Genomic DNA, 141827 nt, shown 5'->3' with positions numbered 1-141827 from the left:
AACAATTGATTCGTTTCTTATCAATTTATTTTTAGACAAATCAACATTATTATTTTTTAGGAAAAGACATCTTTTTTTTAAATTAAAAAAAGATTGTCGCAGGTACCTGAAACATTTTATTGACCTTCACATGTAGGGGTGAAAACAAAGTGGATACGGAGCGGATAGTGATAAACTATATCCATATATATTTTTATTTTTTTTCAGTTTTCAGATACAGATACGGAACATATATCAGACAGATACAAATGCAAGTCCGGATTAAATCGAATATTTATTAAAATAATATTAAAAAATATTAAAGTTTGTAATATTTATTTAATTATAATGGTAATTAACATAAATTTGTTTATAATATATATTAAAATATATGGTATATCTCTACTATTCGAATAAGGATAATTGAAATATAAAACCATATCAGTATTGAATAAGGATAATTGAAATATAAAACCATATCAGTATTGAATAAGGATAATTGAAATATAAAATCATATCAGTATTGTGTATAAGATATTAGAATATCATATATCTAGATCAAAAACAGATATTAGAATATCATATATCTAGATTAAAGTTTTTGAATACAAATCGATATTATCAATACCGTTTCCACCCCTATTCACATGACACAACAACTGCACAGCACAACAGTGAATAGCACAATTAAAATATCAACTATGAATTGCTCACTTCGTTTCCTCCGCAAGTCTCCTTGAAAGTATCGTCCTGGCGATCTGAAGGCGGCATTTGAGAGTCGACGAAGCCTTATTTTCTATGTTACTGTTTAATCTAATCAGAGGTAGAAAAGGATTGGTGTAAAGGAATATTAATGCTACTGTTTTAAGAATTGAATGTCTACCTCATTTTCTATGAATATTAAATGATCCTTCATAATAGGAAACGATCACCGAATCTAGCCATTCTGTTTCCAAAAACTAAGGGACTACGTGTTAAATCAAAATTATAAGATGTTTATCTGAGACCTGAGCTGTCTGTTTCCATGAGAACAATTAAATCACCTCCAACAACAACGTGGAAAAATCGGCGCTATCAATGAGCGATAATAGCCGCCTATGGGTGCATGCATGCATGTATTGGGCCTTCTTAAAAGGAGCTCTTAAATAGATCAATTCGTGAGTTGTGAACTTCTAATTGGAAGGCTTTAATGGGCCTTTACCAGCCCGTGACAATTTAGAACAAATTCCTTTCGTTCCTTTTCCTATCTACATTTTTCTCATCTCGCTCCGCCGAAAAAAAAAAAAACACAATCAACTTGTTTTTTATTATTACTATTATTATTATTGTTGTTGTTTGAGCTCAGAGAAAATTTCACAGCCCCAATGCACAACTTCTTTATTTTGTGCAGGCACAGTTGAGAAGAAAAAAAATACCTGATTTGGTCAGAGAATGCAAGTCCGCATTGGAAGCAAAGCATGTTCGATGAACATCAGACTCACATTGGTCCAGTGCCCACTCAAATTAGTTAATATTCGTGCTTATTGCTTCAATATTTATGCGAAGCAAATCAGACAATTATTATGGACATCGCACCAATGCCTTTCAGAGTTAACGCCCCCGCTTCCATCAACACTCGAGTAAAATTCGAATCCAAACTTAATTTTTGTCCACTACCAACTCAAATTCTGATTATGCCAGAACTCCTGCTAAACGATCAAATATTGCACTGGATCTGAATTCTTTCGAGTTACCGCCGAATTCGTATCCTCTCAGGTATCTGACTGAACACAATTGAAACAGACGATTATGATTTACTCTCAGCCGGTGCTTACTTGGGATGGCACAGGAAACAGTTATTTGTGCTTTGAGATTCATGTCAAAGTTAAAAAAAAAAAATTTAGACCGTCTCAGTCCGGTAACTTGAGGGATGTAAATTCGTTACCGCCTACCGGGACCCGGAGTTAGGGCTAGACAAAAAAAATTGAACCCGTAACTCGCTCATTTACAGCTCGTTTAACTCGGCTCATTTACAACTTGAGTTGGCCAACTCGTTTAATAAATGAGCTAAGTTCGAATTGGCCCAATTCGCTCATTTACAACTCGAGTTACGTATTGGTCACAATAAATATCAAAATAATCAAACCCGAATCTCTAGACTGTTATTTGTGCTTTGAGATTCATGTAAAATATGTTTGAACTTGTATTGTAATACTATCACTAGTTAAACAAGTTACAAACGAGTTGTGAGCCAACTCGAGTTGATAACGAACTGAGTTTGAACTTGTGTTGTAATACTATCACTGATTAAACGAGTTGTGAGTCAACTCGAGTTAGTAACGAGCTGAGTTCGAATTGGCTCTACAACTCATTATTATCATCTCAATTCGAATTGACTCGCTCATTTATTAAACGAGCCGATTTCAAATTAAAAGTAACTCGCTCAAACTCGACTCATTTACAGTCCGATCCGGAGTAGAAACGAAACCTGACTCTTTTATTCAATGCCTTGGGAAATGGGTTTCGGATAAATGCATGCATCGGCAATAATTGTCTCATGTATCCCATTTCCAATTTTCCATAATTAATGAAACAGGAATCCGACCATTTTTCCACCAAACGTGACAAAGGACTTGAAAGTTAGCGTACGAAATGATACCAGACTCGTACGTGGGTCCCTCTGATAGGTACGGATGAAACGAAATTTGTTGCTTATCTGCCTGCGTATTCTCTGCATTAACTCAAAAAGGAATCTTTTGAGTTAATGAATTTCAACCATCTGATTTTAATCGGAGTCAATCCGGTCCTGCTTATGATAAGAAATTTTTTTTAATATTAGTGCGAATCTAGTTGCACGAATCTTAAAGTAATTGAATGGTCTGGATTCATTAACTCAAAAGATTCCTTTTGAGTTAATGCAGAGGATACGAATTCATCTGCCAAGAGGAATCTTTTTTTGAGAAGCACCGGGCAGAGGCTACCAGTGTATCTGCCAAGAGGAATCTCTGATTTTCTCTTCTTTTCTTGCCAAATTAGACTGTCGTTGAAAAAAAAAAAAAGGAAATAGGTTGCAAAAGATTCTGTTGGATGTCCTCTCGGTGAAAAAAGTGTTGGAATTTTTTCTTTAGGTCCGAATTGGGAAATTTTTTATTGGTAGTAATTAATATAAAAGAAAAGAGAGAATTGGTAATAACATCGGTATTAATTGTATTAATTTTAAAAATGTCAAATTTTGAATCGGTATTATATGCACCGATTTTAACTCAGATTTTTTTATTATTTTATAGAAATTCGGTGTAATATTTATTGTTCTAACTGGTTTAGATTTTAGAATCGGTACACATGGTACCAATTTTACTATCACTATAAAAAATATTGGTACTCTTACAGTTTCTCTCTCTTCTTTTCTATTGGTTACTACCAATAAAAAAAACCCTTCAAATAGGCCTGAGGCTCAACTCTCTCTCTCCACTCTTCTCTTTATATATTTTGTGACCTAACTGTTTTGTAAGTAGTGGTGGATGTGTTGGAATTTAGAGACGTCTAAATTACAATTATAATTTGGACTACGTGTTATATAATTATATGTTTCATACTGTCATAAATAAATACCTAAACAAGTGATCAAATTCAGAATAACATTAATTAGGCATTGTACGTATTTTAATTAGGATATGGGCCGAAATACGTATAGAATATTTGGGTAATTATTTCTAATTGTTGATGGACTGATTAGAAATATTACAATATGGACTCGTGATAAATTAGAATAATAATATTGACTAGATTAAATTCTGGCCATATTTGGTTTATTTCTAATATGCTTCTAAAAGTATTTATGGTTATTCTTAAGCCAAAATATAATTCTAAATTCTGAACGGACTTGGCTAATTATAGCATAATAATCGACTTGGTAATTATAGCATTTTCACGAGTATTTAAGGGCCGGGTCTCCAAGGCAGCAACAATGAATTCTCTCATATTAAATTCTGAAATTAGGTTTAGCCTCTTTATACTGCTCCATTAAGTCTAAAAACGAGATTCTGCTCAAGCAATTTCGGAGATGAATCTCGACAGGCATTGCTGCAAGCTTTGGAAGGATTTGAGGCCTCAAGTTCAAAGTTCAAGCATTCAAGAAGGGCTCCAGAAGTGTTCAAGCCTTTGATCTTGATTGAGTGTCGAGTAACAACACGCTCAAGATGGAACAAGGTAATTATGCTGCCTTGATTAAGTTTTATTTCTGCATGGGATGGTCTTAGGGCATGTTTAAGGGTACGCTTGTGTACCAACAGGCTATTCCTTGTGCAAGACAGAAAGTGAGAAAGAGAGAAAAAAAAGAGGTAGAGATAGAGTGATTGCTTGTACTAACAATTGGAACATTCTTATATCCCTAGTAATATCTTGATTAATAGTGAAGTTTGTCGGTTGGTTGCCTCCTGGTGGAGTAGGCTTGACCGAACCACCTAACCTCTTGTGTGCTTGTTGGACTCGATCTATCTTGCGGTAACATCTTTACTGTATTGTCATTGGTTTTGGTTGCATGCAAGTTGTATTTGTCTCTAATTGCTCGGATCTTGTTGGTATACGGTATATTGGGTCTATTGCAAGTTTCTTGTAGTTGGTACGGGGTGTACCGATATTCCGCATTTCTTGAATAACCCCCAACAAAAAGAACAGGTTGTTCGGAATTTTTGTAAAAAAAGCATCACTAAATTTTAAAAGTTATGAAACCAACGTAATTATAATTTCTTTTACAAAAATCATCTCACCGGAAATAGTACTCAGTATGAAAATTTAAAAATCAGATATTATACTCGGTATCAAATTTGAACTCATTTTCTTCTTGTTATACCATAAAAAATCCAATAAATAAAACTAGACTTGATGATCGGCTTGTGGAATTAAAAACCAGAAACCATTCTCGGTTTGAGAGAATTAGAAACCGGATACCATATTTGGTTTGGTGAGAGAATAAAACCGGTTCCCAATATTTGATTTGGATTAGATATTAAATAAAAAAAAATCCCTGCAATTGCATTTTCGTTTGACAAATTGAAAAATAAAAAAGAAAAATCGGAAAATAGAAACTGAGTATAAGTATCCAGTATGATAAAATAAAAAACCAGCTCTCACTTTCGGTATGGCTTTTAAATTGAAACATATTGTGTTCAGTGTAATATTATGTAGCATGCAATATTGAGTATGGTATCTGGTTTTCAAATTTTCATACCGAGTATGGTATCCCGTGAAAATGATTTCTGTAAAAGAAGTTATAATTATGTTAGTTCTATAAATTTTTCAAAATTTTAGTGAAGCTTTTTTAAAAAAAAAAATCCAGAAAGTGCCCCGTTTTGTTTGCACTTTTGCTTTCCTTTTCTCTGTTTTTTAATCATTAATTATCGTTATAAAAAAGAGTGAGACTTGATGTGCATAATATCCGTGTTATAAATATATCTTTATTTTTAATATTTAAATAGTTAATTTCAACAGTTAAATATGATATTTATATAATAATTTACTTGGAAATTAAATTTTATATATTTTAGAAACTTTTATTATTTAAAGTAGAAAATCATTTTATCTAAAATTATGGACTATTCAATAACAATAATTTGTTTAATTATTTGAATCGACTATTTAAACATTAAAAAATATAACAAGAATCGATTTGTAATTATTACCATAGCCTCACTCGAAAAAAATATAATTAGATGTTCAAATTTTCAATTGGTCAAGATAGGCACAACAGTACGACGAATTGGGGAAAAAAAATAACAAAGTTCAAATTGAATCATTGACAATATACTTTCAAATTTGAGAAGCCGTATTACTTCTTTTGTTTTTAATAACCACTGTTTGATGACAGCAAATTAGTTGAAACCATAATTATTATTTTTTATTTTTATTTTTTTTGGAGTAAAGGTTGGAGGTTAAGCCATCCAACTATTTAATATCTTTGTAATATAACAATGGACTTCCTTTATCTGAGTTTCAAATCCATGACCTCCTATATAGAGACACCATATTTTTTTTTTAAATTTAATGAAAATACTATATTATGGACTTAAATATCCCTGTATATTATTTTTCTCCTTTTTTTTCTCTTACAAACTTTTTCCTCTAGCAAAAATTAGATTTTATAGCAAAAACTTATTTTCCCATTCTTAAGCAGTCAAACAAAATATTGAACATGATGAGTAAAATGAAATTATGACTGAATACGTTAAATATTTTTTCCGAACATATTAACTTACTCTATCTTTATTCTACTTATAAGGCCTACTAAAGTGTTCTAATTTCTCTCTTATCTAGATGGATTAATTTAAGTCATAGCTTGAGCTGTCAAACGAGATATAAAATAAAAGTAAATAGAAGTAAGATGAAATAAACATTTAAACTTTCTTAACTTTAAGTAACGGCTGAACATGATCAAAAGAATTCAGACCAAGACGCAAAATAGGACAAGATGAAAACTTCATCCACTCTTTAAAAAGAAAGTGTTAAATCTATAATTTGAAAATTTATTATAGACAGAGACTATTAAAATAATAACTTTATCCACCTTTTTTCTATACATAAATGTTGAATTTATGATTTTATTGCTCAGAATTTAATTTAGCTGCAAGACATCAAATAGAACAAAATGATAACTTTATCCACTCTTTTCTGTATTCAGAATTTGAAGTAGAAAAGCTTTAAAGTATAATGAACTTGAACAATTTTTTAGATTCGCTTCGCTTATATATATATATATATATATATAATTTCCCGCTGCATTCGCTTTTTATCTCGTCCCCAAGCACTAAAGGTAAATGCCAAAAAAAAAAATCTAAAATTATCCCACAAAACTACTTAACTTGGATATCTAACTAATAAAAGAACATGGTTCAAATATTTTCTATCTTTCACATCTCAATCTCAGTTGTTTATTTATGTTTTTCAAATAGTTGATTTGAACCGCTTAATTTAATCTTCATATTCATTTTTTTTTATTTTTTAGATAGGTATAAAATCATTATTTATTTATTTATTTACGATTCTTGACAATTCAAAAAACAGTGATTTCGTACCTATCTAAAAATTAGTAAAAAATTTGATCTTCGAGTACATTTTAATATAAAAATCATATTGAGCAATTTAGATCGACTATTTTGACTTGAAAAAGAAAGATGAGGTATAATTATAACTCGAAAGACACGAAGTAATTGAACTCTACATTCAAATAAAATATTTTTCGTTTCGATTAAACCTGTAGTTACATTCGAAAAATCTGATGAGATTGATTTACCAATATTTTTCCTCAGAATCTCATGCAAGAAAAAAGACAATCTCCAATTTAGAATCGTCAATGATTTTCATGATTTTCTCTATGGAGATAACAAGTCAATTCAGATCATTTTTCTTTAATAAAAGTACTCAATTAGTTCGAACTTTTTTTTTTAAGGTTGATGCTGAAGTACCACCAATAGATATATTAATAAGAAAAATTATTTATATTGGGCCAATTAGACGCCTTACTTATTTACTTTGAATTGAGATAAAAAAAAAAACTAAATATATCTATAGAAGAAGAGGTTCATGCAATCATGCTTCATTCGTTGAGATAAAGAGACTATTCAGCCTCAAACATAGCAAGTTGCAACCAGCACATGCTTGAGCGCAAAAGTGGTGATGATGTATATATTTAGTCAACTTTTGGATAAGGTCACGCTGTTTTGAGGATCTTAGAGAAATCAAAATCAAAGGCGATTCCTTCCGCCGCTGCCACACACACACACACTCCCCCTTCCAGTGCGTCCACACTCGGATTCCCCAACATCTCTCTTTTCATCTACTCCGTTCGAGTAGTTGTTTCTACTAGTGGATCTAGCTACTGTTTTTGGTGATTATGTCTAGTGGATCTGACTATTATTTTTCGATCCGTCTTGATTCTGAATTCGATCGAGTGCTGTGAATTCGTTCCACTCCTATAGTATCTATTATAGCTATATATGAATAAGATATGTGGCTTTATGGTTGTTGTCGATAACGATGATGCTGAGATGTTGTCTCCTTCCTCTTTTCCTTCTTCTCCTGCTTCCAAACTTCTTTTCTAGCATCCACAATGGTTGTTTCTCTCAAGTAACTATTCCAGTTTAGTTAATTCATTTTGCGATTCGGTTTGATTCAGTGTCTTCTCGGCAATAATTTGATGCATTTGCCACAAAAAATAAGACAAATAAGCGCACAGAGAAAATAATCACTAGATTTCTATAATTATAATTATACAATGATAATCAAATTTATATCCACGGAATGCATCTTTCTATTTTTTATTTATTTTATAACTGAATATTTTCAAAGACAAGTGTTATTTAATATTATGTAACAGCCGCTTGTAACTTTTTGAATTAATATAATTGTCTACTAATTTTCAAAAAAATAAATAAACAAACAACCAAAATCAAAGCAAGTGATAAGTAAATGCTTTTTTTTTTTAATTAAAGCCCACTCACACAACACACTCACACGACTCAAACTCATGTTCTCCTGTGAGTGAACGGATGTCTTATCCAACTGCTCTAGGCAGTGTTTGACATAAGTACACATGCTTTTGTCTTTGAGCGATATGTTGATCCGAGTATAGACCAATGGGCCCACATAAATATCTTTTTCTAAATCTTGGCCCACGGTAAGTAGAAACTACTGCCTTGGCAGCTGTCATGGGCCCCACTGACCGCATCGTCTGCATTAACTCAAAAGCCGTCCGATTGTAAATGGAGCCCATCCGGACCCTGCCTAAAACATAAGGTCTTTAATATTAGTGAGGATTTAATTTGCACGAATCTTAAAGCTTATCGGACGGTCCAGATGTATCAACTCAAAAGATTCTTTTTTTGAGTTTAAGGCAGAGGATACGAATTCCGGTTTTTTGACATGTCAATCCATTCCTCTGGCTTCTTTTTTTTTTTTTTTTTGAGAATTGCCGTAGGCCTATTCCTCTGGCTTCTGTTAAGCTCCGTCAGAACTCGGAACACAATTAATAAGAGAACAATTTGAATTCTTTTGCTTCATATCAGATTATTCTAACCGCTAATTTTTTTTTATCAACTTCATTTAAGAAAAATGTTTAAACATATTATTTATAAAATAAATTGGTTTTAACAATTTATAAAGTTCGTCTAATAGACTTTGAACTCAAATAAAAAAAAGTGTCATGTTCAACTAGAGATAGACAATTGCCTACGGATTTAAAAAAATAGTATAAACTCCTTATAAATATAAGTTGTTACTTTTGTAAATAAATTTTTCTTATCTATATATTTGTAAGTGGTAATTTTAACCACTAATAATTACAAAAGAAAGTAAGTTGTTACTTATCACGGTATAAGAAATTGCTTACCTCTCTGAACATTTTTAATTCTGGCAAAAATCCTGACTATACTCTCATGAAGTAAATTCACCAAGAACTCTAGTGAACCCTAGTGCTTTAAGTTGAATTGAGTACATGAGCTAGTGACGAACACATTCACAAAAATAGTTAGACTGTATAATTAATCAAATAATTTGGAATTTTCATGGATCTCAAATTCTCAATGCATTCACATTTTTACTGTTAGCTATAGCACTACCCAATTAGTTTCGTGTGCTCTAGATCTCCCACATCACCAGCTAAAAACTGTAACTCCAGAGTTATTTTAATTAGATCTAGAAGTATAACACAAGCTTAACAAATCTATTTTTAAATAGAAATCATAATTATTAATTGTTCACTGCACAATAATTTTACCTTTATTTTGAGATCTTTCAAAATATTAGCTTGCACTATATTTTGAATCCGGATCTCTGATGTAACTCCAATTTTGAGTTTGCATCAGAACAATCAGATTATAATCCAGTCAATCTGGCTCGAGATAGAATATACGGACTACTTTAAACAATCGTGTCAAAGCAAATCGAATGGTTCGAATTCAAACTCAAAATTTGAGGTACCTTAGGTGATATGAATTCCTACAAAATAAGTTTCCAATGTTCTGGATCTTCCAAATTATTAGCTAACACTATCCAATTGGTTTCCTGCTGTCTAGATCTTCCAAATTATTAGCAATATACTATAAATCCATACTTATTTTAATTAGCTTTGAGTAGGACACAAGCTCCACCAATCTGTTTTTTTAAATTGAAAAATTAGATTAGTTTTGTAGTGTGGAAAAGGTAAATGTTATATATTTCCTGTACAACAAATATGATAGGACAGCTCTAGCAATTCTTCTTAGATGAAAATTGTATACAATTGACATCTAAGTATATACCAACATCTATTCCAGCTAACAAGTTTTGAATATCGAATTAGGGCCTAAGAATTGAAAAAGAAATTAAATATATTTTTTTTAAATTGGACCTCGGACAACGGCATTAATACAAATTAAAGACAGATTATTATAGCATGAGTTTGAAAATAACAATTGTGATTGCAAAATTAAATAAATAAAATATTAAAAACCAATGATAGAAAAAAAAAAATCTTTCTGTCACACCTTTGACCCAAATTTATAAAAATGGCTGAATCAAAGATGTATTTTCTCTAGCTCACACCGGTATATTGAAATAAGTGCACATTTTCAGAAAATATTATGTGTACAATTCAGTTCAAATATGTGAGTTTTTTAAGTTTAAAAAAGTTTTTATTCGAATAAATAAAATAGATGCACTTTTTTTGAAGTTAAAATAAATGGTCTAATTCAAGATAATTATTGTCAGCTGTAAAAAAATGCTTAGAAAAAAAATACATGGCGACCGTCAATAATTGTTTGAACTAAAATAAACTAGTTTTAAGTACCTTTTCAGTTTGGCTTGAACCAGACTAAAAATAGTCAAATTAATTTCTTCAACTTGCCTAGGTATAAACTAAATTGGCTGAATAAGTTGATTAATTGTATTAAAAATCAAATCAAAATAAATAATATTTAATTTGGTTAAATCAAAGGAGGACAAAAAATTCAATTTAAAGACAAATACAAAAAAAAAAAATTATGTATAACTAAAGTAAGGACCTGTAGAGATGGAACGGTTACACGGTTAGTTAGGAAAAAATGTCCTAAGACTGTGATTACTCAAAGGTCAAGAGTTCAAGCTTCTCTCACAACTTTACAGTCTATGCAAAGATTTAAAAAAAAAAATTAATTAAGGACCTGTGGATGGGGATAGATCCAAGATACCTTGGACTTGGAGTCTGTATCACCTGGTATTTGAGGTGTAATCTATATAAACGGACTGTCTTGATTGGTTTCAGCTGAATCAAACTTAATCCGGTGTTACTATCAAACTTTCACAAGGAAAAAAAATGTGAATTTGTATGAAAATCTTACTAAAGAGAATTTGAATTTGAATTGGATAGCCAAAAGTACAAGAGAGAAGTTGCTTTAGGGGCTGTTCGGCAACACCTCTTAATTCTAGTTAGGATTAGGTGTTCGGTAAGCTAAAGGAAGGGGCAACGGATTAAGGAAGCTAAAGGAAGCTAAAGGAAGGGGAAAGGTGCCTTAAAGAATGGGCAGCGGATTAAGATCCGGGCAAAAAGAGGCTAAAGGAGGTAAGCTTAATCCGTGCTAAGAAACCGGTGTTCAGCAGGATTAAGCGGCTAAGAAAGCTAAAGGAGGCTCCTTTAGCCTTAAGGAGGCTTAATCATGTCCAGCCGAACAGCCCCTTAGTGATTATGTATTAGTAATAATCAATTTTCTAATGTAATTTTTAATTAAATTTTTTGGTGATTGAATAAAAGTTTAGAGAAAAGTCACGTTATGAAATAATAATTAATAGATATTATAATGTTATTGCTTAATCCAATATTTAAGTATAACAATAATAATAAAAAGAACAACAATTTAAAAACAAGAAAAAAAAAGAAGAAGTTGCTTTAGTGACCGAAAATCTGTCCTTATTTTATTTTTGCTTGCTTGTATTAGAAAAAAAAAATTTGGGAATGACAAGAAAGCCCGGGCTTCCAATATTCCGAGGTTAATTTCTTATTTAGATATTTAATTTTTTTTTTTTTTGAAAGAAAGGTCACAAATGGCCCGTTTTGCATTTACCAGAAACGTTTACGCAACTCTCAGACTAATTCATAAATCATAAAGGATTTTAGATATTTAATTTGAATTTGATTTTTATGAAATAAAAGTTTCCTTCTTGGAGGACAAAATTTTATTTACAAATAATTAGTATACATTTAACTTTTACTTATGCAGTCACTTGGTACCAAATTTAGATAAGGTAGATAACTAAATTTAAATCAATTTAGAGTTGATCGTTTATCATAATATTATTAAAATTTTACCGTTAAAAGATTAATTTATTTGATTAAAAATTAAATATCATAATACAGTGTAGGGGTGTCAATGGGTACGATACGGGGAGGGTGGAACCATTTTCATACCCATACCCACTAAGAATTGACCTTACCCATACCCTACCCATACCCGTTAAGAATTTGTCTTACCCTACCCTATCCATACCCGTTATGATTAACGGGTAACGAAACGGTAGTGGGCGAATAACGAATAATGGTGACACTTGTTACATTCTTTCTTCTAACATTTCATTCCATCTCGTTCAATTATTAAATATATATATTCGTAGTATAACCTTGAGAAAACTGACATGTGATGCAAAATTCAGACGCTAAAACCTGAGCTGATATTAATGGATTACTCATTTGGACCAAACAATACATTATTGCCAGAAAAATAAGGTGAGGATATATCTTCTTTGAAACATGGAATATTTTCATTTGCAGAATTGAGAAAAAGGCAATAACGATGAATAAGGAAGAAAACAAGGAAATGAATTCGTTGATATATATGTCTCCAGCGTTGATACAAGCATACAGCAATATGGAAAGAAGAAAAATAAATAAATTGGATATAATATTGGTATATTTATATATAATATATTACATATAATTACCCGTTACCCAACGAGTACGAAATAACCTTTACCCGTACCCATACCCGTTTATCTAACAAAAAAAAATCTTTACCCATACCCATATCCAATAAACTAACGAAAAAAAAACATTACCCATACCCGTCTTATCGAATACGATACGGGTAAGGTAAACGGGTAAACAGGTGTCATTGACACCCCTAATACAGTGAGGCTATGATAATATGCATAGCACAGAATAGTCTGTAATATCTTTATTTTTAAAATTCAAATAGTCAGCGAAATGTTAAACATAATCGTCATATAAAAATGTAATTGCAGACTATAGCTTACATTTATTAGATTTGTTTTACTATTTTTTAAATCGGTAAAAGTCACTAGTTTTGATTTCTATATTTTGTAGATCAAGTAATTTTCTGTCTATTTAAAAAAAATATAAAAATAAGGAAGATTCAAATACCTTCAATTTTAATGCTTTCATTATGTTTTTATTTTTTAAAAATTTAACAACTCAAAATTTATAAAAGTCAAAATAAAACCGTTAGATATGATCTATATGACTTTCATTACGTGCTCATAAAAAAATATCACATTTTAAATTTGTTTTTATGTGAATCATTAAGTTGAAAATTGAGCGTCTATAAATTATCCATATCAATATATTTTTATAAGCTCTTGATAACAAACACAACAAAGTTTAAATATCATAATTTTTTTATATGTACATAGATAAAATGATGTATATCATATCTAACGGTTTTGTTTGACTTTTAAGTTTTAAGTTTTAAATTTTAAATTATTAAAATATTTAAAAATAAAGACATGATAGATGCACAATAAATAAAGGCATTTTAATTCTCTTCTATAAAAAATATACAAAATATAAAATTCTATTTACAAATACATTTTCAAATAAAGATCATGATGAATAATTTATATCGACGGTTTAAAATTATATAATTCGGACCAATCAAGCTATATAGTAACATAGCCTTAAATGTAATAATTTTAATTTTCAAATTTAACCATAGAAAAGTTTGTATTTTCAAAGTTTGAACATGGCAATCCGCTACAAAGCTTATATTTTCAACATGGTTCAGATCAATAATTTGGACTTTGAACATCTAAGGCTAAATTTGAACCATAGCCTTTGTATATTGGAACCCTCTATATACAATAAAAATGCTAGAACTATTTACAAAATACAAACTTTGAACATGGCAATCCGCGACAATATATACCGACGACCATCTACAAATTGTCTCCTACCTCTCTACCTTCCCCTTCTCTCTCTTTTTTCCCTTCACCTCCAAAACCCAACTCTCAACCTTTCTCTTGCATGGCAGTGAGTATCCTCTGCCATGACATCTCCGACCTTTGCATTGGGAAGCCAGCCGTGAGCTCCCTACATCTCTCTGCCACAGTCTCCGACACCATATCCTCTTTGTGGCGGTCTCCTTCTCAGTTTCTCCTAATCATCTCCGACAAACCATCCCTGGAAAAGAAGCCAGCTGCTATCGCCGGAAGCATTTGCCTTGTTGACGTGGTCTGCTTCCTTTGCTCTGAAGGAAAGAGGCAGTTTGTGGACCCCACCGGAGCCCTCGGAAGATCTGTCTCGGTTCTCTTGCAAAAAGGCCGGGTACGCCGTGTTGAGCCCCATTCAAGGTATACTTCAAAGATAATTTTACTGTTGATCCGGTTAATTTCTTAAATAAAGAAGCATCTTTATCAGACGTGACAATCACATCTAAAATATATTTTTTGTTTGTCTTGCTTAGTTGTTTTTAAGAGAAGAGATCGACAAAACAAGAACTTGACATATCTCTCTTTGTTATGATTTGGTCAAAGTTAATTACTTGTTAAGTTGAAATGATTTTGAATTTCCTTTTTTATAAGAATGCTTACATTGATGATTTACACAAGTTATACAATCTGTGTTTTAATTTTTAACAGTGTTTTGGATGCACTCGATGCCATCCTAGATGGAGGTGCCACGGAATTAGTCATTCCTCTCCGGCCCCGAGGTGGCAACCGCAAGAAGCATTCAACTGAGAACTTCTGTTTGTTGACACAGGAAGACCTGGTTCGCTATTTCCTTGCCTCTATATCAGTGTTATCATCGATCGTCTCTCTGTCGGTCTCCTCTCTCGATCTCATTCAACATGATTTCCCCTCCATTCAACCAGGGTATTCTGCCACATCAGCCTTGTCCCTATTAAATTGTCACAAGACTCCAGTCGCGGTAATTACTGAAACTGGCCATCTGATCGGTGAACTCTCTGCTTCGATCATATCGTCACTGGACTTGGCTGCTGTGAAAGGTTCAGTATCTGACATAGCAACCTTTTCTGTGGATGAGTTTGTGGCTTGGATAGAAGGCATTGCCCGGAAGTCAGGTAGGTCAGTGCCAGAGGTGGTTGTGTGCCAACCCGGCAGTTCGCTCGTGGCGGTGATGGTACAGGCATTGGCCCATAGGGTCGATCATGTTTGGGTAGTGGATGAAAAAGACGATTGTAAGGTTGTCGGGATTGTGACATTCACCGACATACTTCGTGTATTCCGGTATCAGTTAACGGGTGTAGAGTTCTGAGATGTGAAGATTGTTTTTTCAACAAGTTGCTTGGTTCTTCTGTGAATTTTTTTTTTTTTTTTCCCTTTGCCCTGTTTCAGTTTCTCGTCCATATTTCTTTTTTTAAGTTTTGCTACTTCTGCAAATGTCATTATGTATTTTGAAAAATGTTTTGTCTGGTTTGTTTAGCCTTAATGACATCTTCTTTCTACTATTTCGAATTGAATGACAAACACAGATTGAAAATGACGAGCGCACGGTCATACGGCAGTTAAACCATAATTGTGACATTTTTGGGGGGGGGGAATTGGATGACTTGGCAGATCCAATTTTAAATCAGAAAAACTTAATTAGTTGAGAGTGAAGGCAACAAGAGATGTGATATTATTGTTCCTTGTTACTGATCAGTTTTTATCAAGGTTCTAAATAGCGATTATAGCACTATAACTTTTAAGATCTGAAAAAATTATAACACAACCATAACTAGCTATTTAGAATCATTATATATATATATATATATATATATTATATATATAAAAAAAAAGCGATCAATAGCGTTATGACTTTTGAGATCCGAAAAAACTATGGCGCAGCTATTGCATAGCTATAGCTAGCTATTTAGAACCCTGGTTTCAACCCTAAGTCTAGTTACCAATTAATTGTAACCCACTCCAAGCTCAATATTTGGGTCAAGGTTTTAACAAAGTAGGTTGGTTTCATACAATGCACAAACTATAGAAAGATTTTAAGGGAGCAGTTTGGCTTCATGCAACGCACATACTATACAATCAAATCAGCGCTGCATCAAGCCATAATTTATCGGGTAGAATATTTACCCAATATTTGGTAATAAAATGTAACACTAGATATATAAGATGAACAAATTGTATTAACCAATAACAAAGAAAACCAATCAATTTTTTGGAAAAGTAGTGGATTCAAGATCCACGGAGGCAAGGAGTTCCTATACAAAATAAAAATGTCAATTGAAGTACTCAATGGACAGAATAAGATAGATCATATTGTCCCTCGATATCTATGAATACAACTTATCAGTCCCCACGTTGATTCTAAACAAGTCTGTGACTGGGAATGATATTTTTTTAGTAATAATAGGTACCCTTAAACATATAATAACTACAAAGAAAGCATCAATACTAGACTAAATTTATTATATAGTCCAATTGTACAAACAGCTAACCAATTAATTATTTATATAGAAGCTTATAATATGAGACAAGTCTTCAATTTGCATTAAATATATAACAAAGCATCACACCAATCTTTAATACTGTCCTTGAGACAAAACAGTAAGAACTGGGCCTTTATAACATAATAATTAAATAGTTGCAAAAGCCTTGGCAGCTAAACCAATACCAAATTTATTATACAGTGCAATTGTACAAACAGCTCAACTACTCTGTGCAGTAATAGCCATACCATCAACCATCCTCTGGACCATAATCTCGATCGGTTGTAAGCAACCCCTCAACCATTCATGGCCAAGCTGTGCTCTCTCATTATCACCGAACCCAAATACAATCCCTTTGTTTGTCACAGCCACTGTGTGGTACAAACCGGTACTGATCTGCGAGACAGAGTGGCCCCGGAGGCTATCGAGTGCTCTTGGCTTGAGCACTTTGTCAGAGATGCTCCTGTCAGAGAAGCCAAGGCTGCCGAAACCCATCCAGCCAAAGGCAAAAACTAAGCCCTCATCAGTCAAGAGAAATGTTTTTCTCTTTCTCGCGCAAACCTGACAAATTCAACAAATAAATTAGGCACAATTTTATATTAAAATTGATGAATCATATGCCCTGGAAGAAACAAAAAAGGCAAGTATTCTCTTATCTGAGAAATGAACCAAGCACGATGTTGCGCTAACATCTGGAAGACTAGGTTAATTTAAAGAAATATAAATAATCAACAGAGCAACATATTTAAAATAAAATTGACAAGAGAGAACCAACCTGCACAGCTACTTGGCCCTTCAGAGCTGTTACCAGTTCAGGACTAGACTTGTCATTCTGGTTACCATGACCAAGGGCCCCACAATAGCCTCTTCCCCACGAATAAACCTTGAAAAAAAGAGAAAGAAATAAAAGGTTTATTGAGATGATAGAAAACATAAATGAGGAAGAAAATTTAATAGTTGATTTCACATACATATCCACTAGAATCTATCGCCAAGGCATGTTCATCACCCGCTGATACCCGAACCACATGAATATCCCTCCTCTTAAAAGACTCAATGACTCTTGGAATAAGTTCGTCGCTCTGATTTCCATGCCCTAGACAAAAGTTGGTATAAGACCCAAAAGAGTAAACTGACCCATCAGCTGTTACGGCAAAGGTGTAACTCGGCCCCGCAGCAACCTGGACCACTTTGGTGTGGCCCATCAGGTGCTGAATGATTGCTGGAGTCAACCTCTCTATGGTGTCACCATGACCGAGTTGGCCTCGTGTGTTGTTCCCACAAGTGTACACATGTCCTTGTCTCGTGAGAATCACAGTAAAACTTAGGCCTGTGGCAACCTGATATTGAATTAATGATATAGATTAATTCATTCACTACAGCACTACTTTGACACCAAAAGTCGGATTATTGTAGTTCAAAACTTGAAAATCATCCACTAGTGTCCTGCTTTAAAAAAATGTTTGGAGTACCATATTGCGACAAACGTTTAAATATAACACCAAAACAAAACAATTTTAGCAGTCCTAATCTAGAATAGGGATACTCCAGAAGCTACAAGACATCTGATATCTGTACAATGTAATTTCTTAGCTTTTGAAGGGAGCATCATAGTTTGACTGGAACTAGTAAAAATTTATAAAATTGTCTAAGATCTTACAAAATTATATGATAAAGTATAAGGATACAGTTTTTAGCTTGCTCCCATTTGGACATAAACAGATAACAGAGAACATCTTTTTTTCTTTTTCATAACATACATTCTCCCCTTACCTAAAATGTTGTTAGATTATTGAAACAGTATTCCTATACCTGCTTACAAGGAATTCCTCTGAGTGCTTCGATACGAGTAGGCCTAAATACAGTGCGCCCGATATCTCCATGGCCACAACAGAACGACGAATTATCCCCACAAGTGAACACCTAAATAAAAGGGCATTTAATTTTACCAAGATAACAATTCAACACCAAACAAATACAATTAAGGATTACTTACCTCTCCAGACAGGGTAACAAAAGCAGCATGGTTATGGGAGGCTGAGACATGCACCACAGGAGAAAGTGATGGGAAATTAACACGACTAAATGTCGCGCATTGGGTCATATGATGGCCATGACCAAGAACACCACATAAATTGGATCCACATGAGTAGAGAGATGAATTGTGTATCAATAGAGTGTGATACTTTCCAGTATCAACCTGCATCTGGATATACAGAAAATTATCAGTCAGCTTCATATTGGACAGAAATCAAGAATTTTTTTGTACCAGCTTTTTCTTCTTTTTTTTTTTTTTTTTTTTTTTGCAACAGTCAGGCCTAGAATTAGAAACACCGGTTGGATGTTTGATTGATTGCAGTTCGTAGAAGTCTGCGGTAACTAAGTGATAACAAAAATACTTTTCACCATTGTAAAATGAATCTTGCAATTCAGGAAATTAAACTACCCAATTAGTACCTTGCCAGCTGATGTCTCAACAGTACCAGAAGATTGCTCGACCAAATGCAAGAACCTCAACACCTTCTTCCAATTCCCACCACACCGGCCAAGCAAACCTCTCCTTGCACTGAGAGACATAGAATCAAACACTTGGTGTGCATGACATAGACAATACGCTGCATATTCCACCACTGACCGGAACTTATCAGGACAGAGTTCATGTTTTGCCCCAAACATATGACACGTCATCTCCAGGCTCGCTAAGTCAGCTGCACTGAGACGGCCAGAGGTCAAGACCTCCATGATTAGATGCCATGGCAGCTCTTGTATGTAAAATATTTGATTTTTATCAGCCATTGATTAATTACTACAACAATTTCCTAAATCTTGGTCTCCAAAAGCACCAGAAATCAGGGAAACGTAACAAGAACACGTCAGAGGAGAGAATTGTGCAAGCAATCATGCGCAGATAGAGAATCATCAGAAGAACCAAACCCCAAAAAGATATTCAAACTTCAAGAGTATCAGAGGTCTTAAATTATCGAGAAAATATTTGAGAGAGATTCAGTCGAATTTGTAAGAGATGGTCATAGAAGAAGGGAGTAGGTTGCGAGAGAAGGGAAAGAGAGAAAGGAAGGGGAAAGAAATGCAGGAGAGAAAAGGGAATTCATATCACGTAAAGTAACTCAAATTTTGAGTTTAGATCAGCAACGTCATACTCGGATCTGCTTAGCACGAATATTAAAGAGAGCCTTGCATTTCTTCTCGAGTCAGATTGACTCAGATTATGATCAGACGGTCCAGATCTAAACTCAAAGTTTGAGTTACATTAGAGAATGCGTACTCAGTGAGAAGCATACGGACCAATCGCAAAAACAAAGTCGTTAAGTCAAGTTTTGGACCCACATCTCAGGAGGGACCGGAAGGTTAGCAATGACCTGGTTTACCCAAAACCAGGTGCAGCGAACAATTAATTGAATGAGAGCGAGAGGCACTGAGAATCCAGAATCTTCTCTTTCGGTGGCTTTCGACTTTCCTTTTGATTTTGGTTAATAAAGTAAGGGATGATAATTCCCACGAAGCATGTTGGTTTGATTGGTGTCCGACTGTCTGGAGAACGTGGGGCGATAAAGTTAGTAGTTATACCTGATTACCACTATCAGGATCTCAAAAAAAAAAAAAAAGTTAGCAGTTGGTACAGTCACATGCCACAGCCTTCTGCAAATTGCACGAAGACTGGTTAAATTGGAGTAAAAATATTGTTCTTTTAACTCCAATACCGTCCTAATAGAATTCGTATCCCCTCAGGTTATCCAAGTAGGATTGAATCGGACGGTTCGAAATTGGAATTTTTAACTTGACACGATTCTCAAAGCACAAATAATACAACCCCTACTGCTATCCTGATCACCCACCGGCTGAAATTAAATCTGGACCGTCCATTGCAATTGTATTGAGTCAGGTACCTGGGAGGAAACGGATCCGTCCTAATATGCGTCTCTCGCGCGTTTTGATCCAACTTCCTTCTTTTTCTGTCTTTGCAAACTCTTTCATCCTTTTCATTTTCGGCCAGCGTTCTTATTCACCATGATACCCTTCTCATTTTAGAATTTTCTTTCGAATTAAAGAAATAAGAGAAGGTAATAAAAGACTAGGGGTGTACAACGGGCGGGTCGATGATATTTTATTAAAATTTGAATCCAACCCGATTACACCGGGTTAAAATAATTCTTTACTTGACCCACCCATAACCTAACCCAACTCATCTATTTTTTTATATACGGGTTATTACGGGTTATGTGGGTTATACGGGTTAAACGGGTTATAATTTTGATCGAAAAAACTAGGTACAAATAAAAGTGACAAACATAAATAAAATAGAAATAATTTAGCATATAACATCCATAACAAAAAAAAACATATCTAAAATGTAACATCCTAAAAAAAAGGTAGCGACATATAACAATCGCATATAAAATCCATGAAATAAAAAAGCATAACAATTCAAATTCAAATTAAACTTAAAACTCTTAAATATCCTCAAATTGGGTAGAAATAAATAGTGTTTTAAACGTGAGGGGAGGAGTAAATAGAAAGAGAAGTAATAGAGGTCATTTATATAATTAGGCAAATCAATATGTAAAATAGCAGTTAGGGAATCTTGTAATAACAATTGACTACTGAACCTATATATGCGAACTCTCTCTCTGTAAAATCATTCAATCAAGATAATAAAAAAATTGATTCATTAATTCTCCTCTTTCTCATCTCTGAATACAATTCTATTAAGAAGTTATGTAAAAATGTAAAAACATAGATTTGAGACTGGGTTCGGGTATAAACGGATTGTTAAGAGCAAATTAATGATCCAACCCAAACTAACGGGTTTGTCAAAATCCAACCCGTACCCGACCCAATAACATCTCAACCCGGTAAAATACGGATCGGGTCGGACGGGTTAGACGGGTCGGGTGGGTCGACAGTATTTTTGTACACCCCTATAAAAGACTATGAAGAAAATAAAGTAGACGTTAATTTAAAAGAAACAACTATCGATGAAATAAATAATAGATTCTAGAAATCCAATTATACCATTTTATGGTGACACATCTTAACATCATATTTTTATAAGTTATTTTTGTCATTTTAAAATTCAAATAGATAATCTAAACTGTTCAACATGATCTCCATAATAGAATGTGCTTGAAGACCAAATTTTATATTTTTTTGGATTTTTTTTAGTATTTATTAAGATGTGTATAAAATTGTTGTTTTCATGCAATTTTGGATCATTGAAAAATAACAATTTAAAAAAATTCTAAATAAATAGTAATAAATTTTCAAAAAATGTAAAATTTGGTCTCCAAGTACATTTTAATATGGACATCACGTTGAACAGATCGAATCAACTATTTGAATTTTGAAATCACAAAAATAACTTATAAAAATATGATATTAAGATGTGTCACTATAAAATAGTGTAATTGGATCCTCCTCTTCTTCTTATTCATCTTTTTTTAACCTACATTTTTTTCTTATACATACCAGATAAATACTTTTTTTTTCTCTCCCTTCCCTTCTTCTCTCTTTACTGAGTCCATATCCTCTCAAGTAGGGGTGGCAAAAATATTCGTAGTTCGTGATTCGATTTGAGTTCAGTTCGATTCGAAATTAGTTCATTATGAAACAAATCAAACTAATTCGGTTTGAATCTTATTCAAATCAAACTCAAACTGGGTATAGTTCGTTTGAAATTAATTCGCAAACTATTTAGGTTCGAATCTCAAATAATAAAACTAATGGATTCAACCATTAATCTTTAATAATGCAGGAACCAAACTTATATCACAGCTCAAAATTGTTAATATTGTTGGGGTTTCCTCGGTGCTGTAACCAAAACCCGTTTAGGCTTAAGGTGCGGAATGACCGTAGAACAAAAATTTCTACGGCCAACTTAAGCTCAGGATTAAACGGGGTATGTCAGGAAACTTTCCAAGGCGGTCCACCTTCAGTATTCCTTTGGCATCAAAACCCAATTTAATCCTTTTACAGATCTACTCCATTATTGATTTCTAAAACTTTAATCTACTTACCAATTAAATAGATTAATATAACATATTTATACCTTGTTTCCAAATCACAGTTGGAATGCAGACCGAGCGAGTAGAGCCTCACCAGGGAAGGAATCGACTCGGAGTATCACACGTGTGATACCTCTATCGGTTATCCACCAGGACTAACCAGAGAGCGGTTTGTTTCTTCTGCCAGAAATACCGTAAACCGCAGAATTCTGCAAAAACACTATTCACAGGGAAAAGACGAAAACCCGTAAACACGAATTTTCGGTTGCTCAGTTTCATCAATATGCAAAACTGACATACCGCTAAATTCGGTAAAACACTATTCATCGATCCCGTAAATATACTCCACAACAACCCGCAAGATTATACGTCAAGTACGTATAACTTTCTTTTCTCAACCGAAACACTATTTGGGAGAGAAACCGGAAAAGAGAGAAAATACCGATTCGTTTCTGCACGAAAAGATACATGTGAATGTGCATATGTATATATCTTTTTTCTCTCTACCCCTCCACCCCTATTTATAGTGTTTAGATTCGGTTGCAAAAGACCAAAATGCCCTCCAAGTTCGGCCTATTTACAAGATATGCCATTGACACCTCATCCTTTTATATGTGAAATGACCAAAATACCCCTTCCACACCCTTCCACACTCTTCTCCATGTTTCTACACATGCAAGGTGGCATAGGTGTGAAATGACCATTTTGCCCTTGTGGATAGGATTGATGACATGTCATCTGGATAGGATCAATGACATGTCATGCAGATAAGCACGAATCTGAAAAGACCCGAATGCCCTCGGCCCGAACACAAATAATATTCGTATAATTATTCTGAACAATTATATATATATTTTTCTTTCGGTTATTTGTTTCGGTATCGATGACGTGTCATCTGGATAGGATCGATGACATGTCATGCGGATAAGGACGAATCTGAAAAGATCCGAATGCCCTCGGCCCGAATACAAATAATATTCGTATAATTATTCTGAATAATTATATATATTTTTCTTGCGGTTGTTGTTTCGATAATTTATACAATGTGTCCTGCACATTTATAAATTAACCGGTTAACTTTTATACAACGTGTCATACACGTTTATAAATTAACCAATATTTTTGCTTGTTAATTTTACATAACATTTATAATTTAATTATAACACGTATAATTAATTATAACCATCCTATCATTGATCATAACCAATTTATAATCAATCAAAATAAGATTCTCCGATTAACTCCTATATGGTGTGACCCAATAGGATCTGTGTTATGTTGGTAAATAGAGTTAAAACTGTTTTAACTTCTATAATCATGGGTGGCGTCTGGCAACACATCATGACCATCCAATTACACAGATGATGCTGTACTGTACAATATCACGATCCAGTAAACAATTTACTTGTGTCTGTTCTTCTGTCTCATAGCTATCAGATCAGTTTCAAGGTAGATGTGTGTCATCCTTGCTAACTGAATCTTTTCTTGATCTTGAGCAGATTATCAAATATAATTACTCTTGTAATTATACCGCTAGCAGATAATCTAACTCTATCAAGGGGCCCAGTGATGCTATAGCTCGTATAGAGATACGAGGGACAAATAGTATTCTTGGTAAACTATCACTTCCTCAGCTAAGCTATACATATGGAAAAGCTACCGTTATGACTGCTTTTTACGGACAGCGGTGGATAACAATCACACATACATATTTCTCAGTGGGAACGATAAATACCTCATACTGTAGAACGTGACACTGAATGAAAACATAAATGACACGAACACAATTCTATTTAATGTTTCATTCGGGGTCTGTCAAATACCATGTTCCTAGAACATGTATCTATGTGATTAAAATGACATCTCGTGTCAGGTGGTTTGTAAAACTTAACCATATTTTAATCCACATACTAACCTTATAGCGGTAATTAGTGTTCCTGCTAATTACCTTGGTTAGTGACCTTTTAAGATTAAGAGTATATATCATCTATATTATGGAGTTTCACAATTTCAGTCATGAACTCGAAATGATCCATAAATTCAATAATACTCAAGGCAACAAAATGATATTAATCATCCAATTCATGAACAAAGCTTTATGATAAATTATCGTATTATCGACTTCTAGATTATTACAAACTAACAAATATAATGGTAACTTATAATATGAAAATGTTTCAGTAGCGTAACAAATTAACAATTGAATAAGTTCCATTTAACTAGGTCTATGTCGTGGTTTTAATCAATCCAACAGCGTAAAAGATAAGAAAACCTTGAACTGACCCATAATCCATTAGTGTGAATTCGTGAAAGGTAAAAGAAAACCGTGTGAATTTTGTTTTGCGAGAAGAAAATTATTGCATAAACTACCAGTATAACTATGGGCTGCCAAAAAAAATTGTAGTTCGTAATTCGATTGACTTCGATTTGAAAAATGTGTAGTTCGTAATTAATTCGATTTGAAATTAGTTTGATTCAAAATAAATCAAACCCAGTTCGATTTGAATCTTATTCAAACTCAAACTCAAACTAGGATAAGTTCATTCAGTTTGATTCGTTGTCACCCCTACTCTCATGTAATTAATTTTTTTAGTTTTGATCCGGATCGTCCAATCAGAATTCGGACTAGAGTAGATTGGACGGTCCGGATCAAAACTAAAAAAATGAGATACTTCAAGGGATCCAAATTCCTCTTCACCTCTCCCCTTTTCAATTTGAGTAAGCTCCGCTCCAGACGATTAGAGATTTTAAAGTTGAAGTTTTGAAAATTGTTCGTCTGTTTTGTTCCTCCGTCCTGCCACCTCCACCTCCCTCCTTGTCTACCCAATCTATCTCGATTAGCTCCATTCGAGTGGATGATTCCATTGTTGCTCAATGCTCTGTCTCACTACGTTTGAGAAGGTGCTTCCATCCAACGGATCTAGCCATCGCTCGTCGGTTCATCTTGCCTTTAATAGAGCAGGTGCTTCCATCTAACGGATCTGGTCACTTCTCTTCAATTCATCTCGACTCTCCGGGTTCAATTAAGGGTGTTATGAATTCGCTGTTGGCTTTCGGAGCCCTTGACTTACTCGTTTGACTGGATTTGCAAAACATACATAATTACATTTTTACAGTTTTCCTTCTTGAGACATGTGCAAGTTCATGACAACTGGAGATACAATTAATACACATCGAAGATGAATCAATGAACTACAATATAACATTAAAGATGTGGTCATGAAGCACAAGAGTATGGATAGCAAAAGCATAACTCAATATTAAGGACAATTAATTTGTAAAATTGATAAAATAAGCTTGAGATTGAACTAAGTGAGGCCTACCGTTGCAACGGTCCAGGAACCGTTGCAACAGAATAAATCAAGTCGCAGAAATGACTGCACCGCATTAAATCAAATCAAGCGGCTCCAGCTGAAAGTTTAGTCAGAGAAATTTCGTTGTAGAGACCGTTACAACGGTCCTTGACCATTGCATATCCAAACATGTTTGAACTATCCTACCGTTGTAACGGTCCATGAACCGTTGCAACGGTCGGGACCACTTACTTCCTTTTTAACAGCTCTATAAATAGAAGCTATTTCAAGGTTTGGATTGACACTCTAGCCGCCTTCAACTTCAATATTTCGTATTTTCAAATCTAGAGAAAGTCATTATTGCTTGTGTGCTTAAACTTTAATACTAACAATCAATCTCAAGCTTATTCAATCAATTACACAACTCCTAGAGTGATCCTGCGTGATCAACCCATTTACTACTTCGAGCTTTTGTGCTCACCCAGCAATTATTGAGTTCTCGCGAATCGGATTGTCTTCCTTGAGCCTTTAGTGCTCCTTGTTTGGGCCATGTGACTTTTCAGAAGATTGTAATGGCTTACTGGTTCCACTTTATAATCCTTTCTCATTGGGTAAAGAAAGGCGCACCATCTCGAAGGTCGCGGACCCCGGAGACATAGGTGTTAGTGCTGAACTCCCTAAACAACTCTTGTGTCAAGTGTCTCTAAACTCTACTATTTACTTTACTTATTTCTTACTTTTAGTTTAGGATAAAGTTATTCTAAGTTTCCGCCAAGAATAACTTTAGGACACACTCGAACTTTATAACTTAGATTAAAATTTAAAAAGACCCCATTCACCTCCCCCCTCCCCCTCTAAATGCCTTTAGGACCAACATTCGCTCCTCCCGTCATAGTATCTTATATAACTATATATGAATAACGTACGTGTTGTTGTGGTTGTGGCCAATGGTGATGATGATGTGTTGTTTTCTTTCTCATTTCCCTCTTCCCTCTTCCTTCCTCCTTCCTCCCTCCTTCCTCCCCTCCTTCTTTCTCCCCTTCTCCTCTCATTCTATCTCTTTCCACCGTTGTGACCCTTGTGAGGTGACTGTCCTGGTATGATCAACTCAGCTCCCGGTCTAGTTTGATTAATGCTTTCTCGGTTGAGTGGTGATTGTCCTGCTCTAGTTGATTTAGTTTCCTGTCCGGTTTGATTGAGTGTCTCCTTAACTAATGTGGTGACAATCATGTTCCAGTTGATTCAGTTCATGTTTCGGTTTGATTCAGTGCCTATTGGGTGCGCATTCTTCTAGGCAGCGTTGGCACGGTGTAGTCACACTTGCTCTACTACTACATTTGCATATTAAGAGAAGAGAATGAACATGCCCGTTGATATGCTAATTTGGTGCGAACTAAACATTTCGCAACTACTGATTTTACTTTTTCTCTTCTCTTTCATTTTTAGCAGTGAGAAATTTTACAAATAGTTCAGTGTATATGATACTAGAACAAACTTGTAATTTGCTCTGATGTTTAATGAATTGCCTTGAGAATTATAACACCCCCCAACGCCCCCCAAAAAAAAAAAAAAACATCATTCTCTGCTCTTCTGCCTTTACCTTCTTCTTTTTTTAATATAAAATCCAAATCCTTGTCTTTATTTCTTATTTTTATAACATTTGTGTAAACTTATAATTAATGTTCAAAAGATATTGATATATGTATTTCTGCACAAAAACGCTCACAGATTAATATAAACACTGAATTTTGGAAGTCCTTTTTTCATTAGACGGTTGAAGGATAAACACTTTACCAAGTGTTAATATTACACCTTATAAGTATTACCACATGACAGTAAAATATTGTCAACTAACAATGCAAGTATAGACACAAAAAATAATTTGAGTACGACTTTACAACTATAAACACCTAGCAGTATAGTTTTCCACATAAATATACACACCCAAAAACTTTAAACACTTGAACCTTACAAACATATGACTATAAATGCCCAGTTTATGTATAAACACCTGACCCTGTGGATATTAATACTCGTGTATGATAAAAAAAATACAAATGTATATTAGTGAATGCATAAATCCCTCGTAGGGCATGGTCATCACATATTTTTATTTTTAAAATAATCGTTATGAATTATAAACAGTTAAGAAGACAAATTGTAAATATAAGAGTTGGAACATTGTGTGTGTTTTTTTACTTTTTAAGTGAAACAACTAAATAGGAATATCTGGAGTTGACTAAGAATTCATAACCGCATAATTTTTAAGTATGGCCCATTATTGGTCATAATTGAAGAAGGTTTCCCATGTGTTACTTGTTTGTTATTTATTTTAATTTTTTTATGACAGTCCGTAGGCTCTGCCACTCAGACACTCACACATTCCATTTCTAGACATGCAAAATTCGAAGCATTTTTATTTTTAATTAAACAGCTCCATACCATCAAAACGAACAAGAAAAAGAAAAAGAAAAATAGTAATAAGTAGTTACTAAAAACGAAGCCCAAAAGGCCCAGCTAAAAATAAAAGAAAGACTAGTTAGTCAAAAATAAAGCCCAACTAAAAATAAAAGAAAAGGCGAATATACAAGCAACAAGCTAACATATGAATTATGTCCATATACTATGTATTACGGCTAAAATGTAAAAATGAAGTTAATGACTAGTACTTGTTGGCGACTTCTGCTTTCCTTCTATCCTCAGCAGAGACTTTGAATTTTAGGATTTTTTGAAGACTTGCAAGAGGTTTTACTTGCTTGTGTGGGACATGACTTTGATCAGTGGGACATATTTCATTTGATATAGCATCTGAAAAAAATTTAATTCTGAATTATTGATACCGTTTCACAGAACATACTGGTAACCTGAGAGTAGAATTTTCCAATTATTCAATTTCAATGATTTATGGCATGGGGGAAAAAGTATTTCAAGTGTGACAAAAAGTTCAAATATTGAAATGTACAACTAGTTGAGCTGCTGAGCAGAGTACCTAAGCTTGTCTAATTTATAAAAAGTTGAGAAAGACAAGACCAATGAATAATTTATATTTCAACAATATTAGAAAGCAGTTAAAACACTTACCACTTTCAGAGAAAACGTAGCATGTCCCAATAGTCTCTTGATACTCTCCGATCTATCACAACAAGAAATACACTGTTATATTTTTAAATTACACTGATCCACTGATAATCAACCCAACTATAGCAAAAGGTGAATAAAGGAGGAACAATCTCAGCAATATATTCGATTATTTAGTCCTTGATTACTTAAAAGGAAAATTTTGATAATTTGCAAACACTATTAACTGTGATTAAAAGTGCACATCAAACAACAAAGTCAATATAGGGTATAGCCAGAAGTGGCAAGCAAAAGGGCAGTCTAAATCATGATTAGGTTCAGGTCAAATTGTCTCAATCTTGTTGTAAGTTGTGGTTCCAACTTGTTTGTGTATTAGGCCATTTTGGTCATGTCATGGTGAAATTCAAGATTTGAATTATGGTTTACTTTGAATCTCAGACTACTTGGATCTCTGGTTGTGTTGGGTCTAGGTTTGTGCTTATTTCAAGGATTCTTTTTTTTTAAGGTTTATTTCAAGGATTATACCAGAAGTAAATAAACTTCATGCTTCAATTAAGGTTTATTTTTTTTCTTTAAAAGGGGAGAATCAGGAAATGGAGTCCCAAGTTAGATCCATTTTGTTTTCTAGAACAGATTAATTTCTGGTTAAATTGGGTTCAATTTAGGGTCTCTATGTATTCAGGTTATCAAATTAGGTTGTCAGGTGAATCCAGCTTTGGATATGTCCGATTCAGGCCAATTGGGTCATGCACAACAATTTTCAAACTTATCTTGAGCGCATAGGTTCCTATACAAGTGTGATCAGACTGGTTTTCTACAAATTTCAAATTGGTTACCCTCTATAGCAGTAGCTCATAAACTTCGGCAGCTCAAATTGTTTATAGGTTCCTTTTTTTTTATTTGATCTTTCTTAGTTTTTTACTTTCCCTCGTAATTTTCATGATATGCAATTATTCTCTAAACGGTTTGGCTTCTAAGGTAACTCCTGTAATTTTGGCTCAATATTATGCAAATCTTGTTTTAATTTTTATGTAATTGTTGATAGGAAACTAAAATAACTTGAAATTGATTTCTGCAAAGTATGACAGCAACAAAAAACTTCCACAGTAAGACCTAGTAAACGAAAACATAAACAAAGCAGAGAAATGATACTCACCAGCTTTAGATGATCACCAATTTGTAATATAGGAGACGGAGTATCCAAACCCTACATTATGAGATGCAAAAATTAACATAACTACTTTAATTAACGAGCAGGATCTAACTGTACATTAGTTACTTAGCACACTAGTCATTGAATGGCTCGAATCACCTTTCAGTACTAATATAATATTATACCAGTATGTACTAATATGCAGTTTAAGTCTAACAATGAATGATAGAATCAATTATTTTATGCATATGCTAATTCAAAATTTAGAAGGTGTAAAATTGACATTTCTCGTTCTAGAATAAATAAAATAAGTATCTTGAACATACAGAAAGTACAAATGGTGCATTTGGAGGGATATCTGAATAAACACAGTCATCTAAATCAAGAAATACAAACTCTTCTTCATAATCCGGTTGTTTGTCCATTTCCTTGTATGCTTCCATCTTCAATTACTTAACTAAGAGGCAAGAAAAAAAAAAGCAATGTCAGTTCTTTTTTTTAAAATAAAATGAGCCTACAGGTAAGCCACACCAAGTAAGAGATTATTACAACTAAATAGGAAAAAAGTTCTATATATCACTTATTATCTACATATCACAAATAAATTGACAAGGTCTACTTCAAATTACTGCATGGGCAGGAAATCACTGTTTTTCAAATTGTAGGAAGCCATAACTAAAATAATAGAAGATTTGTACTAGGATAGAATAAGGACATTTTTATTTAGGTGTCTTTATTACACTCTAATAGGCAACTTCTGAGGTATTACAATATAATTATTTAGTTGGATAGACTGAGGTATGGGGTCAAGAGTACAAAATTGCAAAATATTTATGAGGTCATATTTGGAAATTTTGAGATTTTGAGATAGCTAACAAATACATTTAAAAATCATGTAAAATTTTACAACACAGACTCGTGGATAATAAAGAGGTCTCAACTGACCCCCATTTGCCAAATGCAGATCTCTTTGCTCTACAGTTTATTATTGCTACGTTGCAGCTCATATGGGATAAAAAACCCAAGACACATATAAAGAATTAAACAATCTTACTAACACAGGAATACATTACCATATGATCTGACACCCAGTGAAATCTTATGCTGGTACATAACCTAATACAATATGAACTCCAGAAACCCCTGCACATTGCTAGCAATTTTGCATTTTTAACAACAAAGCTCGGTGAATCTTGGAGACACTACCAAGGCTTTTCAGCAAAAAAACAAAGCTCAGTGCACAATGATTCCATAGCAACTGTCATGCTCATTGTATGAATTATAGTGAATTCTTTCTGGCATTTAGGCTTGTCACACAAATTCAACAGGCCTTCTATTGTATCATACAACATGCAACTTTAGAGGCCTGAGCGACACTAGGTACAATTAAGAAATAGGGATAACTTTGGATTATGATCTGGTATTAAAATTTGGAACTCAAATAATTACAGGAGCTTGATCGTCCCAAATTTGGAACTCAAATCTGGTATTAAAATATATTGATCGTCCCAACTTATTATTTAGTCCATATCCCCAAAATAAACATGTTAAATAGATTATCCTCCTAAGACAAATGAACTTACAAGTTCTGTATAAATTGAAATTCTAAATTTCAACTTAGGTAATCCTAATCAAATTCAGGAAAAAAGAAGAAGAAGAAGCTAGGATAGAAGGAAAACCTCATGAGAACCCAAAGCCCTAATCACGATTGAAGCGCCTTTCGCTGGTCATGAATCTCTAAGAATGGAGCAAGCGATTGTCGAAATAAGGTGTGAGAGTACGACGAATTCACATCTCCTCAAGTTACCTGCAATTAAATTGGACGGCCCAAGATTGGAATTTTTAACTTGACACGAATCTCAAAGCACACATAATACTGCCCCTCAGGCACTGGCTGATATTAAATCTGGACCGTCCGTTTCAATTTTGTTGAGTCAGGTACCTGGGAGGATACGGATCGTACGACTGTACGAGACCAAGAAACTCGCTTGTTGATTTGAACTAGCAGGAGGCAGGATTATTCGACTAGAATTCTGTTGGCAGTAGGGCTGTAAACGAGCTGGCTCGGACCGAGCTGGGCCTTGGCTCAGCTTGTTAATTCTGGTCCGAGTCTGGACCGAGCGAGCTGGACCTAGGGGTCCCGAGCTAAAAGCCTTGGCTCAGCTTGTGACAAGCCAACCCGAGCTAGCTCACGAGCTGACGAGCTGGCTCACTGGGCTTTATTGGGCTGCTGTTATACAAATTCAAAAATATAAAATAAAAAGCCCATTATTTATTTAAAATAAGAAGAGCACAGTACATTGGATGTCAACAGAAAAGTATATGTATTTTGCTTGTCAGGTTTGAAAATCATATTTACAATCATAATTAGATAACGAAGTTGAAAAGTTAAATATTTCACATGAAATTTCTTTACAGATAAGATAACATAAATCCTTTGCAACTGGTCAAGCCACCTGGTACAATTGAAGATATATGTGCCTTTAGTTGTGAATTCGGGTTCTGCAATATATAAAACATAAACAGATACTGGTGCAACGTACCAGTAAGCACAGAACCGTCATTTATCAGAAAAAAAAATTAGAAAAAAAACCTTCAAGCATCTGTTATTTATCAGAAAAAAAAATCGTCATTTATCAGAAACCTTCAAGCATCTTTTCTTAATTACTAAACATCAGAAAAAAAAAATCAACAAATCGTCATTTATCAGAAAAAAAACCTTTAACCCTTGCTTAGCGACAATGACGACACGAGTTCGGATCAGATGCGAGGCGGAACGGCGGCGCGATTGCAAGAGGCGTCGCGAGGCGGCGCGATTACAAGAGGCGGCGCGACTGCGTCAGGCGGTGGGACTGCGCGAGGCGGCGCGAGTCTGTTGTCCGGTGGAGTACTCGGAAGTCGCCGAGTCGGGATTTAACCTAGGAGAGTGAAGAGGAGTAGAGTCGGGGAGTGAAGAGGATTCAAATTCGCCGCTGAACTCCAGTTTGTTTATTTGGGCCCGACTCTGGGCCGAGCCAGCTCGGTACACTATCGAACGAGCTGTTAGCGAGCAAATTAGAGACGATCTACGAGCTGAGGTTTCTGTGCAGCCTAGTTGGCAGTACCGTGGCACAGAGGAATAGTTCGGATAATCCAATTTTTTAGTTTAGATCAGGACTGTCAAATTCGAATAGAACCGTCAGGGTCTCCATGCGTTTCACTTTGAACCAGATTGATCCGGATTTGAATTGGACGGTCCTGATCTAAACTCAAAAACTACATTACTTTAGGAGATCCGGACCTCCAAAGAGACCGGTGCATTTCTCCTCGGCCGGCATTGATCCGGATTTGATGGTTCGAATATAAGATCCTAACTTACAACATTTTGGATCTGTGGCGTTATTATCGGTCTTTTTATCAGTCAAAAATATCAAGTACTTTTTATGTCTCTCTCTTATTTTTAATTATTTTCTATAGAAAAAGATCTCTTTATTACTACTGCTTTTTTTTCTTCGATGAAGTTGTTACGTGCCTCCTCCACTTCACTTTAACGGTTGGAACCCGAGATACCCAATAGACATTTGAGTGAAGCCATCTGATTTATATTAAGATCTGTGCATATCATTTCAAAATCTGCATAGATTAAGTTTTTGCAAATCAAACAGTTCTAACTAGATATTGAACCGACTCGGACTGACTTGATCCAGTGCTCTCGATTCCTCGAACGAACCCTTCTTCCTTGCCGGTTTGCCAGGATGCCCTAGAAATATCCATCTTATTTTTAAGAAAGGTATGGGGTAAATATTTTAACAGAGGAGTTTTGCTGTTTTGGTTTCAGTCTTTCAGACAGCACACGCATCGCAGGGCTATTGTGATTCTACAGTCCATGTGCTGCGTGAAGTCAAAACAGCTCTGTTAAAATCTTCACCCAAGAAATGAGGTAACTTTAACTTTCTTTATTAGAGTTGGACCATTTCTCGATTAGGACCAATATATATAGGCCTTATATCCCGGAAGGTACTCGTTGGATACGTACTGAATGATTGAATGCGCTCTTCTGGTGCTTAGATTGCATCTGGATCCAACTGAACTTGGGCTCCAGAACTGTCGGACTTGGCCCAGAGAAATTCGACATTAAATTGAAACTACATAATTTATACAATTTTCTCTCTGTTTTTTTTTTTTGGTAAAAAAAGAAGTGGGCTAAGAAGACGATGAGATATTAATTTTATATAATTAATTATACATTTTCAAAAGGGTAAATTTCGTGATAGGTCACTAAACTTTGTTATTTGTCACGAATTAGTCACTCAAATTTGATTTGTCTATTTTTAGTCACTCAACTATGTTATTTGTCCCAATTAAGTCCTTCTATACTTTTACATCCAAAATCTTAACGGAATATGCCTATTTTGTTAGTATTTTGGATGGAATATGCTATTATGTTAATATTTTGGATGAAATGAGTATATTTCGTTAATATTTTGGATGAAATGGGAATATTATGTTAAGATTTTGGATGAAAAAATATAGAAGGACTTGATTGGGACAAATAATAAAATTGAGTGACTAAAAATGGACAAATCAAAGTTGAGTGACCAATTCGTGACAAGTAAAAAAGTTTAGTGACCTCCAGCGAAATTTATCATTTTCAAAACATGTGAGAACTGCAAAGCATACAGAGTTGATTTTGTTCGATTTTTTTATTAATAGGAAAAAAGAAATGAGAACAGTGAAAGCATTCGCTAGATTTTGAGATATAAAAAAATCGTGATAGTTTATAACGTTCAGTTAGACGTTATACATTATAACGTTCAGTTAGACGTTATACATTACAACGTCTAGATTAACATACTCAATTAAACTCCTAATTAACAAAACAGCAAAAAAAAAAAAAAAAAAAATCATAGGACGTTGAATACCATAACGATTTTCTGGACAGTTATATATTTAGTCCCATTCATCAGGTAAATATTGCCACTAATTATATTTTTTTTACAATGACGGAATTGCCCTTTCAATCATGACATGTTTTTAGACACTATTTAGTTAACGGACATGAAGGCATGAAATCGTCACCAGACTTGCCCATTACCATCCAACAGTACACGATCTGGTCCTACATGGCAAAGCACGTCATGTGTTCCTTGGTCCCAGTACCCATCAATTCAACACGAGCAGATCTCAATTTTCTCTACACATTCATTCATTGCTGCATTCGTTCGTTCGTTTCTCCAAAAATCAACCATGTGAGGCCTATTTATCTACAGATAGCGATGTGTTTTTCAACCGAGCATGGGCAGCGGTGGACCAAGTGTATACTGCGAGGGTAGCTGCTTCCTCTGAATTTTAAGTTTTAGTGGTGATCTATTGGTATTAATTAATTTTGTCTCTCTCTGAAATTTTTTTTGCTCCCCTCAAGATATTTAATTTGTAATTTGGATTAACTTTAGCATTAAAATCAAAATAAATTTATTGAATTATGATTAGCAAGGTTCTAAATAGCGTTTATCGCGTCATAGCGGGAGCCTACAAAAAAATTTATAGCGAATAGCGTCACTATAGCGAAAGCTGTGCTACATAGCGTTTCTTTTTTTTATTTTTATAAAAATATATTATATATTTGTACTAAATATCAACATTATCTAAGTCTCATAGAATAATAAATAACTTCAAATTTATTAAAAAATTATAATATTTATATTGAATCAATACAAAGTCCAAATTGTGACTCAAAATATCCATAGTAATACTAATATCATAAACTATCGATCTTTTCATATTCAAAATATATTCAGCATCATGACATAATATATCTTTTTTTCTATTTAAATTTCAAAATAACATAGACATCATGGCATAATTAACTATCTTAATCTATTCAAAATATTCAAACTACCATATAGTAAGTATCATTTTGTTACTTCAAGAAATATCTTAATATATTTAATCTGAGCATTTATTTAAAGCTCATATAAATTGAAAAGAAATAAAAAACAGCTAATGTTGCATAATGCGCTGTAGCTTCCTTATTTGATTTCGTTTGATGGATCTCTCATTTAATAATTAATAGTTTAATATAAAGCTTAGTACGTCAATTGTAGAAAAAAAATTATGGTTAAAATCTAATCTGAGCGTTTATTTAAAGCCCATATAAATTGAAAAGAAAAAAAAAAAGCTCATGTTGCATAGCGCGCGGTATTTGCGCTACACGCTATTACCGCTATGGCGTCCGTAGCTCAAATAGCGCATTTTGATGCCATAGCTTAGCGTTTAGGGTCCAAAAATGCTATAGCGCGCTATTTAGAACACTGATGATTAGTAATTAGAATTATAAGTTAAAACATCAGAAATGATAAGTCTGAGCACTGAAAAATATAAATCAAAACATTATTTTTTTTATCGAGTACCCAATTAGTTAATGGATTTAAATCCGATTCGGTATTTTTTTTGTCCCCCCCCCCCCCCCCCGAGCATGGGTTTGGACCTGTTATTTTACGAATTCACATCCTCTCCATTACCTGATAAGAGAATCTTTTACAATTAGTAGATATGGACCGCTCTTTTTAACTTGATACGAATCTTAAAGTCCAATGACTTTAAAGTGAGGATAATCTCAAACTAGCCCGAATTTCAAACCGGCTGAAATTTAATCTCAAACTATAAAGTGAGGATAATCCTCTACAGTACCTGAGAAGATACGAATCCTTATTTTTTACTCTCGCTATAACTATTGAGTGAGGTTATGGTAAATGCATAGTATGAATTGATTTATGCTATGGATTCATATTTTATGGAGGAATTCATGTACAGTCTTCAAAAACTTTGAATTTACATATTTTTCCCTTTAAAATTCATAATATTATATTTACCTTTCTAAAAGTAAAAAAAAAATCACATTTTTACACATTTTATTGTCTTTTCTATTGAAATTCATTTAAATTTCTAAAATGATCATTTTATCTTTTATTAAGAAAAAAAATTTGTAGTTCAAGGACATACAAGCCATTTCTCCACTTACGCATACATAATGAATTTTATCTATATACTTGTGTAAGCATCAGAAGTAATTAAATGAATTATTTGTCCTTAGAAATTGTCCAATTATAAGACTGATATTTTTTTTTTGAAACAAATTACATTTTTTTTTTCTTAATAATAAGTAAAATGAGTATTTTATAAATTTAAAATGAGTTTTAATAGAAAAGATACTAAAATAGGTAAATACATGAGTTTTCTAACATTTATAGAGGAGTAAATATGATACTATGAATTTTAGAAGGGAAAATATCGTAATTTCGAAGTTTTTGAGAGGTATATATAAAATTTCCCCGTCTCTATTTTTAAGTTGAAATAGTCAATCTAAATTGTTTAACGTAATTTTCATATATAAATGTTTATGGAGACCAAAATTTTAGAATTTTTAGAATTTTTTATTATTTTTTTAGATAGATAGAAGATCAAGTTAGTATTCTACTTATCTGAAAAAAAAGATAATTTTTGTTTTAGAAATATAAAATTTAGTTTGCAGATATATCTTTATATACAAATTATGCTGTACAGTTCAGCTTAACAATTTGAACTTCGAAAACAAATATATAAGTCTACAACAAGGGTTTTATATGTCTAGTCTCACTCATATAACTAATAACTAATAAGAAGATGAAATTAACTTTATCTTATACATGGCATCACTCAGGGATGCACAAAAAGTTCATAGTTCATGATTCGATTGAGTTTGATTTGAAAAAAAAATTTGGTTCAAAACGAATCAAACCATTTCAGTTCTAAAACGAATCAAATCCAATTCGATTCAAAATTGGTTCGAATCGAACTCGACTTGAGTCTAATTCGGTCAGAAACTCTCTTTTTTAGTTCTAAATCCTGCTTCAATTTCGAACTAGTTCGATTTGAAATTGGTTCGAATTGCACCAAATCAAACTCGAACTCTTATTTTCAGTTCGAAACCTTGCTTCAATTTCGAACCGGTTTGATTCGAAATTAGTTCCTCTCGAATTTAGTTAAGTTCGATTCGGTTGGATCCGTTTGCAGCCTATTAGCATGTCATGGTCTCTCATTAGAGAAGCTAAATCGTCTATAGAGTAATGGGACAAAAAAATGGTGCTAAGTGAGATACAGATACTTCCAAGCTGAGCAAACTTTTAGAGCCATGGCATTATGACATACATTACTTGCATTAAAGGGAAAACAGTAGAAAACAAAAATAAAAGAATTTTCCATCCCAATCTTTAAATGTAAATGCAGTAAACATATTAATTTGCATGTTAGGCTCAAAGACTCAATAATTGTTGGAAAGCGCCAAAAACCGTATGGATACCAAACTCAACTAACTCAATGAAAGAACAAAATTTTATCTCCTGTATAGAGCAATATTCCCTTAAATTGGAAATCTTCTTGTGGCCCCACCCCATTCTAGTGAAATTATAGTAGGTTTGCCGTATTGTACAGCTAGTTTTTCTAAAGTAATAAAACATTGATCATATAATTTATTTATTTGAAAAAGGTGTAAGCACCCGATTTATTAACTTGAAACAAAAATAGCAGAACTCCTGCATTCCAATACTCTGCTTGAGAGGTGGCATATTCGAAATTCAGAAGAGACTATTTATTATGAATATTTAAAAATTAGGTGGCTTGACCTCTAACATGTATTAAAAAAACAAAAACAAAACTCCTACATTCAGAAAAACAAAAAAACCCAGAAAAAATGACCCTAATAACTGGTATCAGCAGACACTTTTAGCTTCCATTGTTGGTAACTCAGTCTCCCACCCGTTATCACATACCACATGGAACCAGATTTTGATACCATGTAATTAGGAAGGAGAAATTGGCTGTTACTTTGTCACATCAGCACACACATGACATATGAATATATATTTACATTTTGAGGTCACCCAAAGCACAAAAAATGCACTGTAATATTAAATATATATTTACATTTTGAGGACCTCTAAACCCATCTGCGCCTCCCTGAGCAGCTTGGGTAAATGTGAAAATCCCCAAAAAAGGGGAGTTTTTGTTTATTTATTTTTTATTATGGTAAGAATAAAAATTTCGGTTGCTAAACACAACCCTTATTTATCCAGCTATCAAGACCGCAAATCATCACCACTCAAGAGCATATCTAAGGCTTAGTTAAAGGTGACTAAGTCACTCCTATAATTATTAATTATATGTATAAGAATTTAATTTTAATTTTTTTTTACTTTTTACATAGTCTAGCATCCCTCAATAAAATGACAAATGTTTAGTTGTTTGTAGCCTAATAGTTAAAGCTTTATTTTGTAGTTGAGAGGCCTGAGTTCAAATCCCACTCAATACAATTGTACATTTTAATTTTTAACCACCTATCAAAATTTTCTAGTTCCGCCTATGTCATCACCCATTATATCAAGGACTTGGTTTACATAACTCACACATCTAAACGATAAAAATATAAAATTGAAGACATCATGGAGCCAAGTCATAAAATTTTCACATTTAAGCCAATGATATTACAAACGCTATTTAATTAGCAGACAAAATAAACAAGAGGAGAAGGTAAAAACAAAAAAAAATATAAAGAAAACAAAACAAAAACACACATCTTTTTGGGACTTCCCACACAAATAACCAGATGAAAGCCCCAAAGAGCGCTCTCTCTCCCAACTTTGGAGAGGGCTACAAGGGCCCACAACTCAGCCCTACATTCTACACAAAAACACAACAAGAAGATACATTAGGAGATTCTGTATATATATAAATATAGCCTTGTGGGGTTGCCTTTGCACCCTTCAACGGCTATATTATATTCTCCCCTACTATAATATGAGTAAACAGAACCAAAACAAAAAAGCACTTGGCCCCATATATTTATATAGAATGCATTTAATTAGGAGAAGTTAAGTCTGGAGGTGTAGGTGGCCTTAGGAGACCAGTTCCTTGGAATCACATCGCGTGCGGAGAGGGTTTGTTTTGTGGACAATGTGGTGATCCGAACTGAAAATGGACCCTTCAGGGCCCCTCCATTGAGGCACCATGTTGCACCCCAAATGTGATCCATGTTTAACCATTGTGCAGAGTTAGCCTGCATTTAACATTTATTTAATTAACCAAAATAATAATTTGCATTATTTAATGTCTATATTATACATTAATTAGAAAATAACAAGTATTTTAACAGTAATGGGCAAGTGGAAGGCAGTCTTCCCTTTTCTTTTGACAACGCTAAAAGATCAAAGAATGTTCCAGGGCGTACATGCCAACATTTGCTTTTGGGGTTGTGCATTAATCTAATGTCAAGTGGAAATTAAAAGTGATTGCTTTATTATGCTTTAGCCCCTTTATCATACGTAAAGGAATTTTACTAAGTTTGCAAGTAAAGCTACTTTGGACAATTACAGCTTATTGCTCTATATAAGGAATCTTTTGTTAATGAATATCTTCTGTGGAGTTATGACCTGTGACCATTAACTGTTCTTTTGGTATCAGGATTTTTCTGATTTCTGAAGTGACACATATGTACTTGTTGGCTGAATGCCTAAATGTTACAGCTTTTAGCATGAATTGCAGTAAAAAATTCAATGTTTTGCCAGTCAAATATACTATTAAACAGTACTAATTAATATGACTCAAAATTTCTCGTGTTTGTTTTTTAATTGTTTTGTGCTCAGTAAGGACATTGCATTTAGGTTTGGGTGAGAACACAGACAGAGGAGTTTACTGATGAATGGGAACACATGATGAACTTGTTGAGATGAAACATTTTGTTGTTATCATATTACATGGTTAACCACACTGATACATGTCATAGAAGAACCAACACCCAGCCACACTGGGAGAAGGATTCTGGTTGGACAGTTAGGGATAATTCCCTGATTATATAGCTAATTAAGCTCCATTGAGTTTATGCCTTATTTGGTTAGGGCCATAACTAGTACAATTGTACAACACATGGGTTTGAATTCCTTTTCATGTAACCAGAGAAATAAACTATCTTGTGTTGTATTAGATTGAATCTCATGCTCTCAGCGTGTAATCTCTGCTATGAATAAATTGAGTATGTAATGGAATACTATACATTATTTTAGAAAGGAATTATTTAATTAGAAACTCTGCTTCAATTTATAATTAAAAAAAAAACTACAAGTTTAGACCGAAATGATGTATTCCTTAATCCTATGTGAACTGTTCAGGTTGGAATGAACTGCTGGAGGAGTTTCAGAAATTGTCCTAATTGCCATTTATCATTAAATAACAAATAAACATTATATTCCTCTTAAGTTTGACATTTATTAAGTGATTACTGGTTCATGGTCAACAACTAAGCATAACATGGAGCATGTCTGGAACAAGCTTGGCTAGCCTTTTTTATTCTACACTCTTATTGTATTATATTTTTTTCTGGTCAATTTTATTCTACACTCTTATTTTGTCTTGAACCAAAACCAATAATCAAATAGCTGGAATTATAATGAAGAACAAAATTAAAAGAAGGTAACAGGCTTACTGGTTGAATCTGCATGGATCCGATATCACCATCACCATCCTCATACTCTACCAAAAGAGAAAGCCAGGATTCTGTTGATCCTTCATTTACATGAAAAGCTATGTTTTCATTACGGTATTTGCAGGGAGTCCTGTTATATTACAACATTATTTAAACTTTAATATGTGTTATGTATCATGTAAAGACAGGTACAGGATACAGGTGTACTTAGTTTATATTCTTTTACATGCCAGTTTAGGCTTCAAAATTTATCAGATGATAAAAAAGCAATAACAGAACATGGGCTTCAACCTAAAGTTCAAGCGTGCTAAATAAAGAAAAGAATCCAAAAAGGGTGCATGCAATACAACAATGAAATCTGCGCTTGGACCTTGAAAAAAGGCCGAGGGTATAAATGTCATTTCAGGTTGCAAGTGAAAAAGGTTAACTTCAGTTCTGTTGGTTCACAAGCCCAAAATCACATTATTTCAATTTTGACAGAGGTGAAAATATCAAGACAAATCCCAAGCAGGAATTAGAAGAGCCATTTGTCTCTATCCAGTACAGACTGTTCATCTCTGCTTCTACCAACGTGACACAGTAGTAAAATGACATCTACACCTTTACTTTAAAGTTAATTGAGGTAACTAAACATAATTGTTTCTCCAAAGTAAAACTAACAAAGGCAATTCAGTTGAAGGATAGGAGAAGTTAAACTTGGAGAACTCCTCTCTGAAGGAGATTACCACAATAATTCACATTTTTTAAAGATAAGACATTTTATATGAATTAAACAGCATTATGTTTTCATACCTCCTGTACACAACCTGAAGTTCGCCGCGGTTTCTGAGCTGGGGCCCATGGCCACCGATAGCCATGCGACTAAATGCTGCGCCACTCAAATCAAAAACATGGCCCTTCTCACAGCCGGGACACTCATCTGTGATGATTACTGTAACAGCTCTTCTGGAGCATATTGACGGGTCGAGGCACTTGACCTTATAACATGCACCGCAACCTTCACCACCCTTGAACAGAAGCGGGCTCACTGCACCGACTCGGGCTTTGTATGGGACCACATCTACCAGTGAACCATAACCGCAAGCACCACCTTAAAATGTAAAGAGGATCAGAGAGATTTTTTTACAACATTATGAATTTTTTCAGGGGTGGTATTGAAAATTGTTTCAAGAAACTAAAAGCCGAGCAAAGAGTTTAGCAGCACTCAGCTGACAGTCTCTGCTCTTGCTGAGCACGCGCGAGGCACGTGGTTAGCACCCACTGTGCTATGCACCACTTGGTCGTCAGGTAAGTAACAAAGCCCTCGTCCGAAACTTATTAAACCCGATATATGATAATAAATGTTTGCGCCAGGTAAACTATAGTATAATATTAAATAGTGGGACTAGTAATCTTGTTCAAGTGCAACCCTGTTCAGTCATTAAATGGTAAACCAGGTGCACACAACTCCTACAAATATCTGCGGGAAAATGGATCCAATATTTGGTGGACCCATTATTTTGACACGTATCCATATATAACAAATTGGGACCCACCGAAAAGTTCGGCTCGGATACGGTATTCCTAATACAGGTCCGTATACTGGATCCGATGGTACCTAGTACCTACGCTCACAGGAAACAACGGCTAGAAAAAACGTGCAGTGCCGCGAACCACGCGCCAAATGCTAACAATTGCGCAATTCCCTCCCAACGGTTAAAATAAAGGGATAAATATTTAATTCCCATCCCATCCCATCACTTGTTTTTTTTTTGCAAAACCATCACTTGTTCATTGTACAATAAGCACCAACAATAGTTACGCTCTCTCAAGGCAAAAATGTAAACAAACAACATTGGTAAATAAAATTGCTGAAATTGAATTACGGAATTAATAACTACACTAACAACTAGCATGCAAACAATAGTGAGGTACAATGTGGGAGAATTTGAGAGCATACCGGTGCTACCGTCGCCATCAGCTTCGCCGTACCAGGTGGCCATGGCGGAATGCCATTGCGGGTCTGAAACCTGGAATGAGACAGCGGAGTGGAGAGAAAGCAATGTGGGAAGGAGGAAAGGGAAGAGGATGGTAAAGGAGAAAGAGAGAGCGGCGGCCATTTGTTAAGGAGCTTTGGTTCCTCTCTCTGCTCTCTGGGTGTCTATTTCCTATTTAAGGCCGCAATTTAGGCTTCGTGAGAGCCTAACGCGGAAATCCCAGTGAACAGAGCAGAGAGAAAGAGAGAGAGATTGAAACGGACAAGGGAACAAGAGAGATAGTGTAGCAGAGTATCAGTAGACTCAATTTATAAAGAGAAGACATGAAAGAGCGGCTGTTAATTTTTTTTTCCTCTTTTCCCACCTTTTTAACTATTTGCTAAATTGCTATTTGAGGGGGAGGCCGGAGGTGGACCCTTTTTCACATGTGCCCCTAAAAATGGTACATATAGGTCTTCTTACTTATGAGTGTTTACACTTTACACTTACATGCGGATTCTTCGGAATATCTTCTTCAAATTATTGCTCCACTTATTTCGATGGTAAATTTTAATGCGGCATAGAATTTCTAACATGGCTTCCATTTACAAAGTTCTAAATAGTGGCATAGAATTTCTAACATGTCTTTCATTTACAAAGTTCTAAATAGTGATAATAATAGTATAACTTTTAAGTTCTAAAAAAAACTATAATACAGTTATAATGCAACTATAGCTAACTATTTAGAGTTATTATAAAAAAAATGATTAATAGCGTTATAGCTTTTGAGGTCTGAAAAAACTATAACGCAGCTATTTTGTAACTATAGCTAGCTATTTAGAACCTTGCTCATTGACGAACAGTTAAGCATACCAATATTTGATATTTCAATACAATATAGAAATATTATTTCATTTATTAATATTTAAGTTACTTTTTCTTACCGAAATCTTACAACAACTATTTAGTTTCTCAAAATTTCGTACAAAAATGCATTCATTTATTTTTTTTAAATTAGGGTACCTTGTTCACACTTGTAAATTGTTGAAGTAAATAACAAATTTCAGAACTCAATGATGCATATATGTAAACTAAACTTTACATTCAATAACATTAAGTATTTGTTATACACACCCTTGACAATTGACAGAAGACTCGCTCTACGATGCAGTGAAAAAGGTTCGGATTGTCTACAACTGTACTGCATTAAAATAACAGTTTAATAATTAATACTGCTCTACGAGTTGGAGGGGATCCAAACATTGGGAAAAGGCATTAACCTCGTCAAGTCAAACAGTCAAAATAAAAGCGAAAGAGTACACAATGGAAAAGAAAGGCGTACGTATATCAGAATTTTGACAGACATCGATGAGACCAAAGAAGGTAAAGAATCCGATACCAGCGAGTCTTCTTTCCATCCGCTTGTCGCTCTGCCCATGTGCAACAGTGCAAGGCACAAATACGAATTGACTAAAATACCCTTGTTAGGTAGGCAGTAGGCTCTTTGGATTTTACACCGACGGTTGCTCATGTGAGCGCGCGACCGTTAACCCTTTATTTTATTATAAGATGAATTATATACCACGAGGAAAGAAGGAAAGAAAGAATGACAAGGAAAAATAATGAAAGAAAATCAAGGATTGCATGTGTTAGTTGATGCGTCAATTCCCCGGCAAATCAGTTTACATGGAGCCCAACAAACGGCCACCTTTTTTTGGGAAAGAAACCGATTCTCATATTTCGCTTTTTTTTTTTTTTAGGGATTGAAGATGGAGCTATAATGGCGGGATAAATTATTAAAATGAAACCCAGCTCTTCCCACTTCATTTGAGGCTTCTTTAATTTGGTTGTTGAGACTTTACAAGTCAGAAGTTTTGCATGTGCTGATCAAACTAATTATAAGCCAACATGAAGTGGTTTAATTTATTAAAATGTTTGAATAATTGAATGTTTGTTTTTTCTTTTGTTTGGATAATTGTCCGTGGAGTAAAGTTTTTTATATCAAAATGTACTGTTGTTAGAATTGTTTTAATCGTGCACATTTTCTTTCGTCCTGTTTTCTATTTTAGAGAAATATGAATTTATGAGCCTTATTAACAGTATGTTCGCATTTTGGAGATCTTTAGATTTTATATGAATTATAGTATCTAACTTTTGACAGCATTTATTCATTTAAATGTGATTCCATTCAAAATTTTCATCACCAGAAAACCTTGTAAAATTTTCATCATTGTTTCTACTAGTTAAAAGCATGGTTTTAAAAACATTGTGTCATAACATGAAGCAAGGTTAATTATTAGTTTAGCAATTTATTAAGCAAATAGAATCGCCAACAAATCATGATTGCTGTATTTTTAAGAAAATGTTTTTTTTTTTTACAAAGTTCAAAATATAAATAATGCATTTCTGATCTCTAACATTATAACATTATAACTTTAATACAATAATGCAGTAAACTAAAATTTGCAAAGTTTTTATTGTCAAAAGCCAAAACCAAATAGTACTTAACAGGCTCGTACGGAAAGATTTCAGAGTCTATTAACAAAATATTATCATATTATCATTTTATATCTTTCTTACAGGATGTGAGCTTAAGAATAATTATTTTTATTGCTTTTCCAAAGTCTATAAAATCAATTAGTACCTCACAATGCAAAAGAATTCCCTTCATACCCAAATACATCCCCCTATATCCTAAGAGTGGGATAAAAATGCCGCATCATGTCTCAACATCATTATCTTTAGTTTTAAAGTCTAAATAATCGATCTGAATCATTTAACGCGATCTTCATACATAACAAATTTTAGAATTTTTAGAATTTTTTATAAATTGTTTAGAGAAGTACAAAATTACTATTTTTTAATGGTCCAAAATCTTCTAAAAACAATTATTTTGTATCTATCTTAAAAAATAACAAAAAAAATTCAAAAAATATAAAATTTTGTATCCAAGCACATTTTAATATGAAGATCATATTGAGCGGTTCGAATCGATTGTTTAAACTTTGAAAACAAAAATAACGATATTGAAGCATGATGGGGCACAAAACCAATGAATATTTTAACCCTACTCATATCCTAATTAAGGTCACAGCCAATAATTAATACAGTATAATTCTACCAATAATACAACATTTCCACAAAAGTAACATGGCATACAACTGTCTATATTAGAAATAAAACCAATATAATTAAGTCAACATTTACCCAATAATACAGTATAATTCTACCAATCATGTAGATGATCTCATCGTTAATTATTATTTCTCCAGCCTAGCTATTTGCTAAAAGCACCTCCTTAAAATTCAACCTTTAAGAGGTAATCAAATAAATACCTTGATATTTAAAGGTATTTGAGGTTTCATATCGCCCCCTTAAAAGGGAAATTAATTTCTGTAAATTTCAAAAAAATGAATATATAGAATGCACAATAAAATCCCTTTTGATTTCCAAACAACACAATGCCTAGCTAGGGTTGTCCAATTGATCTGTTTAATTCAAACCAAATTGAAATTTTCCAGCCAAACTTTTTAATTCGATTTGCATAGATAAGCTTAACAAATCGAATAATTTGTTAAACTTAAGTACAAACCAAATCAAATAAACCGAACGTTAATTATGTTAGTTCGCTTAAACCAAACTACTATGAAATGTTAAGTTATAACTAAATATATTGTTTCGTAATCAAACATATGAAAATCCACTTTTGCCAAAAAAAAAAAGAAGTTATAACATAATATTAGGGGTGCAAACGGGTTGGATATTATCCGACTGTATCCGACTCCGTATTCGAAAATTTAATACGGATATCTGATATCTGAATATCTGTGCAGATACGGATACGGATATGGTTTTGAATTTTAATTATCCGTATCCGAATAGTAGATATATATTATATAATTTAATATGAATTATGAAAAAAATTATGTTATTCACTATTATAAAAAGCAGATATCCGTATCCGTATCCGGTTAATATCCGATCCGTATCCGTCTAATATCCGATCCGTATCTGTATCCGGAAAACAAAAACGGATATGGATATGATTTTACCACTATCCGATCCGTTTGCACCCCTACATAATATACAAGTATTAACTTGATAATTTATATGTTTGATATTACAACACTAAGATAATATTACTAATATTTTGATTCATTTGGTTTAATTTGTTCGGTTTATTTGGATATTAATTGTCAAAACCGAACTCTAAATTTAAAATTGACATTCGGTTGCTATAGTGATGAAATCAAGAGTGTACATAATGTTTGGGCACGTTGGCAACATAACTTAAGATTAGGTCAGATGTGTGTATATAATTAAAAACAATGTAGTAAGATTAATTATGACGCATGTTAGCAGACAGTTAATTAAAGTGCATAAATTTCTAATAGTTATTGCGCACGGTGATGATGGCTATTTACATTCCGATATTGGTTTGCCTGATTAGTGATTACTGATTAGCACGCTTATTTATTTTTTATTTTTTTGTTTACCAGGTAATTAATTAATAGACTAAAATATAAAGTCTACCAAGTTATTGATTATTGCTGTTTTTAGATCATTTTAAGCTCATTCCATGCATTCTCCTTAGCTCCTTTTCACAAAATGTGTCAAGAAATTTTGTTGGAACCAAAGAACTATAAGCAAAAATAATGAGTCCGGTTAGTATGATATCGGTAATACATGACACTAACTTTAAAATTAATTGAACAGACTTTAAACGACTAATTCAAACGGTTCAAAGCAATTTACTTTATGAGTGATGCATTTACATGCAAATTTTTATATTTTCGAGTTATTTTAGTATCAAATCAAGCAATAAAAATGTTGAAAAATGAATATATTAAAATTAACTTAAAAACTCACACAGTTTATCGCTTGGACTTAATACCAAATAAATTCAAAAATTACAAACTTTACATGTAAACGCACAACTAATGAAGTCGATCGGTTTGAACGGTTTGGATTCACTGTTTGAAGTCGATTCGATAGGTTTTGGAGTTGGTGTTATATAGACTGAAACGACACTGATGTTATACTAGTCAGACTCTATAATGAGTATGTACCAAGCTTCTAAATAGCGTTTATAGCGGTGTAGCGGGGAGACAAAAAAAAAAAGCTTTAGCGAATAGCGGAGCTATAGCGAAAGCTATTATAAATAGCGTTTTTTTATTTCAAAAATTATATTTTATATTTCTACTAATAGTAAAAAGAGTGATGCTTCTATGGACATAAGGGCTTATTTGTAAAATGAATATATTTTTATTTTCAAAGTTCAAACAGCCGATCCGAACCATTCATCTTGTTCTCCATATTAATATATCTTTGGAGACCAAATTTTACATTTTTCTGAATTTATTTACTATTTATTAAGATGGGTATAAAAAATATCAAATTCAGACCATTGAATTTTGTACCCATCTTAATAAATAGTAAAAAAAATCAGAAAAATGTAAAATTTGGTCTCCAAGCACATATTAATATGGAGAACAAGATGAACGGTTCGGATCGACTGTTTGAACTTTAAAAATAAAAATATGTTCAATTTACAAATAGGTCCTTATGTCCATAGAAGGCTTTGCCTAGTAAAAATGTCTCATCAAGAAAAAAAATATCAAATTAATTAAAAAGTTCTAATATTATTCATATTAAACCAATACAAAGTTCAAATTGTCATTCAAAATATCCCTAATTCAAAAACTATTGATATATTTTATATTCAAAATATACCACTACCATATATTAATGCATGATACAAAATTTAATTGATATAGCGGTATAGCCCGGACATGTTCCATTGTATTGATATAGCTTAATAAAGTAAAAAAAACAATCTAGATATTAAGGCCCATTAAAATTGCAAAATCATAACCCATGTAGCATAGCGGACCGCTATTGCCGCTACGCGCTATAGCGGACCGCTATTACCGCTATAGCGGTCGTAGCTTGATTAGCGCAGTTTTAGCTCGTAGCTTAGCTTTCTGGGTCCAAAACCGCTATAGCTAGCTATTTAGAAGCTTGGTATGTACTACTGAGTCTGGCTTGTATAACATCAGTGTTAATTCAGCCTATATAACACCAACTTCAAAACATATCGAAACTACTTGAAACAGTGAATCCAAATCGTTCAAACCGATCTATATTATTAATTGTGAGTTTACATGAAAAATTATAATTTTTTGAATTTATTTAGTATCAAGTCAAGCGGTCAAATGTGTGAGTTTTTAAGTTAATTTTAATACATTCAGTTTTCAACATTTTTATCGCTTGATTTGATACAAAAATAACTCGAAAAATATAAAAGTTTGCATGTAAATACATCACTCATAAAGTAAATCAGTTTGAACGGTTTGGATTAGTCATTTGATCTATTCAATAAATTTTGAAGTTAGTGTCATATGACACCGATATCATACTAGCCGGACTCCGTACTGCTGGTCAACAGGGCCGGCCCTGGTGCTGGGCAGTCAAGGCGACCGTCCCAGGCCCCAAGATTCAAGAGGGCCCCAAAAGAAAAAAAAATACTTTGCATATATTAAAAAAAATTAATCCGTATATATTAAAAATAAATAAAATATTAGAGCTCAAACTTTGAATATATAAATGGTCCAAACTTTTCTATAAATAGGTATGATTTATTGGTATATCAATAAAAAATTTGGATATATCAGTATTGTAAATAACGGTATGCGCTTGTCGAACGGACGAGATACCATCAAGCGATTAATCGATATGCGGCCGATTAATCAGAATTATGCAGACAATTTTGTATTTTTATTAAAATTATGTGTATATATTTATAGTTTATTAAAAATAATTTATTTAACTCATCAAACTTATCAAATAAACTCAATTTAACTTAGTTCTATTATTATAGCATGACACTACACTTAACAACATACACTTTACATGTGTAAGTAACACATTTATTTAATGAAAAAATAAATTCGAGAATTAAGCGTTTTCAAATACTAATAATAACTTAATTTAATATATGAACATGTTGTACTAATTGAAAAAATTACATCATTAAGTCAGAAAAATATATGGTATATAAATAATAGAGGAAATCAGTTAATTCAAAATAAGTAAGAAGAAAAAACATATATAAAAAATTGGATGTATAGCCAAGCACAGATAATACTGCAATACATGATTTATGAAACTTATTATCACACAGTCACAGAAAAAAAAACAATGTAAAAATAAATAATCACTGGAATAAACAAAAATAAATGGGAATAAACGGAAATAAACGGACAATCAAACAAGAATTAACAGAATAATTTGAAATAATCGAGAATAATCGGCCGATTAATCGGAAAAATTCACTAATAGACCTCCAATAAGTGTATTCATAGCGGTTTGACCGCCGTTAACGATTAAACATGCATATAATCGGCCGTTAAGACCGTTTTTATAACACTGGTATATATAAAAGGGTCCAAAAATTTCTTCTGCTCCGGACTCCAAAATTTTCAGAACCGGCCCTGCTGGTCAAAATCATTGTTAAAACATACCAAGCCAATTAGTCCAAACCAAGTATAAATTGCTTTAAGTCCAGGGTTTAAACATTCAGTTACCTTAATTAATCAGGTTCACAAAATTCATGGCATCGTTTATATCGGTGGTGGTACCGGCTTATGTACGGAAATCATGATATATAGTGTGTTCCTCAAGCAAGAACATACTAAAACCTAGCAATAAATTATCATGATCTCAAGGAATTTTCCATACCCTGCATGTGTTCGACCAAATACCTTCTTAACCTTTCTCAGATACTCCAGCGCATGTTGGGTAGTGGTATTATTCTTGCTTCCCCTTTGCCATTTTTCACTGATGATAGGGGTGAAAACGGAGCGGATAGTGGTAAAACCATATTCATATAGAGCGGATATTAGACAGATACAGATACAAGTTCATATCAAATTAGATGTTTATGAAAATAATATAAAAAATATATTAAAGTTCGTAATATTTATTTAATTATAATTGTGAATAACATAAATTTTTCATAATAAATATTAAAATATATGGTAAATATCTACTATTCATATACAAATAATTGAAACGTAAAATCATATTAGTATCCTTATCCACATGGATATTTGAATATCAGATACTCACATCTAAGTTTTCGAATACGGATTAAATATGGATCATATATTATCTAAGTTTTCGAATACGGATAAAATATGGATCATATATTACACATTTTAACAAACTCAATTTTACTGCCCAACACAACTTGAGCATAACTAATTAGACAATTTAAAGATTAAGTTTTTCGGTGCATCTTCTCCAATGCATCTATAAAAAATAAATAAATCAAGTAGCCATGTTATTTTTTTTTTCTTCCTTTTTTTTTATTGAAGTGATGACCTTGACATACTCAAATCAAGTCAAGTCATACCTACATTACTAAGTTGTAAAAAAAGAATCATGTATATGTATGACATCAGTAGAATTATATTTATAGCTGAACCTTTTCTTAGTAAAATTAGATAAGCAATAGAATACCCCTGAATCAATGTGGTATGTAATTTAGAAAATTAACCTTGCAAAATAAAATATACCATGTCAATTTCAGAAGTTTAATCTGTTCCTATTTCCTAATTCCCTAAATCATATAAATTCAAAAATGGAGAGATTGAAATTTTACAAACAAAAGTTACCTACTCAGCCTATACTGTTTAAATTTAGCAAACACTATTTTATATTCCGAGTACTCGAAGCTCCCGATATAATATTTTTGAAAACATCAATAGCCTCACATATCTACCAGAAATTATAACAAATTTAACCGATTTCTCATCTCTGGTTTATGTAATTCTTTCAATACACAATCTAAAACATGATTCAATCAAAAGAACATGAGATATATAACTGAACCTCGACAAAAAAAAGTGAGACGACAAAAATATGGAGGTGATTTTTGCAACGTCCAAGAAAAAGCTAAGTGCAAAATTTAAATACCCAAAAAAAAAAACCAATACACTCGAAAAATAATTAATGAAAAAAAGGAAATTACCGATCATGCTAATTGAGGTCAAGAGGTGCAGACTCTACACAAATCACAAAACAAACGACAAAGAAAGGTTGAGTACGGGGGATATAAATCTGCTATTATTCCAAAGGAATCACAGTACTCTGTTATTCTTATTCCAACAGTTCAAAGTTTTTTATGATCACAGTACTCTGTTATTCTTATTCCAACAGTTCAAAGTTTTTTATGTGCGAATTTTAGAAAAAAAAAAGTTTTTTGTGCTCAAATTTCGACAAAGATCAACAATTGGAATTGAAATAACATGATCATGTTATTCCTTTGAAGTAACAACAGATTTATTTCCTGAGTATGGCAAGATTGGTTGAGAGTTAGAGATAGAAAGTTTAATTTTTATCGGTTAAGCAAGAACGAAAACAAAGGAGAAAGAGAAAAGACGAGAGGAAAAAAAAAACAGTATTCGTGATCGATAGCAAAGTATTTTTAATATTTTTATAACAAATTATAAACATAACTAAAATAAATTGAAAATACTTAAAAATAAAGTAAAATAACATAATTTTCAGGCAAATTTTCTTTGAATACATTAATATTGTTCAAATAAGACACAAAAACTGAATACGAGCTATATTAAACTATATATAAACTATATACAAATCTAAACACAAAGTAGATAAACACTTTTGCTTTTTATTTGTGCATAAAAAAACCACTTATTTCAAAACCAAAAGCATTTGTCTCCACTGGATATTATTTTTTTAAGATTTATATATTTTCTTTGTTTATTAAGAATTATTTCTTGATAAAAAAAAAGATTACACTTCTTCTAAGTTTCACGTACGTATTGTTTACATTATAAACCTCATTTTTTTTTAAACAGTTAAAAAATCAATTTTTTTTATTTCACTCCAATACACTAAGACTTAATTTGTTTAATAATTTCCTAATTCATTTTATCACTTTCGAAACTCACTTCGTTTTTGTCTCGTCAAATTTCGAATTTTTTTTTAATTTGAAATTTATAGGATAATATATAGTTGTATTGGAACTAGATCCGATTACATATACAACTTTACCATTTTTATTGGAGCTTTTATCGGCAGCTCATAGCTCCAAATCTAATTTAATTATAAATTAATTATTTATGATAATAAATATATCTATTTTTTCACATTTCTCATTTAATTTCTCGACTTGATCCACCAGTTGACCAGACTGTTAATATACCGTAAATACCACATAATTTGATATACTTTTTTCTTAAGTAAATTGATATGCTTAAATAATAGATAAAACTAAACAAAATACATGACCCAAACACAAACTACATTGGATGACATATGCTACAATTATTCTATTCACGCTAATATAATGAGGACTAACCAGAAATGCATTTTTTTAGGTAACATGCTTGTACGCTTGAAGTCAGGTATTACAATTACAATTGTGCATGATAACATGTAAAAGTTGAATTCTTAACACAAATTGCATGCAAGTAGGGGTGTTTATCGGGTTCGGTTTAAATCAATTTTATAATTGAGAGAATTCGGATTAAACAGTTTATTTTTATGGTTAAATTGATTAGTTCGGTTTATTTTTTTAAACCATTTTAATTGTTCAGGTCAATTTATTTTAGTAAATTTTAAAATTGGTTAGACCAAGCTGGTCGAAATTTTTAAACCCGTCTCTCATTTGGACCAAGCTTTTAAAAATTATATTGAAAATCCACGACATAATGTGCATTGATTGGTTCAAACAAAATAACGACATAATGTATATTCAAAAACCCGTTAAACTGAACCAAACAAAATTTTAAATCCATCTTAAAAAATAAAAAAATAAACAAAAATATATTTATTTTATGATTAATCTTCTTATTTCAGTTCAACCAAACAAACTGACATTTAGTTCAGTTTGTTTGGATTGGTTTTAATTTGGTTGATAAGTTTGTTTTCGGTCGGTTCGATTGTATTTTTTATAATTGAAGAAAATTTTAATTTACCTATTTTATTTCAATTTTAACCAAACCAAACTGATGAACACCTTTACTTTTTGTTATTTGAGCAAACAGGGGTTTTAACACTTCTTATATTGTACTTAAGAATTGATTAAATTTTACCAGACAGAACTAGATCGTAATTAGATCAGATAGTTCAAAATATGAATTTAATAATAAAAAATATAATACATTTGAAACATTAAATCTCAAATAAACGATTAAGAATTTATTTGTTATTTAAATTTCGTGGTCTCGTGGACCCCATGTGTCAGCTACTGGCGGAATGATGTATGCAGAGCCTGCACTGATGGAGAAGTGCAACGCGATACTGAAGGAATATGATCACATAATTCCATCTTTCACGGCAGCACCTAGCGGAAAGGGATACAGGAGCTAATTAATAATGATAATTAATTAAGTTAGTACAGTTTAGTCAATTGATTGGTTATTGCAGAACTGAAATGAAAAGCTCTCTCTCCTCATGTCTCTTAATTTGTCCATATTAATGTTTGGCCTTCACCCAATTAAATAGTCATGACCACTAATATGTCGTTTCTTAGGTGCTCTCTTTAACCAAAGCTTTTGTGGTTGTTTGTGTTGCTGAGTTTTTTTTCATTGCATCTCAATTGTACAAATAACAAAAATTAAGGGGATTTAAATGTCATAATTTTGTCAAAATGCATACATGAATATGAATAGATGTTGTTAATTAAAGAAAAAAAATGTAAATAAACGAAAACGAGCTAAAACATTCACTAAAACAATGAATGTTTGCAGTTAAATAAAAATGCGAATTTTGTTGATACATTGCCGCTTGCTCAAACTAGTGGCATTTGAACATAATCAAGTAGAGAATTTGTTGTCAGTATTTTTTTTATGCCATAAACTACTACTTATATAAACCTCTCAAAATTATGTGAAACTTATATTATATTTGTTTTTCTTTTCGAGTGATGATTTATACATTTATAATTTGTAATTTATTTTTTATAATATCAAGAATCCATATAATATACTGGATACATCAAGTTAATCGTTGTTACAACGAGGTTTTATGTGCTTCATCTTTGAATTTGAATTTTAAAATGTTAAGAAAAAAAAAAGCTGCAATAATCATATGATTATAAGATCCTTACAAATTTGTGACCACAGAAAATCAAAGGTTGAAAGAACACCTTTCCAAGTTCAGGCATTCCGGTCAATTGTAGTTGGAGACCGTTCCAAATTTCCACTTGACAAGCACAATCAATGTAATTAATCAGACGCATGGAAACAGCACTTTCTCTTTCTGTGGGGATACTTGCACAGTTTCTAAGTTCTAACACTAAATTTCATTTTCCATTATTCTAGGCCCACAAAATATTACAGAATACTTATTTTTTTACTTTTCAAGGGACTTGCCGACACTTTCTACGGTATTTAATCTTGCAGTAATCAATTTTCTTCTCGACTGAGCACAAATTTTTGTTTTATGTGAGCCTCAGTAAGGACGACAGAATTATATATGTTTGTATGCAGTAAAAATGAGGAAGAACAGAACAAAATTCATAGCAATGTACGATGCTAATTGCGCCAAATAACCAGGGACCATGCTATCTTAACATGTAAAAATGAGGTCAATCAGATTCAGGAGTCAGGACCAGTGAGCATGAATTTGGATCCTGATACGTCATATCTCCGGAAGATTAGGCCGCTGTGAGTCTAAGCACGTCTTAACCGAGAGGGTTTAGTCCGTACGAGTTAGTTGTATATTTATTACGTGTCTAGATGAAACCGAATGCAGATCCGGTATGTATGTTATTCTATCATCTGTAGTACTTTGTATTGCTGAGTTTGTGGTCCTCGAGCTCAGTGATTTCAGAGTATTCATAGGCCAATAGGTCGGTTTGGGTCTCATACGGGCATTCGACTGGGCTTTCCTTGCAGGTCAGATAGTCGGTTCGAGTCTCGTACGAATGACTCGAACGGGCTGAACTTGCGGACTGGTAAACCGATTAGAGCCGCATATGGATAATTCGAACGGACCTGCTTCTTAGGCTTGCTATCTAGACTTAGTACTTCGCTCATAATGGTTTTATAAGACTTTTTAGTACATGGCCCTATCAGATCCGGTAAGCTATCTGATCCCATCAGATTAGATCCAGATCGTTCAACATGAATCTCCTCAAATTTTAACGTTTTTGTGAGCCCCTAATATTTCAAATAAGCACAAATTTCTTTTGATTTGGCTTAGGCTAACTTCATGCGGTCAGGTACCGCAGAGGATATTTACTCGGTGAGTATATCATTCTCCTCCTTTGCTGTCGATGTTCAGTTTTGCACGGACTCACCTGTCTATCATCCGATTTGTGGAATGGGAGGGATTGGCACGAATCTTAACAAAAATCGTTTACCGTATTTAACTTGCCTTCCCATTTGCAATTCACAATTTATATTACTGCCGGGATAGAAATTCCATTTTTCGGCCAACAATGCTTTCCTTTTGCATCTCTGCTCAGGGCAAAGGTAGATCAATTATATAAAATTTTCATTCTGAGTATGGAGATCAATTTAACACTACTAATAACTAGAGTCGTGGACCCCATGTTCAGCGACTAACAGGATTTGGATTTGGTTATGGAGAAACAATTTATGAGAAAGAAAGGGCCTTACGGTTATCGGTCTTATTATGTCTTTAGGTGCAATTTATGTATTTTTCTTTGCCTTTATTACGGGCCTTAAGCCTCTTTTTAGCGATTAAACGAAAGATAAGAGGGCTGAGGCCCATTTTTAATTTAAATTTTCTTCATCTTTTTTGCAGCCGATGATATAAAATATATTCTTATTAAAATTTGACCATATATATTGGATAACTATATTAGTTTCGTTTTATTGTAGCGACCTTTTAACCACATAATTCAAAAGTAAAGCTTTATAGATATTGTTTTTCTTGACCATTTCATCAAGATCAAACACCTTTTTTTTTTTTTTCAAAAAGAACTTGTTTATTGGAATTTTTATTTTAAATGTAAAAATTGAACATGTGTCGCTCCATAAAAAAAATTCAACTCCTCTCCAATACTGTAGAGGATAGACTCACTTTACGGTTTGAGATTCACCAGCACGAGTATTATTGAGCTTTGAAATTTGTGCCAAGTTAAATCCCGACACTTTTAATCCTAGTCGTTCAAACACGTTAAAAAGTATAATGCTACTAACTTGTACAAAAAAAAATTGCATTAAATAGAATGTACAAATTTTAAAAAGTTAAAATTGTACAAAGTACAAACAATGAAACAAGTAAATCTGCTGCAATCTTGAATCCAGTGAACAGTATTCTGCAATCTCGAAACAGTTCGACGGCTTGATTCGGATTGCAGGGATTTCATAATAACTGTTCACTAATCTCGGATTACAGCAGAATCAGATCCCTTGTCCTGTACCAGTAAAGGTTAATTTACTTACATTTCCAGGTATATTTGTTTAAAAATAAAAGGCCTTTGACATTGACATTGTGAGACGAGCTGTAAAATTTTCAGGTTTGTTAGAAACTCAAAATGTAAAAGAATTTTACAAGGACCACAATTATTTTCTTATCATAGATCAATAATAAACAACGAATATAATATTTTAATCGATTTTGAAACCATTTATTTGGATGCAAAATTAAATACGTATACACGGTTATTAAAAAGTCAAGCAAGCTTCTAGGTATTTTTTTCCCAATATTATTGGTGTTCTACATACTTTTTGAGTCCAAAATGAAAACAGTACAAAAAATATTCATTTCTATTAATACTACAGAATTATTGAATCGGATCAATTTAAAAATTGTTATATCTTTCTGGATCCGACCTTTGATCAGTTTAGAGCAGAATTCAGCCCACCCGATTCATCACAGCCTCCAAACGGTTTACCACTTGACTTAAAATCTAAATAAACAAGTTGAAGGAGATCAGCAGATTAAACGAGCAGCTAGAGCGCGCACTGCAATAATAATAAAAAAAGAAGAGCGGATTTCATATATACCCACAAAAATTCCGAAATTACATATATTTCTCCTCTAAAAATGAAGTGTTTATTTTATGAATATGATTATATTATAGTAATAGATGAATATAAAAGGAACTTTGGAAATTTACAAAACAATTGTTGTATACGATTACTTCGATTGAAAAATACTGTAATTTTATTGTAATTTGTAAATTAATATTTGAATTATTAAAATAATTGCGGTATAGGAGTATAGCAAGGGAACCAAACATCATGAACCACATAATCTGTGAACTAATAAATTAAAGTAGAATGAGGTTGTTGTTAAGTTCATCAAATTTTTTATGAGCTTAATTTTATAGCCTAACAGCACCTAGAAGGAATGAATAGGGAGTCTTAAATAATATTGAATGTTTTTTGGTTAAATTTTCTAAACTAACAAGTCAAACAATATCAAACAAGTGTGTATAGGTAAAAATAAATAGAGTAGAGTTAGATAATTTTGATACGCAAGATGATAACGGAGTTCGGTGTAATATGCCTACGTCTTTGAGGTAGAGCAATTTCGTGTGTGTCCCTTTTCTATTACCCAAAAAGAGAGGATACAACTCGTGATATGTTAGCTCGACAAAGGTGGGAAGTCACGACCTAACTCGTGTACAAGGTGAGCCTAGAAGCTCGAGTTGGAAAGTCCTAACAAAGGGGATCGTCACACAACTATGGATATATTGTGAGAGGAAGACGCTCGAGCCACTGAGCCCCTTAATGCCCTACAAATGGGAAAGTCACAAAGCTATTCGAATTTGAGCACTAAGTAGATCTTCACACTATGGATGAGAATGTTCTAGAACTAAATTATAGACACTAAACTATATCTAAAAGAAGATAAGTCAAGTGTATATGAGTGTTGAGAAGATATTAAAGTTTAAGCTCACTCAACAAATAAAGCTTTCAAGAATGCAATAAATGATTTTTTAATGTGCGAGGCAGCTAGCTTAATCAAATATGGAGTGGGGTAACTTCTTTTATAGTAGGGGCTTCAGATTTATCAGATTTGTTTCGAACATATAGTATGAATATTGAATTAGGATTTTGCATTATTAAATTAATATTAACCATTCTTAACGTCTATGTCCGTGTAGAACGGTTAGTACACTTTATTCCACAATTTACTTGATAAGCGTTCCAACAGATTACAACCGTTCTGGACGAAATCAAACTAGAAGTCTCTGTAATTTTATGATTTAATATGTTCCATACTGTTTGTTCCGTTCCGAACGGTTGTTCCACAAAAATCAACAATCTCAAATACACTTTACTTTTCTATTTGATTATTACAAATCTATAGCTTCATAAAGTCTTGTTAATTTCTTTAGTTTTTCAATTTAGTATTGCAATTTGCAATTAAGATCTTCACGAAACTCATATTAATCTTGCAATTAAGACCTTGAACCTACAAACGCACTCAATCATAGAAACGGTTAAATTAAACTAATGTATGTTTTGCAAATTATGTCAAACAAAGTACTTAGAAAATTACATACAAGAAACAAATTTAAGAAAATATATCGGCTGTTTTTCAAATGATGGATTCAAATTATTAAAATTGATCTACTTCTCAAGAGTGATACGTTTAAATATATGATTTATAGATTTATAAATTAATTTTGTATATAGTCAACTGATAAAAAATAATAATAAATAAATATATTTAATTAATTTATAAATATTTTTTGTACAGCTTAATTTTATACTAAATTAATTTATAAATTTACAAATTTTATATGTAGTTGCATCATCTCTCACCTATATATTAGATCGGATTCAGCAGTTTAAATTTTTTATTTAAAATTTTGTTAGATTTAAAAATTAAAATTATTATTATCCTGACTTTTTTTCTACTAAAAAAATATTATTGTCCGGATTTTTGTTCTCCGATACCGTACTCCACGTGCAGCCAACGGCATATTTGATTTGGCATAGGTCCAAAACAAAAACAGACTGGATCCGTAGGCACGTGACCAGCGATCCACTAGTGCTCTAGCCTGTCCCTCTTCCTCTTCCAAGCTTCAACGGCGCCATAGGCGCGAACGACCAGCGAACGAATCCTTCTTAGAAAGCAATGGTTGTGAAAATGGAGGAAGAGAACAGAGAAGACGGGGTAATGGCGACGGACTTCTTCTGGTCGTACACGGACGAACCGCACGCCTCGCGGCGCCGTGAGATCCTCTCTAAGTACCCCCAGATCAAAGAGCTGTTCGGACCTGATCCCTGGGCTCTTGTAAAGGTACAACATTTGAACACAATCAATGCCATTCATAAATGTATTTGGATGTTCTCTGGTTTGTACTCTAGAATTGTCCCAATCTGTCGCGATTGTGACTTCTGCTTTTCTAGAAATGTAAAATTTGCGGGATCAGTTGATTGTAAACTTCGAATGCTCGTGAGCATTGTCATTTCGTGTTTCAGAAAGAGACCTTTCAATGGAATAAAAGGATGACACTTTTTCAACGACAAAGACAGAATTATGGTACAGCTACGTATAGGTTTTTGTTAGGTAGCTTCATTTGCATTTATTGTTTTTCATATATGTGTACTGCAATGTGTTTGCTTTCTTGATTCAGGTGGGACAGTGCCGTATCAGTTAATTTTTTTTTGTTAGCGTTGGTGAGGGGGATTTTTGTATTGATTTATCATTTATGCCTCTTTTCTCACTCTTTTCTAGTTCAAAACTAATGCGCCTTAAATCAATCTAAGCTTAACAGATCTCTAAAATAATTATAATAAAGATATTTTGGGCATTTATTGGTATTAGAAGTAGATTACTTGAGACTTGAGGGTTACCATTTTGAATGTCCTGGACTAATCTCTAGCGAGGAATGGATGAATAATATATGACAGCATGTATTGGTTAAAGAAATATTTTCTACATGTTTTGCATTATCTTTTCTTAAAAAGAAAAGATAACAATCTCAACACGTTTTACTGATTGGTTGATATAAAGCAGACTTGACCAATTGAATTTATTTTTGTTTTTTAGGATTTGGCTTGGCTGGCTGAGTTGCCTGCCCATAACCTTATAGATTGATTTAATTTAATTAAATAAGTCATTATTGATTTATTATTATCATTTTATCATAGTTATCATCATTGTTATTGTTGTTGTTATTATTTGTCACCATTATTAGTGAGGGGATTAGATGGGATTCATTGTCATCATTCTTTGTGCACTGCCGTTCCTGCCCTTGCACTATATCCTCCCCTCTCCTTCAACAAAATGAGCCAATTTCAAAGGCAATGCCTAGTAAATTGTATAGGACTATTGAGTACTGGTGCATAAGCTGCACAGTGTCGTAGAACATCTATGCATCTTATTCATACAATTTTTCATTAACCAGTACTTTTCTCTGTCAGATATTTTCTCAAAATAACAACAAAAAAGTTAGCAGAGTTTCTCGTCCATTTTGCACCGTTTTAATCTATCATTCACTTCAATATTTCAGAGCCTTTTCTGATAATTTAATTTCCTTTTTTTTTCCAGATTGCTGCAGTAGTTCTGCTCCAGCTATGGGTTGCAACACACCTAGCCACTGCTAGCTGGCTGAAAATTCTGACGATCGCCTACTTCTTTGGCTCCTTTTTAAACCACAACCTCTTCCTAGCCATTCATGAGCTGAGTCACAACCTTGCCTTCTCCTCCCCCTCCTATAACCGCTGGCTTGGCATCTTCGCCAACCTCCCAGTAGGTGTCCCCATGTCCATCACCTTCCAAAAATACCACCTGGAACACCACCGCTTCCAAGGGGTTGATGGCATTGACATGGACATCCCCAGCCTTGCTGAGTCGCACATGGTCAAAAACACAGTTGCAAAATCAATTTGGGTTATTTTTCAACTGTTTTTCTATGCACTCCGACCCTTGTTTCTGAAACCTAAACCACCTGGCCTGTGGGAGTTCACCAACTTGTTCATCCAACTTGCACTCGATGCGTGTTTGGTGCACTTCTGGGGATGGAAGTCACTTGCTTACTTGATTTTGGCGACCTTTGTTGGAGGTGGCATGCACCCTATGGCAGGTCATTTTCTTTCAGAGCATTATGTTTTTAACCCTGATCAGGAGACGTACTCCTACTACGGCCCGTTAAATCTTATGACTTGGAGCGTTGGTTATCATAATGAACACCATGATTTTCCTAGAATACCAGGCCATAGGTTGTACAAGGTGAGACAGATTGCACCAGAGTATTATGAGAATTTGAAGTCGTATAGGTCATGGAGTCAGGTGATTTATATGTATATTATGGATACGAGTGTGGGGCCTTTCAGCCGGATGAAGAGAAAGCCGGCTAAAGAGGCAGGTGTGATGGCGAAGAAAGATGAGTAGGAAGGAAGACATGTTATGTTGTTATTAATTCTCTTGTTATTGATAACTAACGTAGATCTGTTGTGCGCGAGCAAATCGATAAGAATTGTAAGGAGCAAAAACAGTCATTTATATATGGATCTCAATTATTTTTTTCACAGTATTGAGCTGTTTGTATCTTATTTATTTTTGACATGTCCTCTCGGTAATTGGCTATAAAATCATTGAGAATTATAATTCGCGTGTCCCTTCTTAATTTATTGTTTTGTGATGAAACGCTTTGATTTTCTCTTCTATTTACGCTTTTGTTTTGTTAAATATTAGAAGTTTAGAACTCTTAAAGAAACCCAGACTTCTAAGCTTCAACTTTTACTCCTTGCTTCTTTCATTCAAATTTCCAAATTTCCAAATGCCATCTTTAGATTTTGTTCGTTCTGAATTCTCTTCTGATTGGTTTTGGGTGTGTGGTGTTTGGGGTTTGGGGTTTAGGTCATTGGTGAAAGAGAAGTACCATTTCGAAAAACCCAATTAAAGAATTTATAGCTTTAGATGGAGAGAATAATATGGAAAACATGATTTGTGTATCTAATATCTAACACCTAGAGATTTGAATATTTAATATTTAGAAAATAAAATTGGCTTTTGAACAACAATATATTGATCGAGAGTTGAGAAATATAATCCACATTTTTTTCTTTATATTTTTTATTGGACGTGCTACAAATTTAGTTGTTTGATTGTAATCTAATTTTTTTGTTTTTTCTAATTGTTCGAATTATAGAGCAAAATAACTTCTATAATTGCTAGAGTCAAGTACATACTACAACATGCTTGCATCTTCGACCATGAATTACGTTGTAAACAAATAGTAGTAAATGAGCTCGGCGTAAAATTTAAGTTTTGAGACTATTCCGTTTCTTTCTCTTTTGATTTATGTCAGCTTTTTTGTTTTTTGTTTTTCCTTTTTTCTTTTTAATTCTTGGCAATGACATTCAAACATTTCTTGTTGATCCTGTATGTTGGGAGTTATTGGGAGCAAATCGAACGGTTCTTATTTTGCTGAATATGCATGTTGGACAAAAGTAAATCCGGCCCGCCATTATAAAGGTTTGCATTCTTTCTGGATTGGTAGAAATTAACTGAATAAGAATCCGTGATTAATAATCTTATTAACTGAATTGCTGAATAAGAATCCGGCCCAAGAATTGTTATATTTTTAATAATTCTTAAAATGTTGAATAATTTTTGCATGTTTTAATAATTCTTATTCAGTTAATTTCCAAGAAAATATCCGGCCTAAGAATTGTTACATTTTTAATAATTTTTTTAGATAGATAGAAAAATGATTGTTTTTGGAAGATTTCTGGATCCGTAATTAATATTTCTTGGTAGAATTTTTTTTTTTTCCTGATCGTGATTATACCTAAATTTCAAACATGATATCACAAATTTTAGTAAAGATTTGGAATTGGAGAGAGAAACCATCCAAATAAATAGAATACGAGTTAGATATGGAGCAAAGGAATTAACAACGTGATTATTAATACCAATGTTCTAAATAGCGCATTATAGTGATGCAATAGCGGCGCTATAGTATTTTCGGACCTTAAACGCTACGCTATGGGATAAAAGTGTGCTATTTCAGCTACGACCGCTATATGCACTACACACTACGCGCTATAACGCACGCTATGCTACATAGGCTTTTATATAAAGGCTCAAACTGAAAATTAATTTTAAAGACCAATATTTTTCAAGGTTCATATTGATTTTGTTTTTAAATGAAAAAAAATATAGATAGTTTTTTTAATAAAAAAATATATAGTTTATGGCATAATGTTTAAGTTATTTATGAAAGAAGATAAATAGTTTATGATATTATTAGAGATAATTTGAATAGTAATTTAGACTTTGTACTGATTCAATATAAATATTCTAATTCGTTAATCAATTTTGTGTTACTTATTGTTCTATGAGACTTTATATAATGTTGATAATTAGTAGAAATATAAAATATAATTTTTAATTAAAAAAACGCTATGTAGGATAGCTTTCGCTATAGCTACGCTATTCACAGTAGCTTTTTTTTTTAACATTTCTGCTATGACGTAATAATCGCTATTTAAAACCTTGATTAATACTTTAATAAAAAAATAACGTAGGACGATATAATGGTAAAAAGGCAAAATAATAGAGTTGAAATCGAATATGAAAAAGTTCGGGAGACCACATTTCATATTTTCTTGAAAAAGTTACTATATATTTAGGTAGTTACAAGAGAGTTTGACTATAATAACATTAGTATTTTCTAATTAGATAGATCTTAGTGTACTTGAAAGGTGGCTCAGTCATTTCATAATTTTTTTTTAATTATGTATATTAAAAAATTTATAAAGTTTAGCATCTCTCATAAAATTACAAAATGTTTATTTGTATCTAGAAGTTAAAGTTACTCATTAGATTGTAATAAAAATTGAGTTAAAATATCGCCTCTCACATTATATAAATTTTACATTTTATTTTTTTGCCCCCATATCTAAACTGTCTAGGTTCGCCCCTGCTTTAACCGTAGTGACATAATTTTAAAATAAGTTAAATTGAGTGTAGATTTGTAAATTTTGAATAAAAATTCAGATATTAAAAAAATATTGGCACATAGAATACTTGCAACAAATTCAATTCCTAAATCCTTTAATTTCATTCAGACTAGTAAATTATTGTCAAAAAAATTCTCTTAGTTTAAAAACCCAAATCAATAAATTGATTTTCTTAAAAATACGTAAGAAACTAAATCAATAATTCGATTTCATATCGAAATTTCCATACACTCTATTCAATTTCATATATTCTTTTTAAATAGTGTAAATAAAAGATTATGCAAGTATGCAACTTGAAACTCTAAAACATAAGAAAGAGACAAACCTTGCACATATTTTCATAAAGAACAAAGAATAAAAGTGAATCAATATCACGTCAATGGCATGATGCCAAGGCGAAGGTTGACCACTTTCCCGTATGACACCACATGTGTAACAATTTTTAATAAAATTAATTTTAAAATCTGGCCGAAGGTCCCGTAGCTCAGTTGGTTAGAGCGTTGGTCTTATGAGCCGAAGGTCGCGGGTTCGAGCCCCGCCGGGACCATTTAAATTTTATTTTAATCTAATGGCTTGCAATATGATAATATCTGATGACTTGAAATTTGAACAGTTCAAATGTTAATGGTCCTATTTGATGTTTTTTCAATTTACTGTCAAGATTATTATCAAAACAACCATTGTCAAGTGATCCCTCCTAAAATTTATACTTACAATATGATTAAAAAATTGTAATTAAAATATATTAAACATTTTTTTTGAACTTAAATTAATATCACAATATGATTAATTTGTAGGTGGTGAGGGTCAAATCAAAGTCCAAAACAACCGACGCTTAATTTATATTATATTTATAAATAATTTAAGTTATTATTATCATATTAGTTGGAATATACTCCATACTCTATAAAAATCAATTCATCCATATCCCTCTCCTTAAAAATTATTTTTACAATGTAATAAATTTGATATACGCTACAGTAATAAAATATGTTGTTGGCGTCTTTTTCTATTTTTTTTATCTATTAAATGATATTTGTAATTAATAAAAGTTACATGATAATAGTACGTATAATATTCGATTGATTTCTAATAGAAAGTTAATCATGCTAATTAACGACAATGTTAAAAGTAATCCATAAAGAAAAGGTTTACAATGTGATAAAAATTCTACAAATTTAACCTTTCATATGATAAATATAAAATTGCTAATCAAATTGATAATTAAATGCAAAATAAAATTAGTACAACTCGACGACTGCATGTAAATTTAAAAAGACTGATTTGTACGGGTCAAACATTTTCGACTTGCGAGTATATAGAGGTATATTTGGTACGAATTATAACATATATTTATTTTCTCTTCTTTTAGAAATTTCAATTGCCATTTGAAAGCCAAACCTTCCTTCAGGGGCGGAGCAATAACTATTTGATACAAGGGCCAATCTAACTAAAAAGAGTGAGTCTATATGGTACTACGGATCAGGTCAATCCGATTCGTTCAACATGATTTCCATATGAATATGTACATACAGATCAAATTTTATATTTAAAAAAAAATTCCTATTTTTTAAAATAGGTAGAAAATCACTTAATCTGAAAATTCTAGACCATTCAAAAACAGTGTTTTTCTCTACCTATATAAAAAATAGTAAAAAAATTCTAAAAAATGTAAATTTTGGTCTGCAGGTACATATTCATATGTTAATTATATTGAATGGTTCGGATCGACCGTTAGAATTTTGAAAACAAAAATATTGATCCATAGTACAGATCCATCTGTTCTATTCATGGTACCATAGACTCACTCAACTAAAAATATGTAATACTATTTGATAAAGGGTCAACTTAACGAGAGATTTGTAATATTTTAATTTTAGAGGTAAAAACAGATCAAATTCGGAGCAGATAATACTAATAATATTAAATTTATATCTGTCCTTTAAAGAGCGGATGCAAATACAAATACGATTAACAGATGTTGAAATTTAAAATTAGATCTGTCTTAAACACATACAAATGCAAATACAGAGCAAATAATTATAAATACGATTATGAAACGAATAATTATTAAACAATTGAGTTATATGATTCTTAAAGTACAAATATTAATCAACAAAATTCAAATATTAAAATAAATAAATAATTGATAATTCTTAGTTTAATTTAACATTGTCACTTCCTTACTTATTTGAATGAATATCATTTTATATATTTTATTTTAACATATTTACTTAAAAAAAAAAAACGAGAGAGCAAGCCTAACCTAGCTTTCAGGCTTCAGACGCGCGTCTCAGTCTTGAACCCTAGTGAAATGCCCCGTGTCTGCCATGAAGAACTGGTATTTCGGTCCGATTCGTTTTCACTGATTTAAAAAAAAAAAGGTTTAAAAATTAAGAAATACTTTGAACTGAATTGTCATTTCGGTCTAAAAAAAATAAGATACAGACTGAGAAAAAAAAATAACATTTGAGTTCTCATGATTTTCGTAAAAAAAAAATAGTCATATTAATTTCTTAATTTTATTTTTAATTATGATTTATAAAAAAAATCTGCCATGAATTAGCCCAGCTGGCTCCGATTGGAAACCCAATCCTCTGAGATATCTCAACTTTTGCGTGACCCACCGCGTACTTGAACGGTCTATTTGTGTTTCAAGATAGCGCAGGCGGTAGTATTATTTGTGTTTCATGATTCGTGCAGAACGGTTATGATTTGCAGAACGTATCTGAACGGCTAAGATTTCCTGAAATTTATAATATTCATCTTTTTTAATATACATTTGAAGGCAATTGTTCCTATGTACTATATATAATACATAGAAACTAAAGAGTAAGGCTTGGGTGCTATGGATAGCATAAGGTCATTTCGTGCTACGGCCTCAAAAATTTATCGTATAACCTTCAAACTTCGATTTAAATAGCATATAATAAACTTATAGAATACTACTTTTTACCATTTTTGAATTAATAAATAGTAAAAAAATTTCAAAAATAGTAAAAATTAGTATTCTACAAGTTTATTATATAACTAATTTATTGAGTTATTTAAGTCAAATTTGAAGGTTATACGATAGATTTTTGAGGCTGTAGCACGGGATGGCCTTATGCTATCCATAGCACCCAAGCCTTACTCGAAACTAAAAGGGTGGAACTCTTTTGAGCTCATAAATTTTAACTTTCAGAGCTGAGATAATTTATTTTCCTTTATTCCAATCATGTAATTAGTAAATGCTTTATATTTTGATTACAATTGATTGTGTTTCCTTTAATTCCAATCTCTATTGTGGATTTGTGGTCCTTAATATTTAATGCACTGACAATTATTACAATTGATTGTGTTTCCTTGAATTCCAATCTCTATTGTGGTCCTTAATCTATTAAAGGAAATATTTAATGCACTGACAATTAAAATGGCCGGCTTCTTTTATGTTTACGGAGAACTTTTTTTTTTTTTTTTTGAAAGCCTGGCATGCAGCAGCTTCCAAGTGATGTTTGTAATATATCAAAACTTAGAGTGGCATAGACATACATACATCTCAATTTACAACAGTAGGAACCTCTAATTAAGTATACATCACCGCTTAGTGCATTGAAGTTTCAAATAATTTTGGTTTCAGCAAAACCTGAGCCATATATAACTTCTCGTGCAGCTAATAGCTTAGCATGCAAGTATGCAACTAATTGTCACCATCAAATATCACTCTATTACGGTATTTCCAAATACTCCACGTTCCGCAAATGATCCTGACAGATTAATATCACTCCCTTTTAGTTTCTATATGTTAAAGGGCCTTGTACGTCATAAGCGTGGGTCAGATTTTTTCTGATCTTGATCAGACGGTCGGGATTAAGGGTGGCAAAAAAGCTCGTTGCTCGTGGCTCGATCGTGATTCGTACTTGACTCGCTCGCTAACTGCTCGCTCATTACTAGATCGAGTTGTTAACGAGCCAGCTAGCCACTAGCTCGGTTCAGAATTAACGAGTTCAAGTTAGAACCTAGCTTGCTCGTCAGCTTGCGAACTAGCTCGGCTAGGCATCAATTTGTCAATATGTATGAATTTGTGTGCATTTTATACTATATAACTCAGTCCAGCTCGATTTAGCTCGATTCAAAAAGTTTGTATAATTTATTTTCTTTTTAAAACAAGATTCAGGCAGACCTAGTGAGTCAGCTCGTCAGCTAGCTTGGGCTGACTTGTCACGATTTCAAGCTGAGATTTTAACTTAGATGCCCTAGGTCCAGCTCGCTCAACTGTAGCTCGGTCCAAAATTAACAAGCTGATGAGCTAGAGCCTAACTCGAACTGAGCCAGCTTGTTGAAACCCCTAGTCGGGATGCATTAAACTCAAAAGATGCTCTTTTTAGTTAATGCAGAAGATGAGAACTTGACAAAATAGGTATCATATCTGAATATTAAAATTCTTGTGTTCAAATTAATAGCAATTTCCAGAATGAAAAAAGATGAGCAAAAGGTTAAAACACTAGTGGAAAAACATGAATTAGGATCGGCTATATGAAACAACCAATACTAATATCTATCTAAATCGGTTTTCTAAATAAAACCGATCCTAAAAACTAATCAAATCGGGTGTTTTAGTCAATCGATTCTAATTTGTGAACTATCAGGATCAGTGTTTTTATAAAATCCGATCCTGATACTATCAGAATCGGTTGTTTATAAAAACCGATTCTGATAGTTCAACTATAGTTCAACTATCAGGATCAGTTGTTTATAAAAACCGATCCTAATACTATCAGGATCAGTTCTTAGAAAAAACCGATCCTGATAGTTGAACTATTAGGATCAGTTGTTTAGAACAACTGATCCTGATAGTATCAGGATTGGTTGTTGTTTAGAAAACCGATCCTGATAGTATCATGATCGGTTATTTATAAACAACCGATCCTAATATGTAATTCATGTTAGTAGGTTTTCTTGTAACTTAATTTTTTTCATGTTATATGTAATTTAGTGTCTTATTTTTTTTCATGTTACATGTACCAAAATTTTAATATTTCTAAAGCATGTCATAATATTGGTTTCTAAAGTATTAATATTTCTTAAGCAAGTCATAAATTATTTTAATAAATAACCTTATAATTATCTAATAAATTATTTCATAAAATTTATCTTATAAATTAGAACATAGAGAAGGTAATATATTATATTAGAAATTAACTTATAAGTTATTGTATCTTACAAATTGTTCCTAAAAGATGGGTTATTTTTTTAATAAATTATCTTATTAAATATAAGTTACAAAAATTTGTAACATCAAATAAGTATATAAAAAGTCAGATATATTTTTTTTTATATTTTTAATCTAATAAAGAAATAATAAAATTAATTAGAAGAATTTATTTTTTAAAAGTATCTGGATCGGTTCTCTGTTAAAAACCGATCCAGATAGTTATCTGGATTGGTTATTATATAAAGAACCGATCCAGATGTTATTATTTAAATTAACTTATAATTTATTTTTTAAAGTATCTGGATCGGTTCTGTCTAAACAACCGATCCAGATAACTATCTGGATCGGTTCTCTGTTAAAAACCGATCCAGATAGTTATCTGGATCGGTTATTATATAAAGAACCGATCCAGATGTTATTTTTCTTTCAAATTTTCATTTCATGTTATAAAAGTAAATTACATATAAAAACAGAGAGCAAAATGATACCTTGATTTATTTAGAATTGTTGCACGTCATGGTAGTTATTATAGTGGTTGCTATGGCCAATCATACACAGATACATGTCAGTGTTGCTATTAGTGTCAATAGTTATTAATTGTTGACGACTGTTAATTGGTTGATACTAGTTGCACTTAGTTACATGTCTGCCAATTCTGGTACGTGTTGAGAAATTAAGAAATATAATTCTGAGGAAAATGAATTTTATTGAATGTTATTTTTTAAATTGATTATGTATATTTATACAAACTAATTAAGGCTCAAAGAGCCGTTATTGTAACGTTGATTTTGTTTTTGAAATACATACAAGGACATATTTTCTTCTTCTTCTTTTTTAATTCTAGCCCTTAATCTACGATGATGATTAATTTTAGATTGTAAATTAATATCCATCAAATATTCTTCTATTTTCGTATATTTTATTTTATTAATTTCTATGAATAAAAAAATTCTCCTTGTTTATATCCATTTTCTTTCTTGGTAAATTTTTTTTTTGTAAATTGTTTTAATATGTTATTCTAATAAAATTCTTAAACAAGATTACTTCCTAAAAATTATTTTGTAAATAGTGTTATGTGGTTGAGTTGGCGATCTTTTCTTTTGTTGTAATATACTATTTTTGTTGTTTAAATGAAGTTAATTTATCAGCAAAACAATGCATATATTCTCGATAGAAAATTCTCCGTAACAAATATAATCCATAAAAAATTATCTAATAAAAAGAACAACATCTCAGACATAATTTTAAAAAACAAATATCAGAACTTTCATTATAAACAAAAACAACCATAAAAAAATGAAGTAAATTCTACAATACATATAAAGCTAAATACATAAAAAAATTAAAAATTACAAATAATGAAAATTAATTATTAACTTATTGTTTGAATTGTTATTGTGATTTTAAATAAAAAGAATACATAACTACTAAAAATACACATGCCCATTTTAGTATGGTGATTGTCGAGGAAGAAGGTGTCAATAAGGTGTGTTACCATAAAATGGTGCAATTGTATCCCTCCTCATTTATTATTATTATAATTAATCATGTTAATACAAATATAAACCTGTGGGAAAAATTAAGACACTAAGATTATGACTCGAAACACAACATGCATGTGAAATAGAAAATATAAATTGTAAAGTAAAAAAAAATAAGGATGAGTAGACGGTTTTAATTATTAGGTTCACTTTCACTTCGAGAGAAGTTAAAGCTGATCGGTGGTCGGTAGGTCCAAATAGAATAAGGAATTCAAGCCTTAATTATTTTATCAAATGCGGATTATAATCATGTCAGTTTAACATTTAAAATTAGGCCTCTAAATGTAAACCACCTATTCTTGTTGCTTAAGAGTAATTAGTCCTCTAATGATTCCACTTTCAGTGACTATTTTTTTTTCAGATCCTAATTCCAAAAAAAAAAAAAAACTTTTATATGATAAATTTTTTTTTTTTTGTTTGTTTAGAATTAGGATCGGTTGTTTAGAGAGAATCAATCCTAATACTATCAGGATCGGTTCTAAGCTAATAACCGATCCTAATATATGATAATTAGGATCGGTTCTTAGCTTAGAACCGATTATGATAATATCAGGATCGATTTTTAGAGAGAACCGATCCTAATGCTTATGTAGCGCTAGGGTTTATTTTCGTTTCGCGCCTCTGTACTGATCCAAAATATTTGAGTCTATTTGAGTCTCAACTCATCCCTCTCTCTCTCTCCCTCTCCTCTGTGTCTCTCTCTTTCTCTATCTCCGTCTCTCCCTCTCCTCTGTGTTTCTCTCTCTCTGTCTCCTTCTCTCCCTCTCAAAGTCGCTCTCCCTCTCGCCTCGCCCTCTCCGCTTAGTAAGCTTTACTATTAATTTTAGGTTTATTAACAAAGTGAATTTGCATGTGATTTAAGAGCTTTGATGTTAATTTTGTCTTCCATTTGCAAATTTTATTTTGAACATTACCTTGTTGGTATTTTTTCAGGCTTGCAAATTGAAGTTAGGGGATTTCAATGGTGCTCTATTAGATACTATTTTGCAATTCGTGAGAGGGAGGGTCATGCTAAGGCTTATTTTCGGCAATGACATGTTCTGAAATTTATTTGATATTTGTGTTTTTGGTGCCAAAATTTATTTATATTTATCTAAAGCTTTAGTTTAGGTAAACTTTGCATGAACATGAATTTTTTGTAATAATTTAAGATGTGTATAATATTTAATTTAGGATGTGTATATGATATTTGATTATTGCTTCTTACTGTGCAAAAAAAAAGAAAAATTTAGGATGCTGGCCAGCAAAATATATGTGGAAGCTGGCAAATAAATAATTTTTTTTTTTAGCTTCAATTAAACATCAGGATCAGTTATTTTAAACAATTGATCCAGATAGTAACTATTAGGATCGGTTGTTTAAAATAACTGATCATAATTCTAAAAAAAAAAAAACTTTTAGGATCTGTTTTTTTTAATAACCGATCCTAAAAGATTTATTTTTTAGATCCAAATTCTTAAAAAAAAAAAAAACTTTTAGGATCGGTTTTTTTTAATAACCGAACCTAATTTTTTTTTTTTAGAATTTGGATCTGAAAAAAAAAACTTTTAGGATTGGTTATTAAAAAAAACCGATCCTAAAAGTTTTTTTTTTTTGAATTAGGATCGGTTATATTTAACAACCGATCCTAATAGTTACTATCTGGATCGGTTGTTATATACAACCGATCTTGATAGTGTAACATCTGGATCGGGTTTAATTAAAAACGATACTAATTGTTTTTTTAATGGGTATTAAAAAACGGAGGAAAAAACCATTAGGATCGGTTCTCAGATATAACCGATTCAGATAAGTGCTTATTAAGATCGGTTGGTTAAAACATACAAAACCGATCCTGATAGTATCAGTATCGCCTTCATCAGGATCGGTTATATTCCGATACTATTATGCGTATATAACCGATCCTGATTCTATATTTTCCACTAGTGAAAGAATATACAACTTTTTGTTTCTATTATGATAATATAAAAGAATGTTTACTTCTAAATCATCACGCTGTCTATGATCGAAATTGGAGTACGCATGAGTTGTACTAGTAACATGTATTTATTTTTTTTCCAAAAAATTACAAAATACAGGTGTGTTAAGACTTAAGACACTGGTTTAATACAATGCAAGCATACAGGTTAATAGAAAAAAATATAGATATAATTAATTATAAATTCAAATAGAAGCAAAAAACTAAAAATATTATTTTTTATTAAAAAATATACATATATAGTTGATAAAAGATCCAGTTTAGATTTTAAGTTCTTATTACATAATTTCATTGGAAACTAGACGATGATAAAGTATTTGTAAGCATATATTTTTCTGACTAGAAACAATATCAAGTTAATTAGGCCAGGCTAATATGGACATAATAGAATACCAACAACTGAAGTAATTTATGTCGTAAATCTTATAAATTTTCTGGAATTTGTAAATAATTTAAGAAAAAAATAAAGGAAAAGAATAACATTATAAATGTTTAAAATCACATAAAAATATATGAGTACGATATTCTACTTCTCATATTGTGCGGTTTGTGATGATCATTCCTGCTATCTTACATGATAGGGGGAATTTCATCTATACCCCTTGAAAACTTTAAAATTATGTATTTCCTCATCTAAATTTTAAAATTACATATTTTTCCCTCTAAATTTCAAAAACTCACAAATTTATCCATTTTATTGTCTTCTGTATTAAAACTCATTCTAAATTTATAAAATACCTATTTTACCTTTTATTTAAAGAATAAAACACCCATCGACTTAAATCTGAATCAAGAAGGATTCCTCTACCATCCGAACTGCTTTAATAAGATATGCAGCGATGTGCACATATCTTAATGCGGTGCACGTGAATCAGACTTGTTTTAAGATCTGTGCATGCTAGATTAGCACAAATCTTGAAGCAACACAGACATATCTTAATGCGATACGCATGGATTAGACAGTAGATGAACTCTTCATATTCAAATTGACTCCAATGGACATTTTATGATTTTAATAAAGAGTAAAATGAGTATTTTATAATTATATAATGAGTTTTAATATAAAAAAAACAATAAAATGGATAAATTTGTGAGTTTTTAAAGTTTAGAGGGGGAATATGTAATTTCATATTTTAGAGGGGGACTATGTAATTTTGAAGTTTTTGAGGGGCATACGTGAAATTCCCCCTTTATGATACACATCTTTAGTTTGTTGCTAGTTGATTTTCAGAGATTCTTTTTTCTTTTTTGAGGGACAAATATAGAAACGCGAGGGCAAAGAATCTTATAGGCTCATAGCACCGACATTTGACACAATCCTAAACACCTTTTCAGATACAGGGTTACAATTTTGTGTGATTAAAACTTTATGAGTGTGCTTCATCTCTTAATGAAACAAGTGGTATAAAATAAACAATTTTTTTTTTTTATAATTTATAGTCTAATTAAATAACGAAAAATAAACAAAATAATTGGTCCAACAAAAATCTAACAATGTATTTCCGAGTTGGGACAGGAGGTAAATGAGGAGGATGGCTAAAAAGAAAAATGAGAAATGTAGGTCTAATGGGCATTGAATTTATTTGGGTATCGAAGTTGTTCGATGCACTTTAAAATTTGTACACCAACGTTATAAAAAATTTTAGCACACATTTTAAAGTGCATCGGATATCTTTGATGTTCATCAAACCATAAATCTTAAACTCTAAATCCTAAACCGCGTTGGTTTTTTAGTTAAAATTGCAAGAGGTTAGAGAGAGGTAACGAAAGATGAATGATGAATTTTTTTTTTAATGTACGCAAAATTTGTTCAATTATAATTTAGAAAATATTAAAATTAACTTTTTTCTAGTTTCCTTTATGTTTTTCTTCTTCCCTTTCTAACTCAGAAACACATCCTTAACTATGCAATTCATAAAAAAAAAAAATTGCTCAACTTGTTTTCCAGCAGTTGAATTTTGATCAATTTTCTTTCTCCTTAAAATTTACTTCCAATTTAAAAAATAAGAACGAAGAAAAATGTTATGGAGAAGAAAGTTAAATTCATTTCCTTCTAAATAAAAGAGAAGAATTTTTAAATAAATAACATACTTATTTCTAGTTACTTCCATAATTTCAAAATGGCACTATTTCTTCCCCCTTCCGTTCTCTTCCTCTCTCTTCACCTCCTCTACCCTACTTGAAGTACACCTTAGCACAAAGGGAGGTGAAGAGAAGGATATGAAAAATAAATGAAAAAAAAATACTTGCTCTAGAAAACAAAATTGAAAGGTAGAGAGTGATTTTTCACTTGAGACAATCAAAAATTGTTGTTCTAAATTGAATGTGAATGTATTAAAAGGGTACACTAATTAGATTTATCAAATATACTCTTCTTTCGCCTACTTACCTTTTCTCTTTCGTAGAAGTTTTTTTAGCTGTGTTGATCTTTTTGGTCGCCTTTGTCAGTGGTGCGCTCTCTCTCTCTCTATCTCTCGGTCATGTAAATTGTTGAGCATCTGTTTAAAGTGATTGTTATTTTATTTTGTTACTTTTGTAAGTGTGCATTTATTGTCTTCTTTTATTTTCTCTTCCATCGTTGATTCGTTGGTGCTTTGTCTCTCTCATTGATTGTGCCTTTGACTCTTTTTCTCTACGATTGCGTAACCTTATTGAGATTGTTCAATCAGAGTATTAAAATTAAACTTTAATCTCCGTTAAGGAGATAATATTCGGTTGTCTTAAAGAGACTTAATCCGTTAGTTGAGACTAAGGAGGTTTAATCTAAAGGTAGAAATATTTTGCGATCCAAGCAAGGAATTAAGTTTCAGACAAAAAAAAAGTAAAAATAAATAAATTTAACCCTTGCTAACGAATCGTTGTTTGAAAGAGTTAATGACTATAAGGAAAAAAATAATAATAATAATTATATCATTCCCCGCATTAATTATACTGTCATTTTAATAACAATCATCGCATTAATTATACTGTCATCTAATAACAATCCCTGCATTAATTATACTGTCATTAAATAACAATCCCCGCTAACAATTATTTATCTATTTATTGATGTTCAAGAAAATATTTACCAGTGTTCTAACAAGTATTTATCATTATGTCTCAGAAGTATTTATCATTGTCCCTGACATGATAATACTTAGATTTGATTAAACATTACTTATTGACAAGTTCAAAAACAAAGTTTAAGAAAGTATTTATTATTGTTCTGATAAATATTTATCATTATATCTGAGAAGTATTTATCATTGTCTTTGACGTACATATGTTTTACTGAAAATTGCAATTATGTCTAAGAAGTATTTATCCATGTAACATAAAGTATTTTTCATTGCTTCTGAGAAGTATTTATCGTTGTCTTTGACGTACATATATTTTACTGAAAATTACAATTTAAAGTTGATAAAAATTTATAACAACCAATTATTAAAAAAAACGTTATATGGTTTAAATTATTTATATGAAAAATATATATTAAACTTCCGTTGGACCGATTATTATATATGAATTCATATAAAACCATAACAGATTTCAATTCATGCAACATATATACATATTGCCTTTTGTACACATGCAATCTCATGTGATCCACATAACATATACTCCTCAAGATCCAATACAACGTTTGTATAGAAGTTATGTCCTTACCACTTAGTAACCATGTGATCAAGCTTTGGCCCAAAATTCGTAAAGTTGGACTCATGTTGCCAAAACGCTTAGTTATGATCTAGTTTGGACCGAAATTTCATATATACTTAGTTGTATTAGATTCAATATATCAAAAAAGGAGTGTGCATGTGATCCATAACATGATGCCTCTTGGTTAAAAGTCTCCAACAAAATTGTATCTCCAATGAAAAAATACAAGTATCAACATATATGTGTATACATACATAAGAAAATTATAATGTGCATGTATACATATATGTGCATGCATACATACATAATAGAGAATAAAAATTCTCAGTTAAAATTTTTGTCCAAAATTAGAAGATTATACATAAGAAAATTGCAATTATGTCTGAGAAGTATTTATCCATGTAACATAAAATATTTATCATTATGCTTAAAAAGTATTTATCATTGATGTTTTACTAAAAACTGCTGTTATATTTGAGAAATATTTATCCATGTAACATAAATTATTTATCCATGTAATATAAAATATTTATCATTATGTTTGAGAAGTATTTATTATTGATGTTTTATTGAAAATTGCAATTATGTTTGAGAAGTATTTATCCATGTAGCATAAAGTATTTATCCATGTAGCATAAAGTATTTATCCATGTAACATAAAATATTTATCATTATGTCTGAGAAGTATTTATCATTGGGTGAGGGGATTGTTTATTTAATGGTCCCCAGTTGTACGGGGACAATCCAAAAAAAAAAAAATTGCGGGGATAACTGATAAGTATTTATGAGATGATTGTTTATTTAATGGTCCCTAGTTGTGCGGAGATGATTAAAAAAAATAAAAATTTGTGCGGGAACAATTGATGAATTGATTTATTTTTTTCATAAATAGAGATCATTGCATATGAATTAATAATTTGCAAATTCAAGATAAATACTTTGATGCTTCAAGTTAAATACTAACAGTTTACGAAACGCTTATTAATGATTGAGCGGTCCCCTATGATTTTTTTGACAATTTGTGCGGGATTTTTTGCGAGAATAAAGCTGCGGAAATTGTTATCAGGATCCAAAAAAAAAAAAATCAGACTTTCCTTCTCTCATATGAATTTATGAATGAATAAAGAAATAAATACATTTTTTTTTCTTTGAAATGCCCATAGGCTAAATAAATACATTTAGATTCTCTCTTTCGTTACCCTGCCCTAGGGGTGATTAATGAGCGAGCATGAGCGAGTTAGGGTATGTTCATGCTCGCTCATTAAGTAAATGAGCGAGTTGTTAATGAGCGAGTTTAAATGAGCGGATAAATGAGCGAGTTGTAAATGAGCGAGCTTTTAATGAGCGAGTTATGAGCGGCTCACGAGTTATGACTTATGACTCGTAACAAAATTATATAGTGTGCCCACACATAACAAAATTTGTTAAAAGTCATCATAATAAAATCCAACAAATTGTCATAATTCATTTAAATGAGCGAGTTGTTATGATTATTACTTGTTTTGGGCTTTTGGCGGAGGTTTTGGTTTTGCCGATTTACAAAAAAAATGAATATGAAACTATGAATACTAGTATATTACACAGGATTAAATGTTACATTGTACTCATTATATTACACATAATTAAATATGAAACTATGCTCACTATCTATCAATCTTAAAGAGGCAAGGTTGATGTTATACAGAATTACATAAGATTAAATGTGGCAGGGATTAGGTGTGGCAAATTCTTAATGAGCGAGTTATGAGCGAGTTGGATCATGCTCATGCTCGCTCATTAAGTAAATGAGCGAGTTTAAATGAGCGGATAAATGAGCGAGTTTAGATAAGCTTTTAATGAGCGAGTTATGAGCGGCTCACGAATTATGAGCGATTTACTCACCCCTACCCTGCCCTGCCCTCTATAAATTTCTTTCTGAATCAAATAAAGAAATAGATACATTTAGATTTTCTCTTTCGTTACCCTGCCTGCCCTGCCCTCCCCTCCCCTCTCTCTCACAGTCATAGTTTCCGAAACACAGTTCACGCGTTTGGCTTCTTTCTTCCTCGTTAAGAAACCACACTTCTCACGCTTTCTTACCATCGATCAGTACACATCCCGCTTCGCCGCATTGCCTTCTATTTGTCTTTTTTCGAGATGAATGGTTTTGCCATGGAATAGTCGAATCGTCAAAAGAAATCGAATCCGAAGTAACCATCAGTCAAAAACAAAATGGAAGCAAGAATCTGCGTAACTCGGATATAAGGTTAGTTTCTTCCGATTCGACGGTTCTTCTGCTCAAAACGATCTTTGCCAGTCGGTTTGGAAAATTGCGGAACTATCAATTCGTGGATGCTGGTAGATTTCCAAACCATGGTAGCAACGCAACAATGGACTGTTGGTTGCAATGGTAAAAGGTTTTGTGTGTGTGGGGGGGGGGGGGGGGGGGGGGGGGGGGGTTCACTCCGTCTCTGCCTCCTTTTACTAAGTAGAAGTAGTTCTTGAATTTTTAAAGAAGGATTTTGCTGCACAAATCTGTCACAATTAGTCAGAGAACACTGGCCCAATTTTCTCTCTTACAATGCACGCGAATCAATTTCACTGCACGTTCGCATGCTATTGAAACAACATTTGTACCAGAAAGCTTAAACAATTATTTTCCTATTTATATATTGAAAGGTGCCCTGCAGCAAAGAGGCAAAGATATATGGTAGTACCTTGTAAAATTAAAATATTAATCTGAAGAACTCCTTTCTTGATCATTGCAGGTTGTGAAGCACTAGTTCGGTAATATCAAATGGCTTCATCAAGTGTCAGGTTTTCTGATGACGAGAGGTCACTTCAGGCATTGTTCGAAGCTTTCGGCTCTTTTTGCTCCCTTGAAGAAATAGCTTCTGCCTATTGCAGGTATCGGATTCCCTATTCCTTTTTATAATTTTTACAATCCACTTAAGAATAATCAGCATTTTGGTTCTGATATGATGGTTACTGTTACATATTATCACTGATTGGTACACTTTCATGTATCAAGTCTGATTAGTTTTAACAAAGCACTGGAAGTTTGATCTAGTTCTGGAAGTTGTACTATAATACAGATCACTCATCAAAATTTACTTTTCTTAGAAAAAAGAAAAGTCAAATACTGTATCCTTAGTCCTTACCTTATTCTTCTATAATGTTCAAGCATTATGCAAATCAAATGACAAGTATTGTTTCAGGTCCAAAGGCGATTTGTTAGCAGCTGGTGATATTCTCTGCAAAGTTCAAGACTCGAAATCGCTAGGTTCAGTCAATGAACAAAGGGAAAAGATAACTCAAGGTTTAGCCAATGATCAAAATGGGCACAAATCTCAAGACCCAGCAGATGAACAAAGCTTAAAGATTGACATTTCTGGGCAAGAAACCGAAACCTGTGAAATTTCGACAGGGATGCATGTCAAGATGTCAAAATCGAAGAAAGCAACCGCATCAGTTGGTACTGTATCAAGCATCTTGGGAAATTCATACAATAGACACTCTTATTCCGTGAAAGAAAAATTTGAAAAGGCCAAGCCCATTAAAATTGAGGTGCCAAAGTCAGTTGTTGATGCGCTGGATGTGGGGTCTAGTTCGTCAGGATTTCAGGGTTCCAAGAAAGAGTCTTTGAGTAATAGAGAAATTGAACAGTTCCTCTTTTCAATGCTGGGAGATGGATTCAAACTTAGCATGGATGTCATTCGAGAAGTTCTAGGTACAATACATGCATGTTTTCCCCATTTTATTGAAATCAATATGCCATTATAGATACTAACAGTTAACTTCATAATTTTTAACTTCCAGGTAGCTGTGGGTATGACATTCATAAGGTATTTGTCTCCATTTTATGAATTCCATTTTTTTTATTTTTGTATGTATGAGATCAAGCCTACCCCAACTTGTTTGGGACTAAAGGCTTGGTTGTTGTTGTTGTTGTATGTATGAGATCAACTTTTTGTGTTTTTCTCTTCTTTTTTAAAAAAAAAAGAAAAGAAAAAGAAAATGAACCTGTTCAAATTAGGCCATGCCACTCGTGTATTTCACGTCTGATGCAATTAAAAGTTGTTTGGGTACAGTTGGTTCTCCTGCTTGCTGTCTGACCTAAATAACTTTAATAGGCCTCAGTATCGCTATAGCCAATAAACCTTTGTTCTTTTTCTTTACTATTACCTACATTTGAGTTATAGAAAAATTTAACATTTTTAAAATTTTGAACCATATAGAGCATGGAGGAGCTATTGGATTTTTCTACAGTGTCTTTGGGAAAGGGCAAGGCAATTGATGATACTGATACCGTAAGTACGATAGTTGGATTCTTTAGACAAGTATTAAAATCCTCAGTTAGATTAAAGAAAAAAAAAATCTAAAGTTGATCTATTCTTGTCAGAGACTTGAGTAATTTGGAACATCTGTCAAATTTATTTCTGAAGGATTTATTTTAAGTTAGTTCAACTTATCTTGTTTTCACTAGTGTACCAGTTCACTGTGCTTTACTATGGTTAACAACACGTCATTTAGGCTAGCTTGGACTAGATTCATAACTAACAACTAAAATAAATTAATTTCAATTAGTGGATTTTTTTGCAATTTCTTTTATTACCTGATTATAACTAGGCAAGGGAATACAAACAGTGCACTGGGTCTAGCTCTCGAGAAGTCAGCATCTCTGTGGAAAATACCAATTCTCTCGAGAGTAATTCTCACTGCACAAAGAGGTATTAACAATATCTTATCGAGCTTTTCAATGAGGTATACGTAAAACTTACCCGATACAATATCTGACAATTGAATCTTTATGCATGTAGTAACCTGAAGGATAACTTTGATGTCTCACAGCAAGTGCTACAATCACTATTTACTGTTCCAGAGAGAGTAACCGATGAGCCGTTTAAACCACGCTTTGACCTAGGAGCGAATAGATTAAGATCTAGTGGAAGTGTTGTCTCTAAACCCCTACAGGAAGTCAAAATGCCAATGCCTGTGAATGATGTTCTAAGATATCAACGAGAGAGCATGAAAAGTATCTATCCCTTTGTTTTTAAATGCTTTTTGTTTTGCCTCTTTAACTTTGAGCTGGATTGAGATCTCTTGACTATGGAATTATTTGACTATCTTAACAATAGCTTTTGAATCAACTCAAAAGTACTTCAAATTAAACAATAAATTTCTGGGTGCATTGTTGGGAGATAGATAGCTCATTTATCAAATTTCATTTAATTTAAATACCCTTTGATAATATTAAGAGTCGTTAATTTCAAACAATTTAAATGTTCATATCATTTGATGAACAATAAATCATGAACTAATCTCATCAAGTTGTTTTAGGCATGATATATGTATCATATATAGATCATCCTACAACGTAGGATTTGCTATTTCAATTTAGTTTTAATTATTGTCAAAACAGTGAAACTATTGTCAATGGGTCCTAATTCTTATTTTAAGTAGGTGGCAGTACTTTTTAAGGTCTTATATTTTAACTTTTTTTTTGTAGTGGTGCCTGATGAGGATGATGGGTACAAAAACTTACGAGATGTGACAAAGCAACACTGGGATCTAATGAAGGAATACTATGAAGCAGTGAGTTGCACAAAGATATTCAAAATGAAAGAATAAAAGAGAATTGGTCAAGGTCCTCGTTCCAGTTTTACACTGGAAAACTGGAGCAATGGTTGCACTGCTATAAGTTTATTCTGATAAATTTGAGTGGAGACCAAAGACATTCTAAAATGCACTGCATGTAACCGTTTGGCAAGGACCGTGGACCTAATATAGTTATTTTTGATAATTTATTATTTTGATCATATCTTTATACTGGATCAGATGCTATCATTTCTAATGTTCTAAATGACAGGCTATTACCGCCTTTGCAAATGGGGATCACCAGCATCAAAACTACTTCCTGGAACAGGTATGTAACTATCTCCAATATTGGCATATTATATTCAACTTTTTTAACTTTTGTAGGGTATTAATGCAAAAAATGGTTAATATGTTATATTCTGTGGGATCTCCAGGGAAAACACTATTTTAAACTGGCCAGAGAATTTGAAGAGAAATCAGCTAGACATGTGGCGGGCTCAACGTGATGAACAATTCTTCTCTTTTAAATACTTTTGTTTTTTCTTTTGTTTGAAGTTCATTTGTGTTTTATTCAGTATAGTACCTTTTTGAGGTAGCAGTGCAACTCATTACATTGACTTTTCCCTTTTGTATTTTCAGTAAAAAGGAAGATGGAGAGCATCCTCTTGATCTTCTGAATATCAATGATTCAAAAGATGCACTATATCTGCTCAAGATGCACATCTGCAAGCTAGTTAATATTCCGAGTAAGTCCTTCATAATTGCATAATTTTTGTGTAAATCATCTGACCAAAGGGGTGTATTTAGAGAACCTTGGGCCAAGCTATGATATATCAGGTAGGTAATGTCAAAATAATGTCTTATCCGGACAGTTTAAATACTAAATTATTCTCGATGTGAGACACTCTTTATCATGTGTTTTAAGTGTTACCAATCTTTCTGGAGCTAAAATAAAATGTACTTTCATTTTTGACGGGATGATAGTAACTGAGTTGCCTAGTTTCTTAAATCTTTCTAAATCTGACTTGAGAGAACTTAGTAATGAATGGTTTTTGACGGGATGATAGTAACTGAGTTGCCTAGTTGATTAAATCTTTTTAAATCTGACTCGAGAGAACTTAAAAATGATGATATAGTGTTCTCCCTAAGTACTTGGATTGGGTGATATTGTTCTACATTTGAATAAAAGGTTTGTTGTTTTCTTGATGAGATAATGTCGATTCTCTGCTTTCCAACAGATTTACAGTATCTGAAAGTTAATTTTGGGCCAGAGAGCAAAGATGCCAAAAAGACAAAAATAAAAAGAAAGGTATGGATTAATTGAGATTTTCCTAATTTCTTCCCCCTTTTCAAGTTTTGCTTTTGTTTGGATTTATACCTTTATTGGGTAAAGTGAACAATATCTTTGCAATGGTAAATTTTGTACTCTGCAGTTTCACTCACCAACATGTTGTCTTGGTTAAATAAATTTCTTTTTAAAAGTTGCACCGCTAATCTTTTATTTGAGTTTACACTACTAATTTAATCAAATGGAATTGATATTTTCAGGTAATTCACTTTCTTGAGAAAGAATCAATACAATGGACAGAAACTGAGTCAGACCCAGGCACAGTTTCAATTCGCCTTGATCAAATAGATTACAGCAAACTGAGTTTTGCCAAGAAAATCAAAGATATACAAGTTTAAGAGTTCAAATGCTGGGCAGTTTTTCTTGCTCATATAGAGATTTGGCATAACATTTTTGGAATAGATAGAATTTATGATGACTGATGACGTTGGATCTATGAAAAATTGTTTAGTTCTTTTGTTGGATACTTGGATATTTATCAGAAGTTTTTTAAAAGCATTTAAATTTCATTTGTCAGCTTCAATATTGTCTCACGGTTAGGGGTGTCAATGGGTACAGTAAGGGTCGGGGTTGGGTGGAAGCATGTTTATATCTGTATCCGTCACAAATTATCCTTATCCGTTATAGTTGTCGGATAACAAAACAGTAGCGGATAAATAACGGTTAATACTTGTATAATAATTATTTTTATTATTAATTAAATAAAACACCAAGACATATTTATTTGTCACATATATAATCACATTACTAATATAAAAATTAATTCTAACTAAATTATTTTTTTTATCAAAACACAAATTCAAAAACACATTATCTCTATTCTTTAATAAAAAAAAAAATCAGGCATGCAAATAAAAACAAGATAGTCAATTGTTCAAGTATTTTAATGGTGAATTATGTTTAACACAGTTACATAAATGATCAATTGTTCAAGTTAGAAAATTTAATAAATTTTATTTTTCAAGATTAAGAGTAGTTGTCAGTTGGACTATTAGAGATGGATAATAATTCAATGCTCATTAAGACATAATATATATATATATATATATGAGGAGGGATCAAGTTACAACAATTTTTGAGTTACAACAAGTTACTACAACTATTTTCTACATTTTCAAAATTCAAATCGTCGATCCAAACCGTTAGATGTGATCTTTACAATGAAATGTACTTGAAGACCAAATTTTATATTTTTTTACTATTTAATAAGATAGGTACAAAAATTAGTCAAATTCAGACCATTGAATTTTGTACCCATCTTAACGCTGATCGAACGGTCCAATTCCTTTTTGAGTTAATGCAGAGGATACGAATTCCCGACTCCGAGGGTCACGGATTTCATTTTCATTAAAACTATATAGAATAGTTTGAACTTTGAGTCAGACAGAAAGAAAAGCATCACTTCTTCCTCTACAATACAACAAATATAGTAAAATTCTAAAAAAAAAAAAAAGACACCAGAGAAGGAAACATCCAACAACTACATTAGTAACGCTAAGTCAAATAAAAAACAATAATTTCATATCCCGTCGCACTAAGACGCAGTAACAATTACTCAATTAGGGGTTTAGGCTTTAGGTTTAGGGTTTAGGGTTTAGGCTAGGGGTAGAAACGTATCAGATAGTCTATCTGCTTTTAATTTTTAGATACGAATTAGATGTTAGTATTAGATGGATTTGGATCGGATTATTTATTAAAACTTATACAAATAGTATTAAAAATACCAAAGTTTATAATATTTATTTAATTATAACGGTAAATAACATAAATTTGTTCAAAATATATATTAAACTATATGCTATATATATTTGAATACGGATAATTAAAATTTTAAATTATATCCGTATCCGAAACTGTGTTATCCATATCTAATTTTTGGATCCGGATTTGGATTCGGACGGATAATATCCAATCCGTTTGCACCCCTAAAGACACTTAGAATCACTTATTTTTTAGATTTCTCTTAAATCTTTTTCTTATTATACCAAAATAACAGTAATATTCTTATTAGAAAACCACAAAAATATGTTTGAACTTTGAACGCATTTATTCAGAAGTATTGTGTGTTAGCTATTTTATTAAATATTAAATTTTAAACCCTTTATTATAATACAATGTAAAGATAATTGTTATTAAATAATTACTTATTTTACTGGATCTATTTCCATTTCCTTCAACTGATGGCTCGTCAAAAAGATTATATTAACAAGTCAAAAAGAAATTTTATCAACTAAATAATTGTGCCATTATTAAAACCCTTCTCTTTTCAATTTCAATCACCATGTGTTGCTAAATACAATATTTTCACTATCAAATTCCTAAACAAAAGTGAGCAGGAAATGTTATATTGCATAAAATTTTCTTTGTATATATTTTTGCAAAATATTATATTAAAGAAGAGAAATACTTTAGATTAGCAGTAAATGGAAGGGAGTATGAGGGAGAAAAAATGAAGGAAAGTAAACGCAATATGCCCACTATTAGAGAAAGAGTATTTTGAGTGAGGTTATGAAAATAAGAGAAAATATTCACAAGCGCACAATATAAATTAAATTTACCTCTCTTAGCTTCTGTTAGCTTTTTAAAAGATGTTAAACCAAATCGTAAGGAAAAGAAATAATTCTTATGGGATACTGTATTTTAAGTAACAATCCATCTAATTATCTTATGGGATACTGTATTTTAAGCAACACACAATACAGTATCCCATAAGAGATAATTAGATGGATTGTTGCTTAAAATACAGTATCCCATAAGAATTAGTTCTTTTCCTTACGATTTGGTTTAACATCTTTTAAAAAGCTAACAGAAGCTAAGAGGTAAATTTAATTTATATTGTGCGCTTGTGAATATTTTCTCTTATTTTCATAACCTCACTCAAAATACTCTTTCTCTAATAGTGGGCATATTGCGTTTACTTTCCTTCATTTTTTCTCCCTCATACTCCCTTCCATTTACTGCTAATCTAAAGTATTTCTCTTCTTTAATATAATATTTTGCAAAAATATATACAAAGAAAATTTTATGCAATATAACATTTCCTGCTCACTTTTGTTTAGGAATTTGATAGTGAAAATATTGTATTTAGCAACACATGGTGATTGAAATTGAAAAGAGAAGGGTTTTAATAATGGCACAATTATTTAGTTGATAAAATTTCTTTTTGACTTGTTAATATAATCTTTTTGACGAGCCATCAGTTGAAGGAAATGGAAATAGATCCAGTAAAATAAGTAATTATTTAATAACAATTATCTTTACATTGTATTATAATAAAGGGTTTAAAATTTAATATTTAATAAAATAGCTAACACACAATACTTCTAAATTGCGTTCAAATTTCAAACATATTTTTGTGATTTTCTAATAAGAATATTACTGTTATTTTGGTATAAAATGAAAAAGATTCAAAAGAAATCTAAAAAATAAGTGATTCTAAGTGTCTTTAGGGGTGCAAACGGATCGGATATTATCCGTCCGAATCCGAATCCGGATCCAAAAATTAGATATGGATAACACAGTTTTACAGATATGATTTAAAATTTTAAATATCCGTATTCAAATATATATAGCATATAGTTTAATATATATTTTAAACAAATTTATGTTATTTACCGTTATAATTAAATAAATATTATAAACTTTGGTATTTTTAATACTATTTGTATAAGTTTTAATAAATAATCTGATCCGAATCCATCTAATACTAACATCTAATTCGTATCTAAAAATTAAAAGCAGATAGACTATCTGATACGTTTCTACCCCTAGCCTAAACCTAAAGCCTAAACCCCTAATTGAGTAATTGTTACTGCGTCTTAGTGCGACGGGATATGAAATTATTGTTTTTTATTTGACTTAGCGTTACTAATGTACTTGTTGGATGTTTCCTTCTCTGGTGTATTTTTTTTTTTTTTAGAATTTTACTATATTTGTTGTATTGTAGAGGAAGAAGTGGTGCTTTTCTTTCTGTCTGACTCAAAGTTCAAACTATTCTATATAGTTCTAATGAAAATGAAATCCGTGACCCTCGGAGTCGGGAATTCGTATCCTTGTATTAACTCAAAAAGGAATTGGACCGTTCGATCAGCTTTAAGATGCGTGTGAATTAAATCCACACTAATATTAAAGACCTTTATGTTTTAGACCGAATTCAGATGGACTCCGTTTACAATCGGACGGCCGATATGTATTAACTCAAAAAATCATATTTTGAGTTAATGCAAATGATGCAGACTCCGAAATTGGAGTCGGAGTCGGAGTTGCTATTTTAAAAAAATAAACACTCTTTTTTTTTTTGAATGAAAAAATAAACACTCTTAATTATGAGTGTAAGTGTGTAACCTTTGATATAACTGAAAATTTCAGTTTGTTGTAAAATCGGGTAATATTCAATTCAGAGTGTATATATCTGTAATGCATGTGGAGTAAGGCTACGGTGCTATGAGTTGCATAGAGGGTCTCAATGTAACGGTTCAATATTCGAGTTTTTAAAATCCTAACGGTCGATCTGAACCGTTCAACATGATCTCCATATGAATATGTACTTGCAAATCAAATTAAAAAAATTTGAAAAAATATAAAATTTGATTTGCAAGTACATATTCGTATGGAGATCATGTTAAATGATTCAGATCAACCGTTAGGATTTTGAAAACTCAAATATTGAGCCGTTGCATAGAGGTCCTCTATGCAATTCATAGCACCGCAGCCTTACTCAGTGATAACATTATTTAGAAATAAAATACTTTGAAAGTCGTGCCTTAAAAATTTAAACGGCCCAGAATTTTAAAAAATTAACTCAAATTTTGAGATCATGTTACATAAGAGTATGGTTCAAATATCTTGTCTTTTATGCTTCAAATTTCAATCATGTTTTATATTTTAATATAAAATCATAGTAAATGATTTAGATTGATTATTTGAATTTTAAAATAAATATAAAAATAGTCACGATTAAGCTACCAAAAAGTAAAAACATGAGATATTTGAAACCGGCTCATTGTATAGGATTCCATAATTCCATTATCAGTGTCGCAGATACGTATCCTCTCAGGTACCTGACTCAACACAATTGAAAAGGACGGACCAGATTTAATTTCATCCGATTCTTGCTCGGAACGGCTGGGGGCAGTTTTGTTTTTGCTTTGAGATTCGTGCCAAGTTAAAAAGAACAATATTAGACCATCCGATTCAATTGTACTCAGTCAGGTAACCTGAGAGGATGTGAATTCGTCGCGGGAACGAGTTGTTCGAGATCACGACGTAATATACGCCCGGTCTACCGAAGAAACCATGCAGCATCCACGTGTCGAAACAAAAGTTAATACATTTACGATGCATACGGTCCCTATCCGCCACACTCGTCTTTTTCTACTCCCATCGCAATCTATTCCCGCACAATCTCGGATCGCAATCGAAGAGAGAGAAAAGCTCGTCTTCCATGTCAAATTTGAGGGATATCCAATCCAAGGCACAGTTGGAGGAGGCACTACATGGCCCAACGCCAATCGCAGTGGTGCACTTTTCGGGAGCGCGGCTTGAGGCGTCGAGGCAGATGGACCAAGTATTTACCCAACTCGCCACCGATTTTCCCCATGCCCTTTTCCTTCGGGTCTCCTTCTCTATCTATCTATCTATCTCCGGATAATTTGACATTATATGAACTCCAGCATTGTAATGATAGGCAGGAGCGTAGCAGGGGAGAGGGGGGGCGTCCAACGCCCATCGGACCATTGTGTTCTATGGGTTCTCTCACGGATCTGCTTTAGATTCGCGCCCGCAATTTTGCGTCTGCTTAAAAATCCGTACACACGAATCCTAAAGCAGATCTGACGGTGAGAGAACCCATTGAACACAAAAGTGGTCCGATGGGCGTCGGACGCCCCCCTCTTCCGCGTAGGAGACTTTCAAGCTATGAATCAATTATATAAAAATTTCATGCTGAGTATAGAGATCAGTTTTACAGCATCCATAATATTTTACTCTTAAAAATAAAAATAAAAATAAAAAAACATGTATAAGCATATAAATTTTTAAAATGAATGGGGTCAATTAACCCCCATTTGTTGATCAGAGAATTGCATTGAATCTAGAACACAGCTTAACTGGAATTTTGGTAATTCAATTTTATCAATTGAAGGGGGTCAATTTGACAATTGTCAGAATGAGCTGAGCTGACCTTGATGAATGAATAAATGCAATGTATCAAGTTTGTTTATCATCTTGCTTATGGATCAAATCGATTGCTTTTTAATTAGTCATTGAAATGATAAACTGGTTACAAGCCTACAGGTACCCTTTAGTTCACTGATTGTGAACCAATGTGAATGAAACCATGATCCAATTAATTATTTCACAACTTTTTTTTTCCTTCTCTGCTGTATCTCTGCTCAAATTATCCAAGCTATTTAATCAAAGCCAAATTAATCTCAAAAATTCCAAAATTGAGATCACCAAACATCTAGAGTTATGGCATTTATGTTTGTAGTTCATTTTTTTTCAGGTTGAAGTGGAAGGACAGGATGAGATTTCAGAAGCTTACAAAATCTCAGAAATTCCATATTTTGTGTTCTACAAGGTTAGTCATCTCCATCAAATATTTTGAAATTAATTAGTACCAGATATTGGTTTCCTATAAATTTAGATGGTCTACAGCATAGGGATCATAATCACCCAAGTTGGTTATACTTGAACCTTGTTTATTGTGTCCCCTTTTCCTCTGTGTTTTATAATCAAACTTAATCTAACCAACCCCAATTTTTCTTATTTTGCAAATGACTAGCTAGGTATGCAAAGTCCTTAGTAGAATGACTTGAGATCTTGGTTTGCAAACTTAAGTCTCCATAAACACTCATTATAGATCTAGGACTTGTGAGTGTAATAAAACATAGTAAAAATATGTGTCATGTGAGGTGAATACTGTATCTAGCGGCTGCCCCCTTGATGTTATGATTGATATCCTTGTGTTCCCAGATGACATATAATACGTAGTCATGATATGCTTAATTTTCAGGATGGCAATATTGTGGATACCTTGGGGGTTGCAGACCCCTCAAGCCTGGCTAACAAAGTAGCAAGTATAGCAGGATATACTAATTCTGCAGGGCCTGCTGTACCAGCAAGCCTTGGAATGGCTGCGGGCCCCACTGTAATTGAAAAGGTGCAAGAGATGTCAAAGGAACAAGGGAGTTCATCTAATATTCAAAAGCCTACGCCCGGTCTATCCAGTGATCTGGTAACACGTGTCAAGCAAATGATTGACTCTCATCCCATTTTTTTGTTTATGAAGGGAAGCCCTGAAAAAACAAATTGCGTGTTCAGTAAAAAGGTAGTGGAAATACTGCAGGGGGAAGGTGTTGCTTTCGGTAGTTTTGATGTTCTGACAGATGACGAAATAAGAGAGGCAGTGAAATTGTATGCCAACTGGCCAGCTTACCCACAACTTTTTTGCAATGCGTCATTGATTGGGGGTAGTGATATTGTTGTTGCTCTGCATGAAAATGGTGAATTGAGTAATGTGTTTAGAGATCAAGGCTTTGATGGTAGCGGCAGTAGTAGTGGGGTGGCTGACTCAATTACTGGGTTGAATCGTAAGCTAATGTCTCAACTGAAAGGCCTAGTTAATGCAAAACCTGTAATGGTTTTTTTGGAAGGGAAAAATGATCAACGCAAGGGTTATTCTGGGACCAGCATAATTGAAATTCTTGGAGAAGAAAGAACTCCATTCGAGACATTTGACGTGCTTCTTGATGAAGAGGTTAAAGAGGGATTAAAAATGTTGTCTAATTGGTCAGCTTATCCTCAGGTCTATGTGAAGGGTGAGTTTATTGGTGGGTCTGATATTGTTTCAGAGATGCATAAAAGCGGAGAGCTGAAGAGGTTATTATCTGAGAATGGAACAATCATGTCGAATTAAGGAGAGCAAAGAAATGGCAGTAATGTATATGGAGTAACTAGATTTTGTTTAACTTTTGGTGATTTTTGTTCACTTTTGATATTCACAAAAAGACTATAAGAGAGAGGAGGATGAGATACAAAAAGTCTACTTGATTCAATTTTTAGCTTTAAAGTTTAAACCAATACCACCTTTGTGACTGTTACGAGTGTTATGCACCATGAACTTCAATTCATCGGCTTGCAACAAGATCTAAGTTAGGTTGATAGATGGAAAATGGATGTATAGTGTTCTTCTTTTATAAAGTTGTGTTTGTTAATTATTTGTCAATAATAGTAAAGAGTTTGATTATTGTGCAAACATTTATATTTCAACTGAAAGTACAAATAGTTCAAAATATTACCACATTTATATTTATAACCATATCACACTCAATAAGCTTACAACATAACAAATTTCGTTATATTTAGAATTTGTTTTCTATTTTGTCCAATTTTTAAAAGATAGACATACAATAATAAAATAATATAATTTGAGTCGTTTATATTACTGCAGCAAGTTTAGTAATAAGATAACAACCCTATTGTTCGGATGGATTTTTTTCAAAACCCCAAAGAAGCTTTTCCGGAAATTTTCAAATCAACAATTTCTTATTTTACTATATTCTACTCAATGTATTCCTCTTTCCGTAAAGTATATTGAATATGCAGAAATGGCTATAACCAAGTTTCTTTTTACAATAACCTAACCCATGTCACTGACCTCCAATCAAAACGTCATTTCTGATGTCCAAGTCAATTGGACAATTTTATATGCTAGAAAACTTCCAGATGAACATTCAAAATAATCCCATCAAAAAGGGCGTGCATACTCTCTTAAATGAATTGTCAAAATATTAATAACTAGGACAAAAATTTATAGCATAAAGAGCAACATATTCTACCTATCTATTCATAACATAGCTTTCTAAGATACTCATGGAGTTGACCTGCTTCTCTTTTCCTTTTTCAAGGGGGGAGGAGTGGGAGGGGGGTAACATTTAAAGATGGCAACGTGAAAATAATATGTATACGTGTCACAAGAGCTCAGGATAAAAGAAGAAAAAAAAGATTCAGCTAATTCTAACAACCCCAAAAACAAGCCTCAAACGTAGTAGGAAGTTTACAACTTGTTAATTGTTGTTTACACAGGAGCATCCGGATCCAATCTTTTCTGAATAGCAGCTGCAGCCTGCAAGAAATTATGCAAACTCAGAAACAGTTTCTTCTGTTAAAGTAGAGAAAAAAGAAGTAAATTTACACTAAACTAACCTCAAAATTTCCCAACTTATACTGATACATCATTTCTTCCCTTAGGCGAGCTTGCTCTTTCATTGCTTGAGCCTGAAAATGTCAAATGCAACAGAATATACTTAAAAGGGCTCGAATTTCAATTTTTAAAAGCTGACATAACATGGAAATGCATGGTCAAGAATATAGAATATAGATAAACAATTCTCAATATGGGTATGGAACATGTCCATTGTGTAATCTAAAAACAATGCAAACACAATTGTAATTGCTAGCTAAGTCATGAATGAAAGCACCGCCAGAAATATACGGATATGAATTTTCATACCATCCCACTTTGCATAGAGCTCTTCAAAGCCTCTACCTCTGCCTCCTTTTGTCTTTCACGTTCCTTCATTAGCTCTATCCTGCAGAAGGAATTTTCAAATTCATAGTTAACAAAATGTTGTTACAACAACAGCTTCTATTGAGAATGTTCCAATTACAGTCTAAGAAATAGGTAAACTATCAAGTAACTAAAATTAATTAAAGCTCAAGTCTTGCTCTCAGGAAACATATATTTATACAAACACTGGACACACATTTCAGAGATGCTGTGGTAACCAAGTAATATGTCACTGCCAGATAAAATTAATATAGCATCCTAGAAAACAAAAAACTACAACTGAACCTGGGAGATCAGAGATGATTTGTAACATTTTAGAACATTTAATTGCCAAGTAATATAGCAACTATGTACCTTCGTTGTTCTTCATCATCAAAAATAGTACGCTCTACTTGAACATTCTTGAAGCCTTTCTTCATTTCTTTCTCCAACTGGCGGCGATGGTACGCTTCCAAATCATAGTATCTACAATAAACGATTACAGAAATATATACTTGTTTGTTTGAGTGCAGCGCTGAAACTGTTAATAAAAAAGAGTCGTTTTAGGGAGGCTGTCAGTACTTAAAACCCAACCAGCCATGCTACATATCATTCCAAGCCAATCAAACATTATGTAAGACTGACCCAACAGGTTAATGGGCAGGCTATGGATAGAACAATTATTTACATGCTACAGATCAGGTACAGGTAGACGGGTCAAGACCCAGCCCTTTTACTCGTCATTCCAAATTGAAGATATCACCAGAACTGAACAGATGGTTGAAAGTTTTAAGAAAAACTGAACTGTGGAGCTGGAATTCAAACCCAAGAGCCCCTGTTTTGCCAAGCTGCTTACCAACCCAACTGCCGCCATTTTTGTGTCAATAAAAAAACAACAATTGTATAAAACATTGATTTTCTATGTAAAAAAGGTTTGCATAGGGATTCAGAACAACCCATGACAGGTTGGATTCAATTGTTGGAAGCAAAAGAAATAGTAAAAGTGTGCTGACCTGCGATCTGACCACTGACACTCATAATAAGGAAAATATATATATATACACAGTACCAGTGAAAATGAAGTAGAATAAAGATAAAAAAAAAACATTTTAAAAAAGTACTGAAAAGCCTCACTTTTTTGAGGTAAACGTAGCCGTGTTGTGGTCCTCCATAAATCTGCATAAAAAGTAAGGATGAAGTTTTAAACAGCCATAAATATCAAATTTCTTTTTAACATTACATGAAAAGATGATTGACAGTAGTTGCCTTAGACTTACTCCTTGAACATCGCCTTCTCTTCCCAGTTTGATAATGATTCCATATTTACCTAAAATCAAAATGGCATTGAAAATAATTATTTCTTAAAAGGAAAGAAGATTGTAGGCAATCATGAATAGAAAAACCATAGTACTTTTCTCACAATCAATGTTTGTACTGACATTACATGACTTTCATCCTTCAAATACACAATGGAATAGATAACACGACCCATCATATAGAAGATACAGAAATGAGAAAATTAGTCGTACAAATTTTATGAAACAAATGGCACTGCAATGGAGATGAAAAACTCAAGACATGCTGAAACGCCATATGTATATGTAGTTACAAAGAATGGTTAAAAATCAAAATGTGTCAGAAGGCTTGTATGAAGAATTGTCAAAGGTTCAGGTTTTAAAAGCTACCTTTTTTACTTCTAAAAGCCATGCAGTAAATTCAGGTCTTTTATTCCTGTAAAAGGTAACAGGAAATCAGGAACCATCAATTTAACAAAAAAATCTGGCTGAACTGATATTTTAATCTTCTGCTACATGCCCAGCAAAGATATGAAATGCCAGACAAATTGCTAGCATCATAGCATAATATTTTGTAAGCTTCGCATGGAGAGGAACTAAAGAAGTACCTGATGCGCAAGTATCTAGAAGTGCAAACATTCAATATACAAAAAAAGTATCCATTAAGGATTATCTACACTGAAATATCCATAATGTAAGTAAGTGCCAATAAAGATTGAAAATTTTAACTTACCACATGTCTGTTTCTTTAATGATACCATATTTCCCCCATTTATTGGTAACTGCAGTCGTTTTACCCGTTTCTTTCATTTTCTTATTCTCTCTATCCTTTCTCCTCTTATCCTTCTTCCTCTTTTCTTCCTTTTCCTTCTTTCTCTTCCTACCCCCCTTGTCCTTCTCCTTTCTCCTTCTCTCCTCTTTCTCTCTCCTCCTCCTACGCTCTCTCCTCTTCTCAGACTCCGAATCTGAGTCAGATTCCGACTCGGAATCTGACAAGGAGCTTTCTTCGGATTCGGATTTGGTGCGGCTCCTACGAGACCTCCTGTGTGAGCTCCGACTCCGTCGCCTCTTTGTACTCCTGTATCGACGGCGTCCATCGCCGGAGTCACAGGAGGACGAATCATCTTCGTCGCTACTGGTATGGTGCTTGCTCCGTCTGGATTTCTTGTGGCGGTCTCGCTTCGAGGAGTTTCCTAAAGTAGAACCATCTTCCTTGTTGTCTTTCTCGGGTTCTGATGCTGGTTGTTGTTGCTCGGGGTATTTGTGCGCATCATCTTTCGCCATTTCTAGGGTTTGTTCCTGCTATGGAATTCAATCACCTCTTCCTGCGCGAATTCAGGATTAAGAAGGGTTTTTTCCGATTTTCAGGTTGCGCAGAGTGATTTCATTTGCAGCAAATTTGCTGCTGCTTTTCTTTTTCTTGTTTTTTGAATTTAAGATCTGTAGACTATAGTTCTAGATAATTGTTAGCCTGCGCATGGGAGCCTGTATCGGAGCAGGCCATGTATGTACGGTTTAGGCCCATTTAAACATGCAAGGCCCGGTAGTACTTTTAAGCCTGATTATTTTATGCTTGATTCTTGCATCCTGTTTAGGCCCATTTAAACATGCAAGGCCTGGTAGTACTTTTAAGCCTGATTATTGTACGCTTGCTTCTTGCATCCTGTCGTTGGCACATGGCAGAGGAGAGACTTCAGGGTCTAAAATCTCAAAATATCCTTCAGGCGGTTAATGCAGGGCGGAATCAGAAAATTTAAGATGGATTTGGGTTTTGTCCAAAGTGTTTTAGCAAAGCCTCATCCAAATTAAAATTAAACATCTGATTTGTATTGAGATTTGCACAAATATATTTAAAATCTAATAAATTTAAATGGCTCCTTCAATTTAAATATTTATACGAATTTTGATACATATTGGACGGTTTAGACCAGACTTTGTATGAGACCTTGTCCAAAGTCATTTAGACAAAAACCCTACCCATCTAAGATTGGGAGCTGGATAGATAAATTTTATACAATTTTATTTATAAAAAGGCTAATAGTAATTTTCATAAAAATAAAAAAAAATGATTAAGATGACCAAACTGAGTATGGCTAGTGTGACATTAGTATCATTTCCGTCTAAATAATATCAATTTGAAAAACTTATTGAATCTACTCCAAAATGTGAATCCAAACCGATCAACTTTATTAGTTATGCGTTTAAATGCAAAATTTATAAATTTTTGAATAAATTTAATATCAAGTCAAGTGGTCAGATGTAAGTTTTTAAGTTAATTTTAATGCATTAATTTTTCAACATTATTTACCGCTTAACTTGATATTACAATAACTCGAAAAAATAATGATTTTATATGTAAATACATTACTCATAAAAAAAATTAATTTGAACGGTTTGAATTAGTAATTTAAAATATATTCAATACTAAATTTGTGTTATATGACATCAATGTTGAGTGCGTATCCTCTGAGATATCTCAACTTTTGCGTGACCGATGTGTCCAGTGCCTATTCGGGGGTGATGTAGGGGTCAAAATTATGTGTACTTTGAGATTCGCGCAGAACGTATTTAAACGGTTGGATGTTCCACAAAGTCACGCAAAGTTTGAGATATCTCAAGAGGATACGAAATTCCATCAATGTCATATTAGTCCGACGATACTTTAATTTATTGGAAAGTTTAGCACTTTTTCCGCGACACTTGTACTTTTCTGTCCCTGAAGTTATCAGCGAAAGAATTAAGGACATATATTAACAGAGCTGATATGACTTCATACGAAGCACACGTCGACCAGTAAAATTATAATAAAATAAAACGTATATGACTGTACAAAGACAAACCAGTTTTGGTAATATCTTTGTTCAAGAATTAAGACTGCTTGTTTTTTATTTCTTAATTTTAAGTTTCTCTTTCCGTACTACAGGATTCCTGCATTGAAGTCTTTTACCTATTAAACATCTCAATAAAGAGCTTCATCCCTTGATTCGGCCTTTCAAATACCACCTTTTCTTTGTTACAAATAAATTTTCAACTCCCCACCTCCGCCTAACACCTAAAAATGAGTAGGGACGAAAAAATATTAACCGATTGATCGGATATGTCATAACACGGCACGCGCATCAGTCACATAGTATGACTCGCGTACTGTCTATTCACATGTTATTAGCATATTTCGGAAAAAATGACAGGATACAGCACGTGACCGAAATCACGTTACTTTACGTCGTTATTTATTCCAAATAACAAATTAAATTTCAGAGAATAAATGTATTTTTCTACCCATAAATATCTTCCTTTTATAATTGTTTACGATAGTTTTTTTTTTCCTTTTTCATTCTCGAACAAATTCAAAGTTCAAATAAAATAATTATGTAATCAAATACACTTGGTCAAATATTACCAAACATGATTAATGTCATCAAACGTGATCAAACATAAACCAATTATGTTGTGATTATTTGCGTACTATAACTACTTTTATGTGATTTTGATCACAACATAGTATGTAAAAATTTGATTCAATCAAAGTATGACATGATACATCATACCACAAACACCACAAAAACCCAAGTTACGACACTATTTTACATCTCCACAATTTCCTACAATTTTCCAAAGTGACAAATGCTAGGGGTGTCAATGGCACATTTTTCCTACAATTTTCCAAAGTGACAAAGACTAGGAGTGTCAATGGCACATTTTTATCCGTTTATCTGATTCATATCGTATTCAATAAGACGAGTACGGGTAAGATTTTTTTTTTTCGTAAACTTATCGAGTATAGGTACGGGTGAAGATTTTTTTTTTCCGTTATATAAATGGGTAAGAGTATGGGTAAAGCCTATTCCATATCCGTTATCCGATCAGGTAATTATAAAAAAAATTATATATATTGTATATATTAATGAGCAATGAATATTCATTCTCCAATTATTCTTAACAGTTGTGTTACGCTTAATTAACCATTGAAACACGTAAATAAATGTTAGCAAATCTCAATAAAGTTTAGATCTTAAAACACGCATGTATATTTGTGAAATGAATACGTTTTAATGTTTTTTAGTAAATAATAAAAAGAAATATTATATTAACATTACTCCGTTATTTACCCACTATCATTTCGTTATCCAACAACTATAACGAGTAAGAGTGTGGTACAAATAAGATAATTTACAGTGAATAAAAATAGAGTACAGATAACAAAAAATTATAACAAGTACAGATATAAAAATGCTTCAATCTGATCTTTACCGTATCCATTGACACCCAATTGACAATAATTAAATTATGGTTGGGCGTGCGGACATGTCCGGTGCCGAAGTGGTTAACGATTCGAGAGACCAGACCTCAGTTCTGATTCTCGCAAGTTGCAAACGTGTGCTTCTCTTTACGGAGAAGCTCTAGAAAATAAAAACGATATTTATTTATTAAGTGCATCTACCAAATTCATATAGTTGAATAATAGTTCAATGCTTAACTGTACTGGCTAGCATTAAAATTTGCTTGCCTTGATCTCCAATCCAGAAGCATTAATTAAAGTTTTTATATGAACACCGTGTACATCTTTTTCATAGAATATGTGTGTGTGTGTGTTTTCTATGTGACAAATTTCTTTAGGCCCAATCTCTGGGATTTTTTTTTGGTCTCTACATTATTTTAAAATAAAACGATATTTTTATTTTTAGTGCACGTATTTAGTAATTTTAGGCGAATACAAGTTTTCATAAATCTGGATGCATATCTTTGAGTCCGATTCTTTCGTCTGATATTTAAAAAAAAAATCTCATGCTTTCAGAAATTGGGATAAAATTGTCAAATTCGGAACAGGCAATTGAAAAAATTGATCTCTCAAGTGACACAAAAAATAAGTTTAGGAAAACCAAACTAAACTGTCATTGTAAAAACAATTAAAAAATGAGGATGGTTCAAATGCCTCCATGTTTTTGTGCCTCCATCATGCCTCCATCTTTCTCCATCATTTTCAAAGTTCAAACAGTCAATCCGAACCACTCAACCTAACCTCCATACTAAAATATGTTTGGAGACCAAATTTTATATTTTTAGAAATTTTTTTACTATTTTTTTAGATAGGTACAAAAATACTGTTTTTAGATGGTTCAGATTTACTGATTTTGTACCTATCTAAAAAAATAGTAAAAAAATTCTTAAAAATATAAAATTTGGTCTCCAAACATATTTTAGTATGGAGGTTAGGTTGAGCGGTTCGGATCGACTGTTTGAACTTTGAAAATGATGGAGAGAGATGGAGGCACAAAAACATGGAGGCATTTGAACCCTCCTCTTAAAAAATATATATGTACAAATTATCTTTTCCATGTGTTTATGAGTGATAATTGTACATCTTATAAGCACTTCTTATTTGCATTTCAATTGTGTTTATATATCTATATATATATTTTTAAACATTTATATCTATTGCATAAAGTGTTCATCACTTCTATCTTTTTTTAATAGAGGAATATTTAAGTTAAAAGACTTTGTTAAAATCTAAAATAATTCTTGGAAAATTATAATTCTGATAACATACAATCTAAAAGGTTTTGCCCTTAAGTAAATATATTTAGAAAGAAGTATATAAAAAAATGCGAATAAGTGTTTACAGAGATGTGCAATTATCCCGAAATTTTTATTAATATCCAAACACATTAATAAAATTCAAATTCTACCCATTATTGCGGAGAATTTCAAAAATTGTCCAAACTAATTAAATTCTCATCGGTTTAAGAACTTCTTTTCTCCTCACTGGTTTTAGAATTGAGACCGATGAAATTATCGCCGGTTTTAAATAATTGGACCGGTGAAATTTTCACCGATTAGAACCAAGATTGACTGTCAACAAAAAGATAATCACTGATTGAATTTAATATGATATATATTCACCATCATGCGTCAGCAATGAACACACCTTGTTGCATCCATGATAGAGTCGGGTTCTGTTGTGGACTTGTTGTGTTTACAAAGATGTAGTATTGTTCTTTTAAGATTTTTGGTGATGATCAAGTTATTAGATACATAGTCTTATTGACATTTATATTTATTTGATAACTATGACAATCAATAAATTAATAATGAAATTAAAATAAAAATTGTACTTGTTTTATTTTACATAGGTTTAATATTAGATATATTACAAGAGGAGGGATCAAGTTACAACAATTTTTGAGTTACAACAAATTACAACAAGCATTTTTTACATTTTGATAGTTCAAATCGTCAATCCAAACCGTTAGATGTGATCTCTACAATAAAATGTGCTTGGATATCAAATTTTACATTTTTTGGAATTTTTTTACTATTTATTAAGATTGGTACAAAAACTAGTCAAATTCAAACCATTAAATTTTGTACCCATCTTAATTAATAGTAAAAAAATTCCAAAAAATGTAAAATTTGGTCTCCAAGCACATTTTATTGTAGAGATCACATCTAACGGTTTGGATAGACGATTTGGACTTTGAAAATGTAGAAAATGCTTGTTGTAACTTGTTGTAACTCAAAAATTGTTGTAACTTGATCCCTCCTCATATTACAATTAAGTATTATTGGAGCACTATTAATATATCACTTAATGCATGACAAATTAATTTTATAAATTATGCTAAATTTAATAGACTATATATCAAAAGTGTTAAGAAGGTATCTATAACTATACTTTTGTTATTTTAATAATCATTTGTTTAATTATCACAATTGGTTAGCGAACATATATTTACCCAGAAACATGCATAGCAAAATCTTAACCTCGCATTTATTTTCCCAGAAGCTTTTCTTGCTTTTATTTTTTTATTATTTTTCACATTGACCGTAGGTCCCTTTGTATCGTAATTAAGAGATCAAACATTCATTCTGAAAATCTGAAACCGGTGAAAATCTCACCGGTTTCAGAATCTAATTCTAGAACTAGTGAGAAAATAATCAGAAAGAGACTTTTGAATCGGTGAGAATTTAACTGGTTTGAACAATTTTTAAAATTCTCTGTAAAAGTGGATAGAATTTAAAATTTATTAATTATTTTGAATATTAATAAAAATTTCGGACAATTATGACTTGTCAGTTGTCATACAAAAAGAAAGCAACATTATATATATATTTTTTTCTTTGAACGCGCAACGAGACGCGGGTTTTGTTACGTTTGTAATCTTGTAGATGATTATTTTATCGAGCGCACAAGCCTCGTGAGTTTGGCTGGATTTTAAAACAAGTAAAACGCCCCAAAATGATTAGAGCGGTGCCGATTTCCATTAAAAAGGACCATGAGTTGTTGAATACCAATAGTTTTAGATCCGGTAGGTGAAACCAGTGTTTTAATATTCGGTCTATTCAGCTGAATATTCGTATTTGGTTGGAAATTGAATAGGAATGAGTATTCGGTCTAGTCAGCCTAATATTCGTATTCAGTTGGAAACCGAAAATGAAATGAGTATTCAGTCCAATATTCAGTTTTGAATATTCGGCCGAATATATTTTTCCTCATATTATCTATTTGGCCGAATATTTCTGAATAGAGAATAAGAATCCGAATAAGAACCGAATATTTCCGAATAGAGAATAAGAATCTGAATAAGAACCGAATAAGAACCGAATATTTTCGAATATGAACTGAATATTTCCGAATAGAGAATAAGAATCTGAATAATAACCGAATATTTTCGAATATAAACCGAATATTTTCAAATATAAACCAAATATTTCTGAATAGAGAATAAGAATCTAAATAAGAACCGAATAAGTTATAATTTCATTTATTTAAGTTTGAACTTATATTTTATTTATGCTTATTTGTAGTTTTGTAATTTGTACTGTGGGTTGTTAACTTATTCTAACTTGTGTTGTGTTTTATTTATGTTTATTTGGAATGTTTATTAGAGTTAATGCCTATGATTTTTTATTTGAAAATCCGAATAAAAATCCGAATATTCGGCCGTATACTGTATATGCGGTATTCGGTGGCTTTCCGAATACTGAATAAGAACCGAATATTAAAACACTTGGTGAAACTAAGCATTCCACAAGGCAGCTACTGGGTTAGTTTATAATTTTGAGACTGATATTTTCTTCAAACTTTTATCACGAGAGAGATGGATGGAGAAAATGTTACCTTTTCTGTTGATTTTGGATTACTCATCAATTAATATATTTAGACTTCTGTTTGCACTTCAGATAAAGCAAATGAACAGCTAGTTACCACAAGCTTAAGCACATTGATCGTTTGATGACTGCACAGTGCAAATCTTAACGCATGGTATGTGCGACCGAGTTCGCATCAGATCAGATCAGATGTCTCAAAATTTGAGTTGATTTACAAAGCACAAATCTTGATGTATGTAACCCATTTCTTATTAACAGTGATCCTGTGAATTAAATAGGCTCCGTAACAAATTTTGAGACTTGAGTTTGTTTAAACTGAAAAGTTCAAGTATATCAGAGGATATACACCGGTTTGTTCAATCATCTTAAAGGATATGCACTCGTGTGTCATTTGGGTCTCAGCCTCTCAGTTGTGCTGGAGGCATGGATTCATAGTCTCATTTACATAAACACCTGACACCTGGTTAGTTGCAACTTGCAAGTACACAATTGAGTAAACTTAATTGCAATTGAGGGATGAACAAAAACAAGAGAAATAAAATTACAGTAAATCAGCAGCAGTGAGTCTGAATATGTGGAAAATAAGTATTAATTCATTCATCAGTTGCCAGTACATTCAACTGACACAGATCTATGTACATAATAGTTACTTATTTTACTCATAACCTCTGCTATCAATTCCAAAGTTGGAAGAGGAGCTCCGGTACTGGTCTCTGTTTTCTTTTTACAAACATTAAACTCATAAGCTTGTTAAAAACTTAATATACAACATCACCTCTAACACTTCTCTATCCCAGCATCGGTTCACATGGGATTAAGCCGGTTCCATATATATATATCCTCTTCTATTAAAACAAAAGCAAGCAAATAAGAGCAAAAACCGAGAGAAAAATGCATAGCTGATGGAGCACCTTCTCCATTGCCAGCTCCTGCCGTCTCTGTCTCCCTACCGTGACGAAATGATAAGGACTGGTATAAAACATACTTGCCGGGATATGCGCGGCTCCGTTCCTTGTCAACCAAGGTAACACTGCCAGTGCTACACCTCCTAGCACCCCTCCAGCTGTCGAATGAATAACTGGAGACAACATTGGAGCTGACATAGGATACACATACTCATGCTGTTGCGGCTCACTCGGCTGATTCACATTGGTCTCGCGTTGGGGTTGGGGACGGCGAGGGATGACTTGGTTTTGGTTTTGAAGGTCGTGTTTTTTGAAGGCTTGGCCTCGGCCGTAAAGAGGAACGAGAGATTCCTGAGAGACAACGGCCTTACAAACGGGGCACTGGCCGGTGTGGACATTGGTGTGGCGGAGCCATTTGTAGATGCAGGGCCAGCAGTAGAGGTGGCCACAGAGAGTCACCACAGGCTCGGTCGCAAAGTCCAGGCAGATGTTGCAGTCGAAGCAACCGCTGGAGGCGGCGGCTGGAGTAGTTGCGACGGCTGTTTGTTCTTCCATTATTTATGAGGAAAAATGGTTCTCTTCTACCCTTTTATCTCTCTTCTATTGGCGCGTCCGGTTTGGTGGAGAGTTGATTTGGGCAGGCGAAATTGCACAACTATTAAAAAAAAAATGGTGTGTGAGTTACACAATTGACCGGTCAAAGGAACAGATTCTTTAGAAACAGGGGAAAGGTTTGGTAGGGAAGCGTGAGAACTGAGAAAGAGAGGATGAAGATGCCACATGTGAGAGATTTAGAAGATGCAGCGTGGCCCACCACACAAGTCACCCAATACCATAAAAGTAACCTTGAATAGCGCCCACAGGACAAGTTCGGATCCCCTAAAGTAACCCAATTTATGAGTTTAGATACAGACCGTCAGATTCGAATCGGACTGTCATATTAAAGGGCCCCATGCACTTCACCACGGACCGGATTGGCCCGAATTCGAATCGGACAGTCAATATCTAAACTCAGAAATTGGGTTACTTTAGGTGAACCGGACCTCCACAGGACGCGGCCACATTGGGTTGTGTGGCGATTTGGCCCTCCTGTTTAGAATGCGGAGTGTCCCAAATCCCAATCGTATTAAAGATATCGATTATAAATCATTAAAATAACTGCGTATGTCGTTGATAGACTATTTTTTTTTTCCCATATAAAATTCGGTGCTCAAAGACTTTGAGAGAGAGCAGTCCTCAAAAGAAGAAGAAAACAGAAGTCCCCTAAAGTTCCAATAAAAAAAATATATCAGAAGCGGACCTTATCTTCATAATTTTAAATTTTTTCTTCATGATCTGTATGTATAGAAACTTAATTGAAATTTCATTTCCTCAAAAAAATTATATATCTTAATTATCTTTATAAAAATGCTTAATGTACTTATATTATAGTGATTGGAATCTTACTATATAATTTTATAGATTTGAATTTAAATTATAATGATAAAATATTGTGCATTGTGCATTTCACTTTTCAATATCTTATTTAAATTTTCCAATTCCGTCTCTCAAAATATCTGCTAACTCCATGGGGTTAGATTGCTATTTTTAAAATGCCTTAAAAAGATTCTCAGAAAGTAATGCTGTATTTCGTTGAAAATGCTATTAAGCAACAACAAGTACCTTATATTATAATTTACTACTAAATGCCAATCCCTTGTAAGAGCACACAATTAAAAAAAAAACATGGCCAAAGCAGGCTCCCAAGGATAAGAATAAACTAAAGAGATGACTAAGCAAATAATAATAATAAGATACGTTATCATCGCCCATTGGTTAAGAGGAGAGCAGGGCCCACTCAGTCCTGAAAAAGACATAGGGGGACCACATATTCTATTATCATTGTTTCTTGACCTTCTGGAAATTAAAACCCAATAAAGAGGGAATTCGTATCCTCTGAGATATCTCAAACTTTGCGTGACTTTATGGAAAATCCCAACCGTTTAAATGCGTTCTGCACGAATCTCAAAGCACAAATAATACATCACCCCTGAATAGGCACCGGACACGTCGGTCACGCAAAAATTGAGATATCTCAGAGGATACGCACTCATAAAGAGGTGGATGAAGTGGCTGCAACTTCTGAAATCGATATGACCGAATAATTCAGCACATTCAATTAAGAAAGGCTACAAAGAAACAAACAAAAGTCGGTGTTGTACTTGCAATGACCACTTAATAGTTCATAAATTTTATTATTATTTTGTATGTCCAATTTTCCGAAACTTTGTTTTATCAAATTCGAGACACACAAAGGATATTCAAATTCAGTCTCTAAACACAATTTTTTTCCGACAAAAATTAAAAAAGAATTGAAAATTATGTCGTTAGAATGGAACAGACTAGACATCACATCATGTCGCTTAGATGAACGAGGAATCTAACAAGCGATTTTTTTTTCTTTTTAAATCTTGTTCTAAAGGGTTTGGATCATGAAAGCCCACCTTTAGAAAAAATAATATATATATTTCTGTTAGTGAATAGTTAGGAACTAAAGATTGAAGTCATGTCCTCCCTGTTTTTAGAATGAGTAAGGCTTGGGTGATATGGATAACACAGAGGAGTGCTCTGGTTTAATATTTGAGTTTTCAAAATTATAATAGTCGATTCGAACTGTTCATCTTGTTCTCCATATTAATATGTTTGGAGACCAAAATTTATATTTTTTTTTGAAATTTTTTATTATTTTTTTAGATAGGTAGAAAATCAAATATCTGAATGGTGCAGAATTATTTAGATCAAGTGATTTTCTACCTAATTAAAAAATAGTATAAATTTGATCTCCAAATACATATTAATATGGAGAACAAGATGAACGGTTTGGATCGACTGTTAGAATTTTTAAAACTCAAATATTGAGCCGTAGCACCGTAGCCCTCTATGCTATCCATAGCACCCAAGCCTTACTCTTTTAGAATTTCATGATTTAATAAAAAAAATTAGTAATTAATTTTGATATCTTTCATCACTGTTTTTTCAAAGTTCGTTATGAAAATGAATGTATTTGTCTTGCTTTAAAGGCTATCTTCTAATTATTTATAAGAAAATACTCGCTACTAAATATAGATCACAACAACAAAAATTATATCCTTGTCATTTGATTTTAGAAAATCTCAAAAAATATTGTATAACTATCATTAAAAAGGTGATAATGTAGATCTGATTCAATGGATATAACAATAATTAAGGATCTGTAAAAAAAAATAATTGACGTTGTTTATGGGACAACATTTCATAGCCAAAAGGTGAGAATCATTTTCTATTATCTTGGTATAACTTGAAAGTAACTAAATTATCGCCTCTTACATACTTGTTATAAATGACACGTACCTGACACTCTACAGTGGCATCATGTGTGAGAATATTAGATCTGAACAAATACAAGTACGGGATGACTAGGCTGAGCCGGGACCACTGTAGCTACGGTTTAATATCACATTTTACCAAATAAACTAATGCATATTAGAAGGGGTCGAGTCAAATTTTCGAACAATTGATGTCAAATACATGTTGAAGTCAGAGGCGGATCCATGTGGAGCTAAGGGAGAGTCGCTTCCTCTGAATTTTGAGTTTTAATGATGATTTATTGGTTCCGATCAATTTTACATCTCTCTGAAAAAAAATTTATCCCCTTTGGATGTTTAATTTGTAATTCGAGTTAAATTTAGAATTAAAATCAAAATATTTTTTTAAAATTTTAATTGATAATTAGAATTATAAATTAGAGCATCAAAAATTACAAGTCAAGAGTATTGAAAAATATAAGTCAAAGTATTTTTTTTATCAAGTACCCAATTAGTTAATGGTTTTAAACCCGATTCGATAATTTTTTTGCCCTTGACAAGAATCCTAAATCCGCCCCTGGTTAAAGTAAAGTATATAAATTTGTCCTAGCAATAATGAAATCAATTTTATAATACATAATATTTTAATCTAAATTATATAAAAAAATTATACTTAAATAAAATACTCAAAAAATATGGATCAATTTCATACATAAATAGAAAAACTTTAAAAAAAAAAATAAGGTCAATTAACCTCTATTTATTTGACCCCCATTTATTTTACTCAAGTCCGTCCATGCATTATGCATAACAGCATATTACGATATTTATTTCTTTGTTTCCACGGTATAACTTCAGTAAAATAAATGACTCAGCTATCATTGATAAAGTTCAATTGAAGGCCTAATGTGGACTCCTAAAAAGTAGAAACCCCACACAAATTTTTTTGTTAAAAAGAAACAAAAAAGTAGTGTAATATTAATACAAGAGTAAAATTGACGGCGGTAATTAGTAATTTAATAAAACCGTCTAGAAAAGTAACAATTTTAATAATAAAAAAAGTAATCCTTGTCTCTGCAAGTAGTTGTTGAAAGGTTTAAAATTCTCCCAAAAGGGATACCCATTATACCAAACTTCAGGAGAGAGAAATTATGACAGGAAGGGGGACAGGACAAATCTCCAATATCTATCGCAGCTCCATTAAATGGACCGACGCTGCGAACGCATACCAACCGATCCGTACAACTTACTGGCATTTACAATTTGTTATTAGTTAAGAATTAAGATAAGATCAAGCGCTATATTCAGTCAACTGTTTGAGAATTTTTTTTAAAAAAAAAAATGAAGAAGATTAACAAAAGGTTCCCCCAAATTGAAAACTTCAAAGAAAGAAATGCTCAATAAAGCAATACCTGTTTAAAAAATTTCTTTTAGTTTCCAGGTTGACCATAATAGAAGTGTACTGATGTCATTGATGAGACGAAAAGATAAGCACTAACAGGTAACAGAGATCAAAATCGAAGTTTCCAGCTGGAAACGTGAATAAGAACAGACAAGGGAATTTTCTTAATTTTGCTTGAATTGAGAGAAAAGGAGAAATTGGATTCATTTAGTTTGAATTCAGAACGGAGGCGACATAAACCTCAACACCTTACACTTATTAAATAATTCTTTCTAACAAACTAATAATCAATGAAAGAATCATAATGGTAAATCAGAATGCGCTGGAAGTGGTATTACGAGATCGAGCGAATTAGGAAAACAGAGAGAAGCAATAGATGCGTACCTTGATCAGCAGTACTTGGGGGTTGTCCTTGATTTTTCTCCGCGTATCTCTGTCTCACTGTTTCCCGTCTTTTGAGTGTTTTCCTTTGGAGGCCAGAAAAAAAAAACTTTGGTTGGAGAGCTCTAATGGCGACTGGTGGGCCGTCGATGTCAGCTGAAGAGCTATTGTAAAGAGAAAGAGAGTGAGTGCGTGGGGAAGGGAAGACGTCGGATCAGATAAATAGGGGCGAAGATATTAACAGAGTAGTTTTCGCTTCATACAGAACACGGATTATAGAATCCAAAATGTTTTGTATATGGTTTGTGCGCTACATGAAACTAAAACAGCTCTGTTAAAATCGGGTAGATGGGCTTCTATTGGTCCTTTGGTTGAGAATTGAGATGATGACGTGGAATATGATGGGCGGCCGAGATTGAAGTTCTATTCAACAGATTTCTGTTCGTTTCGTTTTGGTTTCTTTGATGTTAGAAAATTTCTCTTGGTATAATCCTTTATTATTATTTGTTTGCTGGATAAGGAACCGACCATACTAAGGTAAAGATGTCGTGTGTTTGTTTCCCTTTTCCCTGTTTCGTCTCCTCTCCAGTTTTACCCAATTCTATCTCATGATTCCATTAATAGACGAGTTTAGACTGGAGTTCATCCGGACGGAATGTTTCGGATCAGATTTAATTCGGGGGGAGGTTTTGTCAATGGACTTTGACAAAGTTTTATCCAAAGTCTGATCTAAATTGTTCGATTTGTATCAAAATTCGTATTAATATTTAGATTCAAAAATTCATTTAAATTTGTTAAATTTTAAATATGTTTGCACGAATCTCAATATAAATCGGACATTTAAGTATGACTTTGAACGAAGCTTTGTCCAAAGCCCTTTGGACAAAACCCAATCACAGTTAATTCTTTATAGTTAAAATCAGTGTTTTAAAATGCAGCCGCATGGACCGCATATGTTTATGCAGTGGTCTTCCGCATACAAAATCTCATGCAGCTAAGTTCATGCAGTTTTAAATATATGAGCACATATACAGTTCATACGAACTTGAAAAAAACCTAAAATTCATTTTGCAGTAAAGAAGATTATAACATATTATCTTTACATTTTACAATGTGATAAAGAGCACAAATTAATAGACTAAACAAGTCTTTAGATATAAATTAATTTTATTTTATCTATATTTTTTTTAACAAAGCATAGTAAAACCGTATATGTACTTATGCGTACAAATCCGCATATGCAGTATGCAGTGGTCTTTCACATGCATGAACAAAACCACATTTTTAAACACGGGTTAAAATCAAGCTAGCATTTAATAGATCTTAAGCTTTTGGGCGTCCGACTTTTCCGATCTACAAATAAATGCCGCGTAATTCAAGACGAACCGAACTGAACCGTTTTAATGTTTCGCGGTTCGCTTCTTGGTTCTTTGACAGAGTACTTTTTTCTACACAGCGTACAAATCATGAACTATTCTGTCAATATCTTTATCAATAAAAAATGGAAACGGTTTGCCAGATGCAAAAATCTGAAACAATAGTTGAAAACTTGTGGAATTTAATTATTTCTAAAGCGATGTTACAATCATTTAATAGGATCCGTGCATGTTGTTACCTGTGGTCCACCTCTTTTAAACCACACAACCTTTCCGATAGATCCTTTTCTCCGCCGTGACATTGATGTTTTTGGGCAACAATGGAAAAAATAGACGATGAAATTTTGTTTGATTGTATTGCAATGAAAATAGACAGATCAATTTAACCTAATCAAAGTACTTGAGGCAAAGTTATTAGAACCAGATGCTTAAATGGCATGATGGTTAAGATTATTCAGTAAAGAAAAAAAATGATAAGTCCCTTGTAAAATTGAATTTTTTTAAATTTGTTAAACTTTATCATTTTTACATACAGTATTTTTTTTACTTCCACTATAAAATAAAACTGAGGAGGGACAATTACATCTTTTTTGGTGACACCAAATTACACTCTCGATTTTCAAAGTTTTCAAAGTTTAAATAGTCGATCCAAATCGTTCAACATAATAGATATATTAAAATGTACTTGCAGATCAAATTTTATATTTTTTGAATTTTTTTTACTATTTATTAAGTATTTAACAAAATTGTTATTTTTAGACAATTGAATTTTTGTATCCATCTTAATAAATAGTAAAAAAAATTTAAAAATATAATATTTAATCTGCAAGCACATTTAACATATCCATCATGTTGAACGGTTTGAATCGACTGTCTGAACTATGAAAATATAAAGTATAATCCGGTATTACAAAAAAAATATATAATTGGATCCCCCCTTGATAAAATTACACTATACTAAATTATTCAGTCCCTCAATTTCTAATAAATCCTTTCCGCACGTGACACTGATATTTTGAGCGACAGGGACAAAAATAAATAATGAATATTCCTTGATTGCATTGCAATGAACATACACAGATAGATCAATTTAACCTAATCAAATCAGCTGAGACATTTATTAGAACCAGATTGATCATAAACTCCATCGGTGCTCTGATTATTGGTTCATTAAAATTGCTTGAATTATATGATGGTTGGATTATTCAATATATTGATTTGAGTATGACCAAGAGGTGCTTGAATTTTTTTTGAAGCCCCTCATAAATTGAAAATTTATAATTTTTGTCAGTTAATTTTTTTTTTTTTTGCATGTATTAATATTTTTTAGCCCCCACAACTTAGAAATGCACCTTATTGAGCTAAAATTCTAAAACTCTAAAATTTTGTGTTCTTTATTATTTAAGCAGGACATTCATCAGTTTTGAACCAACATCAAAATTGTTTAGCTTTTCATGAAAAAAAAAATTCAATAGGTTAAGTTTTCACGACCTCTTCGTTGTTGACCAATAAAATTTCCATTTGATACATGTCTTATTTAAAAAAAGGAGAACAAAACTATAATTTATTAATTTTAGGATTAATTTCCTATGTGTCCTTAAAGACTTCTTCAATTTCTTATTTATCCCTACACTCTTTGTTATTTTCAATATATCCCTTAATTCTTTTTATTTTTATTTTTTTCTTTTTACCCATAAAGTTAATTACTCAAATTTAAATATTATTAAGATTTATCTTTTCCAATTACAGCTTTAGAGGGGTACCGTTCACCACACAGCCAGTCTCGGGCGGCACTTGATCAGTTGTCCTGCTCAGGTGAGATGGTTGATCCTGATAACCAAGGAATCAAGGATGGACCCATTTGTTATTGTATTTTCCGCTCTTGCTCCTCTATTTCTTGTTATGAAAGACTTGATCAGGGAGGCAGTGTCCAGCCTCGCTGTTGTTTTTGTGTAAGCCCCTCAAAGTGGCTTAATCTGGAATGAAGCACTCATTTGCATAGTTCGTAAATGCAGACCGTCGATTTGGAGGAGCCACATGGCACAATCAGTCAATCTAAGGGGTGTTTAATATTTGCACATGTAATACCAATACCATTACCCTGGGAATTAAAATATCTATAAAGGCAATTATGTACAACAATTATTTATTCATTTTTGTGCTCACATGATAATCTAGTAGTATTGAACCTCTAATTTAAAATATTTTGTATACTGTGATATAATTTTTTTTTTGTTAATTGCGAAGTTTCATATGGCATCAATATATATCGGTCAATTCCACTCACGAATTGGTACCAGCAAATTTATTCAATGCTAAAGTGCCTACAAGTTTATTCAAGCTACTAACAATTGTTAACTTAACGACATTATCAAGTTTATTCATTCGAGCTTCTACAAGTTTATATATTTAAGTTGTCGGTAAAAGTATACAAACCTTTATAAGCAAGGACAAGAGTATAATTGGAAAAGATAGATTTTAATAACATTTAAATGTGACTAATTAATTTTATGGGTAAAAAAAATAGAAAGAGTTAAGGAATATATTGAATATAACAAAGAGTGCAAAGATAAATAAGAAATTGAAGAAGTCTTGAAGGGTACATAGAAAATTAACCCTCAATTTTATTATTGGAGTTTAATAATTAAATAGTAGTGTTGTGAGGTTTCAAATACCCAATTGTTTCCGTGCCCACTCATATTTCACATTTTTATCTCTGGTTTAAAAGTGCAAACACTTGATCGGAACCGCTTAAGATGATATCTATATTAAAATGTACACAAAGACAAAATGTAATATTTTTTTAATTTTTTTTACGATTTGTTTAGATAAGTACAAAATCAGAAAATTGTGAACCATTTAAAATTAGTAATTTTGTACCTATTTAAAAAATTAATAAATAAATTTTAAAAAATGTTAAATTTAATCTCAAGTATATTTTAATATAGATATCATATTGAAAGGTTCAAATCGACTATTTAAATCTTAAAAACATAAGAAACAAAAATGTGGAACATAATTCAGAGTTGGAACAGTAGAGCATTTTAACCTTACTAAAATGTAATATGCGTACTAATGTTATTATACTTCTCCTTCGAAAAAAAAAAATCACCGAACATCTTGAGAATCATACGTATGTAACGTATCACACAAATATTTAATTTTTGTCCAAAGAATTTAAAAAAATATTGTAACATTTTGCAAAATACAAATAAGAAATTAATATTGGACATAATATACGAAACACTTGAATGTAATTTTCGATAAAATAGGTAATATTAGAAAATTTCTCTTGGTATAAATTATAATCCTTTCTTTCTTTGCTGGATAAGAAACCGACCATATCAGAAGATAAAGATGTCGTATGTTTGTTTCACTTTTCCCTGTTTCGTCTCCTCTCCAGTTTTACACGATTCTATCTCATGATTCCATTAATAGACTGGAGTGCATCTCGACGGGATGTTTCGGATCAGATTTAATTCTTTACAGTTATCAAATCGACTTCGAACGACTAATTCAAACTGTTCAAATCGATTTACATTATGAGTGATATATAAACTTTTTTATATTTTTGAGTTATTTTAGTATCAAATCAAGCGGTAAAAATATTACAAAATAAATGTATTAAAATTAACTTAAAAACTCACACATTTGACCGCTTGACTTAATACTAAATAAATTTGAAAAGTTATAAATTTTACATGTAAACGCACAACTAATGAAGTAGATCGGTTTGAATAGTTTGGATTCACTGTTTGAAGTCGATTTGATAGCTTTTAGAATTGGTGTTATATAGGCTAAAATGACACTGATGTTATATTAGCCAAACTCTTTAATAGAGCTTAAAGCTTTGAGCGTCCGATTATTCCGATCTACAAATAAATGCCGCGTAATTCAAGACGAACCGAACCAAACCGTTTTAATGTTTGCGCGCGGTTCGCTTCTCGTTTCTCTGCCTCACCCGGCCCCTAAAAATGGGCAAAGATATTGAGAGTAGTTTTTTCTACACAGCGTACAAATAATGTGCAGCGAGGCGTTGGCTCTATTGTATATGCACTGCACGAAGCAAAAACTATTCTGTCAATATCTTTACCAATAAAAAATAGAAACGGTTTGCCAGATGCAAAAATCTGAAACAATAGTTCAAAACTTGTGGAATTTAATTATTTCTAAAGCAATGTTACAATTATTTAATAGGGTCCGAAAAAAATGGAAACTAAACCAAGTCCTTTCTTCTAGAATTTATGTATCATATTCGATAAGATTATTTATTTCAGAGATGTGTTGATAGATCAGATACGGTTTTCCAGATGAAAAATCCGAAACAATAGTAGAAAACTTGTGGAATTTAATTATTTCTAAAGCGATGTTACAATCATTTAATAGGGTCCGTGCATATTGTTGCCTGTGGTCCAGCTATTTTAAACCATACAACTTTTTCCAATAGATCCTTTTATCCGCCGTGACATTGATGTTTTTGGGCAACAATGAAAAAAATAGACGATGAATGTTGTTTGAGTGTATTGCAATGAAAATAGACAGATCAATTTAACCTAATCAAATTACTTGAGGCGAAGTTATTAGAACCAGATGCTCAAATGGCATGATTGTTAAGATTATTCAGTAAAGAAAAAAAAAAATGACAAGTCCCTTGTAAAATTGATTTTTTTTTAAAATTTGTTAAACTTTATAATTTTTACATACAGTATTTTTTTTTTGTACTTCCACTATAAAATAAAATAAAATTATACTATACATTCGGGTCCTCAATTTCTAATAAATCATTTCCTCACGTGACATTGATATTTTGAGCGACAAGGACAAAAATAAATGATGAATATTGTTTGATTGCATTGCAATGAACCAATGTTGTAAATAACGGAATGCGGTCGTTAGACGGACGGAGTACCGTCAAGCGATTAATTGGTATGCGGCCGATTAATTGAAATTATGTGGACAATTTAACGTTTTTATTAAATTTATGTATATATATCATAATTTATTAAAAATAAATTATTTAACTCATTAAACTTATCAAATAAACTTAATTTAACTTAATTTCATTATTATGACAAGACACTACACTTTTTTTTTAACGCACAAACACTTTACATGAGTCAGTAACACATTTATTTAATGAAAAAAAAATTCTAGAGTTAAATTTTTTTCAAATACTAATAACATATTATGTGAAAGAAATGAAACATTCCAACATAAAATCACTAAATTTAGTTTATAATAATAACTTAATTTCATAAATGAATATGTCGTATTAATTGAAAAAATTACATCGATAATTAGTAAAAAGATATATATGCTAAATAAATAGAAGAAAAATTAATTAATTTTAAAGTAAGTAAGAAGAGAAAACATATATAAAAAATATTGAACGTATGTTCAAGCACAAAAAAAACTACGATATATGATTTATAAAACTTATTATCACACACTATAACATAAAAAATAGTCAATGTGAAAAAAAATTTGCTGAAAATAATTGGAATAAACGGGAATAATCGGCCGATTAATCGGTAAAACGGCTGATTAATCGATAAATCGGCCGATTAATCAGAAAAAACGATCAATTAATCGGGTCCCACCGCAAACATGCCTCCGTTATGGATAGGCGTGACGGTTTGACCACCGTCATGGGCCTTTTTTACAACTGCAATGAACATGCATAGATAGATCAATTTAACCTAATCAAATCAGTTGAGACAGTTATTAGAACCAGTAATTTTGTGCCGAACTAAAAAATACTAAATAAAATTTAAAAAATATAAAATTTTGATCAAGTATATTTTAATATAGATATCATATTGAACGGTTCAGGTTGACTATTTAAATATCAAAACCGGAAGAAAGAAAATAAAAAAAAGGGTTCCAGAAACAAACAAAAAAATCCCTCGTAAATTCAAAATTTATAAATTTGTTAAACTATAATTTTTATATGCAGTAATATTTTTTTACTTTCATTATAAAATAAAATTTCACTAAACTATATTATCCAGTTCCTCCATTTCTAATAAATTATTTTCGCGCGTGACATTGATATTTTGAGCGACAAGAACAAAAAAAATGATGAATACTGCTTGATTGTACTGCAATGAACATAGACAGCTAGATCAATTTAACCTAATCGAATCAGTCGACAGTCGAGACAGTTATTACAACCAGATCGATCATAAACTCGATCGGTGCTATAATTATTAGTTCATTGAAAGTGCAGGGATTATACGATTGTTGGATAATTCGGTGCATAGATAAGACATTAAGACCAAGGGGTGGATGGCCCAAATTTTTTATTAATATCTAAAATAATAGAGGAGGGATCAAGTTATATTTTTTGGAATTTTTTTACTATTTATTAAGATGGGTACAAAATTCAATAGTTTGAATTTGGCCAGTTTTTGTACCCATCTTAATAAATAGTAAAAAAATTTCAAAAAATGTAAAATTTGGTCTCCAAGCACATTTTATTGTAGAGATCACATCTAACGGTTTGAATTGACGATTTGAACTTTGAAAAAGTAGAAAATAGTTGTTGTAACTTGATCCCTCCTCAAAATAATATTAGATTTCTAAATCTATACATGTTTTGGATAAAATTTTAAATCTCTTCAACCCGGTAAATAATTTTTCAGAAACAAGTCTATATCCGATAAATTGTTCAACGGATTCAGAAATTGTCTTTCCAGTGAATAATTTATTTGAAATATGATTTTTTTTAATTAAAAATAATATGTTATGATTTTTTTAGTTTTGTCGATTAAAATATTAAAAATATTTGTATATTTCTTTGAAAATAGATGAAATACTATATAATTGAATTTATTAGAAACACTGCGACAGATAATCCGGATCAACATTTTTTCAAGCCGAATTTTTTACGGTTGTAAGAAAAATTATAATATTTCTTTGTGAATTGTTGAAAAAAAATATTTTGAATTTGAGTTATTGATTCCGGTTCAAAAGTTACTTTTGGGTATATAAAGAAATTATTGTGGTCTTTCTAGTATATTCAAAATTTAAGGTACTCCATCTATATTAAAAAAATGATTTGACATCATTCGACAGAGTCGAAATGTCAAATTTTTTTTTTCAAAAATAAGACTTTTCTTATAATTTAAATATACTAGAGGACCACAATAAATTTTTTTATTTACCCAGAAGTGACTTTTGAACTGGGATAAATAACTCAGATCCAAAATATTTTTATTTCTTTCCAGTAACCCACAAAAATATTAAAAAATTTCTTACAGCTGCAAAAAATTTGACATGAAAAATGTTGGTCCGGATTATTTGTCGCAGTTTTTCTAATAAATTCAATTATATAGTATTCTATCTATTTTCAGAAAAATATAAATATATTTCTAATATTTCAATAAAAAATAAAAAAAGCATAACATCTTCCATTTAATTAAAAAAAAAAAAATCAGAAAATCATATTTCCAGTAAATTACTGGAAATAGGATTTTCGGTAAATTAGTCACCAAAAGTAGGATTTCAAATTAGGTGAATAATTTACTGAAAATAAGACTTGTTTCCGGTAAATTATTTACTGGATTGGACAAATATGAAAATTTTGTCCAAAACGTGTGTAGATTTCAAAATTTGATATATCTTTGGATATTAATAAAAAATTCGGCTGGATGGGAGTAAGGAAAAAATATGTTAAGCCCATCATAAATTGAAAATTGAAAATTTTGTCTGTTAAACTTTGTATTTTTTGCATGCATTGATATTTTTTTAGCTCCCCACAACTTATAAATACACCTTATTCAAACTAAAAATCTATATTTTTGTATTTTTATTATATAAATAGAATATATATCAAATTTGAACTAACATTAAAATTATATAGCTTCTCATCAAAAAAAATTTAAATTTTAATGGGTTTAGGTTTGACGACCTAGTCATTGTTGACAAATAGAATTACAATTTGATGTGTCCTTTGAAAAACGGAGAAGAAAACTATAATTTATTAGTTTTATTATTGGACTTTTATAATTAAATATAAGTGTCGTAAATGTAATGAGTAGAGTTAAAACGTCTCATTGTTTTCGTGTCCTACTTATATTTGATATTTTTATCTTTGTTTTCAAAGTACAAATACTTGATCATAATCGCTCATCGTGATATTCATATTAAATGTGCATAAAGACCAACTTTTATATATTTTTTGAATTTTTTACTATTTGTTTAAATAGATACAATATCAGAAGATTCTGGATCATTTAAAATTAGTAATTTCGTATCAATCTAAACAAAGTAAACAAATTAAAAATATATATATATAAAATTTGGTTTCCCAGTACAATTTAATATATATTTCATATTAAACCAAATTAATTATTTAAACTTTGAAAACAAAAATAAAGATGCTGAAAATTTGGTCTCCTAGTACCTGACTCATCAACTTTTTAGTTCTTCGACAAGTTTATTGTGCATTCATATATTCACACAGAAAATGTCACACCCCGAAACAAGGGGTCATGCAGTTACGCTGTAAATACATAGTTTCCTATATACTTACAAGGCAATTACGAAATATAATTCCAAATAAGCATTGCATTTCGCCAAAATTACCATTTAAATAGAACTAGTGTAATATGTTTATAATACCATATTTTTAAAACAAACCATTTTATAAACAGTAACATTTACACCTCCTACATACCATTACAGTAACAATTACACAAACTATTTATAACGTACAGTTAAACGAAAACATATAATAATATTTCACAATGTTTACAAAGCAACACATTTCACAAGTTTTATAAAGGAACAAGGTCTGGCTGAAAAGACTATACAACAAAACACTATACAATGGTTCAACCAGTAAACAAAAGCTGTCACGATAACATGGCATATCTATACCTACACGGCTTACTGCTCACACGATGCACGGGATCCCTATTCTTGCTTTCCTGAAATAAAAACCCCAAGGGGGAAGAGGGGTGAGAAACTTGTCAACCGTTTCTCAATGCAAAATTTTATTTAAGGCTACTGGATTTGTAAGAAATCCATTACCAGAACTAAATAGTCACAATATTCCAATATCAAGTTAGATATTCATTAATAATGAATGCAAATGCTCAAGAATGAGATTCAACAAATATCACATTCAAAGATAATTAAAGAAGTATTATTCAAAATATTTGGACCTAAACGATAAAATTACTAAGTCAGGTTATGAATGATAGATATCAGACATCTATCATCTTTGGCTTAACAGTTCTATTATTTCTGGTTTATAGTCAAACATACATATCAATTCAATGAATCAGATTGACAATAATATATTCCAATAATATGCAATAGATTGTCACCCTTACCGAAAAGTGACAAATAAAACATTTGATATACCACAGTTTTACTATTTTTGCAATCACAATTTACATTATCCTCTACCCAACCGGTACTGGGTTGAGTTGAGGTCATTCAATGTATGCGCATATGGATCCTGAATCAAAGTCTAGCGTCGACTCTAGACTTTGCAGTAAACAATAAAGTAAATCAATTTAATACCGTGGTCCCATTCAATTATCAGAAACGAGAGAACAGATAATGGATAAAACAATACCAAAATGATAAATCATCACAGTTATAACAATTCAAGTATGCTTTTAGCTTACCTTATGCAAATGATGCAACGATGCTTTCAATCAGAAATTCAACATGCTAATATGCACAGTTATTTAGTTCTTAGAAATAAAAATCAAGATAGATCCCATGAACCCCGCACCTGATCACGTAAGATGCGTAGAGGATCAGCTATCACTAGATTCCGAACTTCTGACGATCCCGTTAAGTCGTGCTCGATAGGGTCTATGCCTATGTTAACATAGTATAGGTGAATTAATAAAATAAAATCATATGAACTAAGTAAATCTTATAAAAATACTTTCACTAATTAAACTTCTAGATCCAATATATAAATCACATTAAGACTTCTACTTTTCTAATCCGGTGTATAAGTTTCATATGCATATGCATATTTCATTTCCAACACTTGATTTCCAATTTTTTATAACTTGAATTTCTCATGAACTTGTATCATTTCATTTTAAACACAATTATAAATCTTCACAGCTAGTAATGTATCAATGTTACTCTAGTATGCATTTTAGTACCCTTGATGGTCACTAAATTAGGAAATTTTGCAAGTTCAACCCTTAAACCTTGAAATATACCATAACCTAGAATAAGCACTGGTACAGAATGGTACTGGTGTCAAGAGATGTAAATTTAATAATCAAACACTTCCAACTCTATATTTTAACAAGAAAATTGGTACAATAAAATATTGGTACCATACTAGGTTTAAGGCATACATGATCCCAAATCAGATTTGGTACCAAATCAATGATAATAAGAAAACATAATTTACTCAAACCTACTATTTAAATCATATTCAAGTCAAGGTAAAAGAAAGGTATCCAAATTCTAATCAATTTAAGAGGAAAAATCAGAGAATCGATTCAACAAGCAAGGAACTTACTTCACTATACACTATCAGTAGTTGAAGGAAAATAAATAGTAATTGACAATAGCTCCAATTTTCAACAACTAAGCTAGAGAGAAATTTACCCTAGCGGCTCGTGAAAGGGACGGATATAAACACAAATTTAACATAGAAGAAGAAAGTGAAAATGCGGTGGTAGAAGTAAAAAATGAAATATCTCAAGAGGATAGAGAATAAGTTTATATTATTTTATTCCATTTTATTGAGCTGCTGCTTTTCTTTCCTATAAGGCCGTAGGCCTAGTTTTCATATAAACAAATATACAACTTTGAAGATTTTTAATTGGTCAATGATACCATACTTAGATTAAAGAATAAATTTTCAAAGTTTATAATTTCCAGATTTTTCATGATTCGGGGAATTGCATAATTTAATTGAAATTTTGTTAATTTAATCATTCATATTATTATATTCACTCTATAATGAAAATGATTTTGATGCTTAACCAATCAATCAATATAAAATCCTGTAAAGCATCAGAAAATTTAGAATTTTTAAACCTATTTTTAGTTTAACATTTTGAATTTTATTTTTATAAATTTCACAATGTTACAGAAAAATTGTCCAGAAAGTTGTTAAACGGGTTGAAGTAGTCTGATCCATGCGTGTTACAATTTTTTGTTTTTTAATGTTTATCCTACTCGATTACTGAAGGATGATTTTAGTTGGATCGGATTTATTTATAGAGTCAAATCATTTATAATGCCATTGCCATATAGTATGAAAAGTTCGCTTGGATAGAAGCGCGAACATTTTTTTTTTTTTTTGGGTTTGGTTTGAAGTGCGAACAATTCCATGAAGCATTAAGCATGAAGTTTATTATTTTAAGATTCCGATTTTTTATTTTTGAAATTTCATTATACCCCTCAAATACCTCAAAATTATATATTTTCCCTTCTAAAATTCATAATATCACATTTACCCTTTTCAATTTCAAAAATTTACAAATTTACCCTTGTTAATTTATAAACATTCGATTTTACCCTCATTAAAATAAAAATAAAAATACGCGGTTCTTCTAATTAGCATGTTTGTGAGGAATAATCACTTATTGGGTCTGGTTCATTTGATTTTCAACCATACAACAAAGTTTGGCTTAAATGATTTGGTTTTATTTTTATTTGAATGGATCGGTTTGTTTGAATCTGTGAATTACTTCAATTTTGTATATCTGGTTTGATTTAGATTTTTTGAAACCGGACAAATTACTCTATATGGTTCCTTTTTCATATATAATTCATATTATTTCTATAATCATTAAATGTATTTGGTTCGGTTTAGTTTTTTTTTAATTACTTTAGTTTTTATATTTGGCTCGGTTTAGGCTTATATATACAATTCATATTCATTTTTATGATTATTAAACATATTTGTGTATGTACTGAGTTTTGACTTTTAAAATCTAACTTCTCTTATTTCGGTTCAACCAAACAAACGAAAATTTAATTTGGTTATTTTGGTTCAGTTGTTATTCAAATGCAAGATTTAATTCAGTTATAACATATTATATCTCTTAAAACCAAATAAAATTTGTGTTTGGCTTTTATAATTCGGTTTTAACCGAACCGACACAATGAACACCTCTAATTGTGTATGCGTCAGAAGTAAAAATTGAAATGTTTGTTCTCACTAACTGACCAATTACATTGTATACACATGCTGCATATTTTCTTTAAATGAATTCTAATACAAAAAAATAAATTTGTACAAAATTTAAATTGAAAAGAGTAAATATAATATTATGAATTTTAGAGAGAAAAAAATAACTAATTTCAATACGTTTGAGGGGTATATATAATTTCGAGATTCTTAAATGTACATTCTTTTTTTATACCCTAATTGTGTCTATCAGGTTATTAAATGTACATTTTTCAAAAGGTTTTTTTTTTTTTTTTTGAGAAGAAAACGGTGTCTGTAACAGCAAACATGGCCTCATCTCTCATGGGCTCATGGCCCTGACCGCCTACCAGCATTGATTGGAGATCTCCTGTTTCGTTCTTTCTAACCATGTGCCATTCATAATCCACCAATTCCCGTTTATGTCAGAGTTTTTGTTTGCTTTCCTCTCAAAACTTTCTTCTTTTTTAAATAAAAAAAAAGACTGATATTTATCAGACACGAATTTGGGCCATACATACATTGGTCCATGTAAACAAGGCCTTAGAAGAATGGATTTGGGTCATGAATTACCCGGTTTCGGATCCCGGAATGGGTCAGGCCGGGACTAAGAATAAGATTCTCATCCCCAGTCAAGCCTGCTCGGCATAACCAAGGCCCGAGGCCTATCCAGGGCGATCCCGAACAAAGCGAGACGAGCCCAAAACTGACCCGGTCGGAAGGCCTCCTTGGCGGGATCAACCTATGGGCGTCCGCAGGGACGCCACGAAAGACAATATGCGGACTCTGACAATTCTGACAGCACAGAATGATTGTCAGAGAATAATCTATATAAGCCCCAAATCCCGGGGTATTAAGGGCTGGACATTTGGACAATTAAAGGTACCAACAGGTTATAGTACGAGTACCTCCATAATTACCTTAAGTTCCCATTGCGAGACTCGAACCAGGCTCTTCGGAGTTGGGACGAGTCGAGCCACCGAAGCCACCAAAACCTTACGGTCTCGTTCTCCGGGACTTGATCCGTATCAACCACCGTGGGGCCACACTAAGTTTTACCTCCTGAGTTTTAGATGACGCAAGAAGGGACGGGAGGAGACCTGGAGACATTACCTCTAGGAATGCCTTTAGACCCTTCCGAAACTCTTCCTAACCCACCAACGGGCAACAATACTCGGCCTTTTGCCGATGTTGCGACCAATCCGAGACCTATTGCCCCACCGTCGAGAGGGGGAAATGTCGTCCCGCCTAATGCTGACTTCTCGGTCAATCCGAGACCAGTCGTTCCGCCTCTGTCGGGAGGGCAACTTCCCCCCCTTTACACTCCCCAAGTAGGGCAACAGCCGCCATCGGACCCATACAGCCAGATGTTCTCGTATTCCTATACTCCACAAATATTTTCATATCCCCCATCATACGCTTATGCGCACCTTACCTATCCGCACACCTAATACACTTATCAAACCCATCCAACAATACAGGGCCAATACTCCGCTCCTGCCCTCGCTTACATCCCACATCCCTCACCAGCTGGTCAAAGAGAGCCCGTAGCGCCGATCCGCCCAACTATTTCTCATCTAGGTCTCCAACTTAACAATCCGGATCGTGACAGAATAGGTCCCGGCATCCCGATCCGTAACCTGGATGAAGAATTCTATAATGTCAGAACCGAAAGGAGCGGCGAAAGTTCCACTGCTCGAGAAACAGGGCACGCGGAACGATCGCAACCAGAACACCTCGTGGACAATCCCGAAGGGACAGGGCCGGCATCAGCGGGGGGTAACAGAAGAGAGATTGCGGGGGATAACGCCGAACTCCAACGGGAAGAGGAAGATAGACGCCAGCGGTCCCCCCCAAATGAGAACGCTGTTGATGGGCGAGATCGTCGACCACGTTCTCTGCGAAGGCAAGCCTCTCGTCGCAATGCCGAAACGTCCCCCCAGAGGAACAAGGAACGTTTCCCCCCCGGAGATAGGGACAGACGGAGACGTCACAGGAATGACAGACGAAAGCGACAGAATTCCCACGAGAGAGGGGGGTTCCGTGATAAACACGGACAACAAGAGAAACACAAGTCCGGGAGCCCGACTGGAAGGCTGAGTTTGACGCAAATAGAGGAGATGATCCAGGTACGAGTGGCAGCCAAGCTTGAGGAATACGAATCGAAGAAGTCGGGACGGTGTACTTATACCATGAATGAGGAAGATGGCCCTTTGGCACCTGGAGTGTATGCCGAGTCGATGGTTGACTTCAAGTACCCCAACCACCTCCCTTCTTTCCGGGGGAGTGGAGACTCTCAAGATCCGCAAAGTTTCATTTTTGGCTTCCGAGAGCGGCTTCGCCTCCAAGGAGCTTCAGACTCAGTAATGTGCCGCGTTTTCACCACGTGTCTGGAAGACGAAGCTTGGGAGTGGTACATGCGACTACCACGCAAATCCATCAACAGGTTTGACGATCTAGTCAAGGCCTTTCTGACCAGGTACTTGGCGGTCCGCCAACCCAGAGTCACTTGCGAGATGTTGTTCGACATAGAACAAGGACCGAAAGAAGGAACCGGCAAATTCTTGGAGCGGTTCATGCATGCTTCCAGGAAGGTACACGATCTAAACGAAGAAGTTGCAATCGCAGCCTTACGAAAAGGACTTCGGCGAGGCGGAGTCGGAACATTAAGACATGACGCCCATCTCAAGGAGATACATACCTTCGGCGAATTCCTAAAATTAGCAGAGGGATATATCAGGGCAGAGAACGATGCCCGAGATACAGTACACTCAAGGTCTCGGTCACCCCGACAACCCAGTAATGGCTGGCAAGGACGGAACATTGGTTTACAGAGCAATCGTGTAGAAAGGCGACAGAAGAATATCTTTCCAAATAAACTTGAACCCTTTCGGCGACCAGACGATCCTCGCCAGGACAGCCGCGATAAGCAAGAAACCCGGCCGCGTAATAATGAATACCGACAACACTACACTAATTACGCGAAGTTTAATACCAGCGCACCTGAGCTATATCATGTCACTCTCGAGAGATTTCGCATGCCTCGCCCCTTGCCGAAAGCCATTTTTGAGGTAAAGAACAGCAATGCGAAGTGTCTGTTCCATGGATTTTACGGGCATTCCACAGTAGATTGTCAACAGCTGCGAGATATCTTGGAATGCCTAGCTAGGGAGGGAAAATTGCCCGAATTTCTCGATCCGAGGTTTTTTCAGCAATACAAAAGAAGGTACGATGGGACAGGACAAGACTACCGAAAGAAAATCCCTTACCGAGATGATTACGCGGGGCCAAGGCATCCGTTACCCCACACCCGCGATAACCATCGCGCGGAACAACGGCAGCAGAGTCCTCCACATATTCCCGTGATACACGTTATTAGCGGGGGACATAGAGATACCGCTTACAAGCCTAAAGCTCGTCACGGCGTTAAACCAATCCCGACAGTCATGGTAGTTGAGCAAGAAATAGACCGGAAGCGACCTCGATGCGATGAGGTCATTTCCTTCTCAGAAAAAGACATGAAACACGTGACATGGCCTCACGAGGACCCGATCGTCCTGTCGCTCAAGATAGGAATACACCGGGTAAAGCGTATCTTGATTGATACGGGAAGTTCGACAGACATTTTGTACTGGTCCACGTTCAAACAAATGAGGGGTAAGATGATGGAACTTCAAGGGGGCATTTCTCCCCTAGTGGGATTTACGGGCGATACCTTACAACCGCGTGGTATCGCCCAGTTCAAGGTCATTTTCGGCACTTCTCCAAGAACCGTAGAGGTGTTGGTCGAATTTCTCATTGTAAATGCCCCATCGACGTATAACGCAATCATTGGACGGAGTACCCTGAATAAAATCGGCGCAATAGTGTCATCCCCGCACCTAAAAGTGAAGTTCCATACACCGGCTGGAGTCGGTGAGAAATGCGGGCAGCAAGATGTTGCGCGGGAATGTTACATGACCTCTATTCGCGAAACAGGTGGTGGTGCACGTCAAGTCGACAGAGGCAATTCGAGCAAGCATAAAGGCAAGGGCCAAAAGAACGAGTTTATGCCACCCGGCACCGTGTTAGTCCTAGACCCCAAGGACCAGAGCCCTCCGCGACCTGCGGAACCCGTTGATGAAGTTGACCAGGTAGAGGTCGCGCCCGGCAAGTTGCTAAATGTTGGCAAAGCAATCACAGGCAAGGCAAGAGATGCCCTACTTGAGTTTCTTCGTGAGAACCTGTCCATCTTCGCTTGGTCCCCAGCCGACATGCCAGAGATTCCGCGAGACATCGCCGAGCATAGGCTATGCATCAGGCACGATGCCAAGCTCGTCCGACAGAAGAAACGGAACATGGGTCCTGAACGAAGGCTGGCTGTCCAACGAGAAGTGGAGAAATTGCTGGAGGCAGGTTTCATCCGTCCCGTCCAACACCCCGAGTGGACTGCCAATCCAGTACTGGTCAAAAAATCTAATGGTGATTGGCGGATGTGCATCGACTACACAGATCTCAACAAGGCCTGCCCGATGGACCCTTTCCCCATGCCGAAAATCGACCAACTAGTGGACTCCACTTCGGGACACGCGTACCTCAGTTTTATGGACGCTTTCTCTGGGTACAACCAGATAATGATGCACGAGGCTGATGAGGAGAAGACTTCGTTTATTACTAACTTTGGTCTTTATTGTTACAGGGTCATGTCATTCGGACTGAAAAATGCCGGGGCCACATTCCAACGGATGATCAACACTGTCTGCAAACCACAACTTGGGCGCAACCTCGAAGCATACATGGATGACCTTCTAGTCAAAAGTATGACTGACGCGGGACATATCGAGGATTTGAAAGAGACTTTCGACACTTTAAATGGGGCCCGTATGAAGTTGAATCCAAAAAAGAGCTTCTTCGGTCTTACTGGGGGCAAGTTTCTGGGGTTCATGGTTTCCCTAAGGGGAATAGAAATCCACCCCTCTAAATCCCAAGCGATTCTAGACATGACACCCCCAAAGAACTTGAAGGAATTACAAACCCTTACGGGACGACTAGTCGCTCTGAACAGGTTCATAGCAAGACTAGGCGATGTCTGTTTCCCTTTCTTCAAGGCTATGCGCAAGTCGGCCCGTTTCGAGTGGACACAAGAGTGTGCCGCTGCCTTCGAACAAGTAAAACAGTATCTCGCCAAGCCTCCTTGCCTCAGCCGACCTGCCGATGGAGAAACACTGGTGCTCTATATTGCTACTACTTGTCATGCGGTCAGTGCAGCCCTCGTTCGTGAAGATAAGAATGAACAATGCCCAATTTATTTTGTCTCGCACGTCCTCCGGGACGCCGAAACCAGGTACTCCCAATTGGAGAAGGCTGCATACGCATTGGTGGTGGCAGCTAGAAAGCTGCGCCCGTATTTTCAGTCACATCCCATCAAAGTCTACACTAGCATTCCGCTCAAAAAGGCTTTCACTAATTTCGATTCCTCTGGCCGACTGTTGTCCTGGGCCCTGGAATTATCCGAGTTCGACATTTCATTTCTCCCACAGACAGCTATCAAATCGCAAATTTTCGCCGACTTCATAGCAGAATACTCCGGTACCCCGGACCCGACCGACGGAAAATGGACTATTTATGTTGATGGTGCTGCTTCTATCCAAGGTGCCGGAGCGGGCATTTCCTTGACAGGACCCATGGGCGAGACCCTGAACTACGCTATGCATTTCCTTTTCCCCGTCACTAATAACACAGCAGAGTATGAAGCTATGATAGCAGGGCTTAAGTTGGCCAAGGAATTGGGAGCGAAGGGGATTCATCTTCATAGTGATTCTGAACTAGCTGTAAAGCAAATCAATGCCGAAATTCGGGTTGATAATGAAAGGCTGCGCAGGTACCATGATCAACTCCGGTCTCTAATGAAGTTATTCGACAAAGTCGAGATTGTCCATATCCCCCGCAACAGGAACTGTCAAGCCGATGCCTTGTCTAAACTCGGCGCGGCAGGTAACCTCGACAAAGATAAACCTATCATTGTGATGGAAGTCCCGATGTCCAGTATCGACACCGGCGCCGGGAGTATATCCGTAATCAATGACGCCGGAGTCACATGGTTCACGCCGATGTGGACCTTCCTCACTACCGGCAATCTCCCGAGCGACATGGCAGAGGCACGCCGGTTGAAGAAGATTGCCCCCCTTTACTCGATCTTTAACAATCAACTCTACAAGCGAGGCTATCTCCGCCCTTGGTTAAAATGCCTCCGCGAAGATAAGGCACAAGAAATATTGGCTGAAACACATGAGGGAATCTGTGGCAGCCATCAAGGCGCCAAGACCCTCGCCAAGCGAATACTCCGTGCTGGATTCTACTGGCCAACAATCCATCAGGATGCAGCCAACCTAGTCCGCAAATGTGAACGATGTCAGTTCCATTGCAAGTTAAGCAACACTCCGGCTTACGACCAGGTGTCTATCTCCAGTGCATGACCGTTCGATCTATGAGGGATTGATCTTGTCGGCCCTTTTCCCACAGCAGTTATATAGAGGAGATGGATGGTGGTCGCAGTGGAATATTTCACCAAGTGGGTTGAAGCCGAAGCTTTGGCAACCATTGTTATCACATTATTAGACCTATCATTTCGACTTGTTTCCATACGAAAATCTATGTTTTGAACCAACAAAGGGTGCCTTTTACATTGAACATCCATAGAATGTGGTACTGCTAAGTTTTGGTTCTTACTTTGCAGGGATCAGGCGAAATTGGGCAAAATCAGGCAATTGGCAGACTTCAGGAAGCTCTGATGCGAGTCGCATTCATATGATGCGAGTCGCATCCAAGCCCAAAGCGACCTGCGATGCGACCCTCACTGCTCTCTCTTGAAGACCATCTGATGCGAGTCGCATCCACATGATGCGAGTCGCATCAATTGTTGCCGCCCAGTTCAAATTAAATCTGACAAGCTGTTACACCCCAAAGGGGTATATAGAACAAAGTTTCAATACACCAAAAGATGTACAGTTTAAACCTTGACCTAACTATGATTCAGACTGCAAGTGCACAGTCCTATCTTGGTAGTAAAGTCAGGTATCGATCCACAGGGACGGGACTCAATTACTAAACTTGGCTTAGACTCGAATTGGTTAAGTACTAGAAGTGAGAAAGGGGTGTTTTGAGTATTTAATGTTCCTAACAATTCAATCAATCAATTCTAAGTAAAGAAAGCGATATAAACTTGGTTTTGGTTTATGGTAAGAGGCGCTTCATGGATTTCGGATTTCATTTCTGTTTTGCCTCAGTCTGTCCGACCTAAGAGGTCCGACCTTAGGTCCGACCTTGGTTGGTCCGACATTAGGTCCGGCCTTTGTGGTCCGAGTCGGACAATGAGGTCGGACCAGACTGAGTTAATGTACCAGATTGCTGGTACCAGGTACAAATCTTGTGTGTAGGGTTCATCTGACCATACCTAATGTTCCTAAACCTCAACTATCGTATATTGGTTCGTTAACTTGGTATAGAACTGCAGTTTTTACCCTCTAAGGTCTCTAATCCTCAACTTTCGTGTTTTGGTTCAATTCACCTTAGTTGCTTGTTGGAATTCTAAAGGTATCCTCTAATCCATCGATTAGAGGAGATGTTCACCTGTCGGTTACAGATCGGGTTCACCTTTCGGTTCACTACTCCTACCTCAATTGCTTGGTTTGGTTCAAGAAAAGGTAATGGTTACATAACCTTGGTAGATGTGATCAAGCATCCATAGGCACACCATATACAATCAAGAAAGACAGATCAAGCAAGTAAAATCAGTTCAATCACAAGCAAACAAACACAATCAAGATTCAATACAAGGATTCAACAATTCAATACAATACAAAACAAGAAAATAGATCCTAATCCATGAAACTAGGTCAACTACTCATCCATAGATCTAGAGATCAAAGAAAGTAAAGAGAGAGGGAAAGCCATGGCAGAATGGAGATGGAGGAGGAGAGAATTCGCAATCCGTCGATCTCTTTGAGCTCCCTTCCTTCTTCTCCAAGTCTTCTCCAAGATTCCTTCAATTGCTCCTTCTATTGCTCCTCTCAGATCTCAATTTTTACTGGAAATGGTCGTTTTTTTTCTCTCCCCTTGGAAAGAGCGAATCCCGCCTATTTATAGGGTTTGAATCGTCCTGACAGCTGTCAGCTGAAATAGAGCTGTTCTGCGAAGGCTGGTCCGACCCGGACATAACTCTGGTCCGACTCGGACCAAGAGGGTCGGACAGAGGCGGTCGGATCAGGGGTCGGACCATGGAGGTCGGACAAGAGAGGTCGGATCAGGGGTCGGACCATGGAGGTCGGACCGAAAGGTTGAAGCGCTTGTTTCCACCTTAATCTTGCTCGTATCCTGCAAAACAAGAACAAACTCACAGCAGTACCAAATCTTGGCATATTTCAATGAAACACAGCTGATTAAACAGTTTAAAGCAATTGTCTGGTATGAAATCAGGACCGAAATGTAGATATATTTGCGGGATATCAAACTCCCCCAAGCTGAACCTTTGCTTGTCCTCAAGCAAAAGATTCAAACTTAGGTAGATGGCTGGACTAAATGACCTAATATGCAGATACAATCCTAAATGTGAATATTTACGTGAGTTTGCTAAAATCGAGAACTTTTAAAATCATTTTTGTCAATAACTTGGACATCCCTTAAATAAATTCTAATTCACCCCACGAATTGGCCAATCGAATGTCATATTTTGAGATGCTTTAAGGGTTGTAAAGACTAGTCATTTGAAATGATCAATTCTTTCATTCTACTAAGCCTATGCCCTCATTTGTGGTGATTTTATTTCATTTTCCCTCCCCCAAGCTTGGAACAAGCTTAGGATAGAAAGTTGCGAACTTTGTGTGTTGGTACATGCAAAATTTTCTTTATTTGGGAGACGAGCTCAAAGGCGCCCAATTGGACTTATTGCTAGTACCCTTATTTTCTCCATCTTTTCATTTTCTTTTCTTTTTCTTTTTTTTTTCTTTTTCTCTTTTTTTTTTTTTTTTTTTTTTTCTTTCTTTTCTTTTCCTTTTTTTCTTTTCCTTTTTTTCTTTTTCTTTTTGCACGTACCATGAATACACACATCCATTGGTATTCATTCATACCAATGGATACTCCAATCCTTCTATATTTAAAAATCCCATTTCCTTATTTAAAAGGCACAGTTCAGTTCTAAATGATTTTCCTTGATACAAGTCTAATGTTTCATCTTTTCAATTGCTTTAAAACATCTCATCCTAAGCAATTCTTTGGTCAACTATGGGGTTAGTTCAAATCATTCAGGGTTATCCTAATTAAAACAGAAATTTTTCTAAAAATCCTCAATTCTAGCAATCCAAGCAAATTTTCACCTAAAAATGCAACTGAAAAACTAAAAATGCAACTAGAAAGTGCAACTAAAAAGTAAACATGATCTAATATGATAAAGCGAAAGTCTTCCCCCCCAAGCTTAGTCTGAGCATTGTCCTCAATGCTTCAAGACTGAAAGATAGAAAGATGTAAAACTCGGGGATAGGAAAGCAAACCTGATCAGTAGTCATACTCGTCAGCTGGTGGTGGCATGCCTGGCCAGTAGCCATACTCCTCATAGTAACGCCAGTCCCTCAGCTGGTCCTCTACAGACTCGAGGCGAGATCCCTGCGCGCGCAGCTCAACCTGAATATCGACGAGTGTGTCGCTCTGCGCAGTCTGTATATCTCGGATGTCACTGAAAGCGGCACGCTGCTCAATCCTCATGTCTGAAATGAGGCGGTACAAGTCGTGGATGGTGGGATCAGGTGGATATGAGGGTGCGGCAGTAGAGGTAGAGGCACCGGCAGCAAAGGAGGAGAAACCTCCTACAAAAGTGGAAGGGCCGGTGGCGAAGGTGGAAGGGCCAGCAAAGGTGGATGGGCCAGCGAAGAGAGTGGATGGACTGGCAAAGGTGGGTGGATGTGGAAAAGCACAGGTGGATGTGCCAGCAGCGAAGGTGGAAGGGTGAGGAGAAACGTGTGACCGCAGAGGAGAGCGCGGGTGGGTCGGCAGAGGAGACTGAGGAGGATCAGCTGGACCCTCATCGCGCTGAGGAGACTGGTGTACATCCGCCATCGCCACATCAGTATGTAGAGGAGAAGGGGGTAAGGGACGAGCAGCTCGAGATGGTCTGCGGAAGAACCAGGTGCTGCTGTCATCGAAATCGAGGGAGACAGGGAAAGGCATGCGATAACTGGTCTTAGTATCTGGCATGACCCAGGCATAGTAGGGTCCAGTAGGTCCTTGCTCGATCTGGATGAACTTGTAGCTGCGGAAATTCTCGAGGGTGAAATGTCCCGGACCTTTGCATAGCTTATCTCTGGCGATCTGAAGTCCCAATTTCTCCGCAATCAGAGTGACATATGCAGAGATAGTGATGGACCCACCTCCCTTCGTGGCGCTCTGCAAATGAATCCAGTGCTTGATCATGAGGAGCATTAGGTCGGGCCGCTCTAGCTCGTCGGCAGGACGGAGCATGTGATCCAGCAACTGCAGATCGTCGACATTAGCACGGGCTAAAGTCTCGCCACGTGCAAAGAATGTGCCGCCAATAATCCTCAGGATGCAGCGGAGAACAGGATGGGAGACGTTGAGGCTCTTGTACTGCCTATTGATCACAGATCCTGCCCTCATACCAGAGATCAACTGCCAGAAATGGTCTCTATCAAGGTCCCCAGAGAAGGAGAGAGAGTCAGTGGTGGGGTCCGCCTGGAAACCAAACCACTCACGCATGGTGGAGAGCCATACACGGTGAGTCTCGCTGCAGAGACGGAACTTGATGTAAGGGATGTCCCGTCTGTTGTACTTGAGCTCGAGAGAGGAGAGGAACTCGAGGGTGCTCAACTCGTATCCTTTCTGAGCGATGGCCCAGAAAGCGGGGGTAAACCCGATCCGACCGGTAAGACGAAGGAACTCCTCCTCAAGTCCCAGAGACTGCAGCGTCGTGAAGTCTACAATCCTAGTATTGACAATCTCCTTCTGGCGCAGAACATCAAAGCGCTCGAACTGACGACGTGAAGTGATGGGGAAGTACTCAGCGATGTACTCATCCGCCCTAGCAGTAGTGTCAGAGGAGACGTCGTCGGTGCCAAAGGAGCTGGAATGAGAGCCCGAGCCAGAATGAGCAGGCTGAGCGGGCTGGGCAGGCTGAGAAGAAGCAGACCCTGAAGAACGAGAAGAAGTGGCAGAAGGAAGGTAGTCGGACGCAGAGGCGGTACGCTGACGGGACTGAGAGCCGACTGTGGCGCGAGATGGAGAGTGGTCAGCGTCGGCGTCAGATGGAATGCTAGCGGTCTCACCGTCGCCAGAACCAGAGGGCGAAGGCGTATGTGTGCGTTGCGCGGCCTCTTCTTGTGCTCGTTGCGCGGCCTCCGCGAATTGAGCACGAATGCGTTCCTGCCGCTGCAGTTGAGCGTGCTTGGCGCGGCGTTCGTTCAATGGGTCAGACATGGTTAGGGTTTGACCAGACTTTGGTTTGATCAGACTTTGGTTTGACCTGTGGTCTGACCTAATGTGGTCCGACCTACTGTGGTCCGAGTCGGACAAGGGAGGGTGGGACAGGGGGTCGGACTGGTTGAGGTCAGACAGGGGGTCGGACTGGTTGAGGTCAGACAGGATTTTGGTCCGAGTCGGACTGGTAGAGGTCGGACCAGATCTAGGGTTTGCAGTTCCTTGGTACCAGAATCAATGGAAAACCAGTTAAACCGAAAAATCTAAACTACAACCTAAATCTAAACCTAAAATCTAACGAAATGATGAAGAAAAGGAGAAGAAAACCTACCTCGGTCCTGCGGCGATCCCCTTTGTGCTGTGCTCTGGTGCGTGAAAGAGAAGGGAAACGGCGGAGAGGGCGGAGAAAGAAACAGAGGCGGCGGCGCTGTGCTTCGCTGGTTCGGCTGGTCGGACGAGAGAGAGGGCTTGGTTGGGTCGGACTGAGTGTGAGAGGGAGAGAATGAAGGGACGGACGGGTGTTAAATAGGGAGTCCGAATTAAATGCCCGAGCGGACGCGTCTGTTCGTCTGCACAAGTCTGGTCCGACTCGGACATAAGTGTGGTCCGACTCGGACCAGAAAATGTCGGACCAGAGGTTGGACCAGAAGGAGTCGGACCTCAAGAGGTCGGACCAGAAGGGGTCGGACCTCAAGGGGTTGGACCAGCTTTGATTAAATTAGTTCTTCTCTCTTTTGATCGTCTCAAATCGTCAAAATGCAAATGCAAATGCACACCTATCTAAAATGCAAAAACGAGTAAAATGGCTTGGGTTGCCTCCCAAGAAGCGCTCGTTTTAGGTCTCGAGCTCGACCGTCTCTTTTTTCAATTTGCAGGTGGGGCAGGATCAGAAAGATCCAATTCCATGCGCTCGTCTTGAGGATGGTCAGCAATGTAATGCTTGAGACGCTGACCATTGACCTTAAATGTTTGCCCTTCCTTGTTCTCAATTTCAATCATGCCGAATGGGTACACCTTCTTCACACGGAATGGGCCAGACCATCTTGTCTTCAGCTTCCCAGGAAAGAGCCTCAATCGAGAATTGAACAAAAGAACAAGGTTCCCTTGATTGAATTCACGAGGCATGATGCGCTTGTCATGGATTTGCTTGGTCCTTTCCTTGTAGATTCTCGCGTTTTCATAGGCGTGCAGGCGCATTTCCTCCAACTCATGCAAGTCAAGGATGCGCTTCTCTCCAGCTGCAAGTAGGTCCATGTTGATTGCACGCGTGGCCCAGTACGCTTTGTGTTCGATCTCCACAGGTAGATGACATGGCTTGCCGTACACCAGCTGGAAAGGGCTCATCCCAATCGGCGTTTTGAAGGCGGTACGGTAAGCCCAGAGTGCATCACTCAGCTTAAGCGACCAATCCTTTCTCGTCCTAGCCACAGTCTTTTCCAGAATTGACTTGATCTCCCTGTTGGAAATCTCAGCTTGACCGTTGGCTTGAGGATGGTAGGAAGTGGTTACTTTGTGAATTACCCCATGACGGCTGAGAAGATTGTCGAACTGGCGGTTGATGAAGTGCTTGCCTCCGTCACTGATGACGGCTCGTGGCACTCCAAAGCGAGGAAAGATGATGTCTGTGAACAGCCGCTTAACTGCATTGGAGTCTGCCTTCTTACACGCCACTGCCTCAACCCACTTGGAGACATAGTCAACCGCTACCAGGATGAACTCATTCCCACATGAGGGTGGAAACGGTCCCATGAAGTCGATACCCCAGACATCAAAGATGTCAACCTCTAGGACAGAGTGAAGGGGCATCTCGTTGCGCTTGGTGATGTTCCCGGTTCGTTGACACTTGTCACAAGCTGAGACAAAGGTCTTTGCATCCTTGAAAAGAGAGGGCCAAAAGAAGCCAGATTGCAAGACCTTTGAGGCAGTCTTGGAGAAAGAAGCGTGTCCTCCATAGGCTGATGAGTGGCAGTGCTCGAGAATGGAGCGCACTTCGTCGTATGGCACACAACGCCTGTAAATGCCATCGATGCCTGTCTTGAAGAGATAAGGGTCATCCCAGAAGTAGAACTTGGCATCAGATCGAAGCTTCTTCCTCTGCTGGTACGTCATGGTGGGAGGTAGCACTCCTGAAGCGAGGAAGTTCGCAATGTCTGCATACCAAGGCACTGAATTGGTGTTGACGCGGCTCGTGTTGATATCCTCCATTGCAGAAACTGAGTGGAATTGATCGTCGAGAAATGAGTCGTTGATTGGCAAGTTGGCAGAGCCCTCATCTTCCCAGCGAAGCCGGGATAGATGGTCAGCCACAGTGTTGTCGACTCCCTTTTTGTCCCTAATCTCAATGTCAAATTCCTGTAGTAGAAGAATCCATCTGATCAAGCGAGGCTTGGCGTCCTGTTTGCTCACCAAGTATCTGAGTGCGGCGTGGTCTGTGTAGATCACTATCTTGGAACCAACCAAGTAGGATCTGAACTTGTCAAGAGCGAACACGACTGCGAGAAGCTCTTTCTCAGTTGTCGTGTAGTTCATCTGGGCCGGATCTAGCACCTTGCTAGCGTAGTAGATAGCACAGGGCTTGTTGTCTTTCCTCTGCCCGAGAACCGCTCCTACAGCATAGTCGCTTGCGTCGCACATCAGCTCGAATGGTAGCGACCAGTCAGGTGGCTGCAAGATGGGCGCTGAGATGAGGGCCTCTTTCAATTTGCAGAATGACTCAACGCAATCTTCTGAGAAAACAAAATCAGAATCCTTGACGAGCAGATTGGTGAGTGGTTTTGCGATCTTGGAGAAGTCCTTGATGAATCGGCGGTAGAAGCCAGCATGACCAAGGAAACTGCGGATTCCTTTGACATTCGTTGGGATCTCGAGCTTCTCAATCACCTCAATCTTTGCCTTGTCAACCTCAATGCCTTTTGAGGTCACGACATGTCCAAGAACAACTCCCTCTTGAACCATGAAGTGACACTTTTCCCAGTTCAGGATCAGGTTGACTTCCTCACACCTTTTCAAGATCTTGCACAGGTTCGCCAAACATGACTCGAAGCAAACACCATAGACAGAGAAGTCGTCCATGAAGATCTCAACTTCATTCTCGATGAAATCAGAAAAGATGCCCATCATGGCTCTCTGGAAGGTTGCTGGTGCGTTGCAAAGACCGAAAGGCATCCTACGGTATGCGTAGGTGCCATATGGACAGGTGAAGGTGGTCTTTTCTTGGTCATGTGGGTGGATGGGAATTTGGAAGAAGCTAGAATACCCATCGAGATAGCAGAAGTAGGAGTGATTGGCCAGCCGTTCAAGGAGTTGGTCGACAAATGGCAGTGGGAAGTGATCCTTGCGTGTGGCCGAGTTGAGCTTTCTGTAGTCGATACACATGCGGTATCCAGACACCACACGTGTTTGGACTAGCTCATTCTTTTCATTCTTCACCACTGTCGTGCCTCCCTTCTTTGGCACCACGTGGACGGGACTCACCCACTCACTGTCAGAGATAGGATAGATGATGCCCGCATCAAGGAGTTTCAGAATCTCCTTTTTGACTACCTCTTTCAGATTGGGGTTGAGTCGTTGCTGGTGCTCAACAGACGTCTTGTGATCATCCTCGAGAAGGATCCTGTGTGAGCAGATTGATGGGTCGATTCCTTTCAAGTCCTTGATCGAATACCCGATTGCGCCTTTGTGAAATCTCAGTTTCTCCAGAAGTTTGGCGGTCTGATCGGGGTCGAGGCTGGCATTGATGATCACAGGACACGACTTTTTCGGATCGAGGAACTCGTATCTGAGGTTGGTCGGAAGAGGCTTGAGTTCAGGGGTTGGATGCGGTGTCAGGTCGTCTACACCAGTCGTGTCATCATCGTTTGACTTGTGTTGGAGATCCTGAAAATCGTTCGTGGTTGCATCTGCCGCACAAATCGACTCGAGCTCGCTTGTTTCGTCTCCCAGCTGAGGCAGGAGATCAGAATGGTGTTGAAGCGAGTTGTCGAATTGTTCAAGGAAGAAGTCCTCAGCCAGACCCAACAAGTCTTCTTCGATCTCGTCTATCCTGTAGCAAGTCTCGGAAGATGATGGGTACTTCATTGCGCGGTCGATCTGGAATTTAACCTTCTCCCCACCAAAGCTCAAGGTCAGAGTACCTTGTCGAACATCGATTATGGCACCTGCGGTTCTGAGGAAAGGTCGTCCCAGAATGATGGGGACTTCCTTGTCCTCTTCCATTTCCATCACCACAAAGTCGACAGGCACAAAGTACTTGCCGACTTGAACTGGCAGATCTTCCACTATGCCGAGTGGTAGTCGTACCGAGGAGTCAGCCAGCTGCAGTGACATCCGCGTGGGCTTGAGTTCACCTACTCCGATCCGGTCATAGATGGTGCGTGGCATGAGACTCACGCTTGCTCCCAAGTCACACAGAGCTTTCTTGATCGTGGCTTTCCCAATGGTGCAAGGAATGGAGAACTTTCCAGGATCATCCAGTTTGGGTGGCAGCTCGCTCTTCAGGATTGCACTGCACTGCTCTGTCAACTTGACCGTCTCGTGCCCCCCCAAGCTTCGTTTGTTGGATAGAATATCCTTCAAGAACTTGGCGTAGGTAGGCATTTGAGTCAGAGCGTCGGTGAAGGGGATGGTGATGTGCAGTTGCTTGATCACGTTAGCGAAACTGGCGAATTGTTCGTTCAGCTTGGTCTCCGCTAATCTCTGAGGGAAAGGGACAGGTGGACGATATGGGGATGGTTTCTCGGTCCATTTCTTCTTCCCTCGTGTTTGTTCGTCAGATGGATGTGGTACGGCCTCAGATTGAGTTTGACTTGAGTTGGTCCCACCTTGTGGTCCGACCTTGGTTGTCCGACTCGGACTGCTTTCCTCATGGTGGTCCGACTCGGACTGTCTTGCAGGGGTCGGACAAGAGAGGGTCGGACCGACAAGGGTCGGACCGACAAGGGTCGGACCACAAGGGGTCGGACTGGTTGAGGTCGGGCCACAAGGGGTCGGACCAAGGGTAGGACAGGACATGGAGGTCGTACCAGGGTTCGTTTGATCTGGCATGGGTGGTTCTTCGTATTGGGTCCCACTCCGCAGAGTAATTGCCTTGGCCTCTCCTTTTGGGTTGGGTTCTGGTTGACTGGGCAGTCTACCAGGTTGAGTTTGGCTCGAGGAGGCATGGCCACCCATTTGATCCATCATTAGCTTGTTTTGGGCCATCAGTTGAGCTTGCATCTGCTGCATGGCCTGCATTTGATCGAACACCATCTGGTTCATCTTCCCTTGCTCATGCATGAAATTACTGAAAGTAGGATCAACACGCGGCTCGGGAGGACCGGATTGGGGTGCTCGATTGTTCTGATTTGGAAAAGAGGCGTTCTGGTAGAAGTTTCTGTTGTTGTTTCCACCGGGTGGGTTCCTGTTGAAGGAATTGTTGTTGCGAGGAGGAGGATTGTTCCAGTTGTTGTTAGAAGAAGGGTTGTTGAAGAAGGCGTTCTGCTGAGAGTTGTTGAAAGGAGGTCTTGGAGCGTTGTTGAACGGCGTCTGGTTGTTCTGATTCCACCTCCAATTTTGTTGTTCAACTGGATCTTTGGAGTAAGATCGGTTGAAAGGAGGTTTGGGAAAGAAAGACGGTTCGTTGTTGAGAGAGTTCACTTGCTCCACTTCTTCTTCTTCAGCTTGCACCAAGGGACACTACTCGTACGCGTGTCGCTCGTCTCCACACATGACGCAGACCTCGGGCTGCTGCTCGACCGCCTTCACGCTCAGCTTGTCCATCGCTCTCTGCATAACATCCATCTTGGCGGTCAGAGCTGTGATGGGGTCGACGTCGTACTTGCCACCGCCTCCTCCCTTCGATCGTGTGTTGTCGCGTCCAGACCATTGTTGGTTCTGCGCCATCCCGTCAATCAAGTTCATAGCCTCGAGAGGCTCCCTTGACATCAAAGCGCCTCCAGCGACGGCGTCGACGTAAGCTCGCGTGCTCTCAGTCAAGCCGTCGTAAAATGTTTGGATTAACAACCAGTCTGGTATGCCGTGGTGAGGACACGAATACTGCAACTCCCTAAACCTTTCCCAAGACTCGTTCAACGGTTCATCAAAACTCTGTCTAAAACTGGTTAAGTCATTTCGTACCTTGGCAGTTCTTTTATGAGGGAAAAATCTGGTCAAAAACAGTTTGGACAATTCCCTCCAGGTCAAGATAGAATCCCTCGGTAATGACCCTAACCATTTTTTAGCCTTATCCCTAAGAGTGAAAGGAAATAAAGCGAGTTTTGTGTAATCAGCGTTCTCACCGTTGGTCTTGATGGTGGTGATGCACTCGAGGAAGGTTTGGAGGTGAGCGTGCGGGTCCTCATGATCCATGCCATGGAACGTGCTCTGCTGCACCATGTTGACAACTCCAGGATTGAAATTCGGTTGTTGCCCTGGTATCCGTGGCAGTCTGATTGCCCCTCGTACATCGCCAGCTCTCGGGACATTGTACTCACGCAGAGTCCTTGGCAGAAAGACGTCCGTGTCCTCGTCTGTCAGATTTGCCTCCTCGTCTCTAGCATTCATGTCTTCCCTTTCCCTGGCTTCCCTCTCTCGAATTTGTCGCTCCAGGTCATTCTCCTCTGGAATCTCCATCTTGTCAGGACTTGATTGCTCAACTCTGGTTGTTGTCCGACCTTGATTGGTCCGACCTTGATTGGTCCGAGTCGGACCAGAAGGGGTCGGATCTGTTGACTTGGTCCGAGTCGGATCGGTTGTCTGTGTCCGGGTCGGACCAGGAGGGTCGGACAAGGAGGTTGAGTCAGAAGGTGGTTGTGCAGGAGGAGTTGAATCTGGAGGGGTTTCGTCAAAGAGAGGTCCTTTGCTCCTCAGGTGGTACTTCAACTTGTATTTACCTGCAGGAGGAGGTTCAAAAGCCAGTTTTTAGAATTTTGGAAAAAGAAGAAAAATAAAGGATACAATTTTAAAATCTAGATTAACTAAGTCAAGTAAAAACCTAGAAAGTAATTGATTGCCGTCCCCGGCAACGGCGCCAAAAACTTGTTACACCCCAAAGGGGTAT

General features: G+C 34.4%; 10 protein-coding genes and 1 non-coding gene across 20 annotated transcripts; 6 read left to right on the top strand and 5 right to left on the bottom strand.

Moving 5' to 3' along the window:
• Positions 1–14126: 14126 nt before the first annotated feature.
• On the top strand, positions 14127–15616 carry LOC144561980 (CBS domain-containing protein CBSX5-like). The gene is made up of 2 exons (XM_078311090.1): positions 14127–14544; positions 14833–15616. Exons 1-2 carry the CDS (start codon positions 14219–14221, stop codon positions 15467–15469), a joined length of 963 nt encoding a protein of 320 aa, XP_078167216.1. The 5' UTR covers positions 14127–14218; the 3' UTR covers positions 15470–15616.
• Positions 15617–16606: 990 nt separating this feature from the next.
• LOC144561751 (Regulator of chromosome condensation (RCC1) family protein) lies at positions 16607–19644 on the bottom strand. Its single transcript, XM_078310842.1, has 6 exons — positions 19098–19644; positions 18637–18846; positions 18453–18563; positions 17612–17980; positions 17416–17523; positions 16607–17201 (listed from the first exon to the last, which is right to left on the bottom strand). Exons 1-6 carry the CDS (start codon positions 19434–19436, stop codon positions 16860–16862), a joined length of 1479 nt encoding a protein of 492 aa, XP_078166968.1. The 5' UTR covers positions 19437–19644; the 3' UTR covers positions 16607–16859.
• An 8770-nt stretch (positions 19645–28414) lies between these two features.
• LOC144562293 (Transcription factor TFIIIC, tau55-related protein) lies at positions 28415–33109 on the bottom strand. Of its 5 annotated transcripts, XM_078311497.1 has the most exons (8): positions 32904–33109; positions 32127–32414; positions 31864–31991; positions 31258–31327; positions 30511–30641; positions 30188–30238; positions 29035–29086; positions 28415–28761 (listed from the first exon to the last, which is right to left on the bottom strand). In XM_078311497.1, the coding sequence occupies exons 5-8, from the start codon at positions 30625–30627 to the stop codon at positions 28616–28618; spliced, it is 366 nt and encodes a 121-aa protein (XP_078167623.1). In that variant the 5' UTR covers positions 30628–30641; positions 31258–31327; positions 31864–31991; positions 32127–32414; positions 32904–33109; the 3' UTR covers positions 28415–28615. The 5 variants fall into 5 exon arrangements, with proteins under 5 accessions (XP_078167623.1, XP_078167624.1, XP_078167621.1 ...); XM_078311498.1 differs by lacking the exon at positions 31258–31327 and having other exon boundaries at positions 30511–30636; XM_078311495.1 differs by lacking the exon at positions 31258–31327 and having other exon boundaries at positions 32904–33105.
• Positions 33110–39642: 6533 nt separating this feature from the next.
• Positions 39643–44013, bottom strand: LOC144562418 (expansin-B16-like). The gene is made up of 4 exons (XM_078311636.1): positions 43615–44013; positions 42468–42765; positions 41676–41805; positions 39643–40253 (listed from the first exon to the last, which is right to left on the bottom strand). The coding sequence occupies exons 1-4, from the start codon at positions 43772–43774 to the stop codon at positions 40059–40061; spliced, it is 783 nt and encodes a 260-aa protein (XP_078167762.1). The 5' UTR covers positions 43775–44013; the 3' UTR covers positions 39643–40058.
• Positions 44014–60624: 16611 nt separating this feature from the next.
• DES-1-LIKE (fatty acid desaturase family protein) lies at positions 60625–63205 on the top strand. Its single transcript, XM_078310344.1, has 2 exons — positions 60625–60895; positions 62150–63205. Exons 1-2 carry the CDS (start codon positions 60731–60733, stop codon positions 62990–62992), a joined length of 1008 nt encoding a protein of 335 aa, XP_078166470.1. The 5' UTR covers positions 60625–60730; the 3' UTR covers positions 62993–63205.
• Positions 63206–66041: 2836 nt separating this feature from the next.
• Positions 66042–66115, top strand: TRNAI-UAU (transfer RNA isoleucine (anticodon UAU)). The gene has a single exon. It is a non-coding gene; the product is annotated as a tRNA-Ile (tRNA).
• Positions 66116–79894: 13779 nt separating this feature from the next.
• Positions 79895–85365, top strand: SDE5 (silencing defective 5). Of its 5 annotated transcripts, XM_078310587.1 has the most exons (14): positions 80040–80162; positions 80665–80803; positions 81115–81179; positions 81216–81626; positions 81716–81741; positions 82135–82218; positions 82526–82626; positions 82717–82931; positions 83406–83491; positions 83766–83822; positions 83929–83996; positions 84134–84240; positions 84733–84803; positions 85043–85365. In XM_078310587.1, the coding sequence occupies exons 2-14, from the start codon at positions 80694–80696 to the stop codon at positions 85178–85180; spliced, it is 1539 nt and encodes a 512-aa protein (XP_078166713.1). In that variant the 5' UTR covers positions 80040–80162; positions 80665–80693; the 3' UTR covers positions 85181–85365. The 5 variants fall into 5 exon arrangements, with proteins under 5 accessions (XP_078166712.1, XP_078166710.1, XP_078166713.1 ...); XM_078310586.1 differs by having other exon boundaries at positions 79895–80162; positions 81115–81626; positions 82135–82206; positions 82544–82626; XM_078310584.1 differs by having other exon boundaries at positions 79936–80162; positions 81115–81626; positions 82135–82206.
• A 4843-nt stretch (positions 85366–90208) lies between these two features.
• Positions 90209–92884, top strand: LOC144562345 (monothiol glutaredoxin-S17-like). The gene is made up of 3 exons (XM_078311558.1): positions 90209–90456; positions 91348–91422; positions 91858–92884. Exons 1-3 carry the CDS (start codon positions 90286–90288, stop codon positions 92758–92760), a joined length of 1149 nt encoding a protein of 382 aa, XP_078167684.1. The 5' UTR covers positions 90209–90285; the 3' UTR covers positions 92761–92884.
• Positions 92885–93612: 728 nt separating this feature from the next.
• On the bottom strand, positions 93613–97109 carry LOC144561581 (nucleic acid-binding protein). Of its 2 annotated transcripts, XR_013513890.1 has the most exons (9): positions 96421–97109; positions 96078–96123; positions 95670–95719; positions 95527–95568; positions 94768–94878; positions 94357–94435; positions 94050–94121; positions 93793–93969; positions 93613–93735 (listed from the first exon to the last, which is right to left on the bottom strand). XR_013513890.1 is itself a non-coding variant. In XM_078310581.1 (8 exons), the coding sequence occupies exons 1-8, from the start codon at positions 96969–96971 to the stop codon at positions 93922–93924; spliced, it is 999 nt and encodes a 332-aa protein (XP_078166707.1). In that variant the 5' UTR covers positions 96972–97109; the 3' UTR covers positions 93613–93921. The 2 variants fall into 2 exon arrangements, 1 of the variants encoding a protein (XP_078166707.1); XM_078310581.1 differs by having other exon boundaries at positions 93613–93969.
• A 7260-nt stretch (positions 97110–104369) lies between these two features.
• LOC144561582 (E3 ubiquitin-protein ligase RMA1H1-like) lies at positions 104370–110011 on the bottom strand. The gene is made up of 2 exons (XM_078310582.1): positions 109811–110011; positions 104370–105356 (listed from the first exon to the last, which is right to left on the bottom strand). The coding sequence occupies exon 2, from the start codon at positions 105254–105256 to the stop codon at positions 104645–104647; it is 612 nt and encodes a 203-aa protein (XP_078166708.1). The 5' UTR covers positions 105257–105356; positions 109811–110011; the 3' UTR covers positions 104370–104644.
• Positions 110012–124404: 14393 nt separating this feature from the next.
• LOC144561387 (uncharacterized) lies at positions 124405–129786 on the top strand. Its single transcript, XM_078310355.1, has 2 exons — positions 124405–124596; positions 124813–129786. The coding sequence occupies exons 1-2, from the start codon at positions 124405–124407 to the stop codon at positions 129784–129786; spliced, it is 5166 nt and encodes a 1721-aa protein (XP_078166481.1).
• The last annotated feature ends 12041 nt before the right edge of the window (positions 129787–141827 follow it).

This window comes from Carex rostrata, chromosome 11 (genome assembly GCF_964058835.1).
Source record: "Carex rostrata chromosome 11, lpCarRost1.2, whole genome shotgun sequence".
Taxonomy (NCBI): domain Eukaryota; kingdom Viridiplantae; phylum Streptophyta; class Magnoliopsida; order Poales; family Cyperaceae; genus Carex; species Carex rostrata.
Note: the sequence above shows the minus strand (reverse complement) of the source record. Positions and strands in the feature narration are given on the sequence as shown.

Coding starts and splice junctions, on each gene's coding strand:
- LOC144561581 (XM_078310581.1), bottom strand. CDS start 96,971: ATGGCGAAAGATGATGCGCACAAATACCCCGAGCAACAACAACCAGCA. Junction 94,879..95,526: donor GCTACGTTTACCTCAAAAAA/GTGAGGCTTTTC, acceptor CGTTTATTGTAG/ATACTATGATTTGGAAGCGT. Junction 93,970..94,049: donor ATAAGTTGGGAAATTTTGAG/GTTAGTTTAGTG, acceptor AATTTCTTGCAG/GCTGCAGCTGCTATTCAGAA.
- LOC144562418 (XM_078311636.1), bottom strand. CDS start 43,774: ATGGCCGCCGCTCTCTCTTTCTCCTTTACCATCCTCTTCCCTTTCCTC. Junction 41,806..42,467: donor CTTCAGGTTGTGTACAGGAG/GTATGAAAACAT, acceptor GTAATATAACAG/GACTCCCTGCAAATACCGTA. Junction 40,254..41,675: donor GATCCATGCAGATTCAACCA/GTAAGCCTGTTA, acceptor TGTTAAATGCAG/GCTAACTCTGCACAATGGTT.
- LOC144562345 (XM_078311558.1), top strand. CDS start 90,286: ATGTCAAATTTGAGGGATATCCAATCCAAGGCACAGTTGGAGGAGGCA. Junction 90,457..91,347: donor CCCATGCCCTTTTCCTTCGG/GTCTCCTTCTCT, acceptor ATTTTTTTTCAG/GTTGAAGTGGAAGGACAGGA. Junction 91,423..91,857: donor CATATTTTGTGTTCTACAAG/GTTAGTCATCTC, acceptor CTTAATTTTCAG/GATGGCAATATTGTGGATAC.
- SDE5 (XM_078310583.1), top strand. CDS start 80,694: ATGGCTTCATCAAGTGTCAGGTTTTCTGATGACGAGAGGTCACTTCAG. Junction 81,742..82,134: donor GTGGGTATGACATTCATAAG/GTATTTGTCTCC, acceptor TGAACCATATAG/AGCATGGAGGAGCTATTGGA. Junction 82,627..82,716: donor AATTCTCACTGCACAAAGAG/GTATTAACAATA, acceptor TTATGCATGTAG/TAACCTGAAGGATAACTTTG.
- LOC144561582 (XM_078310582.1), bottom strand. CDS start 105,256: ATGGAAGAACAAACAGCCGTCGCAACTACTCCAGCCGCCGCCTCCAGC.
- LOC144561751 (XM_078310842.1), bottom strand. CDS start 19,436: ATGGCTGATAAAAATCAAATATTTTACATACAAGAGCTGCCATGGCAT. Junction 17,981..18,452: donor GAGGAATTCCTTGTAAGCAG/GTATAGGAATAC, acceptor ATTCAATATCAG/GTTGCCACAGGCCTAAGTTT. Junction 17,524..17,611: donor CGATAGATTCTAGTGGATAT/GTATGTGAAATC, acceptor CTTTTTTTCAAG/GTTTATTCGTGGGGAAGAGG.
- LOC144562293 (XM_078311497.1), bottom strand. CDS start 30,627: ATGGAAGCATACAAGGAAATGGACAAACAACCGGATTATGAAGAAGAG. Junction 30,239..30,510: donor ATGCACCATTTGTACTTTCT/GTATGTTCAAGA, acceptor CTCATAATGTAG/GGTTTGGATACTCCGTCTCC. Junction 28,762..29,034: donor CTACGTTTTCTCTGAAAGTG/GTAAGTGTTTTA, acceptor AATTTTTTTCAG/ATGCTATATCAAATGAAATA.
- LOC144561387 (XM_078310355.1), top strand. CDS start 124,405: ATGACGCAAGAAGGGACGGGAGGAGACCTGGAGACATTACCTCTAGGA. Junction 124,597..124,812: donor CGCCTAATGCTGACTTCTCG/GTCAATCCGAGA, acceptor CCAACAATACAG/GGCCAATACTCCGCTCCTGC.
- DES-1-LIKE (XM_078310344.1), top strand. CDS start 60,731: ATGGTTGTGAAAATGGAGGAAGAGAACAGAGAAGACGGGGTAATGGCG. Junction 60,896..62,149: donor ATCCCTGGGCTCTTGTAAAG/GTACAACATTTG, acceptor TTTTTTTTCCAG/ATTGCTGCAGTAGTTCTGCT.
- LOC144561980 (XM_078311090.1), top strand. CDS start 14,219: ATGGCAGTGAGTATCCTCTGCCATGACATCTCCGACCTTTGCATTGGG. Junction 14,545..14,832: donor CGTGTTGAGCCCCATTCAAG/GTATACTTCAAA, acceptor AATTTTTAACAG/TGTTTTGGATGCACTCGATG.